We start from the raw sequence: 144,179 nt of genomic DNA, 5'->3' as shown, positions 1-144,179 counted from the left end.
TAAGCAACAAGTAGCTTATGCCAACACTTATCCACTGGGAGTAGTATAGCAGTGTTAGTCACTCGGTTTTATCTGACTCTTTGCGATCCCGCAGACTGTAGCCCACCAAGCTCCTCTGTCCATGGGATTCTCCAGGCAAGAATATTGCAGTAGGTTGCCACTCCCTTCTCCAATCTTCCCGACACAGGGATAGAACCCACGTCTCCTGCACTGCAGGCAGATTCTTTACTGTGTGAGCTACAAGGAAGACTTCCACTGGGAGTGACAGCCTTGAATGATGTGTTGAGATTATTTCTGGGCTTAGCAGGAAAGAATGATGTAATGGATTAATGATGTCTACCATAAGAGCAGGAGTAGGGAGAGGTGGTCTCTATACTATTTGCTACCCGTTTGACAGAGTTTCTGCCTCAGTTTCCCTAAGCTGCTCTGATTCTCTGCTGATTCTAAAATCTGACTTGATCTCTAAGCCCACCTCACTGGAGCCCCAGATCCCTCCCATCTTTATTGGGGAAATGATTCATTTTCCTATTTCCTTTTCCCTCAGCTTGGGCCTGCCCTCAGTAGACTGATCACTTGGGAATATTCCACAGTCATTGTCCACCCACCTTCAAGTATCTTGGTTTGCTCAGTTCTTCCTGCCACCATCTCCCACCTGCAAAACTGGGCACTGGTTCAAAACCATGAGATAACCCTTCATACCCACGAGGAGGGCTGGAATCAAAAAGTCAGATACTAGCAAGTGTGGGTGAGGATAGGGAGAAATCTGAACCCTCTTACACTGCTGCTGGGAATGCAGGATGGTGCAACCACCTTGAAAAGCACTCTGTTAAGTTTCTCCAACAAACATAGGTTACCATTTGATTGAGCAATACTCCTACGTATATTCTCAGGTGAAATTAAACATATGTCCACATTAAAACCTGTACACCAATGTTTATAGCAGTACTATTCACAATGGGGAAAAAGTAGAATCAACCCAAATGCGAACTGATGAATGGATAAACAAAATGTGGTATATTCATATAATGGAATATTATTCATCCATAAACAGGAGTGAAGTACTGATACTTATCACAACTTGGATGAGCCTTCAAAACATGGTTCTGAGTGAAAGAAGCCAGACCCCAAGGACCACATATATTATGATTCTATTTGCCTGAAAATCCATGACAGAGAAATCTATAGAGATAGAAAGAAGAGTAGCATTTGCCTGGTGCTGGTTAAATAGTTAAATGGTACGAGGCTTCTTTCTGAGGTGATGAAATGTTCTAAAATTTTCTAAGAATGTTCTAAAATCTTGGTGATATTTGCACAATTCTGTGAATATACTGAAAACCATTGAACTTTACCCTTTAAATAGGGGACGTGTATGGTATGTGAGGGGTTCCCCAGGTAGTGCAGTGGTAAAGAATCCACCTGTCAATGCAGGAGACACAAGAGATGAGGGTTTGATCCCTGGGTCAGGAAGATCCCCTGCAAAAGGAAATGGCAATCCACTCCAGTATCCTTGCCTGAAAAATTCCATGGACAGAGGAGCCTGGTGGGCTACAGTCCATGGGGTCACAGAGTCAGACACGACTGATTGACTGAACACACACACACACACACGCACACACGTGGTATGCGAGTGATATCTCAATAAAGCTGTTTAAAACAATACGAAACAGGTCCTGGTGCCAACACCCGCCTGAGTCAGGTCTGGGGTCCCTGTGGGTCCATCTGGCCTGGGCTGGGCTGTATCTCCACTTTGTGCCCTGGGGGCTTCCGAGCCAGCACCGCCCAGCTCCAGCCAGGGCTCAAAGTGACCTTGAAGCCTGATCACGTGACCCAGGCCAGCAAGTCTGAGGCAGGTGTGACTGTGAGAACCTTGTGCAGAGGGTACCTCGTCCCTCTTCTCCTGGAACTTCTCTGACCACTGCCGCCCGTGAACAACTTGGCCAAGTCCATGGCTCCACTCCTCTGTGCCAGCTGCCTCTTGAATGCCCTGCCCTGGTCTTGACCCTAGTCTGATGCTGATCACCCTGAGGGGTCTCCATGTTCTCAGGATTGCTCAGCCACTTGGTTCCCCACAGCCCCTCTTCCTCCCAGCCCTCCAGAGGGACCACGCCAAGGATGGCCGTTTCAATTAAGGCTCAGTTCATTTCAGTTCAGTCGCTCAGTCGTGTCCAACTCTTTGCGACCCCATGAATCGCAGCGTGCCAGGCCTCCCTGTCCATCACCAACTCCCGAAGTTCACTCAGACTCATGTCTGTTGAGTCAGTGATGCTATCCAGCCTGGCTATTGGGACTCAAAGTCTTAACAGCCGTCTTGAATAACAAAGAGGTGGCAGGGTGGTCGGGGGGTGGGTGGGGGGGTGCTTCATTCCCATGATTTAGAGCCCGGTTTGTCAACCTTTTTTATCACCCTCTCTCAGGAACTGTTTAAGAGACCTTTGTGTGGCGATCAGTTCCCCTGACCTCATTCAGTCTTAATACTGCAGATATATTCTGTATCTGTTTATGTACTATGGCTCTTGGAGGGCTTGGAGGGCCACAAGCCACTTCAAAGGCTTTTTTGCCTCCTCAGGGGCATATAACCCCTGTTAGAAATGCAGGATATTCTCGTTTTCTCTAGATACATAATTTCAAAAGGTAAATGCACCTCAGAGTTCTTTCAGCATTATTGACTATAACCAAGATATGGAAACAACCTAAACACCCATTGACAGATAAATGGATAAAGAAGATGTGGTTAAAAAAAAGATATGGTGCATATATACAATGGAATAGTACTCAGCCATAAAAAGAATGGAATAATACCATTTGCAGCAACATGAATGGACCTAGAGATTATCATACTAGGTGACATAAACCAGAGAGAGAAAGATGAATATAATATGAGATCATTTACATATAGAATCTAAAAAATTATACAGATGGATTTACGTACAAAACGGAAATAGACCCACAGACATAGAAAGCAAACTTACTGTTACAGAAGAGGAAGGGGGTGGGGGAGGGATAAATTAGGAGTTTGGGATTAACATGTACAATCTACTATATATAAAAGAGATAAACAACAAGGATCCGCTGTAAAGCACAGGAAACTATACTCAATATTTTGTAATAACCTATGAGGGAAAAGAATCTAAAGAAGAATATATATATATATATATATATATATATTGGTTCATTTTGCTGTTCAACTGAAACTAACACAGCAGATATACTTCAACTTTTAAAAAAAGAAAGTTTAAGTCCAAAAAAGATTCTTAAAATTAAAAATTTTATTCTGTCTAGTTGAGCTACCATGAGCTGAGCCCCATTATTCTATTTTTTTATATTTATTTTTCTGGTTGTGTCAGGTCTTAGTCGCGGCCTGTGGGATCCAGTTTCCTAACTAGGGATCAAACCTGGGTCCCCAGCATGGGGAGCACAGAGTCTTAGCCACTGGACCACCAGGGGAGTCCCAAGCCCCACTGTTTTAAATATTTCTACTAATCTTTGTATCTTCTATAATTTTTGCTTTATAAATGTTATTTGGTGCATCCCTGCTATATTTAAAGTGGATAGCCAACAAGGACCTACTGTACAGCACAGGGAACTCTGCTCAGTGTTAGTGTGGCAGGCTGGATGGGAGGGGCGTTTGGGGAAGAACTGGATACACATACATGGACGGCTGAGTCTCTTTGCTTTGCACCTGAAACTATTACAACATTGTTTGTTAATCGGCTGCACCCAATTACAATATTAAAAGCTTTTTAAAAAAATAAAATTAACATAATGAAAAGAAAAAAATGTTATTTGGTGCATAAAAAAAGAATTCAGGGTATTCTAAAGGAACCCAAGGCCACAGGTGTCTGGAGCCTCAGAAATACTTCAGAAAAAGAAAGGAAAGTGACTCTGCTTCTCTCCCCCTGCTCTGTCCTTGTCTGTGTATTTGCTTCTTCGTCTCTCCCTCTCTCTGCAAAGTAACTTTCTTTGCTGTTCTGTCACCTGCAGGAAACACTGCTCATGCTACTTAGCATTGACATAAACTCTGCAAGGAGACAACCCAGATGATGCCTAGAGTCCCTTAGTCTCTAACCTAAACACTCATGGAAGGACTTCTTCCAGCCCAGGTTGGAGGTGCCCACTCCTGAGACAATCATGGGGCCAGTGGGCAGGGGCAACAGGTATAAAAATGGCTGGTGGGAGTCTATCACTGCTACCAGGTGGACAGAGAAGACAGTGCTCAGAGGAGGGGAGCCTGAGCATCAGCTTCTCAACACCATCTTAGAATCCCAGCTCTCCCATTCCTTCCTCTCTTCCACACCTCCCTGCCCCGACCTTCATCTTCTGTGAGTGAAAGTGAAAGTCGTTCAGTCGTGTCCAACTCTTTTCGACCCCATGGACTACAAAGTCCATGGAATTCTCCAGGCCAGAATACTGGAGTGGGTAGCCGTTCCCTTCTCCTGGGGATCTTCCCAACCCAGGGATCGAACCCAGGTCTCCCACATTGCAGGTGGATTCTTTACCAGCTGAGCCACAAGAGAAGCCCATGGATTACTCCTAAACCTCACCTAGACCCTGGCTTCATTTCCTCCCTGCACTCAGGTCTGGGCCTCTCATTGATGTCCCGAAGCGAATTCACACTCAATGAGGAGCCTGGAGAGCCCACTGGCCCTGACACAGCAGGGGCCCTGGTGACTGACCTTGGCCAGCTGCCTATCTTTCTTTTTACAAATGACTGGTTGCATCGTGTGACTTTTCACCTTGTCTCTCCATCCCCAGTTCTGAATCCTTGCTCTAAGCTGTTTCCTCAAAACCACATTCTCGGCAGCTTCCTGGAGACCAGCCCTCACCTGTCCCAGTGTCTCTGTGCAGGACTCCTAGGGCCCACTCACTGCCACACCTGGATGTTCCTCATGTCTATTACCTGCGTGTGAATGTCACCCCACCCACCAAGCCACAGCTATCCCTGCCCTCCAGATGCAATCTTCAGCTTTTAAGCAAACACACCTAGGAGTTTCCCCAGACTCACTGAATCCACCCTCCAAGCCAGTAACCCCTTCCCTGGTGTGTTTGTGATTCATCACGCCCTCTTCCCTCCTCCGTGTGACTGCCCCTCCCAAGGTGTGGCCTGCGCTCAGTCTTCATTCTGTGCCCTACACAGGGGGACCCGTTTGTTTCTCCCCATTTGTTCTGATTCTTCCCAGGCACCATTCTGTCAAAAGTGGCACAGTGGCAGGCAGTTTTCAGGGAATTTGAGTGATATGTGCTGTAAGCCAGAAACTAGCAAGATAGGAAGAAATGCTGAGAAGACTATGTAGGAGACCCAGGTTCAATCCCTGGGTCATCAGGAAGATCCCTTGGAGGAGGAAATGGCAACCCACTCCAGTATTCTTGCCTGGAGAATCCCAGGACAGAGGAGCCTGGCAGGCTGTAGTACATGGGGTCACAAAGAGTCGGGCATGACTTAGCAACTGAGCATGCACGCACACGCCAAGAAGTACATGAAACAGTTTTGTCCTTTCATCCCAGAGGCAGCAGCTGAGCACTTAGTATTTGGAGCACTCAGGACCTTGTTCCCCGAGGAACTTAGAACTTAGTCCCCTTAAGACTTAGAATGGACAGTCAGCAGCTCCCTGCAGAAGTACCCAGCCTTGTTCATGTAGGGGCACAGAGAGTCCTTTCTGTTCAGTTTCCAGAAGCCTGGTGAAGCTGAGGGGAGGTGGGAGGTAGGCATGGACACAGTCGCCTTTAGAATTAAGTTTCAGCCTAACAGCCCTTGCCTGCACAGCCAGGCAAATGGTTGTGATCAGATAAGAACAAATCCTGCCTTCTGCCCAGGACTCACAAATGCCTCCAGACTCACAGGCAGCTAAGCCTTCTCAAGAGGGAAGTGATCAAATAACAGGTGCAAAATGGTTTTATCAAGAGCTGTTCTGTAATAACCTAGATGGGAAAAGAATCTGAAAAAGAACAGATATATGAGTTTGTACAACTAAATCACTGCCGTACATCTGAAACGAACATGACACTGTAAATCAACTATCACTCCAATATAAAATTAAAAAGAGCTTCGTCACTGAGGCAGTGGCCACAGAGACTGGGATTCAAAGAGGTGGGTTGGAACAACATCCCTGAACTTCAGATGTGAGAGTGACCTTCTTCCTCATCCTCCCCCGCCACCTCAGCTCCACCTCCTCTCCCACATTTGCTTCTCTCCATACACTGGGGTCATTCCTCTCCGTCTACAGACATTTTTCCTGTGCTCCATCTCTATACTTAACTCTCAAAGGATGATCTGGCCCATAGAGTGTCCCCTTCTCTAGGAAGATCCCCTAAAACTCAGAGGTAAGCATCCCATATCTATTTCTGCCCCATGATCTCATCTCTGCCCCCTGACTGTCCCTATAGTAGACCCCTGACCCAAGCTGAGCTGGCAAGGTTCTCCTAAAAGTTTGAACTTAAGAAAAGAGAGACACAATGACCGAAGTTGTTGGAGCAGAATCACACTGGTGACTGCCCAAGTGTCCTACTGCGCTGAGTCTGACTCGATCCAATTCCTCTCATTGCTGTGTCAAGCAGAATTAGTATTATTGCTAAATTTCTCCTAAGTGAGGCAGGGCTAGATTCTGGTGGCTATACCACAAGAGCTCTGAAGCTAACTGAACCATTTTTTTTTCCATGTTTCTATCTCAGATTCCCTGCAGAGAGAATATGACTCAACTTTGCCTCTGGAATGAATTCTTCTGGTCAGCATCAATTGACTGCGGCTAGGGAGGGCAGCAAGAGAAGGCAATGACAACCCACTCCAGTACTCTTGCCTGGAAAATCCCATAGGCAGAGGAGCCTGGTCGGCTGCAGTCCATGGGGTTGCGAAGAGTCGGACATGACTGAGAACCTTCACTTTCACTTTTCACTTTCATGCATTGGAGAAGGAAATGGCAACCCACTCCAGTGTTCTTGCCTGGAGAATCCCAGGGACTGGGGAGCCTGGTGGGCTGCCATCTATGGGGTCTCACAGAGTCAGACACAACTGAAGTGACTTAGCAGTAGCAGCAGCAGCAGCAGGGAGGGCAGCACTGCTTGGAAACATGGCTATAGTGACCCACCCTTGAATGTATTGTTCTGTGTTGAACACACCTTTGCAGGTGGTCTTCATGAGATGCCCATGAAAGGTCTCCTACAATGAGATCAGGCTGAGAAGGGGGGGGCAGGCACAGATGAGGGTAGTAAGGACTCTGGTCTGACTGAGGCAAAGGGTTTGTGATGGAGCACAGTGTGGTGTCAGCTTAACCTGAGGCTTATAAAGTCTTTCGAAAGCATGAAGGGGCGTTTCTAGAATTACATCTCCAGTGGACTCTGTAAATCTTCTAACCTGGGAGCCTTGGCATCTGGTGGGCTGCACAGCTGTGCGATTTCAGGTAAAGGATAGTAGTGTTAACCAGTGTGCTTCCATGAGAAGTAACTTGTCAGTTACTCAGAGCTCTGTCCAAAGCTGTGAGTTTAATTAGCTTTAATATCCTCTCTGCCACAAAACCTAATGTGAAAACACAGACACATGCAAGGAAAACACATTTGGTTAATTAGCCTTGTGCAAACAGCGTCCCTCACTTCTGCTCCAGCTTCCAGGTTTCTTCGCTGAGCAGCCAGAGCCACGGCTTCCTGGAGGAAGCCAAGGCCTTATCTCTCTGATAATGAGAGTGGGCGCTGGGAACCCTGCTGCCACCTACCACAGGTGCCAGAGAATGCAAGCTGGCTGTCTGCTCCATCCTCTGCAAAGCTGCCTGGGCCAACACTGTCAGAGGTGGAGGGAGCCGTGGATTTACACCTGAAAGGGCCACGGGAAACACCTGGTAGAGCCTCCGCGTTTTATGTTATCATTTTACTATTTATTTATTTACTGGTGAAGTATACATAAATATGAAATCTCCCAGGTTAACCATTTTTAAGTATACAATTTAGTGGAATTAAGTACATTCACACTGTTGTACAACCATCACCTCCATGCGTCTCTAAAACTTTTTCATCATCCCAATAGAAACTTCATACTCATTAAGTAGTAACTCCCTATTCCCTTCTCCCTCAGCCTCTGGCAACCACCATTTTGCTTTCTGTGTCTATGTTTTTGAGAGCTCTAGGTACCTCATATCAGTGGAACCATATAATAGTTGTCATTTTGTGCCTGGCTTATTTCATTCAGCATAATGTCTTCAAGGATCATCCATGCGGTAGTGGTCGGAATTTCACCCCCTTTTCAGGCTGAATAATATTCCATTGTATGGATAGATCACATTTTGCTTTCCATTCATCTGTGGATAGACATTTGAGTTGTTTCCACTTTTTGCTGTTCTAACTGAATTATAGTAGTAGTATTGAATAATAATGCTATTGACATTGGTTTACAAATTTATCCATTTTTAATTTTGAACTCCTATTACATAGTACAGATAAATGAAAAAGCAAATTAAAATACTCTTTAATCTCAATATTGAGAACTAACGCTATGAACGTTCACTATTTATACTTCCAAACGTTCTCCTCTCACTCCTTCAAGTTCTTTCTCCTTCCAGATGTTCATACGTGTGTGTCTGTTAGTTGCTCTGTCATGTACAACTGTGTGATTTCATGGACTATAGCCAACCAGGCTTCCCTATCCATGGGATTCTCCAGGTAAGAATCCTGGAGTAGGCTGCCATTCCCTTGTCCAGGGGATCTTCCCAACTCAGGGATCGAACCTAGGTCTCCTGCATTGCAGGCGGATTCTTTACCAACTGAGCTATCAAGGAAGCCCTAGATATTCATATAGACATATTTGTAGACAAAATGGAAATATACTACACATATTTGTTTATAAACTTTTTAGCTTATTTTATCACATGTAACGTCTTCATGTCTCATTCTCCCTCTCTTGATAGGTGATGGATAGATGACAGACAGATATATATGGATACAGATCTGCTACCTGATTCTAAAGATTATACTGTATGGCTGGACCTAGAGATTATCATACTAAGTGAAGTATGTCAGATAATGACAAATGATACCACTTATATGTGGAATCTAAAAAAACTGATACAAGTGAACTTACTTACAAAACAGACTCACAGACATAGGAAACAAACCTATGGTTCAGTTCAGTTCAGTTCAGTCACTCAGTCGTGTCCGACTCTTTGTGACCCCATGAATTGCAGCACGCCAGGCCCCCCTGTCCATCACCAACTCCCGGAGTTCACCCAGACTCACGTCCATCGAGTCAGTGATGCCATCCAGCCATCTCATCCTCTGTCATCCCCTTCTCCTCCTGCCCCCAATCCCTCCCAGCATCAGAGTCTTTTCCAATGAGTCAACTCTTCGCATGAGGTGGCCAAAGTACTGGAGTTTCAGCTTTAGCATCATTCCTTTCAAAGAAATCCTAGGGCTGATCTCCTTCAGAATGGACTGGTTGGATCTCCTTGCAGTCCAAGGGACTCCCAAGAGGTTTCCAAAGGGGAAAGAGAGGGGAGGAGGATAAATTAGGAGTGTGGGGTTAAAAGATACAAAATACTACTATATATAAAATAGATAAACAAAAAGAATCTGCTGTATAGTACAGGGAACTGTATTCAATATCTTGTAATAATCTATGATGGAAAAAATCTGAAAAAGAATGTATATGTATCTAGAGATACAAATCTGAACTATTTGCTGTACACCAGAATCACTGGAATTTTTATTTAAAAATTGTTTTAAATAAAGACTACATTGTAGTCTATTCTATGAGTGTACCATTATGTGAAACACCATCATGTAATTGGTCCATTTTCCATTGTTGTTGGACATTTAGATTATTTTCAAAATTTTGCTATTAATAATATTATAAGCAATGCTACGATGTGTCCTATAGCCAAGTCTTGGCGTATAATCTTTAGTTATTCTCTCAGAATAAATTTCTTGAGCAGAATAATTACAAACTTCCTCTTTTTATGACTATGAAAACTGGGATCCCAACAAGCAAAGCGCTTGCCCAAACTTCTGGGGCATAAGTTGGTCATTCTGAGCAGCACTAGAAAGGAGTGCTATCTGTGTTTTCAGAGCCCCTTCTCGGTCTGCATCCGTGCATGCTAAGTTCTTTCAGTCATGTCTGACTCTTTGTGACCCCATGGACCATAGCCTGCCAGGCTCCTCTTTCCGTGAAATTCTCCAGGCGACAGTACTGGAGTGGGTTACCATGCCTTCCTCCACGGGATCTTCCTGACCCAGGGATCGAATCCAGGGTTTTACATCTCCTGCATTTACAGGCGGGTTCTTCACTAGTGCCACCTGGGAAGCCCCCATTTTAGTCTAGCAGAAGCCAAAACCCTTGATTTCTTACTGATCAGAGATGCTCACTGGGCTGACCCTCATGAGCCCACCCTCCCCACAGTCACCCAGGATGCTCCCAGTCACCAGGTTCCACCGAGTGGCTCAGTCCTTTAGTATCTCCAAGTGGGCCAGGGTTCACCAGGGTTCATCAGATCAACCAATTCTTGCTGAGCTAAGTTAGTCAGTCGGGACTAACTAACTCTCCAGCAGAGATGGCACTGATAGATGACTTTTGGATGGTGTGTGTGTATATATAAGGGTAGAATAAGCAAGCCCAGGTATTTGCTACCTGGAATTTAAGATGTATTAATACTTAGAGTTGGAGAAGGCAATGGCACCCCACTCCAGTACTCTTGCCTGGAAAATCCCATGGACAGAGGAGCCCGGTAGGCTGCAGTCCATGGGGTCACTAGGAGTCGGACACGACTGAGCGACTTCACTTTCACTTTTCATTTTCATGCACTGGAGAAGGAAATGGCAGCCCACTCCAGTGTTCTTGCCTGGAGAATCCCAGGGACGGGGGAGCCTGGTGGGCTGCCATCTATGGGGTCGCACAGAGTCGGACACGACTGAAGTGACTTAGCAATACTTTGAGTGCTATGGAGTACGTACTCAATAAAGAATTGTTCAAATAAAAGGGAAGGAAGGAAGGGAAAGAGAGAGGAAGGTAAAAGAAAGAGGCAGGGAGGAAGGGAAGGAAACCGGTGTTTAATTCCACTCTCCCTAGTCTGTCCCCACAGACTTCACCCCACTCTGGCCTCATCCTTCTCCAAGTTTGGTTAAAGGGAGCTTTTCTAATGAAGACAGTGCTAAAGGAAGGACAGTCCCAGAACCAGCTCAGTCTCTTCCCAAGCTCTATATTCATTAGACCAAGAGCTAGGAAGTACAGGGTGATTTATTGGGCTGCAAGCCTCCATCATTGAAAACAGCATGATGAATTAGAGTAGTAATGCATTGAAGACAGAGCCCTAATGCAGTGTGATATTCTGGCTTGGAGAATTTATGGAGATAAAATTGTAAATATATAAGGAAAGAGGGGGAAATCAATCTGCGTGTGGGACAAACTGGGGAGGCAGGACAGCCCCTCCGGATAAGCTCGGCACCCAAGGGCCCCAGCCATAGGCTTTTGGTTGATTTAAACAGATCACACTTGCCTGACATCTTTGGGTTTGGACCACACAGATTCTAAACAGTAGCAGCCCCCCCAAGGGGGGCTCCGTGAAGGTTTGACTTAGCCCAGCATCCCACGATATGGCTCCTGAAGGTGGTGACACTGTCTGGCCTCCTCCATAGACTGGAAACCCTTGAGGGCAGACACCATTTCTTCTCAACTTCATACCCCCAACATGTAGCCATCATGAACAGGACACAATCTGTGATCCTTAGGTGGTTATTAAATAAATGAGTCATTCATGTTCCATTTTATCAATACAGATTGAAACCAGAGACAAAATATCTCTAACCCCAAACTGAACATGGCAGTCCCAGAACAAGGCCCAAGAACTCTGCCAGTTTTCCAGAGAAGGAAAGGAAAGAACACACAAAGACTCCAGGGAAACTTTACTGAGGAAGTGACAGCTGAGTGGGGCAGCCCTGTCCTTTGTCAGGATGAGGGGAGGAGATGGGGGGCTCAGCTGGGCCTGGGGAGGGTCCCACAGCCAGCGTGTGGCAGCCTTGCTGGGATTCTACCCGCCCTGTTAGCTGCACTCAGCTCTCCTCCTCCTTCAGCTCCTTTCCCTCCATTTCTGAGCCCACAGGGAGGGTCCCTAAGGAGAAGGAGAAGAGGGCAACAGAGGGTGAGAGGATAGGATGGCATCACCAATTCAGTGGACATTCCGGGAGATGGTGAGGGACAGGGAGGCTTGGAGTGAGGCAGTCCACGGGGATGCAAAGAGTTGGACGCAACTTGGCAACTGGACAGCAAACGACAGGGTCGCCAAGGGCTCAGTCTTTTCCCCATGACTCCCAGGACAGCAGCCGCCTCCTCTGGGCATCTTGGAAAATGCACGTGTGGTGTGTGTGTGTGTGTGTGTGTGTGTGTGTGTGTGGTGAGTGTGTGTGTATGTGCACGGCGTGTTTGTGTGTTGGGAGGGCAGGGACAGGGATGAGGTGGTCATTTCAGTGAGGTCAGCACCAGCCCAGCGACAAACTTTGGCATGTACCAGTTGTCTGTGATGATGCTTGAGTCAGAAACTACTTTGAAGAGAAAAAAGAGGAGAAAGAAAAGGAAAATTAATGATACGAATTATTTGCCTTATATGGATATTTGTTTTCTTTGTTAGCATGTTGCTTAGTCCTTAAGAGCTCTGAAAAGTAAAATAAAACCCCAGCACAGGATCAGGCTCAATTAGGTGCTTAATAAATACTTTGAATGATGATGAATGGCAATAATAACAACAAGACAGCTCCCTTCTACCTCCCTCTACTCTGAGCGCCCTTGGCGCTTCATGCTTAAAACTCTCTTTGTAACACGGTCACTTGTGAATAGGGCTTCCCTGGAAGCTCAGTTGGTAAAGAATCCACCTGCAATGCAGGAGACCCCGGTTCAATGCCTGGGTTGGGAAGATTCCCTAGAGAAGGGATAAGCTACCCACTCCCAGTATTCTTCAGCTTCCGTGGTGGCTCAAACAGTAAAGAATCTGCCTGTAATGCAGGAGACCTGGGTTCAATCCCTGGGTTGGGAAGATCCCCTGGAGGAGGGCATGGCAAACCACTCCAGCATTCTTGCCTGAAGAATCCCATGGACAGAGGAGCCTGGCAGGCTATAGTCCATGGGGTCGCAAAGAGTTGGACACGGCTGAGCAACTTAGCACAGCACTGCATAGTACTCAGCTGAAGAGCCTCAGCTACCCAGCTATTCGGACGGCAGTTCATAGCCGTTGTTTATTTAGTCTTTGATTTGAACAGAGCGGTGGAGTGGGGGTGCAACTCAAGGAAGAGGGAAGAGGGTTCACTGAGCCCAGAGTAGAGTCCTCTCTTTGAGGCACCTCAGCCCCCGTAGGCTCTGCAAGGGGCCAGCGTTTAAAAGTGTCCTTCAACAGACCAGCCCTCTCTGCATCTGTTCTTGCAAAACCTGTCCTGGAGCCATGCTCCCCTGCCACCCACCACACCTAGAACAAAACGCAAACTCCCTGTGGGCCCACAAGTCACCGCCTGATCCCGCAACGGTCTCCCCCAGGTCCCCGTGGGACTCACTCTCTCACTTCACCCTTGTTTATCTTTGGGGAGCCTCCCCTGACCACTGTATCTAAAACAGGCCTCCCCCCATCAACTTGTGATGTCTCCCCCATTATCTGACTTGCAATCTTTCATGCCATCTGCCACCTGCAGAAAGCACATTGCGTATTTAGCTGTCTACCTGTCCCTGGGGGGTAAGCTGCATGAAGACAGGCGCTCTCTTTCTTATTTTTAAACTTTAAACTTGATCTTTCTGCTGGACATATAATAAAGGCTCAAAATGTATGTGCTATGAATAAATGAACCAGTGAGTGCTTTAAAAAACGTGCGTCTTCAACAATAAATGGACACACGCTACTATATGTAAGATAGATAACCAACAAGGACCTACTGTATAGCACAGGGAACTCTGCTCAACATTCTGGTATAACCTATATGAGAAAACCTAAAAAAGAATAGATATATGTATCTGTATAATTGAATCACTTTGCTGTACACCTGAAACTAACACAACATTTTAAATCAACTATGCTTCTGTGCTCAGTTGCTTCAGTCATGTCTGACTCTTTGTGGGCTGTAGCCCGCCAGGCACTGGAGTGGGTTGCCATTTCCTTCTCCGGGGCATCTTCCTGACCCAGGGATCGAACCTGCATCTCTTGCACTGCAGGCAGATTCTTTACCATCTGAGCCACCAGGGAAGTAAACATTAACTATACTCCAATAAAATTAAAATGAACAATAACAATAATAAAGGGTCTATTCTGCAGGCAGGAGTCCTCTGTCCTGAAGGGAAGAACTTAGGCCTACAAAGGGCTTGGAATGTGAGGCCCCTCTCCCTCCTCCGCGCCAGGTGTCTACACACCTGCCCACCACAACCCTACCCTGCCTGGAAGGCTGAGGCTCTTTGTTTGCATTTCAAAGAGGAGGAGGATTATTCATTACACAGGTGCTGTTACCTTGCCCCCCTTTCCAGCCCCCAGGTGTTCGAGGAATGCAAGTTCTCCACCATCACCACCTCCTGGGTGTCACTGCTTCACACGGATCAGCTCTTGGTCTGCCCTGGTGGGACCTGCACAGAAGCAGCATTCTGTCCCATGCTGGCACAGAGGCTCGGCCTGATCCACATCAAGGGCAAAGTTCACGAGAGGCTTCAGAAGGGCCCATACCGTCGGAGGAGGCAGAACCCACGGCTGTCCGGGCAACGTGCACATAGCAACACGCACAGACAGAGCTGCTGGCCACCCAGGCCTGGACCTCAGGGTCTGTCGCTCTGCCCTTCCCTCTTAGCCCGTCTCCACATCTGCCAGCCCCCATAGATGTAGTGCCTCTGGCTTCCCTCATCCCCCCTCCTGTCATCACCTGCACTCGCAGCCCCATCTCCTGCCCCTAGTACAGCACTGCCTGTCATTTCTTGACTCTAGCTCCCAGCTTGCAGAAGGTCCCAGCTGTATGTTTCCCAGGGCCGCTGTGACAAGGTACCATAAACACATGGCTTGAGCAACAGAAGTCTATTGTCTCCCAGTTCTGGCAGCTACAGGTCCAGGATCAAAGCGTCCACAGGGCTGGTTCCCACTCAGGACCGTGAGGAAGAATATTCCAGATCTCTCCCCAGTTTCTGGTGGTTTGCTGGTAACTTTTGGCATTTCTTAGCTTGCAGAAGCATCCCCCTGATCTCCACATGTTACCAACTCCAAGCTTGCTCCACTTGCCACATGATAAGACAATAAGTTTGAGAGACGAGGTGTTGAGGCAAGGAATCTGACTTTATTTGGAAGGAAAGCTGGCTGACTGAGAAGATGGCAGACTAGGGTATCGAAAATAACCGTCTTCCCTGGGGCCTGGATGCCAGGTTCATTTATGGGGCAGTGATGGGGGGATGTGAAGAAGCAAAGTAAAAAGATCATTCAATCCTTGCAAATATCTCCTAGCATGGCAAGCCTCAGGCAGGGGGATGTGTTAGTTTCACTTCCTTACAGTCATTTCATGAATGGTATGAAATGGAATATCTCCTGTCATATCAACAAACAGAGATGCCACAGCTATCGACAATTTTGGCCTCTCCAAATGTGAATTTTCTGAGCCTATCGGGTAAGCAGCAGAGGGGCACCATTTGCCACACAAAGAATTCAAGAAGGTCACAGTCCTTCGCGGGTGGGAGGGGTCAGGTTATCTCCCCTAGGTAGGCTATTATGTATGCCTATAAGGTGGCAGTAGTCTTCTTGCCTGGCCTGGTGGGCTGCCGTCTCTGGGGTCGCACAGAGTTGGACACGACTGAAGCGACTTAGCAGTAGTAGTGGTCAAGAACCTGCCTGCCAATGCAGGAGACATGAGAGACACGGGTTTGAAACCTGGGTCGACAAGATCCCCTGGAGGAGGGCTGTTTTTGCCTGGAGAATCCCATGGACAGAGGAGCCTGACTAGCTACAGTATGTTGCATCGCAAAGAGTCGGACATGACTGAAGCAACTGGCATGCACACATAATAGTAAAAGCAGCAAAATAAGAGTTAAAGTCACAGAGGCAGATCCAGTATAAATTCAAAATTAACCCTTACGATTACACGCTTTCATCTTCACATGGTGTTCTCTCTGTATATCTGCCTCCAAATGTCCCCCTTTTATAAGGATACTAGTCATGTGGGTTTAGGACCCACCCCACTCCAGGATGACCTCATTCTAACCTAACTAATTCCACCTGTAAAAACCCTATTTCCAACTAAGGTCACGCCCAGAGGTACGGGGAGTTAGAACTTCAGCATATACTTGGGGGGATTGGGACACAGTTCAACCCATTCCCAGCTGTCCACGTAATAAAGTCCAAATTCCCTACATGGCATACAAAGTCTTCTTGAATCTGATTCAGATCCATGTTCCCAGCAGTTTCTCTCCTGCTTTATTCTTTCCTGCTTATATGTGACGGTCTTCCACAAGAAGATGGGGTTTCTGATGTTAAGGAGAGAAAGAAGCAGGGTTAGAAGGGAGAGGAACAGTTCCTGAGAGTTGACTAAATGCCACACTCCACATCAGAAGTCTCACCTCTGTCATCTCATATCACCCTCACGACAACCTCGTGAGACAGGCATGGTGTCCATTTTACAGATGAGGAAACTGAGTCCCTGAGAGTAAAGCAACTTCCTTGTGATCACACCCATGGTTAGATGGATGCCAAGAACCACACCCAGGTGTGTGCAGCTCCAGAGCCTGGGTTCCCCTACCTCTGGGGGCAGAAGAAGCCTTTGAGAAGGCTGGGGGTGGGAAGACCAAGGCTTGGAGAAAAGTGGGGAGTGGAGGACTTGAGTGAGTAGAAAGTAAGAACAGAAAAAGGTGTTGGGGATATTTGGTAGTGATTCCCTATAAGGCAGGGATGCTCCGTCAGAGAGTGGGGAAGAGGGCTCTGAGTGGGGTGCTCTGAAGAGGCAGGCCCGAAAGAGGGGCCCTAGCAGATGGCAGAGGCTGAGGACGCCACTGCAGGGCAAGAACCCGAGGGTTCCGGCAGCTCCAGGGGCTGGAGGTCCAGGAGGGACCCTTTGTCTCCTGGCTGTGCCCACTGGACGACTAGAGCTGCCTTCCAGGAGGTGCATTCTCGATTCATGCCTCTGCCTGGGGAGGATGCCCGCGAGGGTGTTATAAACGCCTCCCGCAGCTGCATCAGGCATTCCCGGGAGTAGGAACCCCAGTCAGTGTAAGATGAGGCAGAATTACAGAACATAGCAATGTCAGGTGCCCGGGAGAGCCAGAGGTCTTCCGGCTGTGCCCTGGGGACCCCTGGGGTCCGGTAGGGGGCGGGGGAGAAGGGATCCTCAGTGGCCATTCTGGGTGGGCAGAGACCACGCCCCCTACCAATCAGAGCATCCCTGCTGCTACGTATTTTCTACATTAGGTTTCATACAAGATTTGAGTTCAGATGGGGCTTCCCTGATAGCTCAGTTGCGACTCCAGTTCGATTCCTGGGTCGGGAGATCCCCTGGAGAAGGGAAAGGCTACCCACTCCAATATTCTGGCCTGGAGAATTCCATGGACTGTATAGTCCATGGGGTCACAAAACTCTGACACAACTTAGTAAGTATACCACCCACTTGGATGAGGTACCTAGAGTCATCAAATTCAGAGAGACAGAAAGTAGAATGGTGGTCACCAGGAGCTGGAGGAGAGGGGAAAGGGGACTTATTGTTTAGTAGCTTCAGAGTTTCTGTTTGGGATGATGAGAAAGTTCTGGAGACGGATGGTGGTGATGGCTGTACAACAATGTGAATGTACTTAATGTCCCTGAAATGTGCACTTAAAAATGGTTAAAATGGTAGATGTTACGCTATAGTTTACCATGATAAATAAAGAGGGTTTCCACTTGCAGGTTTTTCTCCACAGGTTTCACAAGGTATCATCAAAAACCTGACTTTTCAGGGAATTCCCTGGAAGTCCAATGGTTAGGACTCTGTGCTTCCACCGCAGGGGGTGCAGATTCAATCCTGGTTGGGGACCTAAGATCTCAAATGCATGAAGCGTGACCCCAGACCAAAAACAAACAAACGAAAAATCCCAGTTCTCCAGACTGGTGATTGCCAAGGGGGGCTGGGATGGAGTGTGAGGTTGGGGTTAGCAGATGGAAGCTTTTGTATACAGAATGGATAAGCAACAAGATCCTACTGTATAGCACAGAGAACTATATTCAATATCCCATGATAAACCACAATGGGAAAAATATTTTTAAAATAATGTGTATATATGCATGTATAACTGAACCACTTTGCTGTGCAGAAGAAATGAATACAACAGTTTAAATCAGTTACACTTCAGTTTAAAGAATACTGATTTGGGGGAAAAAAAACAGTTCTCCAGGTGATTCCCATGTGCAGCTAAGCCTGGGAATCACTGGTCTTCGGGGGTAATTTTCTTAATCCCTTGGTGTTTCCCTGGTGGCTCAATGGTAAAGAATCCACCTGCTAAGCAGAAGATGCAGGTTCGGTCCCTGGGTCAGGAGGAATCCCTGGAAAAGGAAATGGCAACCCATTCTAGTATTCTTGCCTGGGAAATCCCATGGACAGAGGAGCCTGGCATGCTACAGTCCATGGGGTCGCAAAGAGTCGGACCTGATTAAGCCACTAAATAGCATCTTAATCCCTTTTTGAGGAGAACATTGCTCTTAAGCTCCTGAAGACGATCCCACTGTGTTTCCTAGAAGGACCTAATGAGCATCAACTAGCTGACCTACAGACCAGACTTCCAGGACTGAGTCTTGAGCGCTTCCCTTGCTCAAATGACTGCAGGCCATTACTTCACTTCTCTAAGACCTCAGCGGGGCCAACCGGAGTGCCTTCCCATGAGGCTGTGCTGGAAGCGGACATGAGACAGTCATGCAAAATGCCTGCGGTGTAGAAATAGTGCCAATAAATGTGGGTTGATATTATCTGCCGTCAAATCAACCAAGAGTGAATAATTCCTACTGTATCCCGTGGGCTGTGGCAGGGGAATACAAAGATGTGTCAGGTTGGTTCCTGCCTCCAGGAGTTTAGAGCTGTATGACTCTACAACTACATGTGCCTTGAGAGAGACAAATCAAATGTGGGGTTCAAAGGCAGGAGTGATGACAGCAGGAATGAAGAGCAGGAAAATCTGAAGATCAGTGGTGTCTGGGCCGGCCCTGACTGGACACTGAGTTAGAAAGCTGACCTCCCCACCACCCTGTCTGGTAACATCCTTCTCCTTTTCCAATGAGACATCCAAGCCTTAGAGGGTCAGGGTGGTTCTCCAGGTTTCATAACCCCATGACCCTGATTACTGAAAAGACCCCTGGAGGCCGACTGACAAGCTTCATCCCGTGAACGTGATTCATGCCAGGGCGGCTCCAGGCTGCACAAAGCTCAGTGTGCTCCAGCCACAAGCAGCTGTCTGAGCCCACGCAGATGCCCTCCTCCTGGCCCAGGTGTAGGTAGCCTCCAGGGCAGCTGGGGTAGTGCTCCCTCTTGGGGACACTAAGCATCAAACAGAACTGGAGGTGACTGCGCTGGGCGACCAGCTGGCTGGAGACAGGGCGTGTTTGGTGTTCTTTCATGATCTTCTTTGGCCCTTTGTTCTCCCAGCACAAAGCTTTCATGATGGAGAAGCCGTCCCCATCATTAGGGGGAGGTCTGGGCATTAGAGCCTGAGGGGCAGGAAGCCCTCTTCTTCCTGCAGCCCTTGCAGCTTTGATGTCACTTTAGTGTCTGTTGACCTGGACTTGGAGAGAGTTTGGAGGAGGGCACACAGGCAGTGAGTGGCAGAATGGGGCGGAGGGCACTTCAAGCAAAAGAAAGGACACTAGCAGAGGCTCAGAAAAGACAACCCAGGGCATGTTTGGAACTTCAAGAAGAGTCTGTAAGTTCTGGCTGGGGAGTGTAGCCAACAAAGGAAAGATGGAGATTTAAGACTAGAAAGATAAGGGTAGGTCTGTGGAGGGCTTGCCCTTACTTCAGTAGGTGATAGGGAGCCACGGAAGGTTCCACAACAAACAGATGAGACAACTGGGACTTTGTAGTTTGCTGAGCAAATGAATGAATGAGTGTCTGAGGAAGGTGTGACAGTCGTAGGTAGGATGTCTGTGTGACAGACGTTGGCAGGAGGAGCAACTCGGCTGTAACATGTCCCAGTGGCCTTCTGTATGCTTGGGTCACTGGTACAAGTGTTCCGCAAAGCCAGCCTGCAAGTAGGCTCATATCTATTCTATCTCATGTGCACTCAGTCGCTAAATCATGTCCGACTCTTTGTGACTCTATGGACCATAGCCCGCCAGGCTCCTCTGTCCGTGGGATTCTCCAGGCAAGAATACTGGAGTGGGTTGTCATTTCCTCCTCCAGGGGAGCTTTGCAACCCTGGGTCTCTTGCATTGGCAGGCAGATTCTTTGCCACTGAGACACCTGGGAAGCCCATTCTATTTCTTGCAAATAAACAAAACCAGCTCAAAGAAAACTTACAAACAAGGTTAAGAAGAGAAGTTCAGAGTCTCCCTCTGGGTGCTCCCCTGTGCCCCGTCCCTGGGTTTGCTCTCAGCTGCCTTGGGTACAGGCTCCCTCAGTCTCCGAGGGATGACGATCCTCTGCCTGGCGCCCCTTGGGCTGCCTGCGGTTCCCTGGGCCCTGGTATCAGCTCCTCCAGGCTCACACCAGCCGTCCCCACCAGGGGTCCTGGGAGCACCGTGAGCTCAGAGCTCCACCCTGCACAGCTCCCCCTCTGCCCTCCCTGGACACTCACCCACAGGAGGTAGGGCAACTCTCCCTTTCCCAGGCCTTGGGACACAGAGGACATCCCCTTTCCCAGCTATGTGGCCTCCCTAAATATTACCAAGGAGCCTAGCAGCCTCCGAACACAGAAGGTCGAAAACCGCTTCTTCCCCAAAGACGAAGTCGCTCAGCTTCCTTGGCACAGATGTCCGCACCCCATCCCCACCCGCACCCTGGGAAGTCAACAGCCTCACCACTTTCAAGTGTGGGGGAGGCACCATCAGTGTCAACTGAGAAATTCCACGTAACTCCAGAATCAAAGAAAGAAGAAAAGAAGACCAGAGAGAGGATGAGATCTCCCACTTCTTTTATACTGTAGCACTTTCCATTGTTGCTGCTGTTGTAGTGGTGGTGCTGTTTAGTCACTCAGGGGTGTCCAACCCTTTGCAACCCCATGGACTGTAGCCCACCAGGCTCCTCTGTTCATGGGATTTCCCAAGCAAGAATGTTAGGGTGGGCTGCCATGCCCTTCTCCAGGAGATCTTCCTGACCTAGGGATCAAACCCGTTTCTCCTGCGCTGGCATGTAGATTTTTTACCACTGAGCCACCAGGGAAGCCCCATAACACTTTTCATACTATATTATTATTGTTGTTGGTGTTTACTTGGGGTTTTCCTTAATGTTGTGTATCCTGTGTGTATTACAGTCCGAGCATGTGGCATTTGCTTATGAGATCTCTATGGAGGAGGGAGGAGAATGAACGGGGAAGTTGGAAAATGGAACTGACATTCACCAATTACCTTCTGCTGGCAGGTTCTCTGCTGGGCGCTGTGCACACACACTATTTCACTTACACCTCCCCATGGGCCTTATAAGGAAAGTATTATTATTATTCTGAATTTACTGATTTTAAAAAAATGAAGAAATAAATCAGATGAGTACATGTATGAATGACAATGCTATTTTTCTCTCCCTTTCTATCATGCAAAGATGGCTTACATTCTTGAATTATAAAACATTTTTCAAAAAGTCAGAGAACAAAAAAGAAATATTAAAAAGAGATTAAAGCAGTATGATTTCTGAACCATTCAGTAAAGGATGATAATAGCTTTGTTATCCAGCTCCCGTCTTCATAAAGTCATTGTTATCATGAGTTAGAACCTGCATTAACTCCAAAATTAAAATAATAGCCCCATGTGCAGCAAATTCTGAAGACACAGTCTGTGGTTTTCCAAGCGCCTATCAATAGTCTCCTGAACTTTAGTTGGATCTGAATGTTTTACCATAAGAGGATCGAATTTAAATGTTCTACTTTACAAAGAAAAAGCAATAAAACAGGGTGACTCTGATGAACCTCTCCAGGCAAGAATACTGGAGTGGGTTGCCATTTTCTCTCCAGGGGATCTTCCCAACCCAGGTATCGAACTTGGGTTTCTTGTATTGCAGGCAGATTCTTTACCATCTGAGCCATCAGGGAAGCCCTTACATTAAGTAGGACTAAAGTACAAACTCTGAAATCATCGGTGTAATGCCCGCATTTAGGAGCAGGAGAAAGGGCCTCATGAGCACACCTCAGGTGGTGTCTCAGTGGACAATTCTGGAACCACCAAGCAGACTCAGAACAGTCTCCATGGAGAATGGCATTCACAGGCTGGGCTCCAGTGATTCCAACAGCAGCAGCTGTGACAATACATTTTTAATTAAATTGAAAGGCAAACTTATGAAGAAATAAAGGCTATTCAAATAAATACAATGCATTTTTCTGAAATATATTATCATGCTTACTGGAAATTAGCCCAAGGGTGTAAAATAAAGGGAATATCAATGGGAATTTGCTATCAAGTCAAAGATCCTGAAGGCATATCTCTGCACTAACTTCCAAGACACATGACACTCACAGTTGGCACTCTGTGAGTGTTTCTGACCCTCCATTCTGGGGCAGCTCATTCTGGTGGGTTCCTTCAGGTGTGGAAGTGCCATGTGGTCACCATCTTCAGCACTGGGCTGAGAACTCTTAGACTGTTGAGCCCATGATGTGTGATTCACTCTGCCTAGCCCCGTGAGTTGAAGGGCCTGACCTGCACTAGCTGATGGTCCAGAGATGGCTCCTCTGAGGACAAAGCAGGGTGGGCTAGAGGGCAGATGCCACCCGTAAAGAGAACTGTGGCCAGAAGGGGTTTTGCCTGGTAATCCAGTCCTCAGTCCATTTTAATTCTCCTGCCTTTCAGAGACCTGGAACCCTGGATCTGCTTTCACTGTGATGTTAGTGTCACAGAAATAATACTTCAAACGAAGAAGAGAGGGCTACAGATATGCAGAGAATTTCCATATTTGCTCTAGACATGAGCTCCCCTGGGCTACCTGCAGAGCACTGTAACACGGGATCTCTCACAGCAGTGTAGTGGCAGGCAAGGCTAGATGTGCAGAGAGAGAGAGAGAGAGGAAGGAAGGGAGGGAGAGGAAAGAAAAGTCCCACTTCTGAGAAAAGAGTTCTTTACAGTCAGATCAAACACAAAACTAGAGGAGCAGCGCATGGAACAATCTCTATTCTCATTCATCTGTCACAGGAGACGGGAACACACGTGCTAAAACAGCATTTGCCAGTGTTAAGAGCTCACATTTTTCACAAAGTCTTTACCCAACAGAATCGGGTGGTTGACTTGATCCACAAGTGGTTCATAAAAAGCCACTGTCTCCACCACCTGCCATCCCCACCCCCCTACACACACTCAAAAGCTGGGTTTCATAGCCCTATGACCCTGATCACTGAAAACCCCCTGGAGGCTGGCCGACTGGCCTCCTGCCTGAACGTGGTTCATCCCGGGGCGGCTCCAGGCTGCACACAGGCTCAGTGTGCTCCAGCCACGGGCAGCTGTCTGAGCTCCTCGCCCAGCAGCCCACGTAGCTGCCCTCCTCCTGGCCCAGGTGTGGGGAGCCTCCAGGCCACCTGGGGTAGTGCTCCCTCTTGGGGACCCTAAGCATCAAACAGAACTAGAGGTGACTGCACTGGGCGACCAGTTGGCTGGAGAAAGAATGTCGTCAGTATCCTTTCTTGGCCTTCTCTGGCCCTTTGTTCTCCCAGAACAAAGCTTTCATGATGGAGAAGCCATCCTCATCTTTAGGGGGAGGTCTGGAAATCAGAACCTGAGGGCAGGAAGCCCTTCCCTTCCTGCAGCCCTTACAGCTTTGATGTCGCTTCGGTTTCTGGTGAACACCTGGATTTGGAAGCAGTTGGAGGAGAGCACTCATGGCTTGGAAGTGGTCCAGGACTGTCAGGCGATTAGACACACCTGGAATGTTAGACGTTTAAATCAAGGGCTGGTAAATTACAGCCCACAGGCTAAGGCAGCCCTTGGCCTGTTTTTATACAGCCAGCAAGCTAAGTGTCATTTTTATATTTTTGAAAAGTTGTAAAACAAACAAAAAAAGAATATGCAACAGAGACATATGTGGCCTGCATAGCCTAAAATATTTACCTTTTACTGAATCAGCTTGCCAGCCCCTGGTAAATGGAGATGCTAGGGATGACAAAATGTCTAAAGTTTACGAGCAAAGGTAAGGATGCAAATGAATCCCTGTAAGCATTCATCTTCGGTTGAAAATAACACCAGCGGAGCAGGCACACGGCTCCCCTCTGACCCGGCCCTGCCTGCTTATTATGGGATGTGGTTTCTTAGGGTGATGAGGCTGAAGTTTCCTAGATGAAATGAATGGGGATTGTATAACGTGGAGGGATGTGATGCAAGTTTTGTGTCAACTTGGCTGGACCCTTTCAAGGTCTGTCTGACAAAGGGATAGAAGAAATGCTCTTGAAATGCACATTTTAAAGTGTCCCACCTACACTTGGATGACAGCCCAGCTCCACCGGTCGCCCTCTGCATGGCCTGGACTGGGACTACGGCTGTGTGGGCCGGAAGAGCTGGATTCTTGCTCCGCCTTATCCCTTCTTTGCTGTGTGCACCTGTTCTACCTGAGCCTCAGCTTTCTCATTTGTAAACTGGAGAACCACCAGCCTTGACTCTCAGAGTGCAACCTTGGACATTAAGTGAAGTGCTGTCTGTGAAGGAGTTTGTCAGGGTGAATTACACAAACTTGGAGACCAGGATGGCAGTGAGACTCACTGCCTTCCTCAACAACGTCTGGACCAAGGAGCAGGAGCTGGTCCCATCCTTCACCACCCAGACCTCACTATAATTCTGCCCACACTCAGCCCCTACACTACGTACAAGGCTAGATCAACACAGCCTACAACCATCCGGTGCCCCTCTGAGACCATGGGAACCCACCCAGCCACCCCCAGGACTCCAAGACCCAAGCCTGGAGTGGATGGAGAAAGTATGAACACCTCCATGCCCCAGAGAGAGGCCCCTCCCCTGTGGCCCCCAATAAAAATGTGAAAATGGAATAAATAATATAATACACAAATAAAAATCTAGAGAATATAACAAAAAAAAAAACAAGCAGACGCATGGCTACAGAAAGGAAACTAGTGGTTGTCAGTGAGGTGGGGGAAGGGAGGGGCAAGGTAGGGATAGAGAATTAAAAGGTAAAAACTACTATGTGTAAAATAAATAAGCTACGAGAATATATTATACAGCACAATGGGGCTGATGTTACTTTGTAACAACTTAAATGGAATATAACCTTTAAAAATTGTGAACCACTATGTTGAACACCTGAAACTTATATAATACTGTACATCAACCATTGTTGTTCAGTTGCTAAGTCATGTCTGACTCTTTGTGACCCCGTGGACTGCAGCGCGCCAGGCTTCCCTGTCCTTCACTATCTCCCAGAGCTTGCTCGAACTCATGTCCATTGAATCAGTGATGCTATCTAACCATCTCATTCTCTGTCGCCCCCTTTTCCTGCCCTCAATCTTCGCCAGCATCAGGGTCTTTTCTGATGAGTAGGCTCTTTGCATCAGGTGGGGAAAGTATTAGAGCTTCAGCTTCAGCTCCTTGCTGTCTAAAGGCCTCTAAGCATATTCTCCAACATCAACCATACATCAGTTAAGAAAAAGAATAAGTTCAATGAAGGTAAGGACATTTTATGCTTTACTTATCTTTGTATTCGTTGAGGTTGGTAACTACCCTGTACATAGTAGAAACTCAAATACATTTGTTGAATGAAATAGATAAATAAATTACACGGAGGTGGGGTCCACTTTCCAGTCTTGTGGTCTAATAGCAGCAGCCACGCTGGGCGGTCACTGCCACACACTGCTTACTCTTTGATCCTGAAGCCACACTTGTGGCCCTCAGCCAGAGGCAGGATGTGTATGAGCTTTATCAAGCAGCCCTACCCCAGTAAATATTCCCAGATGCCCTGGTGGGAGCTGGGAGAGGAGGAAGGTTTTGAAAAATCTTCTCAGAAATTTCCACCATGAAGCCCCACCTCCCAAGTTAAGTCCCCCAAGCTCAACTCCTCCCAGGAACCCACTGAGAAGGAAAGGCCCTGAAATTCCCAAACCTTTAGCTCATTCCGAGCAACAAGCTCACCAGACGCTTCTGCACAGTAAGCGATGTCACACACAGACTCCTCCCCGTCTTTTCCTGATGTGGCTCCTCCAGCCCCAGCTTATTCACTCTGCCTGGCCCATCTGGAAAGGCCTGGGGTGCAGCGAATGGCTTCCAAAGGTCTGAAGTTCATGAAATGCATCATTTCTAAAGTCATTCTAGAAAGAGATTAGAAGCTTCCAGTGGGAGGTAAAGAGAACCTCTCCCTCCAGAAGCCATTAACCTTCCCGCATCTTAGGGGGTGCTAGACAAGCAGTTTGGAAGGAGATCAGACCCAACTGGGGACCCAAGGAGAATCACTTTGGGAGTGAGTCTGGTAAGTCAGTCTCTAAGAGTGTGTGCCTCAGCTGTCACCAAGAACACTTTGGCTCCCAGCCTGAGATGGAAGAGGGCACAGGATAAGAGTGGTGACTCTCACTCAGCACATCCTGCACCCCTGGCCCAGCCTGGTTCAAGCTCCACCTCATCCAGTGCTCACAACGACCCGGTGAGATAGGCTCTTTATTAGCCCATTTCACAGATTAGGAAGGCAAGGCTCAGAGAAGGTAACTGAGGCCAGTAGCCAACAAGTGTCAGGAGTAGGATTTGATCCTCTGTGTCCAACCCCTATGCTATGCCCCCAGAGAGGGGCTGAGGCATTGGTCTTCAGAGAAAATTGAATGATCCCCCAGATGGGAATTCAGAAATGGGCTTAGCAGCCATGGGGCAAGTGATACACGTGATTTGGAAGTGTGGGGAGGAATGAGAGTCAGACTTGGGGCAGGCCCTGGCCCGGGCTTGGACTTTCCATGTGGTGGTGAAGTCTCTGTGGCCATCCCCACTGAGGCCCCACCTCCCTTTCCTTGGCTCCCTGTCCATCTTTTTCTAGGGGGGCAGCCAGGCCTACTGCGCAGTTCAGAGCACAGTGGAGTTAGTCCTTCGGCCTTGGCATCCCACCTGCTCTGCTTTCCTCTTTTCTGCAAGAGGAGGAAATTCCATTTTATCTGAAAACGCTTGGGCATCAAGGCTCTTAGGAGCCTGGGTGCAGGCCTAGGTCTGGGAGCTGCAGCCCAAAATGTGAAGCATGGGAAAGGCTGTCCACCCCTTCCTCACGCTTCCTCCCACCTGCAAGTCAGTGGGAGGCCTGCTTGAGACAAACAGCACTTCACCATTTATTTTTCCTTTCTTCTGTTTTTTTAAAACACTTATGTCCCATAATAGCTGGTATTCCTCAGTGTTTACTTGCATCATTATACAGCTCTTATTCCTTAAATGTTTGCTTAACATTTTTTGCAGAGCAAAGGAGAAAGCTCCATGGGCCTTTGCGAACAGCTGCTTCCCAAAGGCAAAGGAGGAAAATGCTAAGGTGAGAGGGTTCGGGTTCCTGGGGACCCTGGCTGAGCCCTGAGAGGTTTTCCCAGCAGCCCAAGGGCTGCAGCTCATTTCCAAGGCCATGACACAGCTGCCTTCAGAGTCCAGTCACTGACCAGTCTCTGGGGCCTTGAAGGCCATGGAGGCTGTTAGAAAAAAGGTCATCTCACTTCCTACCCAGAAGCATTTGCTGGAAAGTGCCCATAACAGTGGGGCAGTCCAAATGACCCACACCCCAGTGGGGCCACTGCACTGAGGCCCCAGCAGGGCAGATGGTTCCCTGGCGAGCTCTGAGACCAGGACTGGCTCTGGAATAGCCAGATAGCACCCCCAGCCAGGCATCTCCAGCAACTTCTTGGCAGGTCAACTACATGGTCTCTCCTGCAGCCCCTTCTCCTAGAATTGACACATTTTATTTGCAAAACTCCTTGTGATTTTCAGAACACTTTCACACACATTTTTTATTTGATCTTCACATTTCCCTGGAAGAAATGAATGTAACACCCTCCTCCCCATTCTCCCCCCTGGCATGCAGAACACACATCTGCTAATGTTTCTCCTCCAAGGCACCCTTTAGTGATCCCCCATGTCCTTTAGGGTCAAGCCTAGCCCCTGGCACCTCCAGGGCCCTTCCCTCATGCCTACGATGGTGCCCACTCATTAAATCACTTGCCTAAGAATCATCATAGGGCTTCCCAGGTGGCTCAGTGGTGAAGAACCCACCTGCCAATGCAGGAGATTTGGGAGACTCAGGTTCAATCCCTGGGTCGGGAAGATCCCCTGGAGAAGGAAATGGCAATCCACTCCAGTATTCTTGCCTGGGGAATCCCATGGACAGAGGAGCCTGGAGGGCTACAGTCATGGAGTGGCAAATAGTCATATATGACTGAGCACACGTGCGCGCGCGCACACACACACACACACATACACACACACACACATATATCCTCATCTCAAATCCACTTCTGACCAACATGCTCTAAAACAATTGTGAGGATTAAATGAGATTATGTGAGTCAAACAGTGCCTGGCATACGGCAGGAGCTTACTAGAAGGGAGCTACCTTGATTACTATTCCTGCCAGAGCCAGTGCCTGGTAGGGCCAGCCCAGGCTGCGTAAGCATGGTCTCAGGCTAAGCCAGCACTAAAATGCACCTCCCAGCGCTGACCTCATCCTGCCCGGCCCAGGAGGAGGTAATTCAAGCAGAGAAGTTGAGCGTGTGCCCAGTTCACAGCCACCCATACGGAGGCTCGTGAAACACCACCCACGGCAGCTCTCTTGTGAATACAGCGCTCTGATTGTTCCAAGTAACCAGGAATGTTCCTGGGTAATAACTAAGCCCTCAGCAAAAAGAAACCAAGAGGCTGGAAACCTGGGTGTCTGAGGATAGGCAATCAAGTGTGATTTAAGAGATGCCAAAAATCTCTGCTTTCTAAACTCACAGCTTGCCCCAAAGCCCCTGCTGTCCCCAGCCAAGGTCCCTGAAATTTCCTCATTAAAAATCCGTTCCTTGGGTTTTTTTTTTTTTTTTTGGTGGGGGGAGCGGATTCTTTGTGTGTATGTGTGCGTGGTGTCTCACAGCAAGGAGGAATAGAACCCACGCCTTTCCCCTGCATTGGGAGTGCCCAGTCAACCACTGGACCACAAGGGAAGTCCTCCCTTGGAGGTTTTATTTTTTTTAATTAATTTATTTATTTTAATTGGAGACTAATTACTTTACAATATTGTAGTGGTTTTTGCCATACATCGACATGAATCAGCCATGGGTGTACATTTGTCCCCTATCCTGAACCCCCCTCCCACCTCCCTCCCCATCCAATCCCTCAGGATCATCCCAGTGCACCAGCCCTGAGCACCCTGTCTCATACATCAAACCTGGACTGGCAATCTGTTTCACATACGAGTTTTGAGTACGAGTTTAGAATTAAACGACCTGAGTTCAGCTTTGGGCTCAGTCATCCACAAGAGGAGTGTGTGTGCTTAGTCGTTCAGTCACGTCCTACTCCTTGCGACCCCATGGACTGTAGTCCACCAGGCTCCTCTGTCCTTGGGGATTCTCCAGGCAAGAATACTGGAGAATGCCCTCCTCCAGGGGATCTTCCCAACCCAGGGATCAAACCCAGGTCTCCCATATTGCAGGCGGATTCTTTACCATCTGAGCCACCGGGAGACGTGTCCAAATTAAGTTCACATCTCAAGGAGAGCACAACTGGGCACAGAAGTCTCCAGGTACGAGTTGGTTGGTGCCTGCTCCAGGTGCATACCACACGTAAGAGGGTTTGTGCCATTAAAACAGTCAACTGCTAAGTTCCTAGGGATAGAAAGTAGAACAGTGTTCGAGAGGTTGGAGGAGGGGGAGTGAGGTGTTATTTTGCGGGGTTCAGGGTTTTAGTTTAGGAAATGGAAAGAGTTCTATGGTTGGATGGTGTTGATGTTACACAATGTGAATATACTTAATGCCACTGAACTGTACCCTTAAAAATGGCGAAGATAGTATATTTTAGGTTGTGTACATTTTAGTACAATTGAAAAAAAAAAAAAACCCACTACAATAAGCCAAAGACAAAGGTAGCTCTGATGCTCACTGTGTTGAAAAGGCTTAAGGGGCCTGGTCCCAAGATCCCAAAGGCCTCGAGAGGAAACACCTGAAGCAGATGCTGGCCAGGCCAGCCTCCCCGGGGCGTGCAGTGCGGGGAGGGGGAGTAGGAAGGAAAGATGGGCCCGGAAAGAGGAACAAGCAGGGAAGGGAGCCCTCAGCCCAGCGCTCCTGGAGAATGTGTGGAAAACCTTTGTCACCTTCCACATTTCAGATGAAACAAGGCAGATGCAGGGGATTAGGGGATAAAAAGGAAAGGACCTGTGGTGCTCAGCTTCCTGGTTTTCTACAAGGACCACTGAGTATGGCATCCATGGGTAGGTCCATGCCAGGTGGGCTCTGACAGTCAGTTGACCAACACGTATCTCCAGGTGTGCACCAGGAAATGCGCAGGTACAGTCCTGTGTGGTGGGGAATCAGGTGAGGGGCCCATTCAGGCTGGAAGTGGCAGGATTATCCAGGAAGGCTTCCTGGAAGAGGCAGCCTTCCCTGAGTGTGGAAGGAGTTGGGGAGAGTATTAGAAGGGACTTGGGGGGGACCAAGGAGTAGGCTCCCAGGTTAGCGGGAGCCTCTTATATTCTCTTCACACACCCCGCCCCCCCGCCTCAATTTGTCTGGGGTCCTGCTGATTGATTACAAACTACAGGAAAGACAGACTCTCCTCCCCAAGGCCTTGATGGTCCACTTAGTTGCCCCCTTAAGGATTCAGCAAATAAGTAATTACTAAGACTGACTCAGCAAGAAAATGAAATATCTCTTCGGGAGGGGGTAGACAAATTCCCTATATAATGAAGGGAATTACATAGGCCCTTCATTGCCCCCAGCCCATGAGAGAGGGACAGAGGGTGGCAGCCAGTGATTATGCTTTGTTTCTGCAGCATGCCCTTTCCAGAGAGACCAGGGCCACGTCCTTCAGATAAATACCCGCCCACACAGCTGGAGCACAGGATGTATCCTCCAAGCCGTCCTGCACAGAGGCCTCGGCTGCTTATACCTGTCCTTAACTGCGTCCCAAGGGGAATTTCAAGTGATGCTCTGGCCAGGATGCCCAAAGGATAGCAATGGACCCCTCTGGAGACAAGAAGCCTCCTGCCCTGGCTCACATCCTGGGCCCTGCTTTTTCTCTCTGTCTTCGCTCGCGACAGTCTCTCAGGTGGTTCTCTTGGGCCCTTGGGCCGAGAAGAGACAATGGTCACACCCTGACCTCCGGGAACCCTCCTCCCAGCTCCTGTTGTGTATCTTCCTTTCCCAGGGCTCCTGGTGTGTGACTTTCAGGACCAGGGGGAAGAATGTGGTCTCTCCTTCTGAAACTGCAGACTTTAGCCTGACTCCTCGAGACAGTGCCGGGGGGAGAGGGGAGCCCTGTGGGAGGGATGAGGTGCGAGGCGGTTGTCATGCGCCTGTGAGGGCTGCACACGCTCCCGTCATCCTCAAACCACCACGGAGGCTGGAGGAAACCCACATGTGGGGAGACCCTTGACCGCAGTTAGGAAGTCGGGGGCAGGTCTGGCTGAATTCAAAGCTTTTAACTCACTAAAATATGCTGTTCCCCTGAGATGGGGATGAATCTTCTGTGAGCAGGTAGCAGAAACCAAATTCAAATGTGGGTGTTTTGTTTTTCAGTAAACATCACATTTTGCTGCTTTGTGGAGGCCAGGCAGACCGCCCTTCCAGCCTCTCAGCCCAGCTACATGCTAGTCTGCATGTTTTCTCTGTCTCCTTCTCCCTGTGTCTCTGCCTCTGTCTCTCTTACTCTCTATTCCTATCTCTCCCTCCCTCCCTTCCTTAGTCACCGTCAACAAGTTTGATTTCCCCAGTAGAGAGTTTTACAGCCGTAATAATGTAGTCCATCTTCTGGAGTTTAGGGCACCCTTATATATTATCTCATTTGTCTTTGCAGCATTTCTGTAAGGTGAAGGCTTGACAGAAATAGTAAAACAAGAGGCGAGAGCTATAAAAGGACTTTCGTGAGGTTCTGTGCGAGAGCAGGGTGGGTGTTGGGGGTGTCTGAGACCAATGCTTCCAGAAGACCCACTGAGCCTGGCATGTGAGGCTTTGTAGCAGCCTGCACTCTTCCAACCAGCCTAGAAGTGTTTTAAGAACAAAAGATGTGATGTGGAAGCAACGTGAATTAACTCTGCCTGGGGCATCCTCTGAAATGACCATGTGACACTGGTGTTCAGCCTTGAAGGATGAGCAGCACATTTCTGTTTCAACTACAGGAAAAACAAGAAAGATCTGGGACAGAGAAGGGCCGGTATCCCAGCTCGTTTGGGCTCACGGAGCTGCATAACCAGGTGCCTGCAGTGGGCAGTGGAATAAAGATGAGATTCCAGAAGACTCGGTGATTTTTCCAGGGGGCAATGCTGTGAGTTCTAAATGTTCTAAACCAAGGGATTTAGAACATGATCCTGCCCATGAGGAGCTTATAACCTAGTTGAGAAAATAAGATCAGGTAGACACTAAACCACTCAAAGCTATTGCTTTAGAGAATATAATTCTGAGTCCTACTGAAATAGCATTCCAAAGAAAGGAGAGATCAAGTGTGGGCAAGGCAAGTCCAAGAAGTCATCACAAGAGAGCGGGAGGAGACTTTGATGGAAAGGAAAGCATTTAGGTGGGCAAAATGGGGAGGAACCTGTGGGGAAACTGAGGGAAGGCCTGGCGTGGGAGCCCCTTAGGCCCCTGTCCTCTTAGCGTTGCATTTGTCCCCAGGCCACCCCCCTTTCCCATCACCCTGCCCCCATGATCCTGCCTCGACCCACAGACTGATACTCAGGTAGAATATAATGGATCATCGTATCACTCTCTTAGGTGAAAAATCTGCCGTGGCTCCATTCTGGGTGGAAAGAAAGTAAATCAAGTGGTGTGGGAGGGATCCAGGTCCCTGAAGAGGAGGATGGAAATGTTGTAAGTCCCTGAACTAGATTTCCTGCCTGCCTGCTCCCTTTCATTGGCAAATCCAGGCTCCAGCTGTTTCTCATGCCTGGAACCTCTTGAGACACTGGCTAGCCCAGGGGACTCTAGAGAAATTGAAACATACTGCTCTTCAACAATTAGTTTTTGAATGAATGACTAAGTGAATGAATGAATGAGAACCTGAATTCCCTTTCCTTTCCCCTCCATCACTCATCACAGGTAGCTCACCAGGGTGCTGTCTATCTGTCGTTTCTTGGTATCCTCAGGGGATTGTTTCCAGGACGGATGTCTAAATCCATGGATGTTCAAGCCCCTTATATAAAATGGTGTAGTATTTGCATATAACCTACACTCATTCTCCTGTATATTTTACATCATCTCTAGATTACTTACAATAACTTGGTTGTTGGTCATCCAGTTGCTAAGTCATGTCCAACTCTTTATGGCCCCACAGACTGTAGCCTGCCAGGCTCCTCTGTCCATGGGATTTCCCAGTCAAGAATACTGGAGTGGGTTGCCATTTCCTTTCCCAGGGGCTCTTCCCAGGCCCACGGATCAAACACACGTCTTCCACATTGCAGGTGAATTCTTTACCATTGAGTCACCAGAGAAGCCCTTTACAATACCTAATATAATGTAGATGATAGGTAAATAGAAGCTCTAAGCAGCAAATTCAAGTTTTGCTTTGGGGAAATTTGTGGAATTTTCTTTCTCTCCAAGTATTTTCCATCTGCTGTTAGCTGAATCTGCAGATACTGAAGGCTGAATTCACTCAACTCTGGACAAACGCAGTTCTAAGTAGTTTGTTCATATTCTCTCTCACATCCCTGAGTGTATTCATGCACATCTGACAGCTGAGAAAATGTTCAGGGAGGCTGTAAATAATACCGATGATAATAATAATGTCAGTGATAGCTGACTCTCATTGAGCACGATCTATGTGTCAGGCACCGTCCAAATGATATAAACACGTTATTCCACTTAACCCCACAACAATCCTATGAAGTAGCTGTTTTGAAGATAAGGAAACTGACAGAGAGCTAAGTGATGCAGCAAGTTCTCACAACAAGTGAATGAATGAAAATAAATGGGCACTAAGAAAGCGGGTACAATCAACAAAAACAGAAAATCATTTCCATCCCCTTCTCAAATGGGGTCCATCTCCCAAACAAGGTGAGTGGCCGTGAACAGGTTTGGGCCCTAGCGCCCCCCAGACTCAGAATCATTGAGATTGCTCCCCGAGTCACCTCCTCCCACGTTGGCACAGCAACCAACCTGAAGCTGTAGCTCTTCAGATGATAAGGGCTCTGGGAATGGCTTGGAGGAGGAGAGTTAATTAGTTCACAGCAAACAGAGCAGGAGCGTGATTACTCCCACCGCAGGGAGTTGATGGCATGTGATAAAGGCTAAGCCAGCCCCCAGGAAATTCAGTCCCTCTGCAACTGCACAGATGGAAGGACAGGGGACCTCCTCTTCTTCCTCCAGGGGCCAGAGTCACCATCCAGAACAGAGTGGGATTAAAGAAGCCTCTCTCCAAGTTGCACCTGGGCCACCCCACCCCACCCTGCCCTGACTGGATTACAAGGGGACTGTCAGCGATCTTGTGGGTCCTGACCTCACTGCAGTGGAGCATAGGGTATACAGAAGGCTGGGCTGTCCAGCAAGGCACCCGGCTTTCTGTTTCTGTTCTATTGCCTGTATACTCTGAGAGACTCACTTGGACTTTCTAAGGTTACACGACCAGCCATGCAAAAGGAAGAGCTCAGGTGTGAAGGAAAAGAGCCTAGGTTCAAATCTTGACTTTTTCATTCACTAGCTGTGTGACCTTGGTTGAATTTCATAACATCTCTGATGTTTTCTTTAAAATATCAGTTTTAAAATATTTTCTTTTAAATATCAGCATCAGTTTTCTTTAAAAATAAATAAATAACATGGAAAAAAAAACTTACCTAACATATTAAATAGCATATATAGCTATTATATAACTAGCATAGCATATATAACTTGCCCAAAACAATCTTACTCAAAAAATACTACTTTCCTTCCCTATCTGTAAAATGGAACTAGTCTCACCTGCCTGTCTCTACCTTACAGGGATTGGTGCCAGTGAGGTGAGGTGTCAAATATGAAGATGTTCTGTGACCTATATCTCTACGGAGTACAGCTTCCTCCATCATTCTTCCAGAAAAAGTGCGACATTGACTTCCCAGCGCTGGCTGGGCTCAGGAGCCATGTGTCAATGATTTAGGGCCTGGCGTGATGATTTTGCCAGTCAGCTCCATAGCAGACAGGAAGTGAGAATACTCACAGCTTACGCTGCAGTCTGCCTGATGGTAAGCAAGCCGCCTCGGTGTTAAGTTGCTTCAGTTGTGTCCAACTCTTTGTGACCCTATGGACTATAGCCTACCAGGCTCCTCTCTCCATGGAATTCTCCAGCCAAGAATATTGGATTGGGTTGTCCTGCCCTTCTCCAGGGAATCTTCCTGATTCAGGAATCAAACCTGTGTCTCTTATGACTCCTGCATTGCCAGGTGGGTTCTTTACCACTAACAGTATCTGGGAAGCCCAAGCAAGCCTCCTCTAGCTCCAAGTAGAACTCAGGAGAGGAGAGGGAACACCCCCATGCCCTTTGGGGAAGGACTAGGCCTCAGGAGGACAGCTCAGGAGACGAGAGGTCAGAGTGCAGACTCGATAAACCAGACAGGAACAGAAGGGAATGGCTCTCTGAAGACCTCCTACCAGAGACGGCTGGAGACTGAGCCTCCCAGCAGCCTGCTATGGGAGGATGCAGGGCCAGCCCAAGGGCTCCAGGGAGGCTCTAGGGGTATCATGCCTCTCACCTGGTGCTATGGCACCTGGGGAAGCTGAGGTCCAGAGAACAGGTCCTGGGATGCTGGTGAACACCTAAGAGGGCCCAGGTGTGAAGACAGGGCTGTGCTGGGGGCTGTTGAACAGGATGGTGGACAGGGTGGGTGAGTGGGAAGGAGCCTGGATGGAATGGGTAGGCTATCCCTTCTCCAGGGGATCTTCCCAATCCAGGAATCGAACTGGGGTCTCCTGCATTGCATTGCATTGCAGGCAGATTCCCCAAGGTCAGGGAAGCCCTCAAAGCACACAGCAGGAACCGGAAAGTCATAGGGCATGAGGTCAGTGAAGGAGCAAACTAAAAAAGCCACACCTATCTCATGATCTTCCTGATCTTTTTTTTTTTTTTAACTTTTATTTTGTATTGGGGTATAGTCCATTAACAATGTTGTGATAGTTTCGGGGTAACAGCGAAAGGACTCAGCCATACATGTACATGTATTCATTCTCCCCCAAGCTCCCCTCCCATCCAGGCTGCCACATAACACTGAGCAGAGTTCCCTGTGCTATACAGTAGGTCCTTGTTGGTTATCCACTTTAAATACAGCAGTGTGTACTGACAACACCACAACCTTGGGCAAAGGCATTCACCCTACCCTCTCAGCCTCATTTCCACATTAGAAAGCCCAAGAAAACAGTAATTACCTGCTTCCATTTCAGAAAGTCTTTAAAGTGATTAACATTGTGGGGATGGCTTTGAACTTCTCAGATAGGAGCTGCTATGGAAATATTATTATTGTTTTAAAAAATAATATGTCTCCCATTGCTGGCTGTTGCTAAAGAGTCTGTTGCCTTATCATTAGGGGTAAATGTTTGTGAGCTGACTAATACAACTCCATTTTTCAGGCTGTTTAATTTAGATGTTAATAAGTTCAATACCTTTATCCACTTATTGTCCCAGATAATATCCTTTGGGAATAACTTCTCATTTATGATAGTGACCTGAGCAAGGAGGCTCATACACTGTATTAGGAATGCCTTCAATATGAAATGATGAAAATTGCATTATGAATACAGTTCTCCTGCAAGCTTCCAAATGATCAGAACCACGACCCAGCCCAAACTTCACCATTAAGTTGAATTAACATTCCTGTAAGAACTGTGTAATGCTTGCACAGTCTGATTTTCTGTTTAATTTCTCAACCCAAGCATACTGACTTTTCCATTTAATTGACTTTGCCTCAATCTTTATTCAAAGGGGGGAAAAAAGATACAGAAGAGGAGGGAAAATGACTTCTATTACATCCCTCTGCCCTTCCCCTCTCTGCTGCCTGCACCCCACGGCCCAGGCTGAAGGGCACCTGCCAGAAGAGGCACAGCCCTTGGGCGTCAGGAGGCTGGGGACCTGCACTGAAGGCAGGGAAGAGCAGCATCTCTGTCTCGTGTGACATCAAACACCCTTTCTCAGGGTGAAAGTGTCTGGAGATGGCACCAGGACCATAGGCATTTAGAGATTTGGGGGAAGGGAGGGCTCTTGCCCATCTAGGAGGGTCAGCTCTCAGCCCTGCTCGAAACCCCATCCAGCAGTCTCTCTGGGTCTTGGGGCTCCGTCTTGGGGTCACATGGGCGTGCTAAGTCACTTCAGTCGTATTCAAGTCTTGGCAACCCTATGGACTGCAGCCTGCCAGGATCCCCTGTCCGTGGAATTCTCCAGGCAAGAAGACTAGAGTGGGTTGCCATAGCCTTCTCCAGGGGATCTTCCTAACCCAGTGATTGAACCTACATCTCCTGCATTGGCAGCCGGGTTCTTTACCGCTAGCGCCATCTAGAAGCCCCAGGAGCACATGCAACACAGAACTGCTCTAGGCATTCACAACGGGATGTTGTTGCTTAGTTGCTAAGTTGCGTCTGACTCTTTTGTGACCCCATAGACTGCAGCCTGCCAGGTTCCTCTGTCCATGGGATTCTCCAGACAAGCATACTGGAGTGGGTTACCATTTCCTTCTCCAGGGGATCTTCCCGACGCAGGGATCAAATATGCATCTCCTGCATTGACAAGCGGGTTCTTTACCGCTGAGCCACCAAGGTGTAATCTTTCTCTTTAAAAAGCCCTTTTGAAGAGGACCCCACCAGTCCTGTGGACATCACAGCCCAGCCCCCAAACTGCAGGGAGCCGCAGCCTGTTCCCAGTCCTCCCCATCTCCCCCACCCTCTCCCCATCTTCTCCACCCTGCTCCTTCCTTTCTGTCCCTCCCTCCCTCACCTGCTCTCACTCACCTGGCAGGCTCTCCTCCATCCAAGTTAGGTTTCACACACGCAGTAGACCATCCTTGCCTAAATACTAGTAAAGATAACCCATCAGTCCTCAGTTATCTGCATGGTGATCAAAGGCGGCAAAACCAGCCCAGAACCACAGACACTGCCATTCGGAATGTGGGAGATGGTTTCATAAGCTACAGCTCCCCAGCATGCCTCTGCTAGTTACTGTTCAAATGAACCTCTGCAGGCAGGGTCCCTGATGTGAGGTGAGTTCCGCGTGGGGCCGAACAAGACTGCAGTGACAAGCACACACAGTCCCGCGACAAAGTGCCACAGTCTCCGGCAGGCCTGGAGGCGGCTCTGCCTGGCTAAGCCTTTCCTCATGTCTGGCTTTACTTGGGAGGCACAAATGGCACCCAAGGACTCAGGACGGGTGGATGGAAAGACTTTTCTTCAAAAGGGAGCAGCCTGGTCAGAGCGTATGCCGAGAGGAGGCATGAAAAAATAAACCCTCGGGATCCAAGCACAGATCAAGCAGTCAGCATGCTTTGGAGCAGACAGCTCTGAATCCCCGTCACGGGGTAGCTTCCCTCTAGCTGTGTGTGCAGAGTCTGCTTCCTCATGTCCGTGTCCCACGCCACCCCCTTACCTCAGCACCTTATCATGTCACATCAGAGTCCCAACCTCCCAGCTCACCTGCCTCCCATTTCCCTTCTGTTACTGACCTGGATCCTGGGACTCTTCAATCAATAGAAATCGATAAGAGTCCAAAAGAGAAATTCAGGCAAGGCTTTTATTGGGACTCGTGCTACAGCAGGAAGGAATGAAAACTAGTAACAGGTGCCTTGCCCACTCCCTGGGGGATGGGGGGACATGCCAGCTGGTTCCTTAAATGGGGTAACAGCAGGCACAGGGTTGGGCAGGGGATGGTCTGCCCACCCCTGTAGTGGTGCAGAATGCGAGGATCACGCACAGTCCCCCGCTTTTGCTCTTGGCAGCTCAGAAGTGGCAGTTGGTTTGTGGCCTTTTTGTATCTTACTGCTTAGTTGTCCCAACTGAGCATGCGTGCAGTTATTTTCAGTCTCTTGTAGTTTCTTCGTATTCTGTTGCTGGAGGAGAGGTTTTTCTAAGTGCAAGGACTCTGGTAAAGGGTCCCAGGTCTCAGGTCCCAGCCTGTCTCCCTTCCACTCCCACAGCTGTATCCACAGGGGTAGAGATAGTTCACTTATGTTTCTCTGCTCACCACCAAAGCAGAGACGAGCCTGGCTGTGCCAAGGTGAGAGGTGGTATAGCAAGTGATCAAGCCTGAAGCCTGGCCCTACCATCTTCCAGCCAGGTGACCATGGACGAGGAACTCACTTCCACTATACTTCAGTGTTCACCCCTATAAAGTGAAAGTGGAAGTGTTAGTTGCTCAGTCATGCCCGACTCTTTGTGACCTCATGGTCTGTAGCCCACCAGACTCCTCTGTACTTTTCCAGGCAAGAATACTGGAGTGAGTGGGTAGCCATTCCCAACCCAGAGATTGAACCCAGTCTCCTGCATTGGCAGGCTGATTCTTTACCATCTGAACCACCAGAGAAGCCCCCCCTCTATAAAATGAGGCCAAAAACAATGGATTGCTTTTGTATGAATTAACATGTGTTAATTGCTTAGAACATTGTCTGACACACAATGGTATGTGTTTGCAAGTATTGTTAGTAAAATGTTTACCCCCTTGAGAGCAGAGGCTGTACCCTGCATCCCCAAATCTCTATTCAGCTTATGCGACAAAACAGCAAAATCATTTAACAGAAAGGCACAGGAGAGAAACGAAGTTAGATTCAAGAGCTGGCTGTGTGATCTTGGATGAATTATATGTTATTCAATACAATGACATTTAGTCTCGTGAAAAACTTGCAAGGCTGATGTAAGGCTTGGAATGATGTTTGTAAAACCTTTATTAGCATAGCGTCTGGTGCTACAGGACACTGGATAAATGGTGGCCGTAATCTTTGCTATTATTGCTGAAAGAATGAGCGGCAAGTGAGCTGCAGTCTTTCCAAAGCTGGAATTACATCAGTAAATCTTCAGGAAACCTGCATCCCCATGGGCAGGTCCTGCTAAAGGAATTGTGGGGCCCGGTGCAAAATGAAAGCATAGGGCTCCTTGTCCAAAAATATGATTCAGTATTTCAAGATGGCGACAGCACGGCATTACACCAAGCATGGACCCTACCCAGGGCACAGGGGTCATTCCCGCCCCTGGGACTGACCAGCCCTAGTTTCAGCCAAAGGGGCCAAGGCCCTCTTTTGAAGTCAAGAGTCTCAACCCAGAGAATTCTGGGACTTCAGCAGAGTGAGGCTGAGCACGCAGAGCTCCCAAGGCCAGGCCAAGCGTCCCCAGTGACTTGACTTCCCAGCAGTGGCCTTAGCACCTCCTCCTGCATCTGAGACCTCAGTCCACAAGTGGGTGACTCAAGGCAATCCCTTATCTTTGATTAGGTGTGGACCAAAAATGTACTTGGTAGCTGCAACCAACTGAATTACCGACCCTAATCTCTCACTCCCCTCTCAGCATACTGACTTCAAGGTCAGCCCAAGTGCATCTCACTGCTGCTTGAATTTCATCCACATTACTCACTTTGAACAACAGGAGCAGCTGGGCTTGCCCTCTTGCACACCTGCCTCTCACCATGGGAAGTACACACCCAGGGTGGCCCCTGCCCCCCAAAAGAAGAGAGACACATGAAACAGACCTGGACCCACCTCACAATCTGCAGTCAAGCCCAGATAAACTCAACTGAGATTAAATTAACCCTCCCATAAGCAAGGAACAAATATTCTTTGTTTGGGGTCACTAAGCTTGGGGTAGCTTGTTGAGCAGAGTCACCTTGGCAATAGCTGATAGTTGATATAGTACCTTGCAACCCAAAGAAACTGACACTCATCCCCCCATCACTCACTGAAAGTAAGGTATCAGGCACAACTTATAGGGGTTTGCAAATAAAACACACACACACATCCCCCAGCCACAGTCAAGAAACCACCAAGAGGAGAGAGCAAATCTGTGTAACTATTACCTTGAGTCAACAACTCTAGTTTTACCTCCCAATTTCCTTTAAACCATATTCCTGGAAGCCCATTTTCCCTGCCCGTGGATGAAAAGATGGCAGCTCCATGGCTCTCCTGACCACCCCTATGTAATAAACAGTTCTCCAGTCCCCACCATCACAAGTCTTGGTTTAATATTAATAATTAAAATGCCAGCCCTGAGGATTAGTCAAGACTCCACTCTTGATCCAAGCTGGAGACCTCTCCCTCCACTCCTGGATCCCACGCCCTGGGGGCAGTGAGGCTGGACAGGTGGATGTGGTCACTGTCTTCTCCAGCCCCTCCAACCATGGGATTCTACTCCTTCTGTCCAGCTTCAGAACTGGATTGGAACTGGGCTGATGGAGGGAAGAGAAACAGGAAGTGGAGAGCAGAAAATTCTCCCTTGACTGGCACTGCTGGGTGATGTGGCATGACTCCCTCTTAAGTGAAGGAAGATTCTTGTCTCAAGTGCATTTGTGAGGGCACATCTGGAGACACCCTCAAAGCTGGGGCTCTCTTGTCCACAGTTCCCCTGACCTGTGTCAAAGTACCTCCATTCTTGTTGGTTCCTTACTCTTTCCTCAGCCCTAAGCTGTCAGCACTCCCTTCAACTTCTTTCAGCTGGTTCTGTCTGTCCTTCTAGGTGACCCTCTAGGACAGGTCCTAAGATGGCCCACACTAGCCCTCTCTCACACATGGTCAAAAGTGGTCCAGGGTATCACCCTGCACCCTTTGCCCTGGCAGATGCCAGGAGTGCAGGTCAGTCCTGGGGTGGCAGAAACTTCCCAGCCTTGCTCCTCTCCTCACAAAGCTGCTGTCTCTTGCCTTTTATATTTTCAAGGGGGACTCAGACCATGGACTACATACCCTCTGATCTGAAGGGGATCCATATTGAGCTGGGTGATTATATTTAAAACTCTTTCATCTGGACTTGAGGTGAAGGAGGATATATCTTCCATGTCCTTGTATTGGTCATGGTTCAGACAAGAAAATAGAAACCACCTATTCTTTTCATCAGAAAGGTGAAAGAGTATAAGTTTCCCTGGTTGGCAGTACTCTGTGTGTGTTGTCACACATGCCAAGAGACTAAAGCATCCTGACTCCACAGGGAGAAGAAAATGAAGAGCCCACACTTGGAACTTTCCTGGGCTCTGCTGTGTGCCCCTCTTCCCTTGACTGATTTTGATCTATACCCTTTTCCTATTCAGTTCAGTTCAGTCACTCAGTCGTGTCCGACTCTTCGCGACCCCATGAATTGTAGCACACCAGGCCTCCCTGTCCATCACCAACTCCTGGAGTTCACTCAGACTCAAGTCCATCGAGTCAGTGATGTCATCCAGCCATCTCATCCTCTGTCGTCCCCTTCTCCTCCTGCCCCCAATCCCTCCCAGGATCAGAGTCTTTTCCAATGAGTCAACTCTTCGCATGAGATGGCCAAAGTACTGGAGTTTCAGCTTCAGCATCATTCCCTCCAAAGAAATCCCAGGGCTGATCTCCTTCAGAATGGACTGGTTGGATCTCCTTGCAGTCCAAGGGACTCTCAAGAGTCTTCTCCAACACCACACTTCAAAAGCATCAATTCTTCGGCACTCAGCCTTCTTCACAGTCCAACTCTCACATCCATACATGACCACAGGAAAAACCATAGCCTTGACCTTTACAATCTTAATGAGTTCTATGAGTATTTCTAGTGAATTATCAAAACTGAAGTTCTTTTGGAAGCTCTTGAACTTGCAATTGGTGTTAGAAGTGGGAGAAGTCTAGGGGAAAGTCTCCTTTAAATTTCCAGTTGGCTAACTTTGCAGAAATCAGGTGTCAGTCAAATTCTCGGAAAGGCTAGAGGAGAGAGATTTAGGAGTGCCTCTCCAGCCCATCACAGAATTTCAGGTTTATCACCATAGCAGTGATCCTAAAGGTCATGAAGTTGTTGTGCTACCTGGAGTCTGAAAACTGCAGAAACCATTGCTGATGTTCACAGCTTCCCATCAGCCCTGAGGCAGGACACTGACTGGAAAACAGAGAATCCACTGGGAAAATTCAAATTGGGCAGAGCACTCACTACTTCTGCCATGCTGGAAGAGACAGAATAGCTCTGACTGCTACTTGGCTTTCAAATCTAGCTCCAGGGCATCTCATTGGCAGAATTAAACCACTCACCAAACAAGTAAGTCTGAGAACTGGCTTCTAGACTTGTAAAGAGGAGAGCTAAAGAGGAGAGAGCTAGAGTACGGGTGGGGGGCAACGGGGGCAGGGGAGTGGCAATGGATGACTTCTGCTTTGGGCTCAGCAAGAGCTCTCTTTCTTTAAATCCACTTCCTAATTTCCCATCACCACTCTTCAAAGACTTTACTAAGAAGGAGGGGTTTGAGACTCATGTTACTAAATTTTGGAAAACTCCACAGTAAATCCTGCAGTCTCCCCACTCCTTTGAATGATGTATGTATGGTTCACAAGCTTCAGCCACAAGCACCATTTTAACATCACATTTTAACATCACACATGGAACAATTAGGATACACTAACACTTGGAATAATGAAGGTATGAACATCCTGAGTCTGGTCTTTGGAAATAATAGATGTGATCATACAGCCTGATATTCAGGAGAAATCCTTCTCTTTAGGACACTTATTTCCAAAATCTGAAATTAAACGAGATAAAGTAATACTGATTTGGTAAAGGATACCTTATTTACAAAACACTTCATTCGAATGATAAGGATTTTCAGATGTTTACCACTTGTCAAAACAGAGGAAAGAAACTCTACAGTATTAAGAGGTGTTGTGAGTTGAAAACCAATCGTTAGTTCAGGCAAAGTGTCTTAGAAACAGTTATGAAGTCACTGGAGAATTATAACTTGTGTAACACATGGTTTCTATGAAAGGATCTTTTTTAATAAAATAAGACCCAACTATGCATTATGAGTATGGCATGAGTCAGTAAGGGCTTCCCAGAGGTCTCAGGGGTGCATTTCCCATCTCCCTTAGATGCTAATCTCCTAAAGGGAAAGAATCTATTGTCTGTGTTTATCAGTTAGGATGCTTTTGGCTGTAAGAAACAAATATCATATCCCAATCAAAACAACTGAAACAATAAGGATATTGATTATCTTACACATCAAGAAGCCTACGAATATCCCCAGGTAATCGGTTAATTCAGTGTGATGAAGTCATCAAGGACTTACTGCCTTCCACTTTCCCCCTCTTCCATCCTTAGTGTCTGCCTTTCCCCCTCAAAGTAGCAGGATGGCGGCCAACCACACAGCCTCAGGCAGTCACATCACAAAATAGGAGGACAACCTCTTTCCCCATTTCTCTTTTTTCCACAGAGAAAATCTTTCCCTGGAAGACTCCTTTTGTGTGTGTGACTTTCCTTGCAAGGTCCTTAATCAAGGTTGGGCCTTGGGGGTGGCCTACTGGACCAGAAAGGAAGGAAGAGATTGGGAAATGTTATTGGTTCAGCAACTGATAACCAACCCTGCCCCTTCCTGAAGCCACAGCTCAATGTGCTGCACATAGTAGGTGTTCAGTAGACACAAGGTAAGAAGTAAAATATCCAAGAGCCAGCTGGGAGCAGTGCTCACTCAGTCAGTCTCAATGTCCAGGCTTAGTAGCCTCCGTCACAGGCACCAAGAACTAGCCCTATTTTCCTTCTTCCTTTCCTAGAAGCGTCTGGTAAGCCTGGTCCAGGAAACAAGGAATGAAACTATTTCTATGTTTTGTCACTGTCTTGTTCTCCCATCTCCTGCAAGCGCCGACGTACCCAGGCAGTAGGAGCCTGGAGACCCCAGAGGAGAAGAGTTACTGACAGACGCACGGTGATCCCCACAGAGATGAGAGAGCCCGTCCCGGGCTTGACCTCAGGAAAGCCTGCCTTCAGATCAGGAAGTAGAGGGACCTCATTCACATTCCCAGGGAAACTGAGGGCAGCACTCTCGAGATAAAACAATTGCATCATGCAGGGCCCTTTAGAGGAGCTGAAACTCAATGGCTTTCAAGAGAAGACAACAGTCGTTCAGAGGTGAATGGTGTTGGATTTGCAAAGGTCCCCATCCTCAACGGGGACACATGGGCCAGATGCCTCCTCTTTCTTCAAGATGGAGATGGGACTCACTAAAATATCGCAGCCTCTTCCACTTGCCTTGGTGACCGAATCTCATTGATCTCAGCAGTTACTTGACCTCTGTCTGTGTCCACTCAGCTTCCTTCAAGAAAGCACAGAAAAGTGAGATTTCAGCAAAGATCATGGGAAGGGAGGAGTTTGGACACAGACTTAGCCCCAGCTGACCCCGTGGTGAGAGCTGGAGCAGCCCAGAGGGTGCAGACCATCAAGGCAGAAGGAAAGCATTCATTTTATACCTAAGGAAACAGGAGCCCCAGAGAGGTATACAGGTACTTTGGCTCATTGGAGAGGCTAATGAGCCCACTCTCCACTCCTAATTAGTTGTATAATCTTGGACAAGTTGCATAACCACTTTGAATATTGGTTTCTTCATCTGTAAAATGGAGTTAATTATGTGGACTGCGCAGAACTGCCTCCAGCATTAAAAGAGATACACCAGGTGGGGGTGGCTCTTCCTGGACTGCGACGTCACCGTGACCATCTCCCTTCCTACTCCTCTCCCCACTCTGCCTTGGGGCTCCTGGCAGCAGCAAGAGGCTGTACTTTGTTGCAGCGCAGGTGTTCTCTCTCCCCAACACAGCCCTGAGCCTCCCAGTCAGGGGCCATGAGGCAGGCAGGGAAGCCCTCCCATGAGTCCCCGCACTCGGAGCATCAGCCAAGGTCTGGATGGTTCCTTGGAGGAATCACAGGTGCACCTCTGCCCACCCCACTCTCTGGGAGCTGTCTTTTATTTACCCCCACAAAGGGGCACAGCTGCTGGTGTTAGGTCCGGGCTCCTTCCTCCTGCCTCTTTCTTCCCAACCACCCAGCCTGGGTCTGCCCTCATAGGGGCTGCTCTCCCTACCCCCAGCTTCAACCACCTGGCAGGAGCAGTTTTGACCTTCAGAGACCGAGGACACCAGCCCCACCTCCCTCCCACCTCACCCTGGGAGTGCCAAGACGGGACCCACCCGTGTCCCAGTCATACTGCAGTCAGTGATTATCTAAGTGAGAACAACAGCCCACGTGGACCATTCTGGAAGCATGTCCTCCGGGAAGTCACTGTCTGTAGAGATGAGCTACTGCTGCTGCTGCTAAGTCGCTTCAGTCGTGTCCGACTCTGTGCAACCCCAGAGACGGCAGCCCACCAGGCTCCTCTGTTCCTGGGATTCTCCAGGCAAGAATACTGGAGTGGGTTGCCATTTCCTTCTCCAATGCATGAAAGTGAAAAGTGAAAGTGAAGTCGTTCAGTCATGCCCGACTCTTAGCGACCCCATGGACTGGAGCCTATCAGGCTCCTCCATCCGTGGGATTTTCCAGGCAAGAGTACTGCTCCAAAATTCCTGCAACTCTGCCCTGAGCTCCATGCCCTAACCAAACACCAGCTACCCTGCTTTCCTGATCTTTCTGATCCCCACGAATCTCCCATTTGAATTGGAACTATCTTCTGCAGAGGAAGCTTCCAGCATAAAGAGAGATACCCCCAAGCCCATGGGCAGCCCTGGGGTGGCAGCCAGGATTCCTGTTTGTGATTTCTTATAGGACCCAAGCAAGAAGCATTATGCCTCCGGATCCTCTAAAGCTTGATGTGTAGACATGATCTTCGGCACAAGGGAGTTGTAAGGAATAACCGAATAGCAATTGTATTTTTAAAGCACTTTGCAAGGTGCCACATAAATAACTCTTCCTGTAAGTGACTGTCATATATATAAAATGCTAGAGATGGCAGGGGAAAATTATCGCCAGAGGCAAAGACACACACCGAGTCAGGAAAGCAGGTCTCTCTGGAGGAAGTCATCGATGGCATCCTGAGAATTAAATGTCAGCAGGGACTCTGTCCCTGGTCTTCATTTCCCAGTTGCCACATGCAGACAGCAAGAGACATGTGCATGTGTTTTAAAAAATCACTGGCAGTAAAATCCACTTAAAATATTAAATCAGCCCTGATGTGGGGGACTTACAGTGGCACTGATTCTACCTATGATTGTTTTTAATTCTTGGCAGAGAGTGAGATGATCAAACATAACCATTATTTTTCCATTTTATCTGGGGTTGCTAATTCTTTATTCTCCTGGAGCCTGTTAAGGGCAGTTTGCTTTCCTCCAATGGTGCGGCATTTAGCATTAGTTAGATGTCATTTACAAGGACAGCTCAAGGTCAAACTACCCCCACACATATTCTCTCCAATTGCGTGGTGTTAAGTCAGCTTCATTCTCAGTGTGAAAAAGCTCTCAGAAATAAAATACAATTGTATAAAAGTCTGCACACAATCCTTTAGGGAGGCAACTTTGGGTACTAGTTCTGAGCTTGAAACAAACAAAAAGAGACCCATCCTGGTGACAAGCCAAGCCTGATCTCAAATGGTACAAACAGGGAGTGTGGAAAGACCAACACTTTGAAACACCAAGAAAATAGACAAGATTCAAACAAGATTTCATCAAAGAGACAGAGAATACAAAAAAATACAACAGGAATGAAACAGGCTATGGCTTCAAATACCTTAAACATTAAAAAAAAAAAAAAAAAAAGCATGCACATTTTTGTGCCAATAAAGTTAAAACTTGGATGAAATGAATGATTTCCTAAACAACTTACTGACTTGAAATAGACTGCCCTGATGGTCCAGTGGTTAAGAATCCATCTTCCAATGCAGGGGACATGGGTTTGATCTCTGGTAGGGTAACTAAGCGGAGAAGGCAATGGCACCCCACTCCAGTACTCTTGCCTGGAAAATCCCATGGACAGAGGAGCCTGGTAGGCTGCAGTCCATGGGGTCGCTAAGAGTCAGATACAACTGAGCGACTTCACTTTCACTTTTCGCTTTCATGCATTGGAGAAGGAAATGGCAACCCACTCCAGTGTTCTTGCCTGGAGAATTCCAGGGACGGGGGAGCCTGGTGGGCTGCCATCTATGGGGTCGCACAGAGTCGGACACGACTGAAGTGACTTAGCTTAGCCTAGCTTAGGGTAACTAAGATCCCATATGTAGCTGAGCAACTACACTCACGTGCCACAATGAAAGATCATGTTCTGCAACTAAGATCAGCTCAGCCAAATAAGTAAATGAATAATTTTTTTTAAGTACACTTCTGTGTAAAGATAGTGGATTGAACACACGCCTCTACCATTTCCCCCTCCCTTAAACTACATTAAAGCTACAGGAAAGGATTTTGTTTTTTAATTTGCTATTTTTAGGGTTTAGTCCCTTTTCAGCCTTGTTGTATGATCTGGCGTTCATTTCCAGTGAATTCTGGGGTTTTGTGTTTTTATTAAGACAATTTTTTAGAGCAGTTTTCAGTTCACAGTAAAATTGAGGGAAAGGTTAAAAAAAATGTTTTCCATATAATCCCTGCCCCCAAAAGGATTTTTTTTTTTTTTTTTTAGGAAAAAGACTTATAATCTAGAAGCTGTGAGTCAGCGGAAGACGTGGTAGGTAACTCAATTGTCTTGAGGTGGTGTGTCACACTGCTCCGCTGGCCCAGGTCTCCTCCTTTTCGATGACCACTGTCCATAAGACACCTGGTGGCAGCTTCTCCCTGTGCCTGGTGGCTCCGGACAGAGCTGGGGTGTCCACCTGGCGCTTTCCCCCATGCTCCCAAAACCAGGAACACTCAGGGCAGAAGTAAAGCCGTGTTTCACTTCCATTCTTTTCGAGCCGTGGACTGATACGGCAAGGCCTCCACTTCTGGGCATCCCACTCCCCGGACCATGTCTGCCCAAGATGGAAAAGGCAGCTCTTCCGCTCCCGACACAGGGTGGGGGAGAGGACCAGAGTGTGAGGCCTGCACCATCCTTCCTTTCCCACATCACACCCGACGCCCCTCTCCTCCACGTGCCCCTCTCCTCCACGTGTGCCCTCCCTCGACTGCGCCCTAACACTTGGAAAGGACGGCGATGCAGTATCCCCTCCCCCACCACCCCAGAGCGCATGCCCAGACCCACTCAATCCCTCCACATGTTGCTATCCCCACAGGTTATATTTTTTTAAATCTCCCATAGGTGTGAGGAAATATAAAAATAGATTGTGTCTAACTTGTTTGCATTTAAAATAATTATATTTTGTGAATTAGATGTAAATGAGTCCCCAGTCACACAATATTTTTTAATGTAATAGAATTTACTTCAAAATGTTTTAAATTTTCATTTCAAATGGAGCCATTGGAAACTGAATTCTTCAGCAGTTTGGCATCTTGTTACTTTCATCAGGTTGGGAAAAATGAATGAAAGTCAGAGAGTGGAAGCAGTTGTGAGAATTACTATAACAAAAGAAGTTATGTATTTTCTCCTCTAAGTGCCTTCCAATGTCAAGAAGGTAGAGGAAGAAAATGTATTTTTAAAGGGTAAAATTTTCTGAATGGGATTTTTGCTTTTAAGAATGAAAAGAGCTGACATTGATGAAATGTCTGCTCTGGGCCCAAGCCTAAATCCAGAGCTGAACATACATTAACTCAAGAACATATATTAACCCTCATAGCAACTCAGGCCAGTCAGAACCACTGTGGTTCCATTTTACAGATGAAGAAACTGAGGCTTGGTGAGGTTAAGTAATGAGGACTAAGTATTTCCTGACATATCAGTAAGCAAAGGACGTTGCCACCATCAAGCTATCGCATTGTACATCCGCCTGGATGTTGAGCCTTGAGGGAACACAGGATGGAGACAAACAGACTGCGGCTGCCGAGTCCGCCTAGGAGTCAGCACTGCAATCCCCGCCGACGGTGCGCCTGAGGGGACTCAGTTAAGAAAACACACGACCCTGGCCCCATGGAGCTGAGGTCCACAACAAAAGAATGATTTCAGCGAGCCCAGACTCTTGCGTCTTTTCATACATAGTAAAGAGCTACATTCCTTGAGATATCTGTGGGTTTTTTTCTTTTAGCTAACAATAACCTTTTGATTCTTTTTCATTCCAATCCCAAAGAAAGGCAATGCCAAAGAATGCTCAAACTACCACACAATTGCACTCATCTCACGTGCTAGCAAAGTAATGCTCCAAGTTCTCCAAGCCAGGCTTCAACAGTGCATGAACTGAGAACTTTCAGATGTTCAAGCTGGATTTAGAAAGGGCAGAGGAACCAGAGATCAAATTGCCAACATCCGCTGGATCATTGAAAAAGTGAGAGAGCTCCAGAAAAACATCTATTTCTGCTTTATTGACTATGCCAAAGCCTTTGACTGTGTGGATCACAACACACTGTGGAAAATTCTGGAAGAGATGGGAATACTAGACCACCTGACCTGCCTCCCAAGAAATCTGTATGCAGGTCAAGAAGCGACGTTTAGAAGTGGACATGAAACAGACTGGTTCCAAATAGGGAAAGGAGTACGTCAAGGCTATATATTGTCACCCTGCTTATTTAACTTATATGCAGAGTACATCATGACAAATGATGGACTGGATGAAGCACAAGCTGGAATCAAGATTGCCGGGAGAAATATCAAAAACCTCAGATATGCAGATGACACCACACTTATGGCAGAAAGTGAAGAACTAAAGAGTCTCTTGATGAAAGTGAAAAAGGAGAGTGAAAAACTTGGCTTAAAACTCAACATTCAAAAAACTAAGATCATGGCATCTGGTCCCATAACTTCAATGCAAATAGATGGGGAAACAATGGAAACTGTGAGAGACTCTGTTTTGGGGGGGCTCCAATATCACTGCAGATGGTGACTACAGCCATGAAATTAAAAGACACTTGTTCCTTGGAAGAAAAGCTATGACCAACCTAGACAGCATATTAAAAAGCAGAGACATAACTTTGCCAACAAAGGTCCATCTAGTCAAAGCTATGGTTTTTCCAGTAGTCATGTATGGATGTGAGAGTTGGATTATAAAGAAAGCTGAGCACCAAAGAATTAATGCATTTGAACTGTGGTGTTGGAGAAGACTCTTGAGAGTCCCTTGGACTGCAAGGAGATCCAACCAATCCATCCTAGAGGAAATCAGTCCTGAATATTCATTGGAAGGATTGATGCTGAAGCTGAAACTCCCAATACTTTGGCCACCCTATGCGAAGAACTGACTCATTTGAAAAGACCCTGATGCTGGGAATGATTGAAGGTGGGAGGAGAAGGGGACAACAGAGGATGAGATGGTTGGATGGCATCACCAACTCAGTGGACATGAGTCTGAGTAAGCTTTGGGAGCTGGTGATGGACAGGGAAGCCTGGTGTACTGCAGTCCATGGGGTCACAAAGAGTCGGACACAACTGAGCAACTGAACTGAACTGAACTGAAACTTTTGACATTCAGACTACCTGCCTTTTGAGCAAAAACTCTGATATAACCTGCCCCCTCTGCCCCCTGTTCCCCAATCCCCACCCCAGCCTCCTCAGAGCAATCTCTCAGAGTTATCTGAAATGCTGTCTCCCAGGCTTGGAGTCCTAAGAATGTTCACCAAATAAAACATTGCTCTCAAATTTTACACTGTGCATTTTTGTTCAGTTGATAGTAACTCATCCAGGGTCACATGGCTATGAAATGGGGATTCTGAGTTTGTCTGACTCAGAGCCTGAGTTTTTAGTCAACATATATCCTGACTTTATTCTGGAATCCTGTCTAAACTTTCTCTATTTATACTGCTTCTAATACTTAATTTTTATCAGGCTTAAGAAAATGAAACTTCTGCCCAGAGAAAGAATGTTCTACCCATTTAGATGCTCACTTATTTCTTGATCCAGAGTGCAAATTCCAGAAACATTCTCTCTGCCAAAGTGAGTCAGAGCATGATGTGCTGATGCTGCTGGATGGTTTTAGGATTGAAGGATTATTGGCAACCCAGCCTTCCAGCCACGCTTCCCTGAGATGCACTCTCTACAGCTTTGTTTGGCCAGTGGGGGAGTTGAAAGGAGCTTACTGAACCTCAGATAGTCTGGTCCCCTGGACTTTGTCCACTGGCTTACAGCACTTGCATCGTCTGTCTGGGGTCAATCAGCTCCCATCCCTGCCCATCAGAACATCCCTCCCTCATCCTTCCTGGACACACAGCACCCTTCCAAACGATCTGTGCTCCATAGTTACCAAATGGGATCCCAACTGTCTCCCCTACTCTGACTCTTTTAACGTACCCTACCCACCCCATAAACCCTGCTGTCGGTGTGACCATCTCAACTTAAGAACCCACACCATCCACTTTGACCCTCCTCATCAGCAGCAACCCCTAAATTCACACCATTTGCTTACTCTGCGTTTCCCATCTGCCTTTGTGGTGACCTAGTTCTTGGACCATCCGTTCAGCTCAGACCTTGGCCGCATCAGACTCTGCTTCCAGTGTCGGCTCATTTGTTCCCCCTGCCCACTTCCCTGAAGGATCGGTGCCCCCTATCCCACCCCAACCCCCTCACCCCTGAAGCTGTGCAGCCCTCCCCCACCCTCAGTGGGAAACAGACAAGAAATCCCATTAGGGAGGGAGGAGGGAAAGAAAGACCTAAAGTGCTAGACATGTCATAACTGTCATTTCATCCTCACAACTACTTGTAATTGATTTATCCCCACTTTACTCCAGAAATGGGTTAAGAAGCCTTGTGAGACTACATAAAAGGCCAACTAGCCTGAATTAAAAGCAGAAGCAGAAGAAAAAAGTAACAGGGCACATAAACCAAGATTAAAGTGCCAAATATGTCCATAAAGTCGGTGCTCTGCATGGGCCATAGCTTTGCCTCGAATACCCACTGCAGCCAGGAGGATCTGAGCAACAGCTGAGGCAGGCGCCCTGTTCATTTGAGGTTGAGGAAACTGACCAGAAGGTTGAGTGACTCAGCCAAGGTCACACAACCGGGTGACTGGAAGGTGGCCATGTGATTTAAATATAGGCCTACCCGAACAGAAGACCCTTCCTTAAGTCTGTAAGACCCTCCCCCGAACTCCCTTCTGAACAAAAAGCATCCATCAGCCTCCCTCCCGCCACAGGAGTGTCACCTGGACAATTAGAGAAGAGGCCACCTGGCTGCATGGGGCTTGTCCCTAGGCACCGTGGCACTGAGGCAAGGGGCCTCCAACAGTTGCTCTGTCCTGGGGGAGACGTAGAAGCGATCAAGCTACAGCCCTGGGCAGAGGCCAGGGAGCCAGGGGAGGCAACCGGCAGGACAGCCAGCACTTCTGTGAGACAGGCCAGCTCCCCTATTTCACCCTGAAGGCAGCATACAACTAATAGGCTTGTCATCTGGGGAGATAACATTAGCCTCGTCATTACCATTTTACTAAATAAGTCATTTTCAATTAATTACATTGCACTCTGGAAAGAATTAGCTCTGGTTGACTTTTCCATTCCTGCTGATTATGGCATTGGCAGAATTCATTAGTCCTGTAGATAAGCCAGTGTTTGTGGGCGTGGTGGGTAGAGACAAGCTCACGTGGACCAGTGCCAGGAGCCCCAGTGTATCAGGAAAGCTCTAGTCTGTGGCCAGCAACGTGGCCTTGGTCCACCCATGGGCCCTCCAGGGCCACAGCCATTAGCCCTGAGAGCAGCATCCATTCAGAAAAGACCTCCTCACTGGTTGCTTTGCCTTTTGGCCTTCCCTTTGATTCCGGGAGAAAAATCTGTGAATTGACTTGTTGATTGCTTTCCTCTCAATTTGAGAGCCTCCAAGAGCAGCTGGGCTTCCCTGGTGACTCAGATGGTAAAGAATCTGCCAGCAATGCTGAAGACCTGGGTTTGATCTCTGGGTCGGGAAGACCTGCTGGAGAAGGGAATGGCAACACACTCCAGTATTCTTGCCTGGAAAATCCCATAGACAGAGGAGTCTGGCAGGTTATAGTCCATAGGGTTGCAGAAGCGACCTTATGACTGAAGCGACTTAGCATCCACGCATGTCCCTCTATTTAGTTAAGTGTCTTCAAGGAAAACCATGCAGTCCATGGGGTCACAAAGGGTCAGACATCACTGAGCGACTAACACACAAGAGCAGCTAGAGACTGTGCCCTGAGGGGAGGGAAGCCTGGACCCTGTGCTGAGGAGCAAGCTAAGGAGGACCAGCCTGGAAACACCAGGTGCTCTGCAGTAGACGTGTATGAATGGTCACAGGCTGGAGTTCCTCCTAGGCCACTGCAATGGATGAGTGTTCATTTTCCTCCAACATTCATGTGAAACCCACCCCTCAGCGTGATGGTGTTTGGAGGTGGGGCCTGGGGCCTCTGGTGACAATTAGGTCATAAGGGTGCAGCCCTCATGAATGGGATTAGTGCCCTTGTAAAAGGGACCCCAGGGAGCCTCCTAACCCTCTTTCCATCATGTGAAGACACAAGATGATGGCAATCTGCAACTTGGAAGAGGACCCTCCTCAGAACCGCCTGGGCTGACACTCTGGTCTTGGGCCCCAGCTTCCAAAACTGTGAGATGTAAATGTCTGTTTCACCCAGTCTATGGTACTTCGTTACAGCAGCTGGAATGGACCAAGACTGCCACCTACGCTTAGCCTCTCTAAGCCTCAATTTCCTCAGCAGCCAGCTGGAAAAACAGTACCCTCTGATAGGTGTTTGGGGAAGGCTGTCATTTGTAGTGTTAATAGCTAGATTTTAATGGAGTACTGACCACATGCTGGACTCTGTTCTGAACACATGGACCAATTCATTTAACCATGATCGCAACCTTATGAGGTAGGTACCATAATTTTTTCCACTGTCAGATGAGAAAATTGAGGATCAGAAAAGTGAACAATCACCAGGTGGCCCAAAGCCACCTGAGTGGCAGCTAGATGGCAGCTAGAGGGTCACCTCCGTGCCCCTTACTCTTAGCCAATACACTCTGTCAATTAGAGGAGATAAAGCATAAAATATTTCATAGAAATTCTGGCATATATAAAAACTCAAATACCGTTAGCTGTTTTTGCGGTTAATTTTGCACATTAGTGGGATGGAAAGGAAAAGCCAAATAGGAGGGTGATGTAGAAATTCCACTGGAGGGACACTACAACCCTGGGTCCCTTGCTTCCCACTCTAGCCCACCTCTCTGCAGACAGGGTTCTATTTCAGAAGCTTCTCCCTCCATAGACACTTATATAATTTTCCCAAAACAGAAGGTTGGGTTTGGGGAGCTGGGAAAGAACTGAGTGACCCTCTAGCCCAGGCTCCTCACATTACAGGTGAGCCAGCGTCACAGAGCGGAGCCAGTAGGGATTCTGGGTCCCCTGACAATTCCTCTACTGCAGGCTTAATGTCCTACAGTCTTCTTTGCATATTGCTTTCCATAAATTTGCATACTGGGCTCTAGAGACTCAGCATATGAAACAAAATAAAAGAATTTATGGACGCTGAATTCCAACGTAATAATCAACTCAACATACTTGAAATGCAGAACAGAGCCCCAGGCTGCCAGGAAGGGGCTGAGGGCCTGGTGAGGCAGGACGGGCATGCAGGACATAGCCTCACTCTGCACACCATCAGGAGCATTGTCCCATTCCCAGGACGACCCAGGAGCTGCTCCAAGGAGCCAAGGGACACCTCCTTGACAGCCCACCAGAACTAGGACACAATCTCCCCATATAGCCTTCACGAGGGCAAGGGAGGGTGAAGCAACTTCTCTATGATCGCCAGACAGCTCATGACAGAGCCAAGACGGGGACTCCCAGCCCCACTGTGACATCCACCTTCCAGGTGAAGCCATCATGAGACCTCTCTGAAGTGCAATCTCTTCCTTCTCTGGCTGGGGAGGAGGAGCCTCTAATCCCCTTGGATCAGAGCTGTACCTCTAAGGAATTGTCCACTTGGAAAACCCAGAGACTACAAGCAGATGAGCCCAAGGATTGGTAAGCGCTGTGCTGTATGGACTTACCCTGGGTGGTCCCTGGTGGTACATCCCTGAGCCAGGCAGGCCCCCATGCTGGTAGGCTTCACCTGGGAGCATGGTTGGGAGGTGGGGCCAAGGGAGAGAGAGAAATAAAAACACTCACCAGAGCCCACATGGGGAAAAAAGAGAAGCCAACAAAGCCGTCACTGGCCTGCTGGGGAAGAACAAGCAGGACTGACCCAGGAATGCCCATCTCTCCTTTCTAGAGCCCAGGGGTGAGGGATTAGCATGATGCTGAACAGAGGGCAGCCCCAGCTGCTGGAAGAGACCCAAGAAGGGGGTCCTGAGAGCTCCAGTTAAAGAGAGGCTTCACGGGGGACCATGGGATACCGGGAACTCAGTGAGAGCAAAGGGCCAGAAACAGTCCAGAAGACACCCCTCCAGTTTGCAGTGGTTTTCCTTGAAGACACTTAGCAAAATACAAGGGGACGTGTGTGGATGCTAAGTTGCTTCAGTCATGTCTGACTCTGCGACCCTAAGAACTATAGCCTACCTGTGTCCATGGGATTTCCCAAGCAAGTATATTGGAGTGGGTTGCCATGCCCTCCTCCAGGAGATCTTCCTAATCCAGGGGTCAAACCTGCATCTCCTGTGTGGCAGGCAGATTCTTTACTCACTTAGCCACCTGGGAAGTCCAAATACAGGGAACTTGCTGGTTAATTCATACAAAGGCCTGCTGATGACAGACTGCAGGGCAACACCTCCTTCTCCAGAGACATGGTAGAAAACCACCTTTTGGACTGGACTGAAATTGTGCCTGGGGTGGGCAGATGGGCCGTCAGGGGCTCAAGTTAGGGTTCTGCAGACCCTCTCTGATTCATGGCCCTGTGCCTTCTCCCCTGCCAGGCTGGCAGGCTTGAACTGAATGGGACATAATTTGAGTTCGGGCATGTTGGAAAAAAGTAAAGAAACTGTCTTCTTCACCTTCATGGAGGCTGGGAAAAAGTAGAGTAGGGTGGGTGGGGCCTTTGTGGAAGGGGAAGAGGGACACAAGGAAAGCACAGGTGGAAGGAATAGTCCCAGCAAAGTCAGCGTTCTTGGTGATATTAGTTAATACTGAGTCATCCTGCATTATTAAAACACAGCAGTGAGACTAGGTTGAAGTCTGGAAAGATGGCCTCCCAGGAGGCTCTTGGACACTGTGAGTTTGACTGTCATTCTACTGGCAAGGACTCCACTGAAAGCTTTGAAGGCAGACTGTGTGATGCACTGATGCTTTAGAAAGCAGTTCCTCATGCAGGGGACAGAGAGGAAAGAGCTTCAGAGGAGAAAGATTAATTAGGAGGCCTCTGCACCAGGACAAGCCATGAGAGACGGGGAAATAGCCTGAATTTGAGCAGTGGAAAGGAAAGGCGGAAACTAGAAGGGAGTGAAAAGAGAGCTGATAGGAATCAGTGATGGATCAGCTCTGAAGGTAAGTAAGAGGAAGGCATCAGAGATGCCTGAGCTTGGGTCAGAATGACTGGGCGATGATGTGATGTGACATCCAGGATTTGGGAGGGGTAGGTGCAAATCAGGTATAAAGGGAGAAGACTGAATGCATTTGGCTACATTTGATATTCATTTGATAACTTCATGTGTCTTTAGGACAGTCTTGTGGAGATACCCAGAAAGGGGTTGGAAACTCAAGATCAAGTAAGAGGTAGTTGGGCTGGAGAAAAGATAGGGATCTGGAGGTTGACTTCACTAAAGGAACCAGAGGATAATGAGAAGGGAAAGAGGAGAAATCAAGATCCTATAAACTCGCCTCACCAGCCCCACAGCTGCCAGACTGATCCAAGCCACCGTCACCACTCATGCAGGTTGTGGCCTCAGGCTCCCATAGTCCCCACTGCCCCTGGACTCACTTGCCAGAATGGTCCTCATAAAATGCAATAGGACAGGGACTTCCCTGGTGGGTCAGTGGGAAAGAATCCACCTGCCAATGCAAGAGACATGGATTTGACCCCTGAGCCAGGAAAATCCCACATGCTGAGGAGCAATTAAGCCCATGTCCACAACTATTGAGCCTGTGCTCTAGGGCTTGGGAGCTGCAATTACTGAAGCCCACCTGCCCTAGAGCCCACGCTCCGCAACAAGAGAAGCCACGGCAATGAGAAGCCCGCACACTACCTCTAAAGAGTAGCCCCAACTCATCACAACTAGAGAAAAGCCTCTGCAGCAATGAAGACCCACTGCAGCCAAAATAAATACATAAAATTATAAAAACAAAGAAAAAATGCAGTAGGACCTTGTCAGGCTTTGGTTCAAAACTTCCAATGACTCCCCATCTCAAGAGTTAAACCCGAAGTCCCCAGCATGATGCGTAAGGGTCAGGCCCACCATGACTCAGCAGCTGCTCCCTCTCTCCCTCCATCTCCTGCGTCAGCCCTGCAGGCCTCCTTGGTCTTCCTCAAACATCTCCTTTCAGTGTTCTTTTGTTTTCTCCACTTTGCTATTTGCATGAGTATCCAGACAGCTTCCTCCCAAACCAACGTGTTTTTTTCATAGACCACATTTTCTGAGATGCCTTGCTATTCTCAGAGATGCCTTGCCTATTTAAAATTGAATGCTTGACATATCCAGAAAAGAAGAAAACTCTAATTTAAAAAGATACCTGCACCCCAATCTTCATTGCAGCACCATTCACAGTAGCCAAGACATGGAAGCAACCCAAGTGTCCACTGACAAAGGAATGGATAAAGAAGATGTGGTATATTTATACAGTGGAATATTACTCAGCCATAAGAGGGACAGGTGGGTATCAATTAGGAGTATGGGATTAACAGATACATACCACTACATTTAAAATACATAAACAACAAGGAGTTACTGTATAGGACAGGGAACTAGATTCAATATCTTGTAATAACCAATAATGAAAAGGAATCAGAAAAAATATATATATAACTGAATAGATGTATAACTGAATCACTTTGCTGTATACCTAAAACTAACACATATTGTAAATCAACTATACTTTGAATTAATTAATCAATGCTTGCCCCAGACTCTGTCTCTCACATATACTCATACACATTTATGTTCTATTTCTCTTCATATAATATGCTAACATACTATATAATTTCTCATTTATTTTTGTTTATTGTCTGTCAGCTAGGATGTAAAAGACTATAAAGAAGGGATTTTTCCATGCACCTATGGACACCTTATCTTTGACAAAGGAGGCAGAAATATGCAATGGAGAAAAGACAATCTCTTTAACAAGTGGTGCTGGGAAATCTGGTCAACCACCTGTAAAAGAATGAAACTAGAACACTTTCTAACACCATACACAAAAATAAACTCAAACTGGATTAAAAATTTAAATGTAAGACCAGAAACTACAAAACTCCTAGAGGAAAACATAGGCAGAACACTCTCTGGCAAGATCCTCTATAACCCACCTCCCAGAGTAATGGAAATAAAAGCAAAAATAAATGGAACCTAATTAAACTTAAAAGCTTTTGCACAATGAAGGAAACTGTAAGCAAGGTGAAAAGACAGCCTTCAGAATGGGAGAAAGTAATAGCAAATGAAGCAACTAACAAAGAATTAATCTCAAAAATATACAAGCAGCTCATGCAGCTCAATACCAGACAAATAATGACCCTATCTAAAAATGGGCCAAAGAACTAAACAGACATTTCTCCAAAGAAGACATACAGGTGGCTAACAAACACATGAAAAGATGCTGAACATCACTCATTATCAGAGAAATGCAAATCAAAACCACAGTGAGGTACCATCTCAAGCCGGTCAGAATGGCTGCTGTCAAAAAGTCTACAAACCATAAATGCTGGAGAGGGTGTGGAGAAAAGGGAACCCTCTTACACTGTTGGTTGGAATGCAAACTAGTACAGCCACTAGGGAGAACAGTGTGGAGATTCCTTAAAACACTGGAAATAGAACTACCATATGACCCAGCAATCCCACTGCTGGGCATACACACCGAGGAAATCAGAATTGAAAGAGACACATGTACCCCAATGTTCATCACAGCACTGTTTACAATAGCCAGGACATGGAAACAACCTAGATGTCCATTGGCAGATGAATGGATAAGAAAGCTGTGGTACATATACACAATGGAGTATTACTCAGCTATTAAAAAGAAGGCATTTGAGTCAGTTCTAATGAGGTGGATGAAACTGGAGGCTATTATACAGAGAGAAGTAAGTCAGAAAGAAAAACACCAGTACAGTATATAAACACATATATATGGAGTTTAGAAAGATGGTAACAATGACCCTATATGCAAGACAACAAAAGAAACACAGATATAAAGAACAGACTTTTAGACTCTGTGGGAGAAGGTGAAGGTGGGATGATTTGAGAGAATGGCATTGAAACATGTATATTACCATATGTGAAATAGATGTCCAGTCCAAGTTCGATGCATGAAACAGGTCACTCAAAGCCCATGCACTGGGACAAACCAGAGGGATGGGATGGGGAGGGAGGTGGGTGGGGGTTTTGGGATGGGGGACACATGTACACCTCTGGCTGATTCATGTCAATGCATGGCAAAAACCACTACAATATTGTAAAGTAATTAGCCTCCAATTATAATAAAGAAATTAATTTTTTTTTTAAAAAAGAAGGGATTTTTGTCTATTTTGCTCACTATTGTGTCCCCAGGCCATAAAAGTTTGACTTTTTGTGAATACTCAAAAATCTAAGTTGAATGAATGAATCTCCAGCTCCTGGGACCACCCCACTTTCTCAACCTCCGCCCACTGGCTCCATATTGCTATACTTAGTCGCCGAGTGTGTCTGACTCTGAGACCCCATGGACTGTAGCCCGCCAGGCTTCTCTGTCAATGGGGATTCTCCAGGCAGGAATACTGGAGCGGGTTGCCATGGCCTCCTCCCGAGGATCTTCCTGACCCAGGCATCGAATTTGGGTCTCCTGCCTTGTGGGCAGACTCCAGGTCTCCTGCACTGCAGGCAGATTCTTTACCATCTGAGCCACAAGGGAAGCCCAAGAATACGGAAGTGGGTAGACTATCCTTTCTCCAGCGGATCTTCCCTACCCAGGAATCGAACCAGGGTCTCCCGCATTGGAGGCGGATTATTTACCAAGCTGAGCTACCAGGGAAGCCCATATTATGCTATGCTAAGTCGCTTCAGTCGTGTCCAACTCTGTGCAACCCCATGGACGGCAGCCCACCAGGCTCCGCCATCCCTGGGATTCTCCAGGCAAGAATACTGGAGTGGGTTGCCATTTCCTTCTCCAATGCATGAAAGAGAAAAGTGAAAGTGAAGTCGCTCGGTCGTGTCCGACTTTTAGCGACCCCATGGACTGCAGCCTACCAGGCTCCTCTGTCCATGGAATTTTCCAGGCAAGAGTACTGGAGTCGGGTGCCATTTTCTCCAAATTAGCGGCTACCATACTAGGCGCTGCCAACAGAGGGCGCCAGCGGCAGTAAACCCGCTCTGCGAGTATTCCTACAATTGTAAAACCGGTTGTGGTGCAACCTCCCCCTCCAAAGACACCAGCGTCTCAGACGGTGTGCCTTACAGCTTGACGTGGGCAGAGGGAAGCCGGGTGACGGGGAGCCTCTAAATTTCAATGTTTTAATAATTCGCAGCTGTTACTCCCCAGTACCTTAAGTACTCCTCTTATCCACTCAATTACTAATTATAACTTTCTACCTAGGTAACAATTTGCTATGTTTAATTCTTTCTGCTCAAATAACTGCTGTGGTTTCTGTCCCCTGATGGACTGTAGCAGATACAACCCACCATTCAGGAGGACCACTCATAGCTGACAGCCTTTGTACCTGCCATTCTACCTGTAAGCCAGATGCTGATGGTGGGGGAGAGCCCCGGCCCTCACGATCCAGGTAAGAGTGGAGGGAACTCCTAGTTCACAGTCTCCTCTGTTCCACGCAGACTTGCCCGAACCCTGAGAGGCATCTGCTGCCCTCATGGCTCCCTTTGCCTGCCTCCAGCTCATGCTGAAGCCACTTGTGTTCACACCTGTCTCTCTCCTTAGACTACAGGGACACACCTGGAGGCAGGGGCCCTATCTTATTTGTGTAACCCACTGGCTAGCATGCTGCCTGCATACAGTAGGAGCTCAGTAAGTGTGGTGAGCCTAATAGACATGTGATAATCCACCTATTCCAAAACAATATGAAAGAAAGCTACTTACTTGTTTTAATGTACTATCCAACCTAGTATAAAAAAAAATTCCATGTGGCAGTAAAAACAAAATGGAAAAAAACTGGTCTGCTTTAATCACCACAATGCAAAATGGGACTTTCAGACGTGAAAACGTGGCCAGTCCCCAGTGAGTCTCTCTCCTCGTAATGTTCAGCTATAATTATGTTTGCATCCTGTCTGCGTGTTATTATTTACATTTCTGTGTTGCTGTTTGCACAGTTGGCAGGGCTCCCGAGGAAGCTTTCCTTCTGAGCCCAGAGACGTCTGCGTGTCTCCTCGAAGGGTTGTTGAGGTTCCCCAGACAACTCTTCTCTTCCAGATGACAGCCAGCCTCTGAGACTAGGAGGACCCTGCCAGCCAGGCGTTCCTTCTGTCTCAATTGACCCATAGTCAACCTCTGTCTCTCTCTCCCGCTTCTCTCTCCTTCCTCCACCCTGCCCCCATCTCTCTCTCATTTCTGGGAGAACATCTATTAGAATCGCTTGTGCAATAAATAACGACCCCTTTATAGCTTCTAGTGCTTCCCCTGTTTAGGAAGTGCATTGTTGTGTAATTCAGAAATTAATTAGTAGTAAATGTTTCAGGAGTGCAGGTGGAAGTGGGAGGCTGGCTGCACGTCCTTCGTCTTTGCTTTCAGCTCCAGAGGAATGTTTCTTGCCTCCTTCAGGGGCTTTCTGGGGCTTGGCCCTCTCTTCTTCACCCTGGGTGGTGAGAACACAGCTGCAGAGGCCACGGCAGGCTGTACATCAAGGTGCTCTGGCCCAGTGCTGGACAGCAGCCACAGAAGGTGGTTCTTTGCTGCCCAAAGAGCCCCAGGGGTGCCTCTGGTCCTGGGAGCAGAGGGAGCGGCTGTTACCCCACAACTGAACCTCAGGAGGCCAAGAATCCTGCCCTTTCTGGGGAATAGCCTGAAATTCTTTCCCTGGGATGTAGAAAGGCAAAGTGCCCCCCACCCCCCGCAGGATCATGGCACAGAAGACAGGAATGAGCAAGGAAGGTGGCTGCTTTCCGGCCCAGGAGGTCCTATGGGGATGCAGTGATGGCCTCAATGTCATAGCAAAGCCCCAAATCTTCCAGAGGAGCCCAGGCCTCTCCAAACAGGCTGTCTTTTCCTATGCTGTTCCCTTCTCTCATGCCTTTCCCTCCATCTGGAACACCTTTCCCCCTCGCTGACAGGTGCCTGCATAATACCTAGAATATTTGTTGTCGTTTAGTCGCTAAGTCATGTCCACCTCTTCGTGACCCCATGAACTGCAGCACTCCTGGCTTCCCAGTCCTTCACTCTCCCCCGGAGCTTGCTTAAACTCATGTCCATGTCAGTGATGCCATCCAACCATCTCATCCTCTGTCGCCCCCTTCTCCTGCCCTCAATCTTTCCCAGCATCAGGGTCTTTTCCAATGAATCAGCTTTTCGCATCAGGTGGCCAAAGGATTAGAACTTCAGCTTCAGCATCAGCCTTTCAATGAATATTCAGGATTGATTTCCTTTAGGATTGACTGGTTTAATCTCCTTGCTGGCCAAGGGACTCTCAGAGTCTTCTCCAACACCACAGTTCAAAAGCATCAGTTCTTCAGTGCACAGCCTTCTTTATGGTCCAACTCTCACATCCATACATGATTACTGGAAAAACCATAGCTTTGACTATATATACCTGGAATAGTGTGTGTGTATGTGTGTATATATATATATATGTACTGGAGAAGGAATTGGCAACCCATTCTAGTATTCTTGCCTAGAAAATCCCATGGCCAGAGGATCCTGGTGGGCTATAGTCCATGGGGTTATAAAGAGTCGGACACAATTGAGCAACCTACTGCCATATATGTGTACATATCTGTACATATATACATATATATACTAGAATATATATATATATATATTCTATATATATACAGAATAGAATAAAATAGCTGATGCTTAACATTTACCGAATGAATGAATGAATGAAGTCCTAGCTGCTCAGTTCCTATCCATCTCGCAGGAAGCCTGCTCCCTCTCCTGAGACAGCACTGACCTCTCTTCTCTTGTGGCCTGACTTTTCTGTACCTCTTCCAGCAGTGATGTTACACTGTTTTAAATTGTTGTTAGTTGTGTGTGAATCTGCCTCCCCCGCTCGCCTGTAAGCTTCTGGGAGGCAGAAACCTCTGTTACTCGTATTTGCACTGCCCACCTCACTTCACCCCCACGCAACTCCCCTACACCTCCCAAGGTGAGCACTGATCCTGGCTGGTAGTTGGTGCTTTAGACAGTCACTGACTGAATTAATGAGTAGACTGAAGAGCGTGGCTCCACCTCCTGAGCACCCACACCACTGCCCTCAGAAGGCTGAGGGGATTCCACTCCAGGTCTCCAGGAGGGGCCTAGGGACCAAACAGAAGCCCCTCATGCCCACCAGGAAAGCCCACCTTGCAAACCCACGCTTAAGCGTCTGTGAGGCTGTGGAACGAGCTGCCTGCCAATCCCCCCTGCCAGAGCATAAACAGAGTAGCTGACTACAGGGACATTTTGGCTTGAATTTCATCACCAGATAATGTCTCTCATCTCCTAATCTTCTCTTCCTTGTTGAATTCAATTCAACAAGCCGAAATTGAAGGCTTACACTCCACATGGAACCACCGTGCCTTCTAAACCCCAGAGAATTCCCATGCGCTTTCCTGTGATTTTACTAACAGAGCCATTCCCCTCTGTGAATACTCAGAGGCACACTGCTGGTCTACAGTACCCACCCATTGCCTCCCAGAGCCTGGTGTCCTCAGGGCCAGAACAAGTACTGCCCAGATCCACTGGCTGAAAGGAACGCCTTGGTGCATGGGCTCTGGGGAACTGGCTGAACCTTGGGGTCAGAGAACAAGACAACTTGAACAAAAACACAGGTAAGGCCCAGAACGGGGGGTTCCAGCCTAGATGATCGTGGAGCCAAAGGGCCACCAGCAAGAGATGCCGCCTGCAAGGCTGGGCATGCTTGGATGGCAGGCACAGTGCAGGGAACACTAGACACCCTCTTCTGAGATCCCAGTCCCTACAAACCATCCAGCACCCTCCTGGGGAGAGGGAGGAAGCTGGAGAGGATGGGCACGCTGCAAGAGATTTAATTAGACTGAGAAGCAAGAGACCGCCCATTCATATCACCAAAGTTCTTCCCTAAAACTGCAATTATGTATCAGTCATTCAAGACCTCAAAGAAAGGGAACATTGCTGTAGGTCAAAACTGGTAAAATGAGGACCTTGGTTGAATTCCCACTTAAATAAACCAACTGTAAAAGTACATTTTAAAGTCAATCAAGAAAATGTGGGTATAGGTTGGTTATTAGATGTGGCAGAATCATTGCTAATTTTGTTAGGTTGGATAACAGTATTGTGGCTGTGTAATAATGTCCTTTGCTAGAGATGCATAGCAGAAGATGAAATATCATGATATCTGTGATTAACAAAAACTTCTTCAGTAAAAAAATGATAAAACAGGTATGATAAAATATTAAAAATTATTCACTCTAATGAATAATACATGAGACTTCAGTATACAGTTCCCTTATATGTTGTTGATATTATGTATCTTAATATTTATATATCAATAATTTATAAACACATAAATGGATAATAATACATAACATAAAATCATTTTAATAGAAATAAATAAAGAATGTGAATATAATGAATATAAAACTTTTCAAAAAGAAAAAGCAAGTTTCAGCAGAAGGCAGTAAACCGCCAGGCGTCGCCACATGCCTGCCCCCCGGCTCTGCACCAGGCACAGAAGGGAGTGGGAGAAGCATCACTGGCCTTCATGAGACCTTCATAACTCCGTGAAGGTCAGTGTGGGACAGTGTTCCTGCCTTATTTCCATCCCCCGTAGAGCCCTATGTTTAATCAACTGGTGAAGCAAGCACGGGCCTCTCAAAATCGTAAGGAGCTGACATCTGTCTTGATGACTTGCAAACTCCAAATCATCACCCTTTCCCCCTCTGAGGGGCCCTCTGTCTCCACACAGCTGCCACTAGTAAGTGACTGTGCATGTGCTCAGATGTGTCTGACTCATAAGACCCTGTGGACTGTAGCCCGCCAGGCTCCTCTGTCCTTGGGATTCTCCAAGCAAGAACACTGGAGTGGGTTGTCATGCTCTGATCTCCCCGACCTGGGGAATGAACTCAAGTCTCCTGCATTGCAGGTGGATTCTTTACCTCTGAGCCACCGGGGAAGCCCAGTTAAGTGACCGCTGCTTCCATTTCACAGACCTGACAGGTGTGCATCAGACAGAACTGATGGAGGTGGGATCCAGGATGCGTATCTCCATCCTTGTCTGTATCACACAGATGGGCTTCCCATCACCCCACCTATAACACAGAGCTGAGGAACAGAACAAAGTGGGCAAGTGTCCCCTCATGAGGTCCTTCCAGACACTGTCTGTTCTGAAGTGCAGAGAATGGCGTTGGGGCAGAGGGTCTTGACTGTCCGCTGTCAAGTATATGAATTCTCCAGGTTGACCCAGCCCATCAGTCAAAGGGAACAGTTCATGTATGAAGGGAGATGACAGTTGGGAAATGGGGCCCCCCATAGGAGAAGCTTAGAGAAGCATGGCTGGTACAGGGGGTGGCTGTGTCCTAAAGCCAGAGCAGAAGCAATCACAGGATGAGAAACTGGGACATCTAAAGCTGAAAAGACGCTGGGCATCTGAGAGGCTAGACAACCTGAAGCTTGGAGTGAGAGGAAAGAAGCCAGCCCTAGTTAGGCAGGTTGAGCACAGCTGACCAAGGAAAGGAGGACTCTGTCCCGTGGCCCCGCTGCCCCAGCCCAGAGGAGCGGCTGGCGTTAGGGAGGCAGAGAGGAGCAACAGGAGCACTAGGCAGGGCAGGGGCCTCCACCAGCTACAACGGCAGGATGCACAGGATGCTATGAGACCCGACACTATCAGGACCTTGGTGGGAAGAGCCCCTGCCGCATGTGGCAGGGCCACTGGCCGGGTTCTCCCAACCCTGCTCAACATGGCTTCTGCAATTGTGCATAACCACAAAAAGCCTTACCTGGTCGCGTAATGTGAGGAGAAAGCTAATAACGCGAGGCCCTGAGCTCTCACAGGAAAGGGGACTTGCTAGAGATGCCTTGCTAGTGTGGAATTATCCAGAAAATTTGCTACACCGTGATCACTTCCCGCCCCATCATCAGGTTCCCTGTTCCCTGAGGTCTCAGTTGAGTCTGGGGGCTGCATGGGGCATGTATGTCTCCGCATTTACTAATGAGGAAACAAACTCTGCCTTTGAGAGGTGACAGGGCTCTGTAGGTGGGGGAGAATGGACAGGAAGGGAGGAGGGTCACCCAAGCCCCACAGCTGCCTCCAAGACTATCTTGAGCCTCCACTGAGCCACTTTACTCTCCTTCCAGAAAGTGGGGGACCCAAGAGCCCCCATGGATTCTTTGCACAAATCACAGGAAGTGGCCACGTCACTGGTGGCAACGGCTCCCTCTACTCCTTACCCTGAGTCTGTATGTGGTCGGGCGGGGGTGGAGAGCAGCTCATCAGGGGACCCCCCCAGGGGACACATCTTCTTCCCATCCCCCTAGCCCTTCACCCACCCACAGAGGCTGGCTCTAATCCAAATATCAGCAGTCCCCCTAGGGCTTCTGCTGCTGGAAATTGTTGTGAGGGACCAGTGCAAACCCAGTGTCTACTGGGAAAACCAAGTGAGACCCAAGCTACAGAGCCTCCTCATTTGCAAAGGAAAGGACATGGTTTTCATTCACTGAGCACCTATTCTGCGCGGGCACTGTACTAGGCTCTGGGCGAACTAGGAACACTCTGCATTCAGGGACCATCCATGGCAACAGGGAAGCCATGAAACACGTTAATGCAACAGCGTGTGGAGAGTGCGGGAAGCCAGGGGAGCCTCCATGGGGAATCCATCCAGGAGCCACCATTCAGGAGGGGCTGAGCTTTCCTGAGACACAGCCACATCTGGGGCAGTGAAGAGGCCACACCAAAATATTGCAGCTCCACTGCCTTAATCCAGGGGAAAGAAAGGAGCATGAAGCAAACTCTCAAATGTTTGACAGGGAAGCCATGCGGTGTTAAGATCCTTAACCGGCCTCATGGGCTGTATTGGTAAGAAGTCTTCAGGATGAACCTTACCTGGGACCCAAGACCCCTAAAGCAAATCCATTTTGTATTGAAAGTATGTAAGTTTTTTGGTTAGCAAACTATCCCCTAAAGTAACCTGTAAGCCTTCAAAATAAAGCGAACTGTTGCAAGTCGATTATAACACTACTTTTCATTTAGGCAGCCATGCTATATGTAAAATATTAGAATTGCTTTGTAGCGCTTTATATTTTTTTAATTTATTTTATTGAAGTATAGTAGATTTATGATGTTGGGTTAATTTCTACTTTACAGCAAAGTGACTTAGTCATACATGCATATATTCTTTTTCATATTCTTTTCCATTATGGTTTATCACAGGATACTGAATATAGTTCCCTGTGCTACACAGGGTAGCACTTTATTTCTAAATAGTTGGGGGGGGGGGGGCGGGCAGGGACCTGTCCTTGGTCAGTGAGCGTCAGACTAACACCACGGGGACTGAAGGGGCAGGCTGGGCGGTATCTCCAGGTAGCCTAGGGCAGTTGGACATAACACCTCCTGGGTCCCGCTGATGGCAGCTCTGGTGATGAAAGCTCCCTCATACCTCTGACTGGACGAGGAAGGGCCTCTTTCCTTCTGGGACCCACAGGCTGCCAACCAACTAGAGCTCCTTCTCCACCCTCCAATGTACTGAGGTTTCTCTGCAGGGGCACCATCCCAAAGCCTCTCCCTAGAAGTGAGGTCCCAGAGCTCCCAGCATCCCCGTCACTTAAGGGCTTCCCCCTGCTTCCCCCCGGGCCTTGGGAGAGTTGAAGGCAGTAGTAAAGCTGACCGGTGGTCAGTCAGAATGGCCATCATCAAAAGGCTACAAACAATAAATGCTAGAGAGGGTGTGGAGAAAAGGGAACCTTCCCACACTGTTGGCAGGAATGTAAACTGGTGCAGCCACTATGGAAAACAGTATGAAGTCTTCTTAAAGAACCAAAAATAGAGCTACCATGTGATCTAGAAATTCAACTCCTGGGTATATGTCCAGAAAAAAATAGAAACACTAACTTGAAAAGGCAGAGGAACCAGAGACCAAATTGCCATCATCCGCTGGATCATTGAAAAAGCAAGAGAATTCCAGAAAAACATCTATTTCTGCTTTATTGACTATGCCAAAGCCTTTGTGGATCTATGCCAAAGCTATTGTGTGGATCACAATAAACTGTGGAAAATCCTGACAGAGATGGGAATACCAGACCACCTGACCTGCCTCTTGAGAAATTTGTATGCAGGTCAGGAAGCAACAGTTAGAACTGGACATGGAACAACAGACTGGTTCCAAATAGGAAAAGGAGTAGGTCAAGGCTATATATTGTCACCCTGCTTATTTAACTTATATGCAGAGTACATTATGAGAAATGCTGGGCTGGAAGAAGCACAAGCTGGAATCAAGATTGCAGGGAGAAATATCAATAACCTCAGATATGCAGATGACACCATCCTTATGGCAGAAAGTGAAGAGGAACTAAAAAGCCTCTTGATGAAGGTGAAAGAGGAGAGTGAAAAAGTTGGCTTAAAACTCAACATTCAGAAAACTAAGATCATGGCATCTGGTCCCATCACTTCATGGGAAATAGATGGGGAAACAGTGGAAACAGTGTCAGACTTTATTTTGGGGGGGCTCCAAAATCACTACAGATGGTGACTGCAGCCATGAAATTAAAAGATGCTTACTCCTTGGAAGAAAAGTTATGACCAACCTAGATAGCATATTCAAAAGCAGAGACATTACTTTGCCAACAAAGGTCCATCTAGTCAAGGCTATGGTTTTTCCTGTGGTCATGTATGGATGTCAGAGTTGGACTGTGAAGAAAGCTGAGCACCGAAGAATTGATGCTTTTGAAGTGTGGTGTTGAAGAAGACTCTTGAGAGTCCCTTGGACTGCAAGGAGATCCAACCAGTCCATTCTGAAGGAGATCAGCCCTGGGATTTCTTTGGAAGGAATGATGCTAAAGCTGAAACTCCAGTACTTTGGCCACCTCATGCGAAGAGTTGACTCATTGGAAAAGACTCTGATGCTGGGAGGGATTGGGGGCAGGAGGAGAAGGGGATGACAGAGGATGAGATGGCTGGATGGCATCACTGACTCGATGGATGTGAGTCTGAATGAACTCCGAGAGTTGGTGATGGACAGGGAAGCCTGGCATGCTGCGGTTCATGGGGTCGCAAAGAGTCGGACACGACTGAGTGACTGAACTGAACTTGAAAAGATTACAATAGTCAAGACATAGATACAAACCAAGTCTCCATATACAGATGAATGGATAAAGGAAATGTGGTATATACACACATATATAAAATACATATGTATTTTATATATGTGTGTATACACACACACACACACATATATATATATATATATATACACAATGGAATATTACTCAGCCATAAAAAATAATGAAATAATGCTATTTGCAGTAACATGATGGACCTAATATCATACTAAGCGAAGTAAGTCAGACAAAGAAGGGCAAATATCATATATCACTTATATGTGGAATCTTAAAAAATAATATAAATGAATTAATATACAAAACAGAAATGGACTCACAGACATAGATAACAAACTTATGCTTACCAAAGGGGAAAGGGTGGTGGGGAGAGATAAATTAAGAGTTTGGGGTTAACAGATACAAATTATTTTACATAAAATAGATAAGCAATAAGGATTTACTGTATAGTACAGGAAACTGTATTTAGTATCTTGTAATAACCTATAATAGAAAAAAATCTGAAAATATATATATATAATTGAATCACTTTGCCTTACACCTGAACTAATACAATCTTGTAAATCAACTATACTTCAATTAAAAAAAAAAAAATCTGACTTGTGTTACTCCATACTTATAAGTCATGGTCCTATAAAGAAGACTCATCCAGTTGCATTTATAGAGGTCAAATACTAACCCTTAATGAGACTACTACGGAGACCAAGGTGTGAGTATGTGTCTTCTCTCCAGTAGCTCACTGCAGTGGACTGAATGGCTGTGCCCCCTTCAAATTTAGATGTTTAAACCCCACACCACACTGTGGTAGTTTTAGGATGTCGGACTGTAGGTTATAATTAGGGTTAGTTAAATAAGATCGGGGTTTCCCTGGTGGCTCATACTGTAAAGAATCTGCTGCAATGCAGGAGACCCAGATTCAATCCCTGGGTCAGGAAGATCCCCTGGAAAAGGGAATGGCAATCCACTGCAGTATTCTTGCCTGGAGAATTCCATGGACAGAGGTGCATTGTAGGCTATGGTACATGGGGTCACAAAAGAGTCAGACACAACTGCTGCTGCTGCTGCTAAGTCGCTTCAGTCGTGTCCGACTCTGTGCGACTCCATAGACGGAAGCCCACCAGGTTCCCCTGTCCCAGCTGAGCAACTAACAAACACACACACACACACAGGTAAGATCATGAGGGTGGGGCCCTCATGAATGGGATTGAAGTGTTAGTAGCTCAGTCATGTCCGACTCTTTGTGACCCCATGGACTACTAGCCCATCAGGCTCCTCTGTCCACGGGATTAGGATTAGTGTCCTTACAAGAGTCACGAGAGAGCCTGCCTCCCCTCTGCTCTTGCCACATAAGGACACAATGAGAAGTCCGCCGTCTGTAGCCCAGAAGGAGATCTCACCAGAACCCAAGTGTGCTGCACCAATCTCAGGCTTCTAGCCTCCAGAACTGTGAGAAAATAAATGTCTGTGTTTTATAAGCCACCTGGTCTCTGGTATTTGCTAGCACAGCCCAAATAGACTAAGACATTCATCTTCCTTTATACTTCATTTCCACAGTCAGTGCACGAGAGTCAGCTCCATCCCCAAGTGCCTATCAGGACGCTGGGCTATAGCATCTATTTTCTTACCAATAACAAAGATCCTCCTGTTTCACTGAGAGCAAAATTAACCTGAACCTCACCTCCCCTCAGGTAAGAATTCCCCGCAGCAAGAATTTTCCCTTCCTTTCCTTTCCCTCGGGCAATGCTGACTTGCAATGTAGCAACTTATCCATCTGCGAGTGAGGAAGAAAGAACTCCTCCCCTTGTAGCTCATCCCAGCACCTATCTCAGAAGGGTGGGGAGCAGCTCCTCTCCTGCAGGTGGTCCCCAGAGGTAGCTTAATCTGTAGCAGGCCTTTTCTTCAAGAAATCCACCCGCATTTCTCATCTTGCAGCAGCTTTGGGCCGGGTCATTTCTCAAGGACATCTTGTTTCCTAAAGCAGGAACACCCCAGAGCAAACCCCAGATTGTGTATCAATAGAGAAAGGCAGAAACCCTTTTGGCCCACAACTTTAATCAATTTCTGTCCCTCTGTGGTGCCCTGGGATCAGCGTAAATGCTGTTGAAAGAGATCTCAGACTCCCTGATTGCTCCGGTGAGACAGGCCAGGATTTCAGGAAACAATAAACCACAAGGAAGAGATGAAAAGTTAATGAATGCCCCCTTAAGGATGAAAGTTCACAAAACTGCAAAGAAGGGGAGAAAAGATGCAGGCAGGTTGTCATGGAGCATCACCGATGACCAAAACCCTGGGTCAGACCAACACACAGCACAGCCACTGCAAAAGAAGGAGATAGAAGTAAGCTCAGGGGTCCTCTGGGAGCTGGTGTGATTGCACCAGAGATGTTCTCCAGCCTCACATGGGTGTGACTTGCTCTAGCTCCTTCCCCAGGAAGTGCCTCACTCCATAAGAGGAAGCAAGGAAGCCCTTTGCTAAGTCACTGCTCCCCAGCCAGAGCCCCAAGGAAATATGACTTAGGAAAAGCTTGACTTCCACAAATTTCAGGTTCAACCCAATTGAGCCTAATGTGCTTCTAGGAAGGCCTTTCCTAGATCACTGGAAAGGGGTCAGCAACACTACTATTCTAGAGCAGAATAGAAGTGGTTGTACCCAGACAGCTAGGCAGGACCAGGAATAAGCTGGTGCTCTAGCTCTTCTGCCTGAGAAGCAGGTCGAGGGCAATGCCCTACTCCTGAATCCTCGGGACATGCCCATACCTGCATCTCCACAAGCCAGTAAAGGCCTTGCTGCATAGGCTGCAGCCTTCCCCAGGGGAAGGGCTTGGTGTTCTCTGCATAAGATATTGTGGGCCTTGTACACAATAATTTACACCCATTTATTTTGCATCTACTCTTGTTGCTGTCCAATCACTCAGTCGTGTCCCACTCTTTTTGACCCCATGGACTGCAGCACGCCAGGCTTCCCTGTCCATCACCAACTCCCAGAGTTTGCTCAGATTCACATCCATTGAGTTGGTGATACTATCCAACTATCTCATCCTCTGATGCCCCCTTCTCCTCCTGTCCTCAATCTTTCCCCACATCAGGGTCTTTTCCAATGAGCTGGCTCTTCCCATCAGGTGGCCAAAGTATTGGAACTTCAGCATCTACTCTACCTTGTTGCAATTTAATTCTTTGTTTCTGATTTCCTTCTATATGTCAATCAAAGACATTCTGCCTGAGAAGTTAGGCATTTTAAACTGTACCCACCACCCCCAATTTCATCCAAATTAATAAGAGCTTGCATCCTTGAAATGATCTGAGATATAATTGATGACAATCACATTCCTCCCAGAAATGCCTGCCACAGAACATGCATTGTTTCCACAAAGAAATAAGACAGGCCAGTGTGAATAAACAGCGCTTGGCAGCAATACCATCCAAGAATTTTCGAGTACCACGAACAAGCAGTTTACCAAAACGACTTACCTCAGCCAGAGAGAGCTGGACAATGCCATTCTGGTCCTTGTCCAGAAGTCTGAACAGTTCTAGAATGCCAGAGAAGGAATGAAGTCAGATAAGGATGCTCCTGGACTTTGGAACAGCCGGAGAGCTGCCTCTGTCCACCCCACACCCACCTGACATCCTCCCTCCATCTCTGGCACCCTCTCCAGCTCCCACCTTGCTTCAGGGACCCCAGAAGGGTAGATCTGGATCCAATGCCCAGAGCAGTGAGCTTTTGGCAGCAGATGTCCGCTTGCCCAATTAGACAAACTTCCAGTTGTGAGCAGAGAAGTTCCTTTTGCCATCTGCACATTCAGAGCTCTAGAAACTTGCAATTCTTTTAACAGTGGGGGGGGGGGCTGGGGTCATGGAACAGGGGTGGTTGCTCCATGTGTGGGTAATCCAGACACTAAGCTTCGCCTCTGGCTGCCTGACCTTTCCCCAAACTCCCTCCCTTAATAGGATATATTAGCATAAGCATGGGGCTTCCTAGATGGCTGGGTGGGTAAAGAATCTGCCTGTAATGCAGAAGATGAAGGTTTGATTCTTGCATCAGGAAGATCCCCTGGAGGAGGAAATGGCAACCCACTCCAGTATTCTCGCCTGAAAAGTCCCAAGGACAGAGGAGCCTGGTGGGCTACAGTCTGTGGAGTCGCAGAGTCAGACGCAACTGAGGGGCTAAGCACAGCATTACAGCATAAGCCCAAGCGGGCTGAAGACTATCCACAGCCTCCCAGAAAGGAGACCCCTATTCCCTCTCTGGGAGGTGATACCTGCTCTCAATATGATTCCCATAGATGCGAACAGATACCAAAAGCCATTTAAGGACCATTGCAGGACTCGTTCATTTGCTGCAGTGACTGCACACAATAGGTGCACAAAAATCTCCCAGAGAAGGCAACACCTTGGGCATGGCCAGCTTGGACTTCCTCAGCCCCTTGTTTCTGCTGCCCCTCCCCCAAGGATGCCACAGTTACCTAAGCCTTTCTGGTTCTGCCTTCTGGCCCTGCCCCCTGCCCCTTCCTATACCTCGGGAGAAGTGGGATGGGTCAGGGTGGGGGTGGGGGGGCTCCCTTCGTGGATCAGATGGTAAAGAAACTGCCTGCAATGTAGGAGACCCCGGTCTGATCCCTGAGTTGGGAAGAACCCCTGGAGAAGAAATGGGCAACCCACTCCAGTATTTTTGCGTAGAAAATCCCATGGACAGAGGAGTATGGTGGGCTACAGTCCATGGGGTTGCAAAGAGTCGGACACGATTGAGGGACTAACACTTTCACTTGAGAGAGTGACTCACTGAAGAGGGTCTCCAGGCGGATCATACAGGCAATGAAGCTGTCAAAGTCCATGGTGAGTTTGCTGCATGCGTACCGCATGGCGATGGTCTGCTGGACCTGGTCACTGAGGGTGAAACCTGTGGGCAGAGGGGGGCCAGGGTCACAGATGGAATGGGGGGCTCAGTTCTATCTCCAACAGAACTCAGGGCTAACTCTGGCCTGATACTGCCCCCTTCAAAGGATTCCAGAGGATTCTGGTAATCAAATCAGTTTCCTTTTAGAAAATCCTCAACAGGATGAACCTCCTCCTTGGTCCAAAAATAGGCCTGGAGCTCCAGCACTAACTTAGCTTTGCATCACATGGACCACAGCAAAAAAAACAGGGAAGGTGAAGGGACTGCCTCTCCTGCCCATCCCCTGCACAGCCCAGTCCTGTGATTCCTGTCACCTTCCCAGGAACAGGCAAAGTCCTTGGAAAAAGTCTAAAGAATCCAGCAACATTCCCTGCTCCCCAGTTAAGGAAGGTACTCAACACGTCTTTGTTATCACACTGACATCCAACATAAGGCAATTACCACTGATGGTCATTAGCAACCACCATCATATTAAGCACATTTACAATGAGCACATCCCGGTCTCGGGATCTTGCCTTCAGGATGTGTCCTCACCTGCCTTCTTGAGGGCTGTCCTCATCTCGTGGGCATCAATAGTCCCCGAGTGGTTATGATCGGTCTCCCGAAAGATGTCCTAAAGCAGGAGAAAAATTCCAGGTGAAAACAGCTGTTTGCAGCCCCTGCAGAACCATCTCCCTCCACCCCCACTGCTTCCTCAACAGGCCAGGGACACCCTCAGAGGCTTCACTGATTCCTCCCAAGAAGTCTCCAGAACAAAAATAGGAGCTTGTGCTCAGAGCCAGTCTAGTCCTTGTGCTCTGTGAACAGTGGGACTTCCTCTGGCGGCACTGGCGCAGGGGCCTGCTTAGTCCTTCCCGGACAACGTGTCCGGGTCTGGTGTTCACTTTGACCATGATGAAGGATCTGGTCAGACCAGGGCAGGAAACTGATCAGGAATGGGTGTCAGCAAGGCGCTAGGAACACAACCGAGGAGAGTGACCAGAGCCCAGAGGATACCCAACAGGGGGAAAAGGGTTACCAGGTACTTTCCGATCTTCAGCCAGAGCGTCTTGAATTCCACCAGTTCCAGGGAGCCTGTCCCATTGCTCTAGGCGGGTTAAGGCCAACACGATCAAGCCCAGATTCCACATGCTTTATGGATCACATTCTCTGTGACCTTGCACAGTGAGTGTCTTAAGACCTCAGTGAACATCCATGTCTGCGGTTAGCAGGGCCCTGGGGGTCATGGTGGGAAGGATTGGTGGGAGACAAGTTCAAATAAAGATTAAAGAGTCAAACGCTCACAAAGGCCCTCGTTTGAGGTCAGGCATAGAGCTAGGGGCAAAGGGCAAGTCAGGAGCCTAAAGCCCTCCTACAATATCATTCATTTAGTGTCCAGCATCCTCATCATCGTGGGACATTGAAAGCGTGGAGCTAAGCAATCTGTAGTAAATTCCCTTCCAGATTTAAATGTCTGCCATTGATACTAGAGTTGACGGCAAAATGGTACCAGAAGAGTCAGGAGCATAGGACTGGGATTCCTGGCCACACACAGTCTACACGTATTTGGTGCTTTAAAGGGGCTCTGAGCTTCTCAACATTGATTCCCAGGGATCTTGAGACATGGTCCCAGCAGGACAGCTGGCTCAGCCAAAATGGGCCAGGGGTTCTGTGCGATCCTCTGTGTCCTGTGACTGCTGATTAAGCACTGGGCTAGACCTGGGGGGTGCTTTTGAACTGTTTGTGAAGCTCGGTCTCTTTGAAACTACCCTTTTCTCAGCCATTCCAATTAATCAATAGACACCAGCGTGTTATAACTCAGGTATTAAAATTCTGAAACAAACCATCATTCTCACCTCCTTCAACTAGCCAAACAAAAAGTCATGTTTGCACTCAAGACTGTAAACCTCACCCTTTAAGGAAGTCTGTGTCTTTTGTCTCCACAATCTATGCTGAGTGTTGGATGTAACCACAGCCTTCAAATCCTCACTAATATGTCTACCAACATGCCTGAGGATAGTAATCCACAAAGAGGGCTAATGCTATGGTCTAGCCAGTCCTGTGTATACTTGTATCTCATTTCAGCCTCACAAGACCACAGGAGCTACACTCCGTTATCCCATTTTCCAGGAGAAGACATGAGGTTCACAGTATTCAATAACTGTGGTGGGGCCAGAACTTGGATCTCCTGTCTGTTCCAAAGCCCTGTCTCAGAGCACCAACATATCCTCAATTCCAGACAGAGCTTCCCACTCCCAGGCCTTGTCCCAAATACCCTGAATCAGCATCTCCAGGAGTGAGACCCAGGCAACTGGATTTTTAAAACCCCATGATTTTTCAGCGATGATACATGCTACACTGGACCACATGTTAAACGATTCTATTAACATGAAAATATCCAGAATAGGCAAATCTATAGAGACAGCAAGCGGTAGTAGGGCAGAGGGTTTGGGGTTGTTGAGCGGAAAGGTGAGTTACGGCAAATATGGGTGCAGAGTTCCTTTTAGGGGTGATAAAAAGCTCTAAAATGGATGGTGGTGTTTGCACAACTCTGTGAATATACTAAAAAAAAAAAAAAAAAAACATGAAATTGTACCTTTTAAATGGGTACATGGGATGGTATGTGAATTATGTCTCAATATCGATAGCTCAACAGGTAAAGAATCCACCTGCAATGCAGGAGACACAGGAGACATGGGTTCCATCCCTGAATCGGAAAGATCCCCTGGAAGAGGAAATCACTACCCACTCCAATATTCTTGCCTGAAAAAATCTCATGGACAGAGAAGCTTGGTGGGCTACAGTCCAAAGGGCTGCAGAGTCAGACGCCACTGAATGAGCAAAAACACGCAAAAAGCTACACAAGGTTCCATGGGGCTTCCCTTGTGGCTCAGATGGTAAAGAATCAGCCTGCAATGTGGAAGAACTGGGTTCGACCCCTGGGTTGGGAAGATCACCTGGAGAAGAAAACAGCTACCCACTCCAGTATTCTGTACTGGAGAACTCCAGGAACTGTATAGTCCATGGGGTCGCAAAGTCAGACACAACTGAGCAACTTTCACCACAGGCAGTTCTGCTGTATAATCTGGTTCAAAACCACTGCCCCTCAAAGCATCCAAATGGTGAAACAGACACTCTTGAAGAATGGCTGAGTTACAGTCCTCCTAGAGCCATGAGAATGCAAACACCCCTGGGAACAATGTTTGAGGGACCACAAGGTCACCCTCAAATCTAAATGAAAGCTCATAGGCAAGTTTGAGAAGAATGACTCAGAAATCAAGGAACTGTTTGCAGAAAAGTGGATCAACAGTTAACAGTTCTTCATGGCCCATGGCTTCTTAAAGGTGGACCTCACTGAAGGACCACACTGGCCTCATAGAAGGCTGCAGGCCTGGACAGGCCCAGCATCTGAAACTCCGGGACCACAAGGATAGAACCAGCTCTCCACAGTTGACACTCCCTAGCAGAGGTCGGCACACTCAAGCCGGCCACCCAGGCCCTCTGTGCATGGCCACGGGGCAAGTACAACTCATTCCTCCCACCCCAGAGGTCGTCATATCTCATCACAGATGAAGCCCCCAGAGCTGAAGTACATTCTCCAAAGCTCCAGTTTTCAAAGAAATCGCCTTCACCAGCAGCACCATGGGACACGGTAACCTGGACCCACCCAAGACCAAGTTTCAAGGAAGGGGCGCCCTGCCCTTCCCCACTCTGTGCTGAAGGTGTTCCTTCCACCTGGAATGCCCTAACCTTCTCCATTCCTCCCCAAATCCCTTTCTCATTCTTCAACATAGAACAAGGGTTAAATCAGGTCAGAGCAAACAAACAGGTTTTATCCTGTGTCATCAAATTCTCAACAACTGGTGTCAAGGCTGGGAGACAGAGACAGATGGGATGGAGAGAGCCAGGGAGAGGAAGGAGAGGAACCGAGCCCCGTGGGAGGAATGCCGTGATAAGTGGGGGGAAGGCCACAAATGCCATTTTTGCTGTCTCTGAATTATTGATATGTATACACTATCACCCTTATGGCAGAAAGTGAAGAGGAACTCAAAAGCTTCTTGATGAAAGTGAAAGTAGAGAGTGAAAAAGTTGGCTTAAAGCTCAACATTCAGAAAACGAAGATCATGGCATCCGGTCCCACCACTTCATGGGAAATAGATGGGGAAACAGTGGAAACAGTGTCAGACTTTATTTTTCTGGGCTCCAAAATCACTACAGATGGTGACTGCAGCCATGAAATTAAAAGACGCTTACTCCTTGGAAGGAAAGTTATGACCAATCTAAGACAGCATATTCAAAAGCAGAGACATTACTTTGCCAACAAAGGTTCGTCTAGTCAAGACTATGGTTTTCCTGTGGTCATGTATGGATGTGAGAGTTGGACTGTGAGGAAGGCTGAGCGCCAAGAATTGATGCTTTTGAACTGTGGTGTTGGAGAAGACTCTTGAGAGTCCCTTGGACTGCAAGGAGATCCAACCAGTCCATTCTGAAGGAGATCAGCCCTGGGATTTCTTTGGAAGGAATGATGCTAAAGCTGAAACTCCAGTACTTTGGCCACCTCATTCAAGAGTTGACTCATTGGAAAAGACTCTGATGCTGGGAGGGATTGGGGCAGGAGGAGAAGGGGACAACAGAAGATGAGATGGCTGGATGGCATCACTGACTCGATGGACGTGAGTCTGAGTGAACTCCGGGAGTTGGTGATGGACAGGGAGGCCTGGCGTGCTGCGATTCATGGGGTCACAAAGAGTCGTACACGACTGAGCGACTGAACTGAACTGATACACTATCATGTGCAAAACAGATAGTCGGTGGGAAGCTGCTGGATAGCACAGGGAGCTCAGCGTGGTGCTCGGTGATGACCTAGAGGGGTGGGATCGGGGTAGGGAGGAGGTTCAAAAGGGAGCGGATATATATGTAATTATGACTGATTCACGTTATTATACAGCAGAAACCAACACAACATTGGAAAGCAATTATGCTCCAATAAAAAAATTTAAGTTCTTGGTGAAAATGAAAAAAAAAAAAAATGTGAATCACCAAAAAAAAAAGAGGATCTTAAACAAGTCATTTAAACATGGCACACCTCAGTTTCTTCACCTGTAAAACAGAGAGCATCTCAGGCTTACTGAGGAGCAAAAATGAGATGACATTTTTCTTTCCAGCTGAGGCAGGGTACCTGCCATATGCTCAGAAAATGCTGGTTCCCTTCTTTCTCTTTCCCCTGCCTCCATCTCAGGTGGAGGAGTCGAGAAAACCAGGATCAAAGTAAAAATAATGTGACATTTAAAGGATACATCCATCAGGCTGATCATCTCTCTGCAAGTGTTGATGTCAAATCCATCAAATTTGATGTCTGTTCCTAAATATTTAAATAGAAAGGGGTGAGGGGAGTCAGGATCATTTGAAAGCACGGGAAATAATTGCCCTGGTAGGAGGCCACCAAAGACACCAGCCAGAGTACAGAGCCGAACGTGAGCGCCGCATAAACGAGTGAGCTTGGTGGCGGGCTCCTGGGAAGAGGCCCCCTGGGGTCCCAGAGGTGGATGCTGGCCTCGGGGCTCAGTGTCAGAATCTCAGCTTTGCAACTCACAAGCCACGGACTTCAGCAAGCTAATATCTCTGAGCTGTGCTTTTCTGCTCCATCAATAAGAACAACAATAATACTTACCCCCAAAGCTAACTGGTGATAAAATTAGATAATGTAAGTGAAGTTCTTAGCATGGTGCTTGGTCTATGACAAGGTCTTAATAAATCAGCTAACTTTTTATTGGTCAGGTATTGTTCGAAGCACTCTATTTTGTTTAGTCTCTACGTCAAGTCCAGCTCTTTTGAGACCCCTTGGGCTGCAGCCCAAGTGGCTCAGCAGAAAAGAATCTGCCTGCAATGCAGGAGTCTCAGGAGATGTGGGTTTGATACTCGGATTGGAAAGATGGAAAGAGGGCATGATAACACACTCCAGTAGTCCTGCCTGGAGAATGCCATGGATGGAGGAGCCTGTGTCTATAGGATCACAAAGAGTCAGACACGACTGAAGTGACTTAGCACGCATGCATGGACTGCAGCCCTCCAGGCTTCACCGTCCATGGAATTTCCCAGCCAAGAATACTGGAGTGGCTTGCCATTCCCTTCTCCAGGGGATCTTCCCGACCCAGGGATCAAAGCTGCGTCTCCTGCGTTGGCAGGTGGATTCTTTACAACTGAGCCACCAGGGAAGCCCTCTAAGAACTGTACCCCATGTGGTAAATACCTTCATACCCATTTTATAGATAAGGAAACAGAGGCCCAGAGAGGTTAAATAATTTGCTCAAGATCACAGAACCCAGGCCGAGCTGGGATCTAAACACAGGCCATCTGGCTCCACAGCCCAAGCTTTTAACCACAACACACAGCCTCTCAAACAGTAACTGTTAATGTTACTGCTAAATTGCAGGCATCTCTGGGATCTACAGCCATCCCTGGCTCTGTGCTCAACTTGTTCACACCTGAAAACCAAGGCAGGAAGACGCCAAAGACCCTGCAGCCCTCTCCACTTCCCTGGGCTCCTTCTCTGCCAGGCGGGAGGAATAGCTGGAGCAGAGGGTGGGGAGGGCCTCCAGGCCTGGGCTCTCAACCCCAGGGAAGTGCTCAGCCCAGGGTGGGCTCACATCCGGCCTTGCCCCTGTGTCCTTCATGCTCGGACCCTTTCTGGCTGCCATGGGTGAACATACCCATCGCTCAACCAGCCAGAAGCCTTAACCTGGCCCATCCTCGGGCTGGGCAAGAAACCAGCTCCATGGATCTGCAGTTCATAGGGGAGGAACATGCTTTTTCTCAGCCTGGGTGCAGTTTGATCCTCTGCCAGCCCTCAGGACTTTAGCTAAAGTCTGAAGACCGAGAACTGTCATGATCGAGGACAGGCAGAATCCTCCCCTCCACACGCCTTCCCCAGAGGTGCACTACAGAACAGGATTTTCAAGCTGCATAGCTTCCGCAGTACCAACTTATTAATTTTGTGGGAGAATTTCATTTAAGTCACTCTAAGCCCAATTTCTTTCCCGCCAGGACTCAGGACTCTTTGCTGTAGGGCCGACTGGCCCCAGCATCAGCCCCGCTCTCACCCTGCCCACCACCCCTCTGCTCCAGCCTCTCCCACCTGCCAGACATTCTCGGTACAGATGGAATCAGGGCCCTGGTCCCCATCTGCAGTGACCCTGACCCACTGCCCACCCCCACGCTCACTGGCTCCCAACATCTCTCTTAGGCTCCCAGACTTCCTGAAAAGGCCCCATCAAGAACTTACGTTTGGAAAACACTTCATTCAGAGCTGTCCTGAGTTCATTGGCCCTGATCTCAGAATCCTAGAAAGAGGAATCCAAATGCAAAGCATGTCACACCTTAATGAGTGTTTCAAGACACAAAATTAACGTAGATTCAGACACCAGGTCCACTGACCCTATGATTTTTAAAAGGGTATGACAGCTTTAAAAAAAAATCGAATTCACAGCTTCTCTGGGGCCCCCATAGCCCAGTGAGAACTGTATATTAATGGCGTGAGCAGGGTATACTCATAGCAGAAGGCTACACACAGGGTCTACTGCCTTTCTCAGACTTGTCCAACCCGAGACCAAGACGGGGCAAGAAGCAGTAAAGGAGCTAGTGTTGAGGGCCACGTGCCTGGGGTGGAGCATCCGCAAAACCTCACAACAGGACTGTCCTTGTGTTAGGGTGAAGGGAGCTGTGACTTTGTAAACTGCTGAACACCATATGGGCTTCCCTGGTAACTCAGTAAAGAATTTACCTGCAATGCAGGAGACCCAGGTTCAATCCCTGGCTCAGGAAGATCCCCTGGAAAAGGCAACTCACTCCAGTATTCTTGCCTTGGAAATCCCATGGACAGAGGAGCCTGGAGAGCTATAGTCAATGGGGTCGCAAGGGTTGAACATGACTTAGCGACCAAACCACCACCAAACGCCATTTACCTTTACCATGTAATTGCCATTTGCCTGCAATATAATTGCTGGAGTTCACAGTCGCCAGTGGCAGAACTGGGATTCGAAACCTAAGTCTGTCTCACTCCAAAGCACTTGCTTTCCCCATTGCATCTGTGGGAGCTGCTATTTCACATAAAGCCCACCTCATCCCGGAAGTAGAGATTTGGGGGACTAGGGTTTTTCACCCGCACGGGGTGGGGGATAAACACTGAGCCTCAGGATTACTGGTCCCTTAACAACCAGCTGAAGGACAGACCTCAGGCAGGATGCCGAATGAAGCTCAGAGACAGTCAGGCTTAGAGAAGGGGCCCCAGGCTAAACTCTGGGTTCCAGTTGTAACCCCCGCCCCCCACTTATTCACCATGAGACCTTAGCCAAGTCACTTCCCCTGGTGAGGTGTGGTCTTAACACTTGTCTGCACGGGGCCCCATTTCTCCCCTCTTCCACCAGCCAGGCCCAGGCTGCTCAACTGGAAATAAGCAAGGTGGGAGCTGTGAGCTTGCCTGTGAGTGCAGCTGGCCTCATTCAGGCACAGAACGGTCAGTCTCAATAATAAGACCTGGGGACATCCTGAAAAGCCTCCAGGCCAGGAATGGGCTGTTGAGACCTTGATTGTCCTTCACAAGGCCTCATGCCCCAGCCAGCTCCTTAACCTCTCTGGGCCTGACCCTGCACCAGGAGAACAGCGACAGTGACTGATATTGCCCCACCAGGCAAGCAAGAAAAGATAAGGTACATGAAGAACTACACAAATAGGAGCTTTCATTTTGTTATCAGTCTTGATGTTCCAAATAAAATATGGTCCCTTGGAAGCTAAGGCAACAAGGTTTTGTTAGCAAAACATTGGTCTAAGTGTCTGTCTTGAACATAAATTGCCTCAATTTTGCAAAGACTTCTTTAATGGCTATATAAAGGAATTGTGTTCCCAGGTTTTATTTTCTGCAAAGGATTTTAATGTATTTTCTTCTACCCCGTCCTTAAGTCTATAAAGTGGCTCAGAGCTTTCCAGGGATGGAGAGCATTGTTTTTCTCCTTCTGTTACAGAATGAATGTTTGCATCTCCAAAATTTGTATGTTGAAATCCAACCCCCAATGTTAAAGTATAGGAGGAGGGACCTTTGGGAGGTGATTAGGTCATGAGGGTGGAGCCCTCATGAGTGGAATTAGTGCCTTTACAAAAGGGACCCCAGATGGATTCCTAATCCTCTTTCTGCCACATGAGACAGTGAGACGTGAGTCCACAAGTTAGAAGACAGCCCTCCCCAGAATCTGACCAGGCCAACACCCTGATCTCAGACTGCTAGCCTCCAGCACTGTGAGAAATAAATTTCTGTTGTTCAAACGCTTCCCAGTCTGCAGTACCTTGTTATAGCAGTCCAAGATGATGGACGCCTTTCCAGGCCCTCTGGCAAACCTATTATCCTTCAAAGAGCAGTGCATTCGCTGTATTTATGGGGCCAGTTGTGACACTTGGAGTCTTGAGTCTGCTCTGACTTACAGCCCCTCAGGACCGGAATCACAATAAGCCAAGTCAGCAGGACGGGGCGGGAAGGAGCAGTGGGCACACCAGCTCCACAAGCCCTGGAGCGGCGCTGGCACCTGGGCCAAGCTTGACTTCCACAAGCCCAGTTCCGCCCATGTCCCTGGGGGCAGGCGAGGCAGCAGGACAGGAAGCACTTAGCCCAGGTCTGGTTGACTGAGCTGCCAGCCACCTGGGCTGGGCGATTCCTCTCATCTCTGAAGGATGTAGGGAAGTTTTGCCTTCTGGTTTTCTAGTCAGGGTTCTGATCCACCAGGGTCAGTTTACACACAGAAAGGCTTTTGGAAGGACCTGGAGATTCAAATTTTCTACTTTCTCAAAATGCAAGACGACACAGCAAGAAAAGTGGCCGAGGTCAGTCCCACAGTCCTCTCACCAGCAGTGTAGGAAAGACCTCAGGCTTCAGACAGGAAGAGGCAACAGACAGGCCTGGGAGGCCTGAGACCTGTGGCCCTTGCTACGCAAGGAGATGCAAAGGACAAAAGACTCAGGTGACCTGAGATTTCTCGAACACTCTCCTGCCTGTGTGGGAGCTCGTGTTCGCCCTCTACTCACCTTCCCGGCAAACTTCTCAAACAGGCTCCTCAGCTGGCCATCTTCTTGCTCCACCTCGCTGGGTCGAGGCTAAAAGGCAGGGCAGTTACAAAGTTAAGATGGGACTCACTGAGAAAAATGAAAGATGAAGATTTAAAATTCATTCGTGCATCATTCACTACATCTGTTGTGAGTCTGTTGTGTGCTGGGCACTAGGTGGGGACGGGGGTGCATGGTGATAAACAGGAGGGGTCCAAGATCCTGGCCCCAGGAGTTTCCCATCCAGCCAGGCAGGCTCAGGGGTCAAGGGGATTCCTAGGCAATCAATAAGAAGCCCCAAATGACTGCTACATGTCAGTGTCAGAGCTTGGCATTTTAAAGGTGGCATACCTCATGTGGGTTTCCAACTACCACATCCCCAATTTCCCTGAAACACAGAAAAAGGAAATAGCAAACATGGATAAGTATTAACAAAACATATAGCTAATGGCTAGGTTCTTTCAGGAAGTCTGTGACCCAGCTGAGGGACCAGCTTCCCAACACACGACCTGGTTCCTACTTTCACCAAACTGCATAAACTGAACCAGGATCCCTCCCTTCAAGTCTCCAACTCCCACCCCACCCTGAGTTTTTCACCAGAGACAAGAGCTGCCAAGTTCAGTGGGCCCTTCATGGAATCTAGAATGTTCACCCTGGAGGACCACTCTTCTGGGGAATTCTCTCCCCACCTTTCCCAGTTACTAATATCATCTTCCCAGCTATGTGAATCCCTGCTGAAATGGTATCTGGGGAATGAGTCACCAAGCCCACAACCCACGAGTCCATGCATACATGTACATGGTATGTGGTGCAATGTGTGTGAGGGGAGGAGGGTATGGGGGGGGCGATACTATGTGTTAAGTGTGTGTACGTGGTATTTGTGTGTGTGTGGTTCTATGTGTATATAGGTGTGTGGTATATGTGATGTGTGTATGTACAGAAAGTATATCAGGTGTGTGTATGCCGTGTATGTCTGGTATATATATGTAAGGGACATGCGGTCTGCATGTATGTATGGTATGTGTGTATATGCGCATGGTGTGTGTGTAGCGTGTGTGGTGTGTCTGTAATGTGTTGGTATGCAGGTGCACAGTACATGGGATGTGTGTGGCATGTGTGTGTGGTGTGTGTATGTGAGATATGCGTGCATTGGATATGTGTGGTGTGTGATATGTGTGTGTGGTATGTGTATGTGATGTGTGTGTGCATGGTACATGCAGCATGTGCATGAGTGTGTGGTGTGTGTATGTAGAGTATGTGTGTGGTGTGTAAGAGAAGTGTAAGAGAAGAGGCAGTGTCTCACCCAGCTCCTCCTCTATGTGGCGCCCATCCCTGCTGGGAGGAAAATGCTTTCACCCAGCTGTATTGATGCCCTCTCTTGATCTTTGTAGAAGGAAAACTCTCCCCGTCCTACAGACCAACACGGAGGGGCAGGAGCGGGCCCCTCTAATGAAGAACCCTTGCAGGGGCAACAGATTTCCTCCGGAGGCTGGGGGTGGGTCCCACACACCGACGGCGCCCTGCACCCTCGCGGGGCCAGGTCCCTCTGCGGGCCCCGCTCCCAGCCAGCAGAGAAAGGACACGCACAGGGCCTTGGCCTTCTTCTCGGAGAACACCCTCAGGCAGAAGTCGCCGTCCTGGAAGGGCTCGAAGGTGGCCGGCACCACCACGTACTCCCCGGGGGGCAGCTGCACGCGCGCGGAGACTTCGCGCAGGTTGACGTAGGTGCTGGAGCGGGCGGCAGGCGGGCGGCCCAGGAAGAAGTCCCGGCCCAGGTGCGCATCCGTGTGACTCTCCAGCTGCGCAGAGCAACGTCAGGGTCAGGGTCTGCCCACATCCTGGAAGATGAGGGCCGCGGAGCTGGGCTCTATTGCGTTGGGTTTGGGCTCGCTGATCTTTAACCCTGGGCTGAGAATCCTGGGTGTTCACTGGAAGGACTGATGTTGAAGCTGAAACTCCAATACTTTGGCCACCTGATGTGAAGAGCTGACTCATTTGAAAAGACCCTGATGCTGGGAAAGATTGAGGGCAGGAGGAGAAGCGGACGACAGAGGATGAGATGGTTGGATGGCATCACTGACTCAATGGAGATGAGTTTGAGTAAACTCCAGGAGTTGGCGATGGACAGGAAGGCCTGGCATGCTGCGGTTCATGGGGTCGCAAAGAGTGGGACAGGACTGAGCAACTGAACTGACTGAGAATCCATAGGCCTTGGACTCTGCAAACTCACCCTGTGTCCATCAGCAGGTGTATTCTGAACACCTTCTGGGTGCCCGGCCCGGTCGAGGCACTGACCTTGACTACACGACCTTGGCCTGACCCCTTGCCCTCTTCCCAGCTAAATAAAGGTTCGTCAACAGGGTCTCCATTGTGTGCTTGGCTTCTCTCTGGATATTTGTCCTTGTGAATCACCCCTCATTGAATCCAACAGACTCTTTCTCTGCATCTATACCTGGGGAGTGGCTCTGAGCTACCCAGTACAGGCCTGTGGCTTAAATCCCAGTTCTCAAGCATCAGCAGCCAGTAGGGCCTGTTCATCTTTATCTGGCTGGGAAAATTGCCCTGCCAGGTAACCAGGGCGTTAGGCTGGACGGTCAGGGAGGCAGACAGAGGGGGCGGCCACAGCCAGACCGCCCTTGGTGCCTTGGCTCTCATCTGAGGGAAAAGATGCTCCCATGACCCACTTGTTTGTTGGAGGGAGGCGGAGGCTAGGAGTGATGACACCAGCTAATTAGTGGCTGCAGAGTGCTTCGAAAACATAGGTGCTCATGTTATTACTGCTGTAATTAAGCCTCCCCTTAGCACTGTATTTTATGATCAATCTTCATCAAGATACCTGTGGCAGAGGGCAGGTGCTGGTAAGCTACAAGGGCAGTGACTTCTGTGTGACCCGGAGTTGGATTGCCCACCCCAGAGTCACAGTGTCCACTCATGGTCACCAGAGCCTCTTTAGATCCCAGGTCTGCTAAACAGAGAAGGAAGGCAGGGCCACCAACCCCCACTGCCCTGGTCAGGACTCCACAGGACCCACCAGCGAGTGCCTGATGACCTGGCTGCAAGGGCAGCCACAGCCTTGGGATCCCTCCCTGAAAATTTTTATACTCTGGGGGCATGCCAGCAAGGTGTTGGCCAAGACTAAGCATTACTGGGCTAAAAGTCATTCTTGCCATCCCTGATGACAGCAATCAGCAGGGGGAGGTACCAGTAATGTAGAAGTGGGGGTGGGGGTTGTGTTGGGAAAAAGGCAAATTGAGTTCTAGTAAGAACCGAGGGCTGGGACAGAGTACAGAAACCTCATTCGAGAGGCCGGAGTGAGAGGTGGAGAACACAGAGGCAGGAGCTGGCACCCCTCCGTCTTACTGGAGACTCCACACACATGTGCTCCAGGCCCCCGGCTCTCGCACCTCCCCGTGGCCTGGCCCAGCCACCAGTGTGTGGGCCCAGGACCAGCATGGGCAGCTCTGGGGGACTCATTGGAGACGCAAGTTCTTGAGCCCCACGCCAGACCTACAGACTCAGAGATTCTGGGGTGGGGGGCAGCGGGCTAATGCTTTCACAAACCCCCAGGGGCTTCTGAGCAGTGGTTTGGAACCACTGACCAAAGATTCCACAGCACTTGGGGATCACGGGATCCACAGAGTCACACAGAGGGCACAGGGAAACTCTGCAGGTAGAGGCTCCTCCGGGCATGCAGAGGGGCCTTTCCCAGGAACCGGCCATTTCTGATGGGAATCGCCACCCATCAGACTTAACACAAGTCTGAGTTTATTTACTTTTGAGTGGTGACAAGGGCTTGCCTTGAATCATCCATAACCGCTTTCTGTCACCACCATAACCAATAATATGCATTTGGGAGTCAGTGGGCAGGGTATATCAGTGGTCAGCACCTTTGGAACAACGCATGGGCTGGAGCCTGTGAACTTGGGCTTCACTGGCACATGCTACCAGGTGGCCAAGGTTGAGAACCCGGGGGGTAGGGGTAAGCACAGCAGGCAAACGTATTTCTACATAACTAGAATAACAGACTGGCTGGGGGAACTCCAAACAGAAGCATTTCCTAACCTCAGCTGCACACGGGAATCACCGCAGAGGTTCTGCTATAATTGCTCGGGCATGAGATGTCCAAGAGTTCCCTGGTGTCCCCAGCGTGCAGCCGAAGGGAGGCCTGCTGGGTTGGGATGAGCTGGGGCCTGACTGGGTACCATCTGTGTGGACAAGGCACTCTTATAAGTGTGCCCTGCTAGCCCCTGCCCATGAGGCCGCTGGCACTGCTGGCTGAGGTCTGGGACGGCAACAGGAAACCCCAGCGGTAAGTAAGACCTTGATGATGTTTCTCTCAAACCCAGCTGTAAATCACTGAGGAGCACGGGAACAGCCAGGAGCCAAAAAGATAAAACTGGTGCTTCCTTTTCTTATCAGACATGAGGGCGTTTATTCCTGTTAGCTAGATAAACAGGAGCCTGAGTGAGCTACAGTCATCCTGTTTGGATCAGAGCACCAGGCACACGGGGGCAAAGGTTACCACTGTGCCCTTCTTGGAGGGTGGGTCCCAAGTATCTTTACCAGGTCTCAAGGTTACCAGCTCACCAGATCCTGTAGAGTTGGTTTGTGGGAGAGCCAGCTTCCATCAGAGGAAGCTGATGTCGCCAGGTGCCTATCCGTAGAGGCTGCCCAGCTGTTCCTTACCAAAGAGGGGACATCTCCATCAGCGTGAACATACCTCTTTGGGTATCTACAGGGAAGGAGAAAAGAGCAGGTCACCCAAGGGTTCCTCACCCCTCCCCTTGTGCCTTTTTGTCCCTCCCCACATCTAGCGCAGACTGTGCAGTCCTGGGCCACTGGGAGGAAGCCTGTGCTAAAGTGAGAGACTCATCAGCATTTCTGAACCTGGAAAGTCATTGGTGAATAGCAAGACCATCTGTAGACTACTGAGCCCTAGAAATCTGAAAGAAAGAAAAAAAAAAAGGAGTTCTACTTAATTTTCTTGTTGTATAATCTACCAGGATCCCAAATGTTTTAAGAGTAATAGCCTTGGGGTTTACATGAGAACTAACATCTTACAGGCCTACAGACCTGGCCTCCAGATCAAGGGCTTGTCCAGAAGAGGGTGTCACTCAAGTCAAGACATAATTTAATCACATTAACAACAGGGATTGGTCCAGAAAGAGGCTCGTGACCCAAGTCAAGTCCATCAGAGACTTCTCTATGATTTTCAAATTGGAACTAAGGGAAGAAGGCTCTTCTTTTATGTGGACAACATTAGGGAGATTGTGCAGAAAGCTAGACCGGGAGGATGGCATTGACACCAGAGGGCAGATGTGGAGAGAAAGGGTCCTGAGAGCAGGCAAGTCCCTTGTCCCAAGCATTCCTGTCGTTCTCTGGGTTTGCTTACACGAACTGGTAGATTCCTTTTCGCTAGTCTGTGTGCGTGCTTAATCACTCAGCTGTGACCAACTCTTTGCAACCCCATAGACTGTAGCCCACCAGACTCCTCTGTCCATAGGGATTCTCCAGGCAAGAATACTGGAGTGCGTTGCCATGCCCTCCTCCAGGGGATCTTCCCAACCCAGAGATCGAACCCAGGGCTCCTGAATTGCGGGTGGATTCTTTACCATCTGAGCCACCAGGGTAGCCCTAGAATACTGGAGTGGGTAGCCTATCCCTCCTCCAAGGGATCTTACCAACCCAGGGCTCAAACCCAGGTCTCCTGCTTTGCAGGAGGTTTCTTTACCAGCTGAGCTACCAGGGAAGCCCCTAGTCTAGTTGGGTCTATTATTTGCAACTGGAAACTATAATGCCCACAGGAAATCTCGGATGCAGAGTGGGAGGCCCCATGTGCCCAGATAGAGAAGAAGGTTCAACCCCCAACTTTGCCCCTGCCACATAGGCTGTTTAGACCAGAAGAGCAGGAAGGGCATTGTTTGTGGCTTAGGTCTGTGGGCAACTGCCAACACTGAAGGAAAAAAAGGAAATTTGGATCAGCTGGCATCCTCACTCTGGAGCCCCCGTTTATAATCAGCAGCAGAGGTGGAAAAGTCTGGGGCCACTGTCACTCCTCTGACTTTGCGTCTAAAGCTGAGTCGCATGCAGAGGCCCTGGCTGTCCGGGAGAGCAGAGGTCCTCAGGGGACTGCCTCGTAGTACCTGTCTAACTGCTTTCACCACCCCCTCAGCAGGGACTCCCTTAACCACTTCAGAGGTCTTTCCATTTAACCCGCCCACCGCCTGGGGCAATATGCTCTGAATCCACAGCCAAGAGTCCCTGGACAGGATCTGAGCCATCCAGCTAGCCAGGCAGCATCCAGGCAGGAGACAAGGCCAGCCTCGCCCAGTGATGGATGAAAAGGGACAGTCACCTTTGAAACGTAGGATCCTGAATGCAAATGACAGGCCTGCCTGGCAGGAGCCTGTTGTCACCACAGGAAGATAACAGGGGAGAGAATGGAGGCCAGACAAGCAGGGCTCTTTAGCCTTCGGGGCTTTCTGGCTGCTTCTCAATCAGTGTCAAGTTTCCAACCTCAAGCCAGACTCCAGTTTACAGACAGTTAAAGCCAGAAAGGGGAGGACAGGAGGGGTTGCTTCCCAAGTGGCGCTAGCAGTAAAGAACCCACCTGCCAATGCAGGAGACATAAGAGATGAGGGTTCAATTCCTGCATCAGGAAGATCGCCTGGAGAAGGAAATGGCAACCCACTCCAGTCTTCTTGCCTTGAGAATCTCACGGACAGAGGTGCCTAGTGGGCTACAGTCCATGGGGGTTGCAAAGAGTCGGACACGACTCAGTAGCTAATACTTTCAAAGCCAGAGGAGGCAGTTCCAAGGGTCAGAGAACAGTACCCCCTACAACCCCTGCATTCCCTTTGTCCAACACCAGGTCCTTTGAACAAGCCCAGACACTGCCTCCACCCTCAGACACTGCCTCCACCCTCAGACATCCCTACAGCGCTGCACATGCCCTCATCCTAACCCTAAACTTTGTGTTCACAGGTGTCATGCTCTAGATTAGAAGGCTCTGGCTATAAGCAGGTCCACGGATCACATACATGGGGTTATTTTAAAAGCAGCTATAAACTGATGTCTGAAAAACTGACATGCTGTATATATTATTTATGAGAGCAAATGCCATGCCCACAAAGCTATTTCCGTGTGTTAGCTCACATTCCAAAGAAAGAAAGCTTTTCTGATCCTGTTATAGTTGGTAGAGCCTGTGGATGACAGCTGGTGGCCACAGTCCCCATTGCAGCCCACCCTTCGGCCATACCTGCCTACTGCTCGCTCTCTAAAACTGTCGCTTTCTCTCCTGCTGTCAAGAAGCACATGCTGTCCCCTGTGGCTGGAAAGTTCTCCCTCATTCATCTTTGAAATCCAGCTCATTTTTTGATGCCCTGATCAAAGTCTTCTCCACGAAGCTATCCCTCTGTGAGGAGACCTCAGCCCACAGTGTAGGTCCTCATCATAGCAGATCTGACCACCCTGCAGTTAGTGGTGTGTGTGTGGTTTTCCCCTTGAGATTATGAGCACCTTGAGGGCAATAACCTTGTGCTATTCCTCTGCATCTCAGCCTTCAGCAAGGCACCTGGTGGATACACACTAAAGATGGGTTGAATTGATATGCACGGGGTAAGTGCTTCCTCAGTTTTGATAAAGAATCTGCCTGCAATGTGGGGAACCTGGGTTCAACCCCTGGGTCAGGAAGATCCCCTGGAGAAGGGAATGGCAACCCTCTCCAGTATTCTTGCCTGAAGAATTCCATGGACAGAGGAGCCTGGCAGGCTACAGTCCATGGGATCACAAAGAGTCGGACGTGACCGAGTGACTAACACTTTCACTTTCTATAAAAAAAGAATCTGGTTGGGTGCTACTTACATTCTAGGTGGAGGTGGAAGGGCTAAGCTGGAATAGAATTGGAGCTTATTTATTTGAAATTCTTTTCTCCAGCCATCAAACAGCAATTATTTTTCAATTCCCCATTTCTCCAACACAAAATACACACACCCTAAACTCTAAAGCCCTAAATTCCTAAATAAGAGAAAGAAAGGGGCTGGAAGTTGTATGCGCTTAATAGTCACAGTTTTCCTTACTGGTTTCTTATTATAATACTTCTTTTTCATGCAGTAATTTATACTGAGGTGTTGGGCCTCCAGCCAGCTCTTGGTCCTTCTGATTAGAATTGTATTTTCAAAAAAAAAAAAAAAAAGAATTGTATTTTCCCCAAGAAATTCATTTTTAACAAAATTCTATAAAAACAACCACCATGAATCCCTCCAGAATTCGTTATAGAAAGTCTTTGCCTGTATTAAAAAGTGGATTCCAATTTGATCCTGGCTAGGCTTATCAAGACCCAGAGGTCTTGCTCGAACGTATCTGTGAGGCTGTGAAATCTATACTGAGGTGGTTACCAGGGCAAACTGGGGTATTAAGCCAGGCACTGCAGCCTGGGCCAAGAGCCAGCTATGACCTTCAGTCCAGAGATACCAGAACTGAAAATGACCTGTGGCTCCTTTTACCCCAGCCTGGTGTGTCCCAGCAAGTGTCTTGGGGTTACCCCGAGAGGAGGGTGTTTGTCTTTGGCTCCCATAACAATCTTCCCTTTCCCTACTCTGTGATGTCCTCAAACTCCTGTGTCACCTTCTTGGCTCCTGTACCCTGAGAAGCCTATACCTGGAAAAAGTCTAATAAGTGTGTTTACACTGAATAGGCAATGACAGGGAAAAGTTTAATGAATTACACATCTCGATGTTAATAATAGAGATTTAAGCCAAAGGAATGAATATCTAATTGTGAAATTGAGGCCTCAGTAAGGCCATTGAGAGAAGCATTTTAGGGGAGCAAGGAGAACGCTTGATTAGGAACAGCCAAACAAAAAGAAAGATGCACTTCAACTGCTGGCCAAAATATTCCGACCAAAGACATTAGGTGTGCCATGATGGCTGACCCCAGCTGCGGAGTACCTTGTAGACAGCATAGCCGATGCTGAGCATGCCCTGTCCCATCCTCTTCTGTCGCCGGCGATTCTTCTGCATCAGCCCCAGCAGTACCGTGCAGCAGGGTTCACTGACGCCCTCCTCCTGGTGATCATCCACCTCGTCCAAATGGATTTTGAACTGGGGATTGGTCCAGTAAGTGGCTGGAAGTCACCCAGGAGACGGTGGTTCCCCACAAGGCAGGTGAGGAGATCAGGAAGAACAGAATGAAAGGGAGGAACGTGATCATCCCCAGAAAGCATAACTCTGGCCAAACTGTGCCAGGTAAGCTGGCCTCAGCAAGACTGCTTTCCAAGGTCGTCGGCATTTCCTCCTATCTCCCTACCCTCCCCACATACCAGCACACACACACCCCCAGCATGTGCAAACTTTGCACTTGTCCATTTCATCAACCAGGGGCCCTGGGTGCTTGACTGGGATATTCAAGGTCCCGATGTCCCAGGGCTACACAAGGTCCCTCTGGGGAAGGCCAAGTCTTCCTGGGGAAATGGTTAACATCTCCTTGTTCCCAGCTCCTGGCCTGTGAAGATGAACCCAACTCCTGGAGGAAGGAGGTGTCTGGGGAACAAGCAGGTCTCTGGCTCAGATGAGAACAAAAGTCCAGTGAAGACTAGGAACCAAGGGGGCCCCTCCTGACAGGCTGTAAAGATGACCACTCTTGCCCCCAGGAAGCTCCCTCTGATGGGCCCCTGCTTCAGATCACAGCCTGAAACAGCCCTGATTACAGATCCTCTGTCCAGAGGCCCCGGGGCTCCTCTAGATGACTCGGCACTGCAGCCAGTGATGAGACACACTCCCTCAAGAGTACAGTGGAGAAGGAAATGGCAACCCACTCCAATGTTCTTGCCGGGGAAATCCCATGGATGGAGGAGCCCGATGGGCTATAGTTCATGGGGTTGAGAAGAGTTGGACACGACTGAGTGACTAGCACTTCAAGTCACTTCAGTAGTCTCCAACTCTTTGTGGCCCTATGGACCATAGCCCACCAAGCTCCTCTGTCCATGGGATTCTCCAGGCAAGAATACTGAAGAGGGTTGCCATGCTCTCCTCCGGGGGATCTTCCTGACCCAGAGATCGAACCTAAGTGTCTTATGTCTCCTGCATTGGCAGGCGGGCTCTTTACCACTAGCACCACCTGGGAAGCCTAATTGGCAATTAAGAAGCATGTCTGCCACGCCACCTGTGGATATTTTAAAAAGACTGCTTCATTTCAAATATAAAAAAAAAAAATCTTAAAAATAAATCTCTCCAAATAGCAACTGTACAAGCTAAGGCACAGAGACGGCAAATGAGTCACCCAGGGGCAGACAGCAATTCTATGACAGACTCAAGTAGCAAAACATAATTGAGGAAGACGGGCTTGATGGGCCATCTCCATGCCAGGGCCTCGATAAAGTCAATAATGATGTGCCTGGGGGCAGGCGGGGCAGGGGGTGGGGGGGAGTGGTAGGAAAAGAAGGGATCCTCTAAATAAGGGTCCAACTTGATGAGATAACAAGGCTTTCACAAATGACCAACAGCCACTGGTTATTATATTTTCTTAACAATAAAATTACAATCCCACCTTCCCAGAACCTCCACTTTCAATTTTTTTTTAAGGACACAGTGTGTAGATTTTAAAGCCAAATATCTGCCGACTCCAGAGGAGCCAGAGACAGTTCTGTAATCTTCTGTACTTACATCATTACCAAAGGGCAGGAACCATTCATCTCTTCTCGACAGCTAGCTGGCGGCACAGATGGGGTCGCGATTTCATGCATACAGATACCTTAGGCACCCCCTACAGTGCCAAGCTCCCAAAATGATCCATGCAAATTTCCAACACATTTTCTAAGAGCTTGCTAATGGTGAGCATATTTTAATTTCTCCCAAATGCAACATTACTGCAATCCCTACATATTTTTGTTTACTCCTTAACGGAGCTCAAAGAAGAGAATGGGTCATAAAAATAATACATCCCATTTGTATAACACTACACCGTTTACAAAGCACTTCCAAAAGCTGGTATTATCCCTCCACTTTGACGATTGGGAAATTGAAGCTTAGAACGGGGAAATGACCCTCCCAGGGTCCCAGAGCCGTTAGACTGAACATCTGAGCAACTGTGGCAGGAAAGGAACTCCCTCCTCCCTCTCTGCTCAGTGTTCATCTCAGCCATCAGAAATGGGAGCTGAGGTTGGAGGGGGACAAAGAACCAGAGACCCAGTCAAGCCCCAGGATTCCACCCACGTGGGACTTTGTTCTAATGCTGCTCTCACACCCTGAGCACAGGCCTGCACTGAGCTCTGTCCTGAGGACGAGGCCCAGCGCTTACACATCTAAGTCCATCAACAATGTCGACATCAAACTAGGAGAGGGAGCATGGAGCCTGGGGAGGTGGGAAGTGGAGAGGGTGGGTTTTGCTTTCTTTCATTTCTCCTGAGAGATGTGGGGCTGTTTTTCGGAGTTTCTTCCTCTGCTGCTGCCTCAGGTGATTCGACCTAGGAGGAGCCTGTATGTGTAGACATTAGTGATCTCCCGCCAAAGGGAAGGCTTCCCACCTTTAATAGGACAAGGGCCCAGGTTAGCACAGCAGCAGTGGTTTGCACCAGACTATCCCCACCAGGGAGGGTGCTCTGATGACTCCCAGGGGGAGCAGACAGTGGCCATTCCCACGCCCTGCGTGTGACCACCCCTGATCAGGCTGTCAGGCCCCCGCCACCTCCAACTTAGGTGCAAACAAAGCAGAACAGCCACTCGGATGCAGTCTACTGACACAGCGACGCTGCACCTGTCCCAGGGCGCAGTGGGCCAGGTGCCAGCCAGCTGGGCCGGGTGGAGACGGAGGAAGCCCCAGAGAAGAACAACAGACCTTGGTGCAGGATGCCAAGTGCATGGTTAGTACAAAGAAGAATAGCCTTTTGGGGCAAGGGGCAGGTGGGTGGAACAGAAAGTCTGAACATGCAGATATGCTGAAGAATGACATTACCTGAGATCGAGCTGCAGGTAAGGGGCTGCAGAGTCACCACCCACCCCTGCTGCCTTGGCCTCCAAGCCCCAGAAAGAGTCTGGGCCACCAAGTGGTGTCAGGAGCCGGAGGACAGAGCGCAAAGGCATTGTCCCAAGATTAACAGATAAGGATGCCCAGCCCAGGGAGGACAAGACAGAAGACGAGGTGGACCCAGCATCACCCTCCCCGCCCCCCATCTCACCTGGGTAGTTCTGGCAGCCTCCAGCCGTGGAGCCCCGAGTCCAGCGCCCATTGAACAGCACCAGGCTCCACTTGTGCGCCTCCTCGCTGCTCAATGAGTCCAGGGACAGGTTGCAGATCTCCAGCCGAGAGAACTGCCTCAAGAAATCCGAAAAAGACATCCTGGGGGCAAAGGGATCAGTGAGCTCTTGGTCAAGAGAGCTGGGCTGGAAAGGTGGTGGAAAGTGTGGCCCAGTGGGCACAGGACAGAGCAGAGGCTGTGGGCCAGCTAAATCTTTCCTACACCCCACAGTACAAATACGCAGTGATCATTGGCCAAATGTCTCAGTATTTCTTTTTAAATGACTTATAATTTACCAAACAATGGTATTTTAACAGCAGTGAAAAAAGTGTACAGTATTGGCAACTTCCTCACTATTGCTTGCATCTCTGCTCTTAAAAAGCTCCCCTCTTATATCCAACCAACCAGCAAAGAGACTGAACCCTAAACTGCAGAGACCCTCGGAGGTAAAATGAACCAAGTTACCACCTTGAGGTGACTGGTTAACTCTGGTGTCCAGCCTAGAGATGGTCCCTAAGCCACACAGTCTAACCATGTCCTTATTATCTTCCTTAGGGAGTGAAGGAAGTTATTGTATTTTGATGCTAATCTAAACTTTGGACTTTGAAAAGATACAGAAACTGAGAAAGTCAGGCTGATAGCTAATCTTGAGGCCCAGATATCTTGGTTTCTACCTTTTACTGGAGTAAAAGGGGAAGAAGAAAGAAGACCCCTGGCAGGAAACCACATTGAATTCCTGGAACACCTAGAGAGAACTGCCCATGCGCAATCCAGGAAGGAACCCACAGCCAGGAGGACAGCACTCCTGCAGACCCTCTCACCAAAACTCTCCATCCTCGGCTTTCTTGCCCAGCTGTTCTTTCTGCCTGGGGTCTATGTAATTCCACTCCGGTGCACTGGGAAAGAAAGAATAAAGTTGTTGTTTTAAGCAAGCAGAGGTGATGGTTCTTGAAGAGCTTGCTGCAGAGCAAGCTGTTTACTGCAGCTCTCAGCTTCCCACCCTCCCCACCTCCTGCCCCGCCACCAACCCCAGACATGGGGAATACTGAAATGACTGAGGGTGGGCGAGGGGTATGAGATGATAGGGGATGCGGTTGGGGAAGGGACGGGACTCCACAGGCACTAGCAGGGTGACCCCAGACATGCAGCAGGAGGAACCCTGGGCCATGGCTTTGCTCTAATTTCACTCTCCAGCCAAGTTCTACATTCATGTCTGATTCAGCCCCCCAGGCCCTGGATCACAGGCCTGGGCAAGTCCAGGGGAAGAGCTGTGAGAATGGCCAGCAGAGAAAGACCACCTCCTCCTCTTCTCAGTTGGGGAGACATCCTTCTGGCTTATCTGTCTGAGGTGAAGATACCGTGAGAGGGGCTAAGCATCTCGGACACATCAACGTAGCCCCCTTCCTGAGCCTGCGGAATGCCAATCACACCCAGTTTTGTGACAGTTTCCCTGGAGTAATGGCACCCTGCAAGGCCCCCTGCTGGCAGCCTTTCCATGGCAATACCCACGTACTTTGTTCAAATGCCAGCTCCAGCTACCTGACCTTTAAGAAGTGAGGTTTCCCTGAAATATGTATGCAGTGTCTAAATAACTAAGCAGCATCGAGATCCATCTTTAAAAAAAAAAATCCCTTCTCTGAATGTTTTCAGCAAAACGTGAAGACCTCCTCTTGGCTGCATGAACACTAGGACTAAGCCCAGCCTCTTCCTCCAGGGGGGCTCTCAGGTCCCCTAAGGATCAGGCAGGGAAGCTCTTAGGGCCTCTGTAATTCATGGAAACAGTCACTGAATCAGAACCAAAGCTCAGAATGTGCTTGTCATAAACAAAGATTAGGAGACAAGTTGGAGAATTTGAGATCTGACCTAAATATCCCAGTTGGTCTCTTAAAACTAATTGGAAAAAAAATTTATTTTAATTTAAAGATATTGGGCTGAGGCTAGGAGGAGTCTCACAGAGCTGCAGCACCCTCCCCCACAACATCCATATAGAAACACCCCAGGCTGCATCTCCAGATGGTGGGGCCTGCCAGTCATCACCTTGAACCCCTGGACCTGTCCCAGCCTGTTACAGACTGAGCAGCATCAGGGAAAGGAGATAAAGTTCCATACGCCCTGTAAACAGCTTGGGAAACAGCTGCTGCTTAAAAAGGCCAAAACTTGGGATTTCGATTTCATTTAGCCATGACACGCTTTTGGGGCAGTTGGTGTTGTGTTTGGGTAAGGTTTTTGGTTTTGCTCCATCACAGGCAGTAGAATGACAAGTCTTTAATACAGGAGGCCATCTGTGGCCCTGGGGACGTGTGTTTCTTCGTGACACAAACCTGAAGGGAAGGACTGCAGTTATGAGCAGTAATGGTGTGTGATTAGTTCATAAAAGTAATAAAGTTCCCTTCCAAAGCCCTGGTGGCGTCATGTAGTACAGATAGCACATTGGGTGCACGTGAGGCTTAAGGATGTGTTTTTTGGGGGGTTGTTTTTATGACCATTCCCATTTCTGGCAGCTCTTCATCCATGACACTGGTGAGTGCTCCATCCTCCCCCAGCGGCGCCAACCTGCCCTCTGCCTCCCCCGTGCCAGCAGCGCTAACTAGGGCGGAAACCAGACCAGGCTCTCTCCATCCTCCCGCACCACGGTGGCACTGGTTCCAGAACACAGCTGTCCCGGGACACCACGGGAGGCCTCTGTCTGGGTTCAAGCACCATCTCTGAGAGGCCTGGGTCCCTCCAGTCAGTAATGGCTTTGTCAGGAGAGATCAGTACCCGCCAGAAATGAGCTCTCAGGGGGCGGGCACCCCTCCCGTTCATCCTCCTGCCTGCGGCGGCCAGTGGCTCCTCTAAGATTCAGTTCCTCTTTCTAAGCGCGTTTCTTCCTCGTGCCAAGGGGTTTGGCCTTTGTCAGAGTAACCAGACTTTGCGAAGTGGAAAGAATTGGATGGAGAGTGATGGGTCTCACCTTTGGATGACCGCCGTGGTACACAGCAAACAAGCAAACCCTCGGGCGCTAAGCAAAATTCCACTGAGCTGCCAAACTTGCAAATGCCAGAGCAGAGAGAGGAATTAAAGACTACTGCTGAGTGGGTTTTGTTTGGCTTTTCCCCACCTGGAACCATCTAACATTCTTTTCTAAACAGGCTGTGATTTGCGGACAGGAAGCGCTGCGAGCGCACTGCCCTGGGGGTCTCAGAATCATTGCGCGTGTTTCGACTGATGCCTTCCCTGCAGAGGGAGGTGGGCATGGGCAGGGAGGGAGGGGAGAACCTACTCGTCGCTCCAGGCCCCCTTCCACTCCACTTCGCCCCACGGGTTCCGGAGTCTGATCAGCCTCTCAGGACAGCCCCGGAAATCCACCTGCAAGGGCCACACACAAAGGCATCTGAATCTCCACACCCACCCCTGCCGCCCTGCGTTCCTGTCTGCACCTGAGGGACTTGCATTCAATTCCTCAAAGGCCCCTAAACATTCTTCTTTTCACACAGTTTTTCAGGGCTTAGCTCTGTTTTTCACAATCTGGTTGAATAAATAGTGAGTCTAGCATAAAAAAACAAGCATCTGTCAGCTTTAACTTGACTTAAAATTTTATAGTTGACTGACTCAGTTCTTAATATATGAGACCCATTGATAATAAATGCCCTCCAACAAATACTAAGAGCAGAGCAATTAGCATTTCATGAGCCGGTGCTATGACCTGGGCACCAAGCTCGGCCTTTCAAATGCATTATCACCTCATTTAAACTTCACAACCATCCTATAAGTTGGGTGCTGTTATCTTCATTTTAATCTCCCTCAAAACTTTGAGACTCAGACAGGGTGGATATATGTACATGGATAACTGATTCACTTTGCTGTACACCTGAAACTAACACAACATTGTAAATAAAATATATTCCAATAAAAATTTTAAAAACAACACTTCTGAGACCTAGACAGAGGGGTTGAATTATCCAAGATTACCTAGTTAGTAAGTAGTAGGTGGAGGACAGGCACCCAGGCAGCCTGTCTGAAAGCCCATACGTTCAGCCACCTCCCCCTACTCTCTATGGAACCCCATCTGTGTATTTGCTCACACACACAAACACAATGAACTGTTCAGTCTTCAGGATCTGACCTCCCTTTGTATCCTCCATCATGCCCTCAGCCCAGTGTTTACACATTCATGCTGAATTCATGTTTGGAATTGACTTCATTAAGGAGCGTATTTGTGAAACACAAATACACAGAGTGAACATTAAGGCCTTTTTAATAAATAACAAAAACTAAGACACCATTGCATTTCCCTTTTTGCCTTAGCCCTCAGGAAACCCAAAGCAAAATTAATTTCTCTACTGTCTTTAGCCCGGACTGTCTTCTGTATTTTGCCTTTGTTGTATGGTTTTATTGAGTCTGTGCTTTTCATTGCAAACCACTGCACATCCTTTTTGGAAATAGACTATAGTAAATAAAAATAATGAAAAGCTTAACCCATGCTTTTTCCTTGGGCTGGAGAGTAAGGAATATCTGCGTTCCTCTCACTATCACACCCCACCTTGAAAGCTGGGGCACGTATTACTGCCTTTTTCACCTTGAGGATCCTATGGGTTTCCAGTGCTTTACCTGTCAAACATACCTCTTAGAAAGAGTGTGGATCTAACTGACAATTTCTACAACTTTCCTCCAAAACCTTCTGTCCCTTCCTGGCCACATCTCAGAGGAGAGCCTGCATTTAGTTAGAACCCATAAAGCTGTGGCTCAGAGAGGTTACGAAATCCATCTCTGAGTGGGTAAGAGGAAGAAGGGCCCTTGTAATGAGGAGGAGAGTGTCAGGGGCTCTGTGCAACCAGAGAGGCTGCACCCCAGCAGGGCAGGGAAGCACTGGATGGTGATCCCCTCTCTTTCTCTCTAGGATGCCAGGGATTTATGGTAACACCGTCACGCATTACCCTACCCATCCATCCCAGCCCAATTTTACCTCTTCGACTCCAGTGACAGAGTATGCGTGACCCTTAACCAGCTTCTGGCTGGTGATGGCTTCCGTTTCGGCTGCACTGGAGATCTGAATTGAGAATAAAGAAGTCTACTCAGAGTGGCTGACCTTCACCTTCTTGGGACCAGTCCTACAAGGCTTTCTAAGCATATGCTGCACAGCCAGAGGGTCCCAGTGCAGGACTGGGGATATATGCAGGCGGAGCAATTAACCCCAGGTCAACAGAGCTCTCTCCATCTACTCCTCTTTGATCAGGCCTGCCTGCCAGTCCTGGGAAATGACTGACAAGCCTTTAAAATGACATAGGAAGCTGGGAAGTCATTTATTCCCCAAGAGGGATCCCACGACTGCCTGCAGAAGATTAACCATGACAACCCCTCTGGACCGGTCCCAGTTCACCAGCGGGGGTCCCCAGAGTCCCTCCTCAATAGTCCCATACCCTCCCCAGGGTCCACATCACTTCTCTACCAAAAATCACACATATCCTGCTGGGGTTTTTATAGAGAGAAGAAAGGGAGATTGTTCCTGCCTGGTCATTTATATGTGTGAAACCACCAGGTAAGGAGAGAAAGAGCAGGTGGAGGGGCTGGTGGCGTCCAGAGCATCACCCCTCGTTCAAAACCTCTTCCCTTTTCTTCAGTGAGCTCCAAGCCCCCATCATATACTGTTGATCACTGTATTTCCAAAAATCCCAAGATTACTTAGCCAAAAGGGGGTAGCAAAAGTAGGGCCCAGGATCGAGGGGTCAAGACTACATTCTTAGGGCAATTCCTGCAGAACTAAAGGGGCTTGACACTTAGGGCTCCTAAAATTTCTGAGTTTATGAGACCAAACTCTGGTCCCTATCCATTAATTAGGTCTTGCCACCAGCTCCCACCTGCTAGGGATCCATATATCATGGGACTTACCCCGTAAGCCCCAGACTCTGGCCCAAAGCCTTCCCAGCCTCGAGCCCCCGATCTGGTCCCTTCCCTACCACACGCAGGGAGGAGAAGCAAAGAGAAACCATCCCAGCTCACGTCAATGGAGCAGGCCAGCAGAGACCCCGAGCGGAGGGCCTTCTGGATGATTTGGAACAGACTGGCCGGTGGCTTCTTCAGGTCATAAAACTCAGAGATGCCACCTGTGAAATCCTCAAATCCCTCCACCGTGGACCCTCCAGTGAGAGCCTCGTAAGAACCGTTGAGCCTGTTGGACGAGAAAGAACATGGGTATCATCCACAGCCGTTAGCAAGGGGGTCCCGTGGGATGGGGCAGGGGTGCTGCTAGGACATGGTGCGCCCTGGAGGGCACAGGAGGGCCTTAGTCAGTTTCGTCTGTGGGCCAAGGAGGGGTTTAGGCACAGTTTCACAAGGCCAGCTCAGCACTCTGCCAGGCATGGATCTCAGAACACCTCTCACAAAGCCAAGTGCTCTTTCAAAAAGCAAAGTGCAGGACTTCCCTGGTGGGGTCCAGTGGTTAAGAATCCGCCTGCCAATGCAGGGGACACGGGTTTACAGGACACTACTGAAGCCTGCCTGACTACAGCCCATGCTCCACAGCAAGAGAAGCCACCCTAATGAGAAGCCCAAGCATTGCAAATAGACAGCCTTTACTCGCTGCAACTAGAGAAAGCTTGAGCGCAGCAACGAAGACCCAGCACAGCCAAAAAATAATACATAAAAGTAAAAAGCAAAGTGTAATCCAGAGCTGACCTTGACATCTTGGGTTTTGGGGGAGTTGAGGGCATGGATAAGGATGAAGGGGACCCTCCCTTAAGGCTGAGAGGCCTCCTTTGGGGCTTGCTTTGGGAATAGGGCTGGGAAGGAACAGAGGTTACAGGAAAAGGGGACCAATCAATAAAATGAATTAAAAGAACCCCAAAGAAGACTTTGAACATTGAATGCCAGTGAAGAAGAATGACTCCCAAACAAAGGGTAGAGACTTTGGTGAGTCTGATATCTAAGCATATTTGCTTTCTTCTTCTTCTTCATCACTCTTTAAAAAACTCACATTGACCTAAGAACTGACCTGGAGGCTTTAAGAAGACAAAGCCAACGTCCCAATTCACACATTCGTTTGGGACAGAGCTGAGCTTTGAACTCCTAGCCCAAATTTCTGTTTCTCTTAGTTATTGAGGATACTGTACTTGTGGGGTCTGGGTGCTGGGAAAGACATGGTCAGGGTACCCAGAGCCAGGGGGGAGGGGGCAAGCTCCCCCAGCTCTGCGTGGTCTCCCAGCTCCTACCTGCACCACTTACTTGGCATAGGCCTTCTCCAGCAGTGCGCTCCAGAATTCACTGCCTTCTTCGGAATGCAGGAAGAGCAGCTTTCCATTCTTGGTGGGGAGCCTGTCGTCCACGACCACCTCCACCCACTCTCCATACTGCCAGAACTGGGGGAGGGAAATACAGCATCCGCTTACAGGGATGAGCCGACAGGCAGAGTCCGCGTCCTCAGGGGACCTCGGAAGGAGGAGCCTCGGAGCTGGTTAATGCTCCAGCCTTTAATGAACTGGATCTGTCATTTAAGAGCAGGATCTGTCTTATTTGACCATGCCCATGGGAGATGCCAGTGAAAGCGGAAAAGAAGTCCAGAGGCCAAATTTGTGAATAAGAGAACTTGCACCTCGCTGCGGCAGCAGTGTGTGACTCGAGCCCACATCTCATGACCCTCCCTCCAAGTGCTCTCCTCAGGGCCACGTGCCCTGGAGGAGACGGGAGGGGATAGGCGTGTGGATGATTGGAGGAACTCAAGCACGAGTCAGAACGCCCTGGAGGGATTGTTAGAACCTAGGCTACTGGGTCCCAAACCCGGATTTCCGATTCTTGGCGTGGGTCCCCAGACTATGGAAAGTAGGGTCAGGGGCCAAGAGCTAGGCAGGATACCTGAAAACGAAAGATTCCTGCATAGTTCTCCTGGAAGCTCTGGTCCCTGGGAACCACGCGGTACAGCAGCTCCCGGTTCAAGGTGAGGGAGGCAATGGCCGCCAGCAGCCAGCAGTCACCTGCGCCGGGTCGAGGGGGACACACACTGGTCAGGCCAGGCCTGCAGGCTCGCTGCTTTCTTTGATTCACTGGCCCGTTCAGTCCAGAGTCATGTGACTCCCTTCTAGGTCAGATAGCCGGACTCTCTTCCTTAGTGTGTGAAGGTCCCACAGCCTTCTTGGAAGTTCTTAGCTCCTCCCTCACCACCTCCCAAACACACACACACACACACACACACACACACACACACGCTGACCATTCCACATTGTCCTAAGCACTCAAGAGTGGAGTAGAAAACAGAAAACAAGAAGCAAAAACCAGCCTCTTTCATTCCTTAACAGCAACGTTAAGAAAACATCTGGGGGACTTCCCTGGTGGTCCAGTGGTTAAGAATCTGCTTTGCAATGCAGGGGATGCGAGTTTGATCCCTGGTCAGGGAACTAAGATCCCAAATGCCTCAGAGCAACTAGGCCCACACGCCACTGCTACTGAGCTCACGTGCCACAAGTAGAGAGTCCATGAGCTGCAACGAAAAACCCATGTGATGCGATGAAAATCCTGCGTGATCCCACATGCTGCAACCAAGACCCGACATAGCCAAATAAATAAATATTAAAAAGAGGAAACGTTTGGTTGGGGGAAACACTGAAGCGATGTGGTGAGTGCAGGGGTCTGTGTGTGTGTGTGTGTGTGTGTGTGTGTTCCTTGCTCCTTGGCCTTGGGTAACAGAGTTGCCTCTTCGTGTCTGTTGGAGGATTGCCCTTTTACGTTTCACATCTCACCATGACAGGCTTGATCTCTCATTGCTTATAACACTCCTGAGATATTAATTAGCATGAAATTATCATACTTTTACGCACAGCAAATAAAAATTAAGAGAGGTTAAAAATGATAGGGCTCAGCGCTGGTCACTTTGGAGATCCAAGTGAATGCAAAAGAAAACAGAAAAATGCTTTCTGTACAAGTCAGGACACCCCCATGCCCAAGCCCCTGAGCACTGCCTCCCTGGAGGGCATCTTAATCCCCCATGGTGTTGACTCCAAAGGTGAACCACAGGCCCCAGAGACCCCTTACTGACTTTAGCATCCTGGGGTGGATCTAGCATCCTGGAATTGATGTACACTTGTGCCACATCCATCTACCTGCTTATTCTACACCAGTCTCTGAGATCTCAATGTCCCATGTGTGCTGCTTGTTGCATGAACGAGTAAGTCCATCCTCCCAGTCCAACAGCTGCCTCCTCCCCGTTTTGTTCCAGAGCCCTACTTCTAGGAGTCTAGGCTTTGGTGACAAGTTTGTCCCATTCCTATCCCACTCAAATGGCTCCAAAACCCAGCCTGCGTGTCACAGCCTTCACCTTGTCCACAGAAACAAAATCTCAACATCCTCAGGTTATCTTCAGAGGAAGTCCTTTCAACCTTTCAGAGCTCCTCTGAGGACTTTGTCCAACTCCCTGTTTTCTTTCAATGCTGTGGCCCAGGTTGCATACATAATCCAAGATGTTCTCTCAGATGCAGGCTATCTGAGCAGGCAGTAAGTGAATAGTGGGCCAGGAACCCACCTCCGAGCATCTGTCACCTGCTCAGAACAGCTCCATCACCAGCTCATCCCAGAAAGCCTTTTGGTCTACCTGCCCTCATCTCTCTCAACAGAGAGGTTTCTGATTTGGTCCCATAGTAATTCCTTTCCCTCTACCTTTACCCAACCAGGCTCGTGTATTTTCTCTCTTTCCCTCTCTCACACAGTTACTTTTTGAAGAGCGTTTCTGACCCAGAAGGCAGCCTACTCCCTGCCTCCCACTCTCACTGACAAATGCCCTCTTCCCTAAAGCAGCAGGGCCTCCAGGTGGGACCAGATCCAGTAGCCAGAGGAGATAAAAATTGGTACAGCAGGCCTGAGACTGCAGCTTCTCATTAAAGAAGACTCGAGGGGGCCAGTACCTCGTTCAAAGACAACTTCCAAAGAGTAGATAAAATAACATATTCCCTTCTCTCACTCCAGCCTTCTTCCTGTTAACACAGGTGACCATCTCATTCCTCTGCTCAGAAATCTTCGACTTCCTCCACTGCTCAAGAGCAAGATAAAAACTAATGGAGCATCAAGACCCTTCACGACATGCCTCCTTTCTACTTCCGCTGCCTGCCTCCCACTGTCCTCCCACCGTGAGTCTGGTCTCCAGATGAACTCGGAGCTGCATAAACACCATGCCCTGGTCTTTCCCAGCGCGCGTGTTCACTCATCCATCCCCCCGGCTTGTAGAGTCCTTGCTGTAACACCATCCCCTTTCTCCTCCTCCATGAAGCTTTCCCTGATGCTTCTCATCCTCCAGGCGCAGGTCACCTCTTTTTCTTTGTGTTTCCCAAAGACCTTGTTTATATCTGCTGCTGCTGCTGCTACTAAGTCGCTTCAGTCGTGTCCGACTCTGTGCGACCCCATAGACGGCAGCCCACCAGACTCCCCCGTCCCTGGGATTCTCCAGGCAAGAACACTGGAGTGGGTTGCCATTTCCTTCTCCAATGCATGAAAGTGAAAAGTGATAGTGAAGTCGCTCAGTCGTGTTCGACTCTTCGTGACCCCATGGACTGCAGCCTACCAGGCTCCTCCATCCATGGGATTTTCCAGACAAGAGTACTGGAGTGGGGTGCCATTGCCTTCTCCGCTTGTTTATATCGGGTTCACTCGGATTTTTCTGTACGCTGTTAAGGAAAAACCTGAACTTTTTGGCCAATCCAGGACTTCTCGGTGCACAAGCTCTTCCCTGTCCAATTCCTGACGCACCTCGGTGTTCCATGTGCTCCATCCCCAGAGCCCCCAGCACCTTTCTGGGCCACTTGAACAAGACTGGCTTCCTCACCGTCGTCCCCACCCCATCTCCCGCCCAGTCCTCTGCATCTCTTCCTCAGAACAGGCACATGGATCCCTTCATCTTGGCATCCCCAGCAGGTAGCCAACACATAGCAGGGACTCAATGTTTAATGAATAAAAATAAATGTTTGCAGAGAAAGACAAGTATCATATGATTTCACTTATACGTGGAATCTAAAATATGATACACATGAGCTTATACACAAAGCAGAAACAGACTCATAGACATGGTAAACAAACTAATGGCTACCAAAGGGGGATGGGGAAGGATAAATTAGACTTTTGGGATTAGCAGATACAAACTACTAAATAAAACAGATGAACAACAAGGTCCTACCATAGCACAGGGAGCCATATTCAGTACCTTGTAATAAACCATAGTAGAAAAAAATATGAGAAAGAATTTATATATGTATAACCAAATAACTTTGCTATACACAAAAGTTGTAAATCAACTATAACTTTAAAAATGTTTAAGAGTTTTTAAAAATTTGTAAATATGTGAAGGTTGTGCTAGTGGTAAAGAACCCAGCTGCCAATGCAGGAGACATAAGAGACGCAGATTCAATCCTTGGGTGGAGGAAGAACCCCTGGAGAAGGAGATGGCAACCCACTCCAGTATTCTTGCCTGGAGAATCCCAGGGACAGAGGAGTCCAGAGGGTCGCAGAGTCAGACACGACTGAAGTGACTTAGCCCGCACATACATGACCAAATGAGTCAATGATTCATATTTTTGTTCTTGTGCAAGTTCCCAGCAGCACCTCACATGTTTGCATCTGAAGATCCCTGGTGTGTGGAGAGGTGGAGCCCAACGAGGACATGCCCTGAACGTGACAAGAGTCAGCTCTGCCAGTATCGGGGGCCTCAGCCTCTAGAGCCAGAGGGCAGAGGGAGACAAGGGAAGACCACCGCAGAGGCGCAGGCAACCCTCCCTGAGGCTGGTGGCCTCTCGCAGAGATCTGAGCACACCTCCCTTCACAACGAGTTGCTGCCTTGGTTCTCTGCTGATACCAATGCTCTTGCTGCCAGACAGGCTGCTTCCAACGGCCCACCTTAGACGTACTCCTTAGACGTTACAATTCACCACAAGGACACAAAGTGTCCCTCAGCTGCTGACATCAAAGGGGCTGCCCAGCTGGAGGAGAGTTTAATTTGTTCTTAATTTGCCTCATTCCTGACTTTTCCCCGGGTCTGCCAGCACAGGGCTGAGAGGAGATGCAGCGGGTACCGGGGCTCTGGGATGCCTGCCAGGGGCTCCGTAAGATTATCGATGCACAATCATCACCAAGATGCTTTCTCTAAGGCACAGATCCAAATGAGCGTGTTCCTCTTCCGAGAACCCTCTTGGGAGGATAGACGTTTATGCTGTCGCTCAAAACATTTCAGAGATGTGTTTGGGGATCTGCCTGGACACCTGCACATATACATCGACTTCTCCTCCGTGGACTCACAGCTTGATCTTTGAGCACAATGTTAATATCCAAAAGCAACCGAGCAGCTTTTGAATCTCAGTTTAGTGGTGAAAAAGATGACAGAAAAAACTGGGAAAGAATCTTGATGGTCAAGGCCCTACTCCCCAGCCACTCTCCAACGAGGGCAGGTTCCGGTTAGAGAGTCACCGACCAGGGAGCTAGAGAACGGCTCCTGCATCCCTGTCCTCATGGGAAGCCTGGAACCACCCAAGCTTTGTTCTTCCCACTCTAATAGGTTTAATATTTATTAAAATAATAAGCTGACTTATTTTCTACTCCACTCAAACTTCCTACTCATTGCATCAGCAGGCTTCAGGGCTCTAGCAAACAGCAGGTAGACCCCAGTCATTATAATGGAGCTGCTGCCCTGCTTTGTGAAAAACATGTTTTAAGCCACTGAGGAAATAATAATCCTGAGTCAGGCTTTGTTAAAAACAAACAAACGAAAAACTCCAAATTCAAAAATTCCATTTACATGTTACCATCAAAGCTGGATGATCTAAACACCCAGTGTTAGGATAAGCCCTAGGTATCATGAACTGGGGCTATAATCTAAACGAATTTTTCAAGCATCAAGGGAAGAAGTGGAGATGCTTCTGGGCTACCGGGAGGAGAGAGGAAGAGAAAAAAAGAGAGAAAAGGTCAGACATTGGAACCCCTGTCATCATTCCTCTTCCACCGGGAGGTTGACCAATGGCTGGAGCAGCAACAATAGCAAAACCACAGAGAGTTTTAAAGAGGAAGCCAGAGCAGAGAGGATTTATGCCCAGTTTCCCACCGAGGACACGGGGAGCAGAATAAAAATGGCACCACCGAGAGCACGGGGTTGGCGGGGTTGGGGGGTGGGGGTGGGGGGGCCGTGCGCGGGGAGATGCGAGAAGGTGGTAAAGAGCGCCCTCTAGGGACTGCCTGGCGCTCCAGCAGCTGAGACTCCACGCGCCCAGTGCAGGGGGCCAGGGTTTGACAGCTGGTCAGGGAACCAGATCCCACATGTCACAACTAAGAGTTTGCATGTCACAACTAATAGCTGCTGCAGCCAAATAAATAAAAATACTAATATGCTTTAAAAAAAAAAAAAGAGCACCCTCAAGTCTTCCTCTGCCATCAGGGCTAAGGGCAGGGAAGAGAAGGCAGGTCAATCCCACCACAGAGGCCATGGGTGACTGCCTGGCTCAGGGCCATGGAGGTGTGCCAGCATACTGAGGCAAGCCTGGGTCAGCCAGGGAAGAAGGTCCACCAGACCCCAACAGCACCAGCGGCACAGACCGCACACCGCACACCATTTCCAGCTCCATGAAACCAGGGAGACACAGGGGCCAGCCACCCTCCTCAAATAGCCTGGAGGACATTTGGCCTTTCCTTCCGTGCAGGCGCCGTCCTGGGGAGGCTGGAGAGGGGCCAGCCCTGAAGAAGCAAAAAAAAAAAAAAAAAAATCACCCGAATAGAGAGACTGAAGGAGGAGCATTTACCCAAAAGGGACAAGAACCCGAAACAGGCTGAGGCAGAAATACCTTTTATTGGCCGGTTGCCGGGTCCCTCCCACTCACGGTCAGTGGAAATTGGGGCTCCCCAGCAAGCTGAGAGAAGCGAGAAAGATACAGAATGCGTGACGATCGCATATCTGAATGTAATGCAGAGACTCTGACGCGCCTCTGTGTGCTTGTTTCCTAAAAACCCATCCTTACTCACAGCTGAGGCCTCCTGCGTCCGCTCCTCGCTGTAAGATGGCTGCAGGGGTTCACACTCGGGCTGCTGTTCTCACTCTGCACATCAGCACCAAGCAATCGCAGACGCCTTTCTCCTCCCCTCCCTCCCATGGGTGGACAGGCCTTTTCCCGCCCTCTGCATTCAACTCCTGCCTTCTTGGATGAACTGAAGTACATACGCACATGCTTGTGGCCATTCTCGCTTTGCTGACAATTCCCAGCTCTCTGGCTAGACCAAAAGCTGACTGGAGGCAGGCAGTGAGCTCCTGTCTTCGTAGATCTCAGCATACAATGCTTCAGTGAATGAAATCATTCTGGCCGGCCTGATCTGAAAACTCATACCTTAATTACGAGCAAGAAAGTCTCATAACTTAGCCCATTTAGCAGTTGAGATCTTGAACCAGGAGAAATAATACAGCATACATTCATGCTGCATAAGACTAGAATCAGATTGAGAATTTAGAGTTACTAGCCTAGTTAATAGGGGCTTCCCCGGTAGCTCAGCTGGGAAAGAATCTGCCTGCAATGCAGGAGACCCCAGTTCAATTCCTGCGTCAGGAAGATCCCCTGGAGAAGGGATAGGTTACCCAATCCAGTATACTTGGGCTTCCCTGATGGCTCAGATGGCACAGAATCCACCTGCAGTCCAGGAGACTTGGGTTCAATCCCTGAGTTGGGAAGATCCCCTGGAAGAGAGCATGGCAACTCACTCTAGTATTCTTGCCTGGAGAATCCCCTTGAACAGAGGAGCCTGATGGGCTTACAGTCCATCGGGTTGCAAAGAGTCGGACATGACTGAGCGACTAAGCACAGCACAGCATCCTAGTTAATAAAGCTCCTGTAAGTTTGGGATTAACAGATATACACTATCATGTATAAAATAAACAACAAGGACATAATGGAAGCACAGAGAACTATATTCAACATCATAATGGAACCTAACAACCTAATGGAAAAGAATCTGAAAAAGGATACATATATATTATTTATGATTCTTCAAACAGAATCACTTTGTTGTACAACTGAAACTAACACAACATTACAAATCAACTTACTTTAACATTTTTAAAGGAAAAATATTAAAAACAAAAAATCTCCCATAACATAGTATATCCAGCCAGAGCAGGTTTCTCTAGCTGAGCACTGCTGACACTTGGCTGGATGGCTCTGTGTTGCCAGCCATCCTGTGCTCTGTAGATGTTCAACAGTACCCCTGGGCTCTGCCCACCAGGTGCCAGGACCACCTGCCTCCCAGCAGGACAACCAAAAATGTCTCCAGACACTGCCAACATGCCCTGGGATAGGGGATGGAGGATCATCTCCCACCCCCATTGAGACCTCATGAGCCAGAACATCCACAGCAAAATCGGGGGGTGAGGGAAGTCTGCGTTGGAGAAGGTTGGACAAAATGGCTTTGCATATGTCTCCAGTTCTCAACAATGGCTCAGTATGAAAATGTCACTGACGAGAATGATAACGATGTTTCCTTAGTCCATTACTCCTAGAGTCTTCTGGAAGCCACTTTCTTCTTCCCCCTTCCTTCTTTCACACCTGTCTTCACTAAAGAAAATTGTTAACACCCAAAGGAAAGCTCTGACTTGCTCCTCAAGGTTGGCACCCAAGCCAGAGTAGGGTGTCATCTTAGCCTGCTTCCAGCCTTTGCTCATCTCAGGATCCCAGGCATAGCATGATTAGACTTAGGCCCCTCTACCTGGATTTGGAAGAGTGACTGTTTGACCTCTTGCAGACCTCCTGAGCTATATCATTCTACCATTCTTCTTTTCTGCAAATCATACAGACGCCAACCTTCACTGTTGCAGGCCAAGGCAAAGCTAGACATTCCTGAACTTGCACGACATCAGTGCCACTGGGTCCCCTCACCCCCTCTCTGCAGCCTCGGTGGCCAGCCTCCATCCTAGCCTCCAACCCCCTCTCTAGGGTTGGCCCAGGATCACAGATGCCTGCCAGCCCAGGAGAGTCTGGCTCCAGCTCTGCAAGGGTCTTTTGGCATCCTCAGGGGTCCTGTTTACTCTGACGTTATTGTAAACTGCTCCCTGCTCCCCCAAGCCACATCACTCCCTCCCTGGAGCAGTGCCTGCCCAGGCTGGTCTGGTGGTGCACAGGACCAGGGGAATGAATGAATCAGCCACATTCACACTCCCTGCATCCTACCAGAACCCTCCATTGACATTCCAGTCCTCTTTGAATCATTTAGTATATCTCCCCCACCTCATACCTGCCTCCAGCCCTCCTTGGAAAACATCTCTGTGAGGTTCCCTTCCCTCAAGTTTAGGGAGTATGTCCTGTATGTCAGTCATCACTCACCAGGACTTAGCAAGCATTGCTGGTGTAGGACACTGGGACAAGAGAGATGTAAAAGACATGACCCCTGCCTTCAGGGAGCCAGCAAGCTTAAAGGAGTCAAAATAGCATGGCTTTTGCCCTCAGAAAGCCTGGGTTTAAATTCTCAGGCCCCACTTTGCCTGCCAAGTAACGTGTAGCAATTCTTTAATTCTTGTGATCCGCGGTTCTCTAATCTGTAAAATGGGTTTATGTCTCACAATTTATCGTACAGGATCATTTGAGCAAAAAGAACTTATTTGTAGCAAAAGGGATGTTTAAACATAAATAGCAACTTCTAGTTAGGTAGAGAGGACATCAGGACATAAAAAATATAAGAGATGCATACGGATGTACATGTAACAGCAGACATATTTTTGAGGGTCTCTGGAGTATCTTGATTAATGGTCTCCTGAGGGTAAGCCAGCTTTTCTCTACCCCAACCCCATTTACCAATACAGTTTCAGGGAGGGCAGAGAGGGATGAGCAATAAGAGGTGGGCTTTAAAACTCCAGAGCAATGAGCAGGGGCCCGAATGGAGTGAGATGAGCCCAGAGGACAGTGTCTCTCGGACCCTCCCCAGTTGGGATTCAGAGAAAACCACTGTGGGGAATCTTCTACACCACAGAGGGAGTGGGCAGCCTCCACAGAATTAAGAATGTGGTGAGCCATGAGCTGACTCTCAGAAAATCCCCCAAGCTCCCCTGTGACCTCAACAAAAAAAAAGGCAGAGGCCAGTGCAGGCAGGAAATAGGCTGAGCAACCCTGGCAGACACAGCTAGTCTGCACACGGGGCCCCAGCCGACCGGGCCTCTGGCACCATCTTGGGCCTCCATCACCATCTTGGGAAGGAGAGGGCAGAGGAGAGCGATCTGGAAGGCTAAACAGTTACCCCAAGGGAACAAGCTATACCAAAGAAGGCTCTTTCAACTACTGGGTTGGACAAAGTTTCAGGCTGAACTGGACTAAGTGTAGTCCCCCACTTCGCTAGGCAGGGCTCCTGAGGAAGATGAAAGCAGCTTTAGATCTCAGACATGCGCTAAGTGCCAAACCCAGAGACTCCAGAGAGGCTGCCTGAGATGAACTTTCAGGAAGTCTCCCACAATAAGCAACATTTCTGCTCAGATGCGACGACTCCACTGGCCTTTCTAAGGCCAAACAGAAGCCTCTGTGCCTCCTGGAATAGCAGCCGGGGGCTCTCAGGCTCTGTCTGCGGCTGTCTCTTTCCTGGGTCAAAGGAAACACATCCGGGAACAGGTCACATTCACACGGCAGACATGAGCCCTACATCTGGCTTCTCTGCCCGGGTCCATGCAACGTTAGCACTTCCCAATGTGAATCTCGTGTCAAGTGCCTGCACCTTCTTGGAACCTGTGGGTGTACTGTGGGCTAAAGGACTGTGCACATCCCGTCCCCAATAAATCCTGCCAAGTCCTGAGGTAGATTAATCCGATGGTTTCTGTGAGTTCTTACGAAATGGAAATGAGAGGAAAAGGCATTCCAGACTCAGCCTTTCATCTACCAAGAGTTTCCCTGAAATCGCATAAGTGCCCCCGTCCTTGTTAGTGTTCCCCACAGCAGGAGGGTATCTTCCTGCCTTTGAACCTTTCCAGCTCTGCACTGGGTGAGGCAGGCATCTAGTCCCCACTTTCCAGATTCGTAACACTGAGGCCCTGAGCAGCTCAAGGTCAGTCAGTGTCAGAGTCAGGTCTAGCCCAGCAAGATGATTAGCCTACTGCATTCCCACACCCCGCGGAGCCCTCAGAAGCCAAAGCAAATGGAATTATCCCACCATATGAAATGTTATGCCCTAGATGTCTGGGCAAGAGGCTCATTTGCAGGATTTCATAAAATTGATGAAAGTGACTTTGGAGGCCTGTTCCTCAACCAAACCCAAAAAGAACCTGGCAGAGTGACAGCGGTGACAGCTAAGGAAGAGAAGACGGGGTTCCAGGCACAGTGGGCGCTGCAAGGGAACAGTGAAAGCATCAAAGGATTGAGGTGGACCTTGGGGAAAGTGGGGAAGCCTTGAACGTTTCCATGATTCTGCATCAAAAGTCAAGGGAGAAGTGGAAGGTGTCACATCCCATGGCCTTGTCTTTTTTTTTTTTTTTTTTTATTCAGAAAAAACACACCCCTCAAAAGTCAACAACTGGGACTTCCAGGGTGGTCTGCAGGTAAGACTCCAAGCTCTGAATGCAGGAGGCCTAGGTTTGATCCCTGGCCAAGGAACTAGCTGCTGCATGCCTTAACTAAAGATTCTGTGTACCACAATTAAGACCCAGTACAGCCAAATAAATAAATAATATTTTTCTTTAAAAAAATCAACAATTGAAGCAATCTAAATATCTATCAATAGATGAGTGGATATAAGATGATGGGGCCGATACATACAATGGAATACTCTGCGGCTATTAAAAAGACTGAATTTTTGCCATTTGGTGGCTGCCAAGGTCTATTGAAAGGGAGAAGTGGAGAGATATTAAATTGGTATAAAATTTCAGTTGTCTAAGATTAATTCTAGAGATCTGCTACAGGACATACTATATCTGATATGGTGCCTACAGTTAACAATAGTCTATTGTGCACTTAAGAGTTTAAGAAGGTAGATCTCATGTGAAATGTTCTTACCAGAAAAGTCAATAAAATGAAACAAAGGAACATGAGGAAACATTTGGAGGTGAGAGATATTACTTTGATTGTGGTGATGGTTTCACAGGTGTATGCTGTCTCGAAACTCATTAAACTGTATACATTAAAAAAGAAAAAAAGAAAACTATAGTCACGGAGATCTAACATGGCCTTTTGGAAGTACCTGGATTTGTGAGGCCCATGAAAGAAAAAGGATGAAAGGACCGTCCTTGTAGATCAAATAAAAACACAAGCCGGGAAAAGAAGCCAACAGTTGATTCATTCTAAGATCTAGCACAAAGCTGCAGTTATTGCATGAGAGCTGCAAAAATCTAAGAAAACATTTTTTCAGAATTTTTTTGTATCATTGTTCAAAGTGGCATACACCAAACCTTTTTAGACACTATTTACCGATGAAGGTGGGCCTCTTCTGATACAGCTCATCCTCATATAATGAGGGTTTCTCCTCCTGCAGCTCGTCTGTCGAAGGGTGTTTCCACTCTCCCCACTACTGCAGCACACCTGGTGGAACTTGCCCTGGGTGACAAGCTTCCCCATGGGCCCACTGCCCAGGACCAGAGCCCCGAATTCTTCCCCCAACGTCACGGCCCTGCACCGTCCGGCAGCTCCCTGCTTTCCACCCCCAGCCTCTGTGCCCCTGCTCCGTCTGGGCTGCAGCCCCTCCACTTTCCTTCAAGTCCTCCCCGGTGTCCTACTTTTCCTAGATAAAGGACCCTTGCTTATATTCCTTCTGTTGCCTGAAGCCCTCCTCACTGGGAGAGGAGACACAGTGCCAGTTTGTTCAAAGAAGACACTTAACCTGGGTAAAATGAAGGAGTGAGCTGTGAAAGTTCTTCCTGATTGTGACAGATTTAAATGTCTGTTAAGACATACATCACTTCACTCTTGGGAGCATCCCACTGTCAACCACCCCTGGATCTGCCACCTAATCCGCACCTCCTGCTGTGCCTGTAAATGAAGAACCTAGCACACCTTACTGGAGAAGGCCGTGGCACCCCACGGCAGTGCTCGTGCCTGGGAAATCCCATGGACAGAGGAGCCTGAGAGGCTTGCAGTCCATGGGGTCTCGAGGAGTCGGGCACGACTGAGTGACTTCACTTTCACTTTTCACTTTCATGCATTGGAGAAGAAATGGCAACCCACTCCAGTGTTCTTGCCTGGAGAATCCCAGGGACGGGGGAGCCTGGTGGGCTGCTGTCTATGGGGTCACACAGAGTCAGACAAGACTGATGCGACTTAGCAGCAGCACACCTTACTGCAACATCTTCACTTTATGGTTGCGTTAGAGCAAGGTACCATTGTTCTAGAAGCAGGATCCCAGAGCACGTCAATCCTTAGTATTTTGAATGTCCAGAAGCAGGGGGTGGGATACTGGGGTAACCCTGGGAGGAATATCACCAATACATTTTCCAGGATTAGCCCCCAAATCCTATCGGTATTTTTCTGAACAATGGTGGCGTGATTCCTTATGGCAAGTATAATTTTTACATCCTCAAAATCACTCCTTTCAAGCTGCAGTATATATAATAAAGCACACTAAATAATCCACTTCTGCGGCTCCCCCCATAGGTCAGCTCGCATCGCCACTCCTGGTTCCCATGACTACCCAGAAGGCAGCCTTCACATCTGACAGCAGAGCTGGGCACCCAACGCAGCCAGAACCCATCACTACATTCGGCACAGGGTAATTCTGGGCAAGGGGATGGGGGTGGGGGGATTGGTCTTCAGCTTCCAGGAGCTCAGAGCATCCCAGAGAGTTAATGCAGCATCAAAAAAGAAGAAGAAAATGGGAAAGGTTGGCAGGTCATCTTTTGAGTCAGAGGCCATCTTGCTTTACCTTCAAAGTGATCAGTGGGGAAGAAAAAAGAAAACTCTTCATAGTTGAGGGAACTTATTTAAATTATTTCAGAATTTCTTTCTAGTTGTTCAGGGAGTCCCACCCCACCCCGCCCCAGGCCAATTCTCATCTAATTTCTTCTATTGTTGAAGGAATAAGGTTGATAACATGACACTGCTTGAGGTCATCCTATCCCCAAACCCCCTGTTTCAAATCATAACTTAAATGCTATTTAGAAGGGGAAATTTCTTATATAGATTATAAAAATGAAATTGATTCAAAGGAGGGGAAAAAAATCAGTAAGTAAATACATTTGGGGCTTATGTAAATACATCTCAGAGCTAGTTTCCAGGAACTGGCTTGCTTACTGAGTTTAATTATAATACCCTTTGGATTCAAACGCCAGAAGCCAGGTTCCAATGGAGAGAGAAATAAAAAGATAAGTGCTAAAGATTCATCACAAGCTCTGGCCCAGGCTGAAACACAATGAGGTAAAAAGTGATCTTTCACTGTTTGTGCTGAGGAAGAATAAGCACCCATGCATGCTAAGTCGCTTGAGTCCTGTCTGACTCTTTGCAACCCCATGGACTGTAGCCCGCCAGGCTCCTCTGTCCATGGGATTCTCCAGGCAAGAATATTGGAGTGGGTTGCCATGTCCTCCTCCAGGGGATTTTCCTGACTCAGGGATCGAACCTGCTTTTTTACATCTCCTGGATTGGCAATTGGGTTCTTTACCACTAGTGCCACCTAGGAAGCCTGAAGCAGAGTCCATGGCTTATCAAACGCCTAATTCCAAAAACGATGGTAAACGGTGTGGCACCCCCAGATCGGTCCTGGGATCCTTGGGCTTCAAATGTACCTGTGGGTCCTCAAAGTGCGACAAACATGAAACACAGCCTAAAGGAGAGTCTCCACAAGATGAGGATGGCCTTCCACATATTAAAACATAGGGTGGAAGGACTTCCTGATATTCCGATAGTCCAGTCGTTAAGACACGGTGCTTTCACTGCAGGGGGCACAGATTCAGTCCCCAGTTGGGGAACTAAGATCCCACACGCCATGCAGCACAGCCAAGAAACAAACAAAAAAAAGAGAGCAGGTAAGTGAGCTCAGATATAAAGTGCCTGGAGCCCAGTAGGGTGTTGTCAACAGAAAACAAGGTATTTTTATGCTGGGGAAACATCCTGAGGACAATGACAAAGAGCAAAAAGATGGAAAAAGAGACAGAAAGGAATCAAAGCTCTTAGGAGGAGGGGCAGAGGTGACCCTGGCCAGGTCTCTGGGCAGGGGACCACAGAGAAAGCAATTTCCAGCAGCAGCCAGGGCAGGCATGCCTGGGGCTGGTCTACAAAAGAATAGGGTTTCTTCGAAGACGAGAGTAAGGATGCTGAGCAGCAGTTCAAGAGGCTCAGCAGGGTAAAAGTTGATTAGAATGCAGAAAATCCAAAGGGCCAATGGCATAACTCGAGCCCAGTAGGGCCATAGTGTACAGAAAAGAGGATAAACCAGTCACAACTGGCTCACAGATCTGCTGGGCTTGGGCAGTGCTGGCCGGCATAGTGATGAGTGTGTCTGAACTGGGAGCTTTCACATAAACAACCGGATTTCTGGCTTCTCTTAAAAACTACCAAATCCAGCCAAAATTCCTGTAGTCATTCTGCAAATATTCATTAAGCATCTACTCTGTGCCAAGCAATATTCTAGGCCCTAAGGATATAACAGTGGGCGGGGTGGAAATCCTCCATGTGATGGAGTTTCCATTTTAGTGGGGTAGACAAAGCTAAATAAATCCATGTGCCTGGTGGCATATATATATGCCATGAAGGAAAAGGAAGCCAGGTGGGATGAGTGAGAGTCACAAGGGGGCTGCATTTGAAGGTAGGGCAGTCAGGGTTAGCCTCCTGGTTCCTTGGGTACCATCCCGTTCAAGCTGGGGGATGGCTCCCTGTCGTGCAGGGTGTGGTCTCCAGCTTGCCACAGTCACCACTGCTCTCTCTTGTTACCTACTCCTGGCCTAGAGGAGCAGGCAAAAGGGCAAGATGGCAAGAGGGAGGCGACAGAAACTGGCAGGGCCAGGAGAAAGTCCCTGAAAGAGACAGGCATCTGGGAAGGGCTTGTAAAAGGCTTAAACCAGGGCAATGGAGACACTGCTTGTTCTCTGTCTTCAAATCAGTGCAGCCTCTTAGAACAAAGGAAGCATCTGTCCTTCCAGTGAGCAGGTGGCATGGTGTTGCTTCCGGGAGCACCAGCTCATGTGGGAGGAGAGAGCAGAGGAGGGGAAAGGAGGACCCATGTTTCTGTCCTGCGGGTGGTGGGAACCAAAGGTATAACCTGTGGACTGCAGCTCAGATGCACCTGCAGAAGCTTCTAGTAAACGCCCCCAGACTGAACCAAACCTCATGGAGGCCCAAGCACAGCCGGTAGCCTCGTGCTTCCTGCTCGTGCACCAGGTGGCCTCCAGCTCAGCTGCTTGCTCTCGGTGAGGAGCCCCTGCACACAGCACACACAGGCTCCCTGCAGGCTTGGGGACCCGATGTAGCATCCTCAGTGCTCCGTCAATGACGCTGTCTGCCGCCGGCCCCCGGGCTTCTGGAATGATGCCCTTTGACCAGCCTCATTTGGGGGGGCAGCGGTGTGCCCCCTAAGAAGCCAGAGAGGGTGGAAGGAACCCAAGACTCACAGCCGGTGCCTGATGGGGAAATTGTCCTTGGGCCCTGGGGTGGTGTCTGAAATGTGGGGACCTAACCCAGAGATGGGAGTTCCCTGAGGCACAAAGTCGGGCCTTAACAGTGGGGGTCCTATTGGGTCTGTGGATGACGCTACAATTATGGTCCTCTAAAAATATAGGACAGAAGTATTGGGTTGGCCAAAAAGTTCGTTTGGGGTTTTCCGTAAGCTGCTACAGAAATATCTGAACAAACTTTCTGGCCGACCCAATGTGTCTGCCACCACCTCTCTGAGCAGGAGTCAGCCAGACTCTGAACTGGGTTTTCAGACCCAAACCTCAGGCTGCTCAGCCAAGGCGGAGCTCGACAAGCACTTCCTCCACTGGCTGGTACCACTTGCCACTTCCTTATCAGTTTAGTAACCTCCAGGGCAAGAGTGGGTCTCCCTAGGGACTCAGAGGCTGGCCTGCACTTTTTGCATCTCTCTTAAGAAGTGAGAGATAGTCAGGACCTCTCTTAGTAAAACTGAAGGGCACTGACAAAATTCCCTTTGCTGCAAAAAGAAATCTACTCCTGGTAGAAGCAGCCTAATATCCTAGTAATGCAGAGTTCTTAATCTTTCCTATGTCTGGACCCTTTGGCAGTTTAGTGAAATCAAGATCTGATCCCAGGATAATATTTCTAAATGGATAAAATAAAATATAGGACTACAGAAACTATATTGAAACTATTATTGAAATATGTTTTAAAATTATACTAAGGTTTCTACTTCTTTATTAATATTCTATATAAAAGATTTGGAGTGGGGTCTAATAAATAGCATAATTATGAAGTAAGATGAATATAAGTGGTATTTTGAGATATTTGCAACAATCGTAATGTAATATGAATATAATCCGTAATTTCTATTACTGTGCTTCACTGCTTGCATTCATACCAAAAGGAAATAACTTAGTGAGGGTTAGTGTAACTAAAGATGTAAGAGTCCAATTCTTTCATGCTCTTAAGATTCTGTTCTACATACAAATCCTCCTTAATACATTGGTTCAAATTCATACTAAAGTGTAAATGGCTGTCCTGGGCCCTTTTCTCAGAGTGGATGAGACAATGGTGTTAGCGGGACCAAACATGAGGACAGTAAGCACTAGGGATCAAATAGAGGGAAAGATATTTCACAAAGAAGGGGAATCACTGAAAGCAGGAGAAGACCATTAACAAAAGCAAACTTCCCCATGTCACTTAATGACTGGGCTACAAGTTACTGTCATCTGCAGAAGTCTAACCCTGTACTCTCCAGAACCAATGAGGGGCTCTGGTCCCTTTGAGTTCTCTGAGGCTTCCCTGGATTTCTCATTAAAAGTAACTAGTGAATTGACTTACTTTGCCCCAGCCCTCAAAGGATGCTACAGATCAAAAGGTATCAAGAAAAATGCCTGTGAAGATACTGACATCAGCCCCAACTGCTGAGGGCTGTGGGGGCCTGGCCTCTGTTGCAGGAGAGCAGGCCTCTCTTGGTGGGGGAAGTGTGACTCACAGAGAAAAATCGATGCAAGGGTTGCATCAGAGAAGGTGCCTGGATTTAGGTGTCCCTGTTCACTCTTTTTTGTCTATAGAGACAAGTGAAACCAGCCAGTCATTCCTTTTTTGAAACAAAAATATCAAATATAAAAACCCTACTTGAGAAATACAACAAAGATGAAAAAGACATCAATTTCATAAAGGTGAAGAGGAAAAGCAAGTCACTAGAGAAAGGAAGAGATAAGAACACATGAACACACACACACAGAGAAGTCGGAGAGTGGAAAATAGCAGGATAAAAAGAGAGACCCCAATACTCACCAAACCCTTCAACAGAAAGTTTAGCTCCCTCACTAATCCTGCTCCAAATGGAAAATAAACCACCACTAGATCAAAAGCCTAGATAAACATAGTTTCACATTTGTTATTCAGAAAGCATGCTAATTCCTATCTAAATTCTTCAAGTCTCTGTCTCTCCTTTGTTAAGGAAGAAAATCTCCTGCTCCTCATTCCTGAGAGCAGCAGGGCACAAAAGATGCCCAAAGACACATAAAGTCCTGTTGCACTTTGACAACTGTAGGCATAAGTGATACCCTGACTCAATGTTTCCCCACTTGAGGATGCAGGATGGGGAGGGTGGTGGGCCTGCGTGGTTCTGCTGAGCCTGGGAGAGACAGGCTGACTCAGAGCAGAGTCCTCTCCAGGGGGCCACAAGATCTAGAAAGCAGAAGGAGCTGGCTTTCTCCCCATGTTCCTTTACTCACAGCCACCACAGGGCCTTAGGACAACGTCATTCCTGATGTCCCTGGGACCTAAGTACTTTTGGTGATCTGAGAATGCCAACAAGCTGGTTTGCGTGAACTTTGAAATCCTTGAAAAATAAAGACAACCCACAAACTGCAGAACAATTATACCAAAGAAATTCTTGCACTGTTAATAAAGTTCTAGAACCCACAACAGATTTCCTAACCTGGGGATCTAGCAAAGGGACTGAGAACCCCCAGAAAATTTACCCAGACTTGCCTGTGAGTGTCCAGGAATCTCCAGCAGAGGCATGGGTCAGCAGTGGCCTGCTGCAGGGTCAGGGGCATTGAGTGAGGCAGTGTGTGCCTGGGACCTTTTGAAGGGGGTCACCATTATCTTCATTACCTCCAGGACAGTTTGGTCTCAGGTCAAAGAACAGGGAAGGAACACAGCCCTGCCCGTCAACAGAAAATTGGATTAAAGATTTACTGAGCATGGCCCCACCCATGAGAACAAGACCCAGTTTCCCCCACAGTCAGTCTCTCCCATCAGGAAGCTTCCATAAGCCTCTTATCCTTATCAGAGGGTGGACAGAATGAAAACCACAATCACAGAAAACTACTCAAACTGATCACATGGACCACAGTCTTGTCTAACTCAATGAAACTATGAGCCAGGCCCTGTAGGGCCGCCCAAGACGGACGGGTCATGGGGGAAAGTTCTGACAAAATGTGGTCCACTGGAGAAAGGAATGGCAAACCACTTTGGTATTCTTGCCTTAAGAACCCCACAAACAGTATGAAAAGGCAAAAAGATATGACACTGGAAAGATGAACTCCCCAGGTTGGTAGGTGCCCAGTATGCTACTGGAGAAGAGTGGAGAAATAACTCCAGAAAGAATGAAGAGACGGAGCCAAAGCATAAACAATGCCCATTTGTGGATGTGACTGGTGATGGAAGTAAAGTCTGATGCTATAAAGAACAATACTCCCTAGGAACCTAGAATGTTAGGTCCATGAATCAAGGTAAATTAGAAGTGGTCAAACAGGATATGGCAAGTGTGAACATCAACATTTTAGGAATCAGTGAACTGGAATGGGTGAATTTAATTCAGATGACCATTATATCTACTACTGTGGGCAACGATCCCTTAGAAGAAATGAAGTAGCCCTCATAGTCAACAAAAGAGTCTGAAATGCAATACTTGGTTGCAGTCTCAAAAATGATAGAATGATCTCTCTTCAATTCCAAGGAAAACCATTCAATACCACAGTAATCCAAGCCTATGCCCCAACCAGTAAAGCTGAAGTTAAACAGTTCTGTGAAGACATACAAGACCTTCTAGAACTAACACCAACAAAGATGTCCTTTTCATCATAGAAGACTGAAATGCAAATGTAGAAAGTCAAGAGATATCTGGAGTAACAGGCAAATTTGGCCCTGGAATACAAAATGAAGCAGGGCAAAGGCTAACAGAGTTTTGCCAAGAGAATGCACTGGTCATAGCAAACACCCTCTTCCAACAACACAAGAGAAGACTCTACACATGGACATCACCAGATGGTCAAAACAGAAATCAGATTGATTATATCTTTTCAGCTGAAGATGGAGAAGCTCTATACAGTCAGCAAAAACACCACCAGGAGCTGACTGTGGTTCAGATCATGAGCTTCTTATTGTCAAATTCAGACTTAAATTGAAGAAAGTAGGGAAAACCACTAGACCATTCAGGTATGACCTAAATCAAATCCCTTACACTTTATATAGTGGAAGTGACAAACAGATTCAAGGGATTAGATTTGATAGACAGAGTGCCTGAAGAACTATGGACAGAGGTTTGTGACATTGTACAGGAGGCAGGATCGAGACCTTCCCCAAGAAAAAGAAATGCAAAAAGGCAAAATGGTTGTCTGAAGAGGCCTTACAAATAGCTGTGAATAGAAGAGAAGCTAAAGGCAAAGGAGAAAAGGAAAGATATACCCATTTGAATACAGAGTTCCAAAGAATAGCAAGGAGAGATAAGAAAGCCTTCCTTAGTGATCAATGCAAAGAAATAGAGGAAAACAACAGAATGGGAAAGACTAGAGATCTCTTCGAGAAAATTAGAGACACCAAGGGAACATTTCATCCAAAGATGGACACAATGAAGGACAGAAATTGTGTGGACCTAACAGAAGCAGAAGATATTAAGAAGAAGTGGCAAGAATACACAGAAGAACTATACAAAAAAGATATCCATGACCTAGATAACCACAATAGTGTGATAACTCACCTAGAATCAGGCATCCTGGAATGTGAAGTCAAGTGGGCCTTAGGAAGCATCACTACGAACAAAGCTAGTAGAGGTGATGGAATTCCAGTTGAGCTATTTCAAATCCTGAAAGATGATGCTGTGAAAGTGCTGCACTCAATACGCCAGCAAATTTGGAAAACTCAGCAGTGGCCACAGGACTGGAAAAAGTCCATTTTCATTCCAATCCCATAGAAGGGCAATGCCAAAGAATATTCAAACTACTGCACAATTGCAGCCATCTCACACGCTAGAAAGTAGTATTCAAAATTCTCCAAGTCAGGCTTCAACAGTACGTGAACCATGAACTTCCAAATGTTCAAGCTGGATTTAGGAAAGGCAGAGGAACCAGAGATCAAATTGCCAACATCCATTGGATCACTGAAAAAGCAAGAGAATTCCAAAAAAACACCTACTTCTGCTTTATTGATTATGCCAAAGCCTTTGACTGTGTATATCACAACCAACTGTGGAAAATTCTTCAAGAGATGGGAATACCATACCACCTGAACTGCCTCCTGAGAAATCTGTATGCAGGTCAAGAAGCAACAGTTAGAACCGGACATGAAACAACAGATTGGTTCCAAATTGGGGAAGGAATACATCAAGGCTGTATATGGTCACCCTGCTTATTTAACCTATATTCAGAGTACATCATGTGAAATGCCAGGCTGGATGAAGCACAAGCTGGAATCAAGATTGCTGGGAGAAATATCAATAACCTCAGACACGCAGATGATACCACCCTTGGGGCAGAAAGTGAAGAGGAAGAGAAAAGCCTCTTGATGAAAGTGAAAGAGGAGAGTGAAAAAAATTGGCTTAAAGCTCAACATTCAAAAAACTAAGATCATGGCATCTGGTCCCATCAGTTCACTTCATGGCAAATAGATGGGGAAACAATGGAAACAGTTACAAACTTTATTTTCTTGGGCTTCAAAATCACTGCAGATGGTGACTGCAGCCATGAAATTAAAAGATGCTTGCTCCTTGGAAGAAAAGCTATAACCAACCTAGACAGCATATTAAAAAGCAGAGACATTTCTTTGCCAACAAAGTTCCATCTAGTCAAAGCTATGGTTTTTCCAGTAGTCATGTATGGATATGAGAGTTGGACCATAAGGAAGGCTGAGCACTTAAGAATTGATGCTTTTGAACTGTCGTGTTGGAGAAGACTCTTGAGAGTCCCTTGGACTGCAAGGAGATCCAACCAGTCCATCCTAAAGGAAATCAGTCCTGAATATTCATTGGAAGGACTGATGCTGAAGCTGAAGTTCCAATACTTTGGCCACCTGATGGGAAGAACTGACTCATTGGGAAAGACCCTGACGCTGGGAAAGATTGAAGGCAGGAGAAGGGGACGATAGCGGATGAGATGGTTGGATGGGATCACCAACTTGATGGACATGAGTTTGAGCAAGCTCTGGGAGTTGATGATAGACGGGGAAGCCCTGTGTGCTGCAGTCCACGGGGTCACAAAGAGTCGGACACGACTGAGTGACTTGAACTGAACTGAAAAATAAAGACATGTTGTCAACTTCAGGATGGGATTTTTTTATTCCAAATATATTCCAAATGCCCGATCCAGCCTGATTGCTAAGAGTGATATTGGCAATAAAGGAAGTAAAAACACAGGTAGCTTCTGATTTAGGCTACCCTGTTTCCATGATTTAATACTGATACAAGGCAAAGGCTTTAGAAAACAGATCAGATGTAAGTAAACATTCATGGAGCCCTGCTACACCCCCAGGCACTGTGGATTATAGAGACGCAGAAGAGAGTCAGTCCCATGGTGCGTATAGGCAGGGCACCCAGGGTTATTACATCCACTTCCGCCCCCACTTACTGCCCACTGCTGGGAGGACAAGGAGCCGTGTCAATTCCCTACCCATCACAACCACCAGGCAGGCTGGGTTTGATTATATCCCCACTGTACAGCTGTGTTAACTGAAGTGGTGTGGCCACAGGCAGACCGTGAAGACCCAGGTCTCCCTGCAGGGCTCTTTGCACTCCAGCTGTGAACTATGTACTGCTGGTGGCAGATCCAGAACGGTGGGGAGGAGCATTTCCCAGAGCGCTGCAGGGTGGTGGATTCAGGGGCGGGGGGTTGGGGGAGGGGAGAGAAGAGGGCAGGGCCAATGAATCAGAAAAGCAGGGGTGACCTGGGGTGGGGAGAGTGAAGTGTGGCCAGACCTGATGCCTGCCGGCCCACTGCCGCCTCCTTTCCAAGAAGTATTTGGGGGGAAGGCCTGCAGTCACAAAAGCAAGCCCATGACCCAACCAACCATAGAGTCCCTCACCCCTCCGACTAAAAGACCCCAAGGAGTGGGCCAAGAACCCAACCACCAGACCAGAGGCTTTTTCTGAGATTAAACCAAAGCTGGTTCATTATCATACCAAGTTGACATCTGGAACCCTAGTGGTCATCTCTTCCGCTGCTTGGAGCCTGCCTGGCACGGGAGAGGGTGGAGCTGGCACACAGAGACCAGCAGAGACGTGACAGGCAGAGAGAGCTCCAGGAACACCTAGATCCCTGGACCCAGCCTTCCCCACGCCAGCGCAGCCCTTCCCTTCCCATGGTCCAATGGGATGAGCCAACAACTTCTTTTTCCTTAAGTTGACTGAGTTGGACTTCTGAAGCTAGTGACCATAGGAGTTCTGCGTGGTGCATGGTCATGACATATTGCATGAGGTGAATGAAGCCAGAAACATGAACTTCATGGTGGGACAGGATCTGTTTCTGTGGCCTCAGAGGGACACGCATGGGTCAACAAGAGAGAGACAGACAGTGCAGGGACAAACAGCAGAGGGACCAGAGAGGTGCCTGCAGTTCCCTGGGTGATGCACCAACCATGAGCCTTTGCCGGAAATGGGCACCACAGACATGCCCTACAGGGAATCCCACACTTAACAACTTACTCGCTCATGACACGGTGAGGCCCCTAGATCCCCTCATACTGGAGGGACACTGCGTGTGTGGCCCTTGCTAGATCTGGTGAGTGTGGGCTCTGCCAGGAAGATGGAGCATGGAAAGGCTGAGGCTGAAGGGGACCCCTTCTTAGTACACCAAAGTGCACTAGGCCTGAGGAGGCCTTTTGTCTAGGGGCTGTTTCATCACCAGACCCGCAGTTGATAATGTGTGAAGGCAAACCACCGTGTTCTCTGGCAGAGACTGAGTCACCCAACAAAATGCATACGACACTGTGAGTAATTACCTGGAGCAACTGAACCTTTAGCATTACAGACTTCCCAATCTTTCATCCTATAATGATGTCTCCAAAGAAAGTTAGCTCCTGGACTGCACACGAGCACAGACTCTGGTGGGAGCCAAGGACTCTCACAGGGTGAGAACTCACATGAAGCTCTCCTAAGAACTATATTTTTTAGCTGCTGCTGCTGCTGCTGCGTTGCTTCAGTCGTGTCTGACTCTGTGCCACCCCATAGACAGCAGCCCACCAGGCTCCTCTGTCCCTGGGATTCTCCAGGCAAGAACACTGGAGTGGGTTGCCATTTCCTTCTCCAATGCATGAAAGTGAAAAGTGAAAGTGAAGTTGCTCAGTCGTGTCTGACTCCTAGCGACCCCATGGTCTGCAGCCTACAGGGCTCCTCCGTCCATGGGATTTTCCAGGCAAGAGTACTGGAGTGGGGTGCCATTTCTTTCCCCACATAGCCTGAGGTGCAGCCAAAAAATAAATAAAAATGAAAAAAAAAACAAGAACAAAGCCCTTCATACACTGTCTTGGAAAGATCTCCAAGACATTTTATTAAGTGAAATAATGACAAATAATGGCAAGGTGCCAAACAGTATTTCCTGAATGCTATCTTCAAGGCAAAAAAGAGATACGTATTAGACTATGTTTTAAGATTTGCTTGAATTTGCATAAAGAAATACTGGATGGAATTTAAAAAGGTTGCAAGGAAACAGTAGAATAGATGGAAATATATGGGAAGCCGAATTTTCACTCTGGACCTTTCAGTTGTCATTTTTGAACAGTGTGTAATGAAAATAAAAGTAAAACTACAGTGACACAAAGCTGTGTAAAGGACATCATTTTCATTATATAGATAAGCTGTAAAAAAGTAACAGTAATATTTAAAATCTGCATTAGGCCCCACTGCGCTGTGTTGGACTCTGTCAAGCCTGCAAGGCACTGGGCAAGTATTAATTCCTGTCACTCCCTGACAGGTGCCACATAACACCACCTCTTAATCTCTCCACGATCCACCCACTGTTAAAGCCGCCAGGCCCAAGTCTCATAGGCCACACGGATTGCTGCCATTCAGCCCCGGGCATCCACCTTGGGGCCAAGTTGCAGGCCCAGCGCCAAGGTACCCACTTCGATGCTTGTTGCAGCTCCATCTGGTCCACAGGCCCTCTGGCCCCATACCAAGCACCCTTCAGGAAATTGGACTCAACAAGCCTTTCCACTCGGTTCATTAAAATCCACCAAGGCAGCGCCGGGCTAACCCAGGGCGGCCTCCACGGCGTCGCCCCAGCACTTTGATGTGAGTTGGATTCGGGGAGTCGGGTTCATTTCCTGCTCCTCCAGCCGCAGGCTTCATCAGCAGCACACGCTCACCATGGTAACGCTCTGGCCTCTTTTGGGAAACTCTCTTTCCTCCAAGCTTAAAACTATTCAAAGGAGGATCTCTCCAAGTCAATCAATTAAAAGATACTTACTAAATACCTTTTTCCAAAGTCAACCCATCTACAACAAGAAGTTGTTAAAAGCGTAAATGTGAAGTTGTGTTTCCCTGAGATGTGTGCTATATTAGGTTAAACATTTCACTTGAAGTAAAAAGGCACAGCACACTTACCAGAACAAGAAGAGGTCAGAACACAACCCCTCTGGGAGCCCTCACCTCGCTCAAAGGCTGAGGACACGGAGGCTGTGGCTTTCAGGGCCTGGGGCACACAAGGACGTGGTACCCGAATGGTTCTCACTGCTTTGTACTCACGCTCCATGAGCTCTGGCTAAGGGGATATTTGCTATACTCATTAAAGGAGAGAACATCGGAAGCATTTAAAATGAATGCCAGTGATCTTCAAAATCATAAAGGTTTCCAGCAGGCTGAAGAGAACAGGTTTGTGGTGCAAGGAGAAAAAAGACAGAGGGGAAATCTCCGGAAGGATAAAGGGCGATGGGGACACGTGGACGCGGAGACTTTGTTTGTTTGGCTGACTTTCAAGCAAGCAGGATTTGTTTCCTCCTGTCTTCGTTTCCAGTTCTATATACTGCGGCTGTCACCGGTTGGCTGTTTGAAAAGCTGGCGAATTCAATTCAGAGCCATGTTGTCCCTAAAATGTCAGTGTTGTCCAACTCAATGCAGAAACCGTGAGATCCTGGGATCAGGAGGGCTTATGAGATCAACAATGCTAATCTGCTATCAAACAGAACCTTGGTTTCCAACACTTAAGGCTAGAATTTAACAAAACAAAATACATTATTCCTCTAACTTAACTGTGCCTGATTTGGAGGGAATATGGAAGATTGGGAAGTGAAGGTTCTGAATCCCATGATTCCTGGCCTAGGAAAGAAAGCTTGGCTACAAAGCTAGGATTTTTGTTTTCTTACTCATGATAAGAGCATCTATTGTGACGGCAGGTGGCGCTAGTGGTGAAGAATCCGCCTGCAATGCAGAAGACCTAAGGGACGTGGATTCCATCCCTGGGTCGAGAAGATCCCCTGGAGGAGGAAATGGCAACCCACTCCAGTATTCTTACCTGGAGACTCTCACAGACAGAGGAGCCTGGGCAGGCTGTGGTCCAAGGGGTCACAAAGAGGCTGACATGACTGAAGAAACTTAGCACGCTTAATTGTATACATGTGGCCACTCCACAGGTCGAATCATGTCCATTTACAGGAAACTATTATCAAAACACAGCACAGGGACTCCCCAGCTGGTTCAGTGGCTAAGACTTCGTATTCCCAGTGCAGGAGGCCCACGTCTGATACCTGGTCAGGAAACTAGATCCCTGTGCTGCAACTAAGAGTTTGTATGCCACAGCTAAAGTGCAGCATGCTGCAACTAAAACCCGAAGCAGTCAAATAAATAAATATTTAAAAAAAAAAAAAAAAGGACACAGCTAGCACAGTTATCTGCTGCTGCTGCTGCTGCTGCTAAGTCACTTCAGTCGTATCCGACTCTGTGCGACCCCAGAGACGGCAGCCCACCAGGCTCGCCCGTCCCTGGGATTCTCCAGGCAAGAATACTGGAGTGGGTTGCCATTGCCCTTCTCCGAGCACAGTTATCTACCATATGCCTATAATCCTAGCTTGTGACTCTAGCATTAAAAAGGGTTAAATGAGCATATGGAAAATCTCTTGGTTAAAAGGAACCAAAGGGAGTTCCAGTATTCCAGACCCAGAGTGGAGAGTGCAGTCTCAAAGACCCATACAGGTGAGTGACAGACCTAATGTCGACGGTCAAGTCTAACAGCGTAATCTGATGTTACTCATCACACACACACCTGCCCTCTCCCAAAACAAATAGGACTCTCCCCAGTGACTCACCCAGGGCACCCTGACAGATGTCTGTGCGCGTGGCTCCACCAACGATAAACTGAGGGCTGGGGCACAATTCCTGGAAACAATCGGGGACAAAACACAAGTCACAAAGATGCCCAGTGATGGTGGCACCAAGGGTGAAGGGGCTTGATCGTCACAAAATTCATGGAAGAAACCCAAGGGATCATCTATTGCATGTACCGCATTTTATCACTGAGGATTCTGAAGCCCAGAGAAGGCAGGAGAGCTGCCCACAGTCACACAGCCAGGGGTGGCAAAGCAGGAGCTGGAGCCCACAGGTCCCCTCGTGAGCAGGCTTTTTATCACTATACATACGGTGTGGGTGTGTGGGTGTGAAGGCGGGGGAGGCAGGAGAAAGGCAAAGGCTGAGATAATGACGGGATAAAATATGATCTCACCGTTCAGACAACACCCCTACTTTTAGGGAGAGGATGAGGCTAATGTTTACACTCTAAGAAAATGCTCTGTGCCCTGCAGACACTCATTGACTCAGTGATGAGGACCCTGTGTGCTGATGGAAATACTGGGGCTTCAGGAAGTGTCTGTCCAGAGAAGAGAACTCAACCTCATTCCCACACCTGCCACCTCCCTGCTCATCTATCTCAGAGTGGCACTTGTCACAGGCAAGCTCATAGCCCTAGAGCTCTATTAGGGCACAAGAAGGCATCCTGTAGGCCTTCTTTCTTTCTGGTTTACCCAGCAAGGATGTACTCAATGCCTGTTCTATACATGGTACTGCTGCTGCTGCTGCTGCTAAGTCGCTTCAGTCGTGTCCGACTCTGTGTGACCCCATAGACGGCAGCCCACCAGGCTCCCCCGTCCCTGGGATTCTCCAGGCAAGAACACTGGAGTGGGTTGCCATTTCCTTCTCCAATGCATGAAAGTGAAAAGTGAAAGTGAAGTCGCTCAGTCGTATCCGACTCCCAGCGACCCCGTGGACTGCAGCCCACCAGGCTCCTCCGTCCATGGGGTTTTCCAGGCAAGAGTACTGGGGTGGGGCGCCATTGCCTTCTCCGATACATGGTACTAGTTGCTCCATATCGGGCAGGGGAAAGATGGGAGCATGGTGACACAGAGGGAAAGAACACACGTGGTTCTTGGCCTCAGAGTGCTTTCAGCCTACGTGGGAAACCGAGATAGACACCCATGGTAAAAATCAGAGGAAAGGGACTTCCCTGGCAGGCCAGTGGTTAAGACTGTGCTTCCACTGTAGGGGGCTTGGGTTGGATCCCTGGTTGGGGAACTAAGATCCTGCAAGCCATGCAACATGGTCAAAAAATAAAAACAATAAATAAAAATTTTCTTTAAAAAAATCAGAGGAAAAGCCTAGTGCCTAATACTGCCGTGTAGACCACAGAAAACAAAAGGAGAAAAGGGAGAAATGCCCATGAGGGATTATGCCTGAAAGACTTATTAGATGGGAGATGATGCCTGTGCATGAGAAAAGCAGAATCTAGGACAAGCTAGTGGTACTAGTCCCGGGTGGCGCTAGTGGTAAGAATCTGCCTGCAGTGCAGGAGACATAAGAGACAAAGGTTTGATCCCTGGGGGGGAAGATCCCCTGGAGGAGGGCATGGCAACCCACTGCAGTTTTCTTGCCTGGAGAATCCCATGGACAGAGGAGCCAAGTAGGCTACAGTCCATCGTGTTGCAAAGAGTTGGACATGACTGAAATGACTTAGCAGATGTGAAGACTGGTTCCCAAAGGAGAGGTGGGTCTGCCTCACCACCAGGAGCACTCTTAGGGGGAAAGGGTGGAAACCCAAGGGACAAAAAGGAAGCCAGCCTGGTTTTGCTACATCAGGGACTGTCTGACCACAAAGAATGGGAAATATTTCCATCTTACTCCATGAGTGACTGTGTGCTAAGTCACTTCAGTCATGTCCGACTATTTGTGACCCCACGGACTGTAGCCTGCCAGCCTCCTCTGTCCATGGGATTCTCCAGGCAAGCATACTGGAATGGGTTGCCATACCCTCCTCCAGGGGATCTTCCAACCCAGGGATTGAACCCGAGTCTCTTATGTCTCCTGCATTGGCAAGCAGGTTCTTTACCACTAGCGCCACCTGGGAAGCCCATCTTACTCCATAGAGATAAAGAAATGGTGGATCGAAAAGGAAAGGAGAAGCAAGAGAATGATGGGTTGAAGGCAGACAGAGAGAGTGGGTGTGCAGCCATGAGCTGGGATTCTGGGGTTCTGGGACCATGAGGGGCGGAGGCTTCTGAGTGGCAGCCCTAACACCCTTGAATAAAGCTCCTGCCTAAATGGGCAGAGATAGAGCCTTTGGGCTGACTTTTTTTTTCTTCCAAATATTAAAAAAAAAAAAAATCATTAACTTGTTTTTTATTTAAGAAGTGTATGCCCATGGGTAAAAAAAAAATGTAAGAGCAAATAATGCTATAAAAACAAAAAAACTCCTTTCACTTTAGATTCCTTGCTGTTAACATTTCCTGTATACCCTTCTAGAAACTCTTTTGATGTAAAAGCATATTAACATATATATGGCTTCCCTGGTGGCTCAGATGGTAAAGACTCTACCTGCAATGCAGGAGACCCAGATTCAATCCCTGGATTGGGAAGATCCTCTGGAGAAGAGAATGGCAACCCACTCCAGTATTCTTGCCTGGAGAATTCCATGGACAGGGGAGCCTGGTGGGCTACAGTCCATGGCATCACAAAGAGTTGGACACGACTGAGTGACTAACACTTTATACATATACATTTTCTATCTTGTATATCTTTGCTCAGCACATATAGAGCTTTATCATTTCATTATAAGTACCGTGAGTTATTTAGCCAGCCTTCCAAAGATGGAGCATAGTTCTGCTTGTTTGTTTCATCCTCTAGTGGCAACTTTTTGTTTTTTTAATTTGTCTGCACCAGGTCTTAGTTGCAGCATGTAGGATCTAGTTCCCTGCTGCAGCTAAGTCACTTCAGTCGTGTCTGACTCTGTGCGACCCCAGAGACTGCAGCCCACCAGGCTCCCCCGTCCCTGGGATTCTCCAGGCAAGAACACTGGAGTGGGTTGCCATTTCCTTCTCCAATGCATGAAAGTGAAAAGTGAAAGCCAAGTCGCTCAGTCGGGTCCGACTCTTCACGACCCCATGGACTGCAGCCCACCAGGCTCCTCCGTCCATGGGATCCTCCAGACAAGAGTACTGGAGTGGGGTGCCATTGCTAGTTCCCTGACCAGGGGTTAAACCTGGGGCCAGTGCATTGGGAGCACGGAGTCTTAACCACTGGATCACCAACTGTCCCTCTAGCGGCAATTTACAGACAGAAGTGGCATGAGCCAAACTAGGGGTTCTAAAAGTGGGCAGCAGCAAATTCTAATCCCAAGTGATCAAGAATATCCCAGAGTCCAGACATCCTCTCTTTGTGGGCAGAAGGTAGAGAGATTTGAAATTTTAATTAATAGAAATGGAGAGACAAAAAGAAATGTTGAATGTAATCTGTTTGTTTAAAAAAAAAAAAGGGAGGGCTGAGAGCACGCTGAACAGAGGTTGGGCAGAATCTCTGCTTAAAAACCTTCTTTATATGGTATGACATAGTTCTGTCTTAGATATTATGCAAGTGGGATGAATACTGAAAATAACTAAAGTACCTCATGGTACATATTTTCACTTATAAATTGATTTCATTTAATTGGCTACTTGATAGTGTTATATTAAGCTTCAAGCTGAGTCAAAGATTTCCTTCAGGAAGCAATTCTTTTTTTAAAAATAGTTATTTATTTGGCTGTGCTAGGTCTTAGTTGTGGCATGTGGGATCTAGTTCCCTGACCAGGGATAAAAGATGGGCCTGCATTGGGAGCTTACAGTCTTAGCCACTTTAAAGGAAATCCCAGGAAGCAATTCTTTACTAGTAGCCCTTCCAGGGATCATAATATTTTTCCTCATTAAAAAAAAAATAACACACGCTAGTAATGGAAAAATAATGAGTTATCCATAATCTTACTACTCCTAAGGATTATCACTATTAATATTCTGGTGTATTCTTTCTCAATCTTTTTTTCATATATATGGATATCCATTCATGTATTAACTTTGAAAAACAAATTATCCCTATCATATATAGTTTTGTATCCTGCTTTAAAAAAAAAAAAAAAAAAAAAAAAAAAAAACCTTCTTTAAAGAGTCTCCAGCGCCTCATCTCCCGTCCATCCGTCAGTCTCCTGAAGCCGGGCTCCAGTCTCCCAGGGTTCCATGAAACTCCTCTCACCTGAGTCACCAGCACTCACAGGTTGAGCTTCGCTCTCCTCCGTCTCACTGCTCTTTACACTTGATACTCTTGCCTGTTCCCACCTTCTGAAACCCTTCTCTCTTGGCGTCTGTATCCTCACTCAGTCTTGACTTTCTCACCTCTCTACTCCTTGTCAAGTCTCCTTCAAGAGTTCCTCTGCTCTGTTCATCCTCAGGACCAGGGAGCCCCTGAGCTGGGTCCTCAGTCCTGGGCATGACCCCGTCTCATAGAGCAATAACATGCCTGAAGCCTTCTCCCTGGGTGATGCCATCCAGACCTGTGGCTTCAGTTACTAACTATAGAATATGCTGATGCTCCCAAAGCACTCCCCCAAGCTGTACGTTCAATTACCCATGTCACACTGTCTATATGGTAGAAGCGCACTAGACTCATACCTAATAGGTCTACCAAGCTCAGCTAAAATGTAAGTTTGGCTTGGAAAACAGAGTGGTTTGCAAAGGCTAGAGACAACAGAAAGCGTTATAACCAGAGTGGTGCTAAGGGGTTCCTGTGTGTGCCCGCTAAGTCACTTTCAGTTCAGTTCAGTTCAGTCGCTCAGTCATGTCCGACTCTTTGCGACCCGTGTCTAACTCTTTGCACCTCTATGAATCATAGCCTGCCAGGTTCCTCTGACCATGGGATTTTCCAGGCAAGAATACTGGAGTGGGTTGCCATGCCCTCCTGCAGGGAATTTTCCCAACCCAGGGATCAAATACATGTTTTCTTATGGTTCCTGCATTGGCAGGTGGGTTCTTTACCACTAGAGCCAGCTGGGAAGCCCAAGAGGGTTCCGAGGTGATGGACTGCTCATTTGATTACATGTTATTCACTAGCATAACTCAAAATATACACCACCACCCCCCAAGAGAAAACTACCAGGAAATTCCCTGACTTATATGTTGTATGAATCTCTCAGGGGCCACAGAATGTCCTTAGCCTTGCAAGGAGATCACATCTCAGCATTATGCCTGAAGAATATTCCCAAAGTCTTCTCTCCATTACTAACTTTCTATCAGAACTCAGATCAGATCAGAGATACAAAGTAACTTGGCAGTCAAAGACGTTTAAAAGAGGCAAGCCCCTGCAAAGAGGCAGGCTCCCAACTCCCTACACTTGGGACACTATATTTTCTTCTTTAAGAACAAACATGTCTTTTTAGCAATAATGTTTACAATTTCTCTGATAATCAAAACACACCACAAACTCAATTACTCAAGCATCCTATCAGCCTCTGATGAACAGTCACAAGAGAACCACCGGTATTAGTAATAAATTCAAGGTAGGAAGTGATTTAAATCACACTCTCAGTGACTTGATGACTTGGAAATGCTCTCCCCAGGATATTAGTCCATGTCTGATAATCTGTGTTTGGCAATTCAGGAGCCCTGGCTGTGCGCTTCCGGGAAACCCAATGATGCTGTGACATTCATCAGCAGCAGCATTGATTATGCCCATGGGACTCAGCCCAGCACTCCCGTCCCTCTAGGGTCTGGCCCCATTTGACGTTTCCAGGCTTGCTGTCTGCTTCCCACGGTGCTCTCTCTCCTCTGACTACAGGCCACTGTGGTCCTCTGAACGAGCTCTGAATGCACATCCACGGCCCTGTGCCTCCGCCCACACCGTGCCTTCTCGGTCTTGATCATGACCCTCTTCTTTCACCAACATGCCCTCCCACCTTCAGATGTCTGCAGTAATTAACCTGCCCCAATCCCACAGTCACTTTCACTGTTTCTGCCCTGAACTCCTGTACACTGTGTCCATATTCATATTTCACTCTCTGGACATTTTGTCTTACGGTAATAGCTAGAGACAGCTCATAGAATCAAGCATCTATTACATGCCAGGCACTGGGCTAAATTCATCCTCTCATTCAAACTTCCCAATAACCCAATGAGATAAGTCATATTCTTCTTCTTCTTCTTTTTTTTTTTGGCCAAATTGCATGGCATGTGGGATGTGGAATCTTAGCTCCCTGACTAAGGATTGAACCCACATCCCTCGCAGTGGAAGCACAGAGTCTTAACCACTGGACTGCCAGAGAAGTCCCATGTTATTCCCATTTTATAGACAAGGAAACTGAGTCCTGGGAGGTCAGTAACTTAGCCACACAGCTAATAAATGGCAGAGAGGGAACCAGAATCCTGACCCACCTGTTGTCCAAACCCAAGCTTTTGGCCATTCTGCTATTGGTCCACTATTTGACTGTCTCCCCGGCTAGCAAAACTTCACAAAGGCTCCATGCTAGCATCTGTACGTGACCAGCACTCAATAAATCAAGGCTGAGTTGAAAATTCCCAAATTCATTCACCTAAGCGGCAGGCAGAGTGGAAGCCCCACACTGAGGCCTCGCCCCCTCATCCTTATCCAAACCTCCCAAAGGTCAACCCAGCAGGTTTCTCTTAACTGGAGTTGGCTGTTCCATGAGTCCTTACCATGCAGCTGACACTGTCTCACTTCTCTCTCTATATATATATTTCTCCTTAGGATCAATAAACTTCTTAATTACAGAAAGGGGAAAAAAAAAAAAAAGGACAGAGAAGAAAATCATCGATTGGGCCAAACTGGGGCCTGCACACACTGAGCATCCCTCAAACCACAGAGGCCGGGCTGGGCATCAACCCAGGGCCATGGGGAAGTTGGGAGATGAGAAGCCGCTTCTAGAATCCCAGGGACGGCGGAGCCTGGTGGGCTGCTGTCTACGGGGTCGCACAGAGTCGGACACGACTGATGCGACTTAGCGGCGGCGGCGGCAGCAGCAAGAAAAAGAAAAGAAGGAAGGAAGGAAAGATGGAAGAAAGAGGGAGTGGGAAGGGGAAGAAGAGAGGGGAGGGAGGGAAAAAGGCAAATGAACTCATTGATGCACCTCATTTTTGGACACCCCGACCTTCTTGCGGGCCCCTGAGAGACCTCAAGGAAGAAGGAAATGAAGCATTTGGGAACAGGCTGATTTTCCCAGATCCTGAGGCACATCTCTAATAACAGAATCAGGGTCATTACCAACTCAGGAACCTATTCAAAAACCTGTAAGATCGTAGAGGATAAAGCTGGGTCCTGTAGCATGCCAAGTGATGTGTGAGCACAACCTAGCCGAAACCAGCCGTGTGAGAATCCTTACTGATGACTGGGAATGGAGAGGGTAAATTTTGACAGGCTTTTATTCACTCATCTGAAAATTCTCAATAATGGGAGTACTTAGGTTTCACATTAATCAGGTTCTACTTACTACCTCATCGTCTGGATTTTATAGCATTTTGCTGACAGGCACAAATCAGCACTCCATTCTGAAATTACCAAATTTATGTGGATAGTGAGGCCAGGTGAAGACACAGTCTAGGGCAGAACGTGGTTGAGGAGGTGAGGGCTCTAAGAATTTCACGTGAAGGAGGGACTTTCCTGGTGGTCCAGCGGCCAAGACTCTGTGCTCCCAAAGCAGGGGCCCAGGTTCCATCCCTGCTCAGGGAAGTAGATCCCACGTGCCTCAATTAAGCGTTTACATGCCACAACTAAAGAGCCTGCATGCCTCAACTAAGTCCTGGCACACACAAATATATATATATACATATATATATATACACACACACACACATATATATACACACAAATATATATATATATATACACACAAATATATATATTGCTAAGTCGCTTCAGTTGTGTCCAACTCTGTGCGACCCCATAGACGGCAGCCCACCAGGCTCCCCCGTCCCTGGGATTCTCCAGGCAAGAACACTGGAGTGGGTTGCCATTTCCTTCTCCAATGCATGAAAGTGAAAAGTGAAAGTCAAGTCGCTCAGTTGTGTCCAACCCTCAGCGACTCCATGGACTGCAGCCTTCCAGGCTCCTCCATCCATGGGATTCTCCAGGCAAGAGTACTGGAGTGGGGTGCCATCGCCTTCTCTGAAATATACATATATATATATACACACACACACACACACATAGGATTCCCTGGTGGCTCAGATGGTAAAGAATCCACCTGCAGTGCAGGAGAGCTGGGTTCAATCCCTGGGTTGGGAAGATCCCCTGGAGGAGAGCATGGCAACCCACTCCACTAGTCTTGCCTGAAGAATCCCCAGGGACAGAGGAGCTTGGCAGGCTATAGTCCATGGGGTCACAAAGAGCAGGACACGAATGAGCAACTAAGCACAGTATATATATATATATATGGAGTTTCAAACAAAGGAGAAACACTAGGCAAAGGCTAGCGATATCTGACTTTGGTCACCAAATGAAGCTTTCTCCCCTCCCACCTTACCCATCTCGCCTGCCCCAGGCTCCCTGGGGCCCTTCATCCCACTTGAATGCATCCTCTTCCCTTTCCATCATTCAGTCTTAACACCCAGGGTCCCGCACCCATGGTTTATGTCTCTGTTATCATTTCCTTCATTCTGCCCAGGATGTCAGTCCTTTATTCAGTTGTCTGCCTTCCCACAACCTCCATCAGAGCTGAGACCACAGTTGATCCCTCAGTTTCTCCCCAACCACCTTCCCAAACAGGGCAGAGCCAACGCCTGGCCCAAAACAGGCCTAAAAAAAGAAGAAAAAAAAAAAACCCATCTGTTGAAATGAAACATGGCTGTCAACTCCTGACGTTAGACTATAAACCCAACCTGGATTTTGTGAACATCTCAAAGTACCCAGATAGGCTCCAGAGAGGGGTGGGAAATGGCCATGGAAGGGCTGGAGGGAGGCCAGGCCAAGGAGTTACGCTCAGAGGCGGTGCTCAGTCATGTCCAACTCTTTGCAACCCCATGGACTGTAGCCCACCAGGCTCCTCTGCCCATGGGATTTTCCAAGCAAGAATACTGGAGTGGGATGCCACTTCCTTCTCCAGGAGAGGTAACTGTTTTGTAAAACTGATAGGATGAAAACAGAAAGGGAAGAGATTGCTGGAGGTAAGGGATGATTCTGATCCCAGGATTCCAATCTAACTTGTCTGGTTCCAAAACCCATGCATACTCTTCCCTCTATACTTTATTGTCTCTGAAAAAAAAATTTTAAGTGGGGGTGCGGAGGGGGGCGGTTGTCTGAAATACGGGATCCAGGAACACAGGGTCAAGAATCATAATTTCTTCCTCAACTACTGCCCAGAAGCGAGGGACCTCCATCCTGACTCTCAGCAGCAAGCCCACCTCCTTACCATGGGCCGCTTCCAGACAACGCCTTGAGTTCGAGGGGAGCAAGGTCCAAGATCCTTGTAGCCCAAAGCTGACGGGCACGCTGGGAACTCTGGGTCCTTAAATAGGAGCCCCGAGTCCAAGCACTGCTGCCTCAAGGTCTCGAAGTCCTGGCCCAAGTACCTCACAGCCTTCTGGCTGGAGCCAAGGCCTTCGGCGGCTGCACGCTGCCGGGCTACTCGGGCCGCCAGGGCTGCCATGGCTGAGGGCTCAGTGGGGTAGACAGAGGGCAGGGCTGCTCCGTGCTCTCAGAGACCTGCCCCCCTGGGAGGGAAGCTATAAGGCATCGTGAAGCAGGGGAGGGGCGGGTGGAGCAGGTAAACATTTCACCTGAGGGCCCCCGCCCCATTGGCCCCCCTGCTCCAGAGGGCAGTGAGTCAGGGCCAGGAGCAAATATGTACCCAGGGTGCAGGTGAACCTGCCCTGCCCTCCACTTCTGCCTTTCAGCAGACAGTTTGGAGGCTGGGAACCTTCCAGGGCCCCTCCCACACCATAAGCCTAAGACATTCTTGAGGATCACAGTCACCCAGCCCCATCTCTTTGCAAGACCTGCTTACCCGTCATTGGCACCATCAGCTGAGATGAGAAGGCCTATTGGGTAGCTTAAGGCCAGTATTTACCAAAGAACTGGTTCTCAGCAGAAGGGAAAGCGGTTGGAGGGGTCACCCTTCTTTCCAGAAAAGTTTGGCTACATATTTTCTAGAAAGATAGAAATATCAGAGAAGGGTGAGTCATGGAAAGCATCAGTAACCCCAAGCAAAGGGGCCCCACCTATGAGTGAAGGGTTTGGCCTTTTCCTGGGCATCTATCCCATCTCCACCAGTCATTAGCTCTGTCACCTGGGGCAAGTCATTTAACCTCTCATCCCCTCAATTTTCTCCCCTGTAAAATAGAAGGTAATAGTAGGACCTACCTTATATAGGGTTGTTTGGAAGGGTGATGAGATAGGACATAGAACTTGCTTAGAAGAGTACATAAGAAGCACTCAGTAAATAATCCGTCATCATTATTCCTGGGAACCAGGACCAGAAAGAGAAGGCCTGAGGATCAAGAGCTGTGGGTTCTGTGGATAGCCTTTAAAAGCCATCCTTGCCGCAAAAAGCAAGGAGCTGGGTTTCCCATACAGAGCCTTAAGAAAGGTGCAGAGCCTGCTGACACTGCTTTCTGCGCAGTGAAGGCCGTCAGTCTTCTAACCTATGTAACTGTGCTGTGCTTAGTCGCTCAGGCGTGTCCGACTCTTGCGACCCCATAGACTGTGGCCTGCCAGGCTCCTCTGTCCATGGAGTTCTCCAGGCAAGAAAGAATACTGGAGTGGGTTGCCATTTCCTTCTCCAATGTAACTATAGAAACCAAACTTGTGTTGTTTTAAAGCCACTAAGTTTGTCATCGGAGAAGGCAGTGGCACCCCGCTCCAGTACTCTTGCCTGGAAAATCCCATGGATGGAGGAGCCTGGTAGGCTGCAATCCATGGGGTTGCGAAAAGTCTGACACGACTGAGCGACCTCACTTTCACTTTTCACTTTCATGCATTGGAGAAGGAAATGGCAACCCACTCCAGTGTTCTTGCCTGGAGAATCCCAGGGACAGGCGAGCCTGATGGGCTGCCGTCTATGGGGTCACACAGAGTCGGACACGACTGAAGTGACTTAGCAGCAGCAAGTTTGTCATAATTGGTTATGGCAGAAATAGAAAATTAATACAGGAAACAAAATGTAATATGAAGAGTGGTTACGTACAGGGGAGGAAGGAAATAGGGAGGGGCGGTCCCAAATAGAAACTAGACTTATTTTATAGGTTTGACTTGGAACGTGTAAATATTTAATCCTAAAAATTGTCATTAAAAAAATCCATAAAATAAAATGGGATGAACATATTGGTAGCACACCATTCAGAAGTTCAAAGTGGCTAAAAAACACAAGTTATTTGGTTACAACCTTTAATACAACATATCTTGGAAGAAAAACTTCTGAAACCACAAGTAAAAATCTTACAGTATTTTCACTAATCATACGGTTAGTAGTAAAATTTTTGTCATTGTTTTGAAATTATTGCGTGCATATTATGGGAGAAAGCAAATGAGAAGTATTTGATATTCTAATTCTATAATTCGGTGCCGTTAGAACTCAAATTCTGGGCATGGGGTAAGGGAGATTCATACTTAAGATCAAAAAGATTAAATAAAAATTCTGCCAGTCCTCAATTTGGATTGGAAGTATCATCTTAAAAAAAAAAGAGTTGTGGGTTCTAATCTCGGTAGAGAAATAGGCCCTGGGACCTTGCATTGATCGTTTTTCTCAGGGCTCCAATTTTCTAGGCCTTGTGTACCCTAAGATGGGAACATCAGTGATTTTTGAAATTTGGGGGTGGGGGAAGCTGAAAAATGGTCTCCCAAAGACATCTAGTCCTAATCTCTGGAACCTGTGAATAGTATATACCTTATGTG

General features: G+C 48.1%; 1 protein-coding gene across 1 annotated transcript; it reads right to left on the bottom strand.

Annotated features, from left to right (window-relative positions):
• Nucleotides 1-70,794: 70,794 nt before the first annotated feature.
• On the bottom strand, nucleotides 70,795-141,936 carry CAPN8 (calpain 8). Its single transcript, XM_005903728.3, has 21 exons — nucleotides 141,700-141,936; nucleotides 132,302-132,371; nucleotides 105,600-105,718; nucleotides 104,973-105,106; nucleotides 103,752-103,920; nucleotides 102,718-102,801; nucleotides 101,035-101,120; nucleotides 98,594-98,668; nucleotides 97,713-97,873; nucleotides 94,489-94,664; nucleotides 90,261-90,272; nucleotides 87,128-87,339; nucleotides 85,892-85,928; nucleotides 85,523-85,591; nucleotides 82,737-82,794; nucleotides 80,752-80,816; nucleotides 76,494-76,562; nucleotides 76,010-76,088; nucleotides 75,362-75,478; nucleotides 74,053-74,111; nucleotides 70,795-72,901 (listed from the first exon to the last, which is right to left on the bottom strand). The coding sequence occupies exons 1-21, from the start codon at nucleotides 141,934-141,936 to the stop codon at nucleotides 72,878-72,880; spliced, it is 2,112 nt and encodes a 703-aa protein (XP_005903790.1). The 3' UTR covers nucleotides 70,795-72,877.
• Between the last annotated feature and the right edge of the window lie 2,243 nt (nucleotides 141,937-144,179).

The sequence above is a fragment of the Bos mutus genome, chromosome 16, assembly GCF_027580195.1.
Source record: "Bos mutus isolate GX-2022 chromosome 16, NWIPB_WYAK_1.1, whole genome shotgun sequence".
In the NCBI taxonomy this organism is placed as follows: domain Eukaryota; kingdom Metazoa; phylum Chordata; class Mammalia; order Artiodactyla; family Bovidae; genus Bos; species Bos mutus.
Note: the sequence above shows the minus strand (reverse complement) of the source record. Positions and strands in the feature narration are given on the sequence as shown.

What these genes read in the sequence shown, in the direction of transcription:
- CAPN8 (XM_005903728.3), bottom strand. Translation starts at nt 141,936, where the DNA reads ATGGCAGCCCTGGCGGCCCGAGTAGCCCGGCAGCGTGCAGCCGCCGAA. An exon ending in TAGTTGGAAACCCACATGAG is followed by an intron (nt 85,592 to 85,891) that starts GTATGCCACCTT and finishes CCTGCCTTTTAG; the next exon opens with CCTCGACCCAGCGAGGTGGA. An exon ending in TCCAGCTCTCTCTGGCTGAG is followed by an intron (nt 72,902 to 74,052) that starts GTAAGTCGTTTT and finishes CTTCTTTTGCAG; the next exon opens with TGGCTGTGCTGTGTGTTGGT.